At 48.2% G+C, this 142,943-nt stretch overlaps 1 protein-coding gene across 3 annotated transcripts; it reads left to right on the top strand.

The window, feature by feature from the left end:
* Nucleotides 1-57,513: 57,513 nt before the first annotated feature.
* On the top strand, nt 57,514-138,491 carry RTN4R (reticulon 4 receptor). 3 transcript variants are annotated; one of them, XM_066979008.1, is made up of 3 exons: nt 57,514-58,044; nt 93,797-93,906; nt 136,892-138,491. In XM_066979008.1, exon 3 carries the CDS (start codon nt 137,116-137,118, stop codon nt 138,319-138,321), a length of 1,206 nt encoding a protein of 401 aa, XP_066835109.1. In that variant the 5' UTR covers nt 57,514-58,044; nt 93,797-93,906; nt 136,892-137,115; the 3' UTR covers nt 138,322-138,491. The 3 variants fall into 3 exon arrangements, with proteins under 3 accessions (XP_066835109.1, XP_047907286.1, XP_013054405.1); XM_048051329.2 differs by lacking the exon at nt 93,797-93,906 and having other exon boundaries at nt 57,515-58,044; XM_013198951.3 differs by lacking the exons at nt 57,514-58,044; nt 93,797-93,906 and adding an exon at nt 135,649-136,539.
* The last annotated feature ends 4,452 nt before the right edge of the window (nt 138,492-142,943 follow it).

Here is a 142,943-nt window from a genome sequence, read left to right as displayed (position 1 = left end):
TATCAGCTTAATAAAAGGTAGAAACCACTTCTTTTATGTGAAGGCCTGAAAACTTTATTTGATCCTTTCCTACCTGACTCTCAGTGTAAGGCTATCTGATTGTCTGGCTTTTCATTATGTTATCTCTCTGGATTTTATTTCTCATTTCAGTAAGAATGTCTAAACTATACTCTTTGGACAATAAATGCTAGTGGAAATAGTCCTCTTTTCACAAATTTTAAGGTGGAGCCTAAGTGGTGCTCATTTTGGAGCACTTTTTAAGGGGAGTTTGTCCCTGTTATTTTAAGCTCCTTCTTTTCCTTGTCATTTTTAGGATGATCCCTGCAAAGCATACACTCAGCCTTATTTCAGAAACTTAATCTGAAACCTTGGCAAGAACATTTTCACCAGGTGCTTTGCTCTTGAAGCACCACAGTTTTCACTTCACTCCACCATCAGCAACACCTTTGCCTTTCGCAGGACTCATGGCAAAGGGCCCAAAGCTTGTGTTTCTCAAGACAGGAGCAGTTTCCATCCACTCACCAAGCTGCTGTGAGATTTTCCTCTCACTCCCAAACTGACAGTTGAAGTAGACAGGAGAGACTGCACCAAGGAGATCTCATAAAAGGAACTGAAGGCAGCTTGCTCAGCCAACAGCACTTATATTATGGGCAGTGAAAAGTGAGCCTCACCACTGACTCACTAACCCAGCTTGCAGAAGTCAAGAAGAAAGCCATAATACAGAAAAGCAATGAGTGCAGCAGTCCTCAGACAGGTGGGTGATGGGTTTGGGCGTTTTGTTGTTGTTGTTTTTGTTTGTTTGTTTGTTTGTTCCCCTTTTTTATTCATAGTTTACTAAAAGGTGGTAGAAAACCAAAGGCATATGTACAGGTGAGATGCCTTTTGAAGCACATGGATAAAACACCATGCATATAGGATTTATATCTCCTTCATAAATTCGGCAACATTGTGCTCTGGGAGTTAAATTGGCATTTAAAAGCACTCCTCAGATCCAGTACTCTCAAGACAAGGACTTCTTCTCTGAGACGTTTTGTGCTCCCCACAGCTGTCAGAACCTCCCTGTGCTCCCACTCCAGCCTCCCAGCAAAACGTTGGATGTGCAGGATTATCCAGTCTCCCTGTGTTTGTTCTCACAGCCATGAAGGGGAAAGGATGGATTTTACTTCCTGTGTCGTGCCCTGCGCAGTAACGGGCCTCCTTGCAAAGGAGGTACTCACCTCGGTAACCCAGGAATACAGACCTGGGAAAGTTCCCCGACTTGCTAAGTGGGATCCAGGAGGTGACACAACACACTTTAAATCATAACTTTATTCAAGACATGAAAAGCTTTTGGCAGGAGGTAGGATTCTTCTTACTCCACAGCTTTAGTATAGGTCTGCTTCACATCTTTTAAGTTCCACCTCAAATATTACCATGAGGAAATAGTGCCAGAGGGCACTTGGACCCCAGGAGCCTCAGGATGGACCTTGCCAATTGCCCCTGACAGAGCAGTGAGGGGCTCAAGCCTGAGGAAAGTGATGAAGATTCTCCATTTTAGCAGCTGTCTCCCACAGCATCACTCACGGTGCATCAAGTTGCAGTGTGGCAGAGGAGCAGTGCTAGCTCTCCCTGCCACCACACGCATGTAAGGAACAGAGGAGCAACAAGGCTGTACTCTCCCGTGGTGGAAAATTGACTTCCTCCTGGGCTGTGGCTGCAATTTCAGGCCACCTCTTTGCTTTCCTTTTTGGAAAAAATAAAAAATAAACAAAAATCTTTGATTTATGTCCTAGACCTCAACTTTAATCACAGGCTGTGCGCATGGATCCTGAGTGATGTACTGATGCTCTATCATGCTGCCATCCTGCTCAGAGGAGAGCCGCTCTGTCCTGTGGGAACACATGCTAAGCCATGGAGTTATTACTGTGCTCCCTCCGCCCAGGCTGAGAAATACAGAAATAACCTGTGATTCTGGTCATTTGTTCAGAGAGCCGCATTGTGCAGCAGCAATCCCCCTACTCAACAACGCCCAGGTTTCCTGAGGTGGATGGAGACCCCATGCTCCCTGCTGAGTGCAAATCCATCTCCCTGTGGGAGGCTTGATTGACACATTACTCACTTTGCCACCAACTTCTCTTGTGGAAAATGGGCCTCCACAAGGAAGTGCCCCCATTTATCCCCAGGGTGACACCACGTAGGGGCTGTCATTAAAAGGAGTGCATTAAAATTCATGCTTTAAAAGGAGTGTGGGCAGCAGGTCAAGGGAGGTGATCCTCCCGCTCTACTCTGCCCTGGTCAGGCCTCACCTGGAGTACTGTGTCCAGTCCTGGGCTCCCCGGTACAAAAAAGACAGGGGTGTCCCGGAAAGAGTCCAGCGGAGGGCCACAAAGATGATATGGAGCCTGGAGCATCTTCCCTATGAAGAAAGGCTGAGAGGCCCGGGTCTGTTCAGCCTTGAGAAAAGAAGACTGAGAGGGGATCCTATCAATGTTTATAAATACCTGAGGTGTGGGAGACAGAGGGATTTGGCCAACCTCTCTTCAGTGGTCTGTGGGGACAGGACAAGGGGTAATGGCCACAAAATGGAGCACAGGAAGTTCCACACCAGCGTGCGAAAGAACTTCTTCATGGTGAGGGTGATGGAGCACTGGAACAGGCTGCCCAAGGAGGTTGTGGAGTCTCCTTCACTGGAGATATTCAAGAACCATCTGGACGCCTACCTGTGCAATTTGCTCTAGGGAACCTGCTTTGGCAGGGGGGTTGGACCCGATGATCTCTGGAGGTCCCTTCCAACCCCTACAATTCCGTGATTCTGTGATTCTAGGCAAACAAAGCACAGGATCCAGTTAGCACCCCATCTGACAGGCTGGGTGGGGGATGTCTGCTAGACAAAGCCACAAAACTTTTGCACTTTATTTATTTATTTATTTATTTATTTAAGAGTGTCCCAGGGAGTTCCCAGGGAGTCCTACAGCCATCACAGTTTTTTCTTCGGAAACATCTTCAGTCACAGCACAGATGGGCAGGGCCACATCCCCATTGGGATAGAAGGCTCATCTCTCCTGGGTTAGTTTTTTGCCAGATCCAATTCCCTGCTCAGTTTCCTGCCACAGCCAAATGAGTATGTGCGCTGCAGGGAAGGTGAAAATAGGATCTGCCCACACAGGAGAATGACAGGCATCCAGAAGTGCATGCCTACACTGGCTTAAAGTGCACATGGATCCATTCCTAGGAAGGACCAACTGCCCTTTGCAAGAAGCGTACCAGGCCTGCTCAGCCCTGAATTGCTGCAGGTCAGCCCTGGTCCTGCTACTGCAGGCAGAGCAGGTGTTACCCCATCGTCAGGGTGAACCAGTGCTCTCTCCTGTGTCAGGGTCCCAGACAGGCCCAGGAGGGATGTCAAGAAGCACGGTCCACTCCAATTCCTCTGAGCACTGTCTCCCTCTGTAAGGGTCACCAGATGGTGTTTTTCCTTGGAAGTCACAAAGCCATTACATTTAACAAAGTGGTAATGAATGTCTGAGTCTTGGAAAGCCTTAGGAGGGCAGCCCTGCAGGACACAGCATCAAGAGAGATGACACACCTTGGTGCATGTGAAGGACTTTCTGTGCTGCTCATTACTGGCAATTCAGACTTCAGGAGGGACCGCTACAACCACTGGTCCAACCTCTTGCTGAACACAGGCCAGAGGAGCCTGCCCCACGTTGCTGCAACCATGTCTTACCCAAGCTGAAGAGAAAGTGCAGACTTTTCTGAGATGTGCAAACTTGATTTATGAATGCCAATTAATGGGAATTTTAATGTGACCATTGGCAACCAGTCCCAAATAGTCCACTTCCCTCACTGTTATAAATTTTCTCCTTGTGTTCAACTTGTTCTTTCAAGCTCCATGCTACAGCCATCAGATCTTGTTCTGACTTTTCCTCTTGATTTAAAGCAGGAAATCTCTTTTTTACTTTCTCTCAGAGCTTCCTAGTTAAAAGACTGAATTGAATTAACAAGTGGCTTCTTCTGAGCTCAGAATACTTTGAAACAGCAATTAAAGTATTGGTGGCCGGGTGTGCAACCGCACTGCCCTCCTCACCCAGCGTGGTGCCACAGCTCATTGCGAGGGCAGTGAGCCCCTTGCTGTACTTGCTGGGTTCCCAGTGCAGTGTGACTTTCTGCCACCCATGCTCTGGCCCAACCATGGTGACAGCCTGGATTCCCAGGTACAGGATGTGGCATGGCTCAGGAGAGGCTGCCATGGTATGCTGACAGTATGTGGCTGTTCATGTTCTGCCCTGTAGATTTTATCAGCAATAACTTTTTTTATTGTTATGATTGTCTTGCACATCAATGAGAAATAATGGGCTGCATAGTGCTGAGAAAAGAGCCCTAGCAGAAATTCCTCCTTTGAGTGAAAAGAGCACAATAAATAGACTGAAGGTTAAATCTACAGGCTGTCTTAGCTAACTTGGGCACCTGAATTTGTTAGTTAGTCCCAGAGATCTCAGAGCTTTCATTGCTCAACATTAATATTGCCCCATGAACGGCAAGCTCTGCAGAGCTTCAGTATCAGCCAGATGCTGCTGAAAGGCCTAATTTGCACATGTGGTGATCAGGACTGTCAAACTCAGGATTCCCAGCCCATATTCCCTGAAGGACTGGATCCATCCAACATGCTCAGGGCATAGCTTGCATCCTCTGTTGGGCCTAGCCAGGGACTGGGATGTGGGCTCTGTGGCTGTGCCCAGTTAGGTCCAACAGAATGAAGATAGGGAGGAGACTGCTCAGGTAAGGCCTGGTATGCAGGTTGCCCTTTCCCAGGGGAAACACAGAAAGCCTCTGTGGGACACAGCACTATACACTCAGGGATGCCCCTTCCCCTCGAAAACTCATGAGAAGGAACAAAGATTGAGGTAGCCAGGGCCAACAGCAGGAGAAATCCTACTGGAAAATCGTGCCCAGAGATCAGCCACATTTCTCACTACTTCCTGTTGGAAGAGGGAGATATCCTCCTACATTACACATGGTTTCATCCCTAGCTCCCCCACTCCAACCCACAGAAAACCAGGCCTTCCTACCCTCCAGAAGATCAACACTTCCCCCAACTTGGTGTCATCTGCAAATTTACTGAGGGTGCACCCAATTCCCTTGTCCAAATCATCAATAAAGGTATTAAAGAGGATGGGTCCCAACACCGACCCCTGGGGAACACCACTCATGACCAGTTGTCAGCTGGATTTTACTTTGTTCACCATCACTTTCTGGGCCCAGACGTCCAGTCCATTTTTAACCCAGCAGAGTGTACCTGTCCAGGCCATGGGCTGACAGCTTCTTCAGAATAATGAGCAACACCTTGTGCCAGGCACCAGCAGATGGGTTGTGTCAATCCTCTTGCAATCTGCCCCTGCAAATTTAAGCTGCTTTGCCGGAGAACATGCAGCCCTGGGACAACCAGTGGTCCTCCTGGCTTCTTTCACTTTTGGAAATGAGTGATGATGTTCCTGTCTAGAGCTCATCGGCACTTGCCACTCCACAGAGATGCATCTTCTTGCTGACCAGAGCACTATGCTGACCAAAGCCAGTGCCCACGTACCTTTCTCTTTCTTGTTGCAAGAAACATTACAGGGGCTCAGCTATTTGAGTATTGCTTCTATGCTTCTTCTTGGATGTTCAGACTTGAATTTGCATTTTCAAGCACTTAAGTTCCACACCTCTGCCTCTTATGTGGTAAGTGCATGCCTGCGGATGAAAGCATGTGGGATAACAACTGTGCACATTTCATGCTGGGAGAAAAGCAGCATGTTCATCATCTTAAGTGCTGCTTAGTATTTGTGAGATGCTCTGACCTGCCAAGAGAAAATCCTACTGCTTGGGGAGAATGTGGATAAATCCCTGTGGCTTATGCATCATCACTGGAGGTTATCCAGCAGTCCTAGCAAGCACAACAAGCAAGTCAGGGAAAGGGCTTCCTGGTGAGTTCCCAGGTGTATTTCCACAAAATCAGTTATGTCCTCTGTTTGAGAGAGGGAAGAAAAGCAAGGAATAGCCCCTTCCCCCTGCATGTCAACTGTAAGGTATATCACCCTCAGAGCATCATGGCAGGTCTTGTTCTTTTCAAGTCACTGTCCTGATCCTGCACAATGACATATTCCATGCAGTGGGAGGGCATTTTCTCAGCTGGCACAAGTGTTTTGATGCGACAGAAAGGAAATGTTTTGGGGACCAGAAAGGACACAGTAAGAGTATGTTGCAACTCAGAAAGCCACCAGGCTAAATATAACCAAGCCAGAAGTAAAGACCCGCCCATGGGGACACACTGGGAAGGGAAAGAATTGTTTATATGATTTTTTATTTCTGTTCCATCTGGCCTAGCAGCTCTGAGTTCCTCCTCTTTTAGAAATGCATTATTCAAGTTTATATTCTAATAAAACCTGGATTTGAAGTTTAAAAGCCCTCTCTGTCTTTGAAGAGAGTTCCCTGGAAGGAAAAGATGTGGGCAGATTTAATTCCTTACTCTAGCTGGTTCATGGCTCCAATGTGAGGAGTCCGCGTGCTCTGCAGAAGCAGGGGAGCACAACACTGCTCCAATGCAGCCACGCTTCAGGTTCCTGCAAGGCTCCCTTGAGAAGGGAAGGCTGGAGCAGGAGTGTGGTGTGGAAGCAATGTGCAGATGTATCTGCCTGGCACAGACCGAGGAGGAGAGAGAGGGTAAGGAAGCAGCTGCCGGGAGTGTGATGCTCTGGGTTATGAGGGGTCTGCGAGGCTGCACTGGCTCACATTAGCTTCTTGATTACTGCACTGTGTTCTCATCAGGAGAGAAGAGGGTTTGATCAAAGGAAGATTACCTCCAAAGGGGAAGAGGAGGTTTCATTAGAGGGGCTTAGATGATGTGAAGTAACTTAACTCATCTTCTGAACAGCTCAGCTTAACTCTTCAGGAAGGGCTGCTCTCCACTCCTGCCTGTTGCAGCCAGCATCTCTCTGTGCAGGCAGATCCCTGAAGGAGCTCCTGAAACTCAGAGTTGCTCCAGGAGTGACGCTTGTCCCCACATGCCTGGCCTCACTTTGCAATACGCACAGACCCTGTATCTTTCTGCAGTGATTTACCTGGGAAAGAAACCTCTTCCAAATCTACCGCCAAATGTTAGAGGTAGAATGGAAAAAGGGGGCTTAAAAGAAAGATGGAGAGAAACATTTAACAGGGTCTGTAGTGATAGGATAAGACATAATGGTTTAAAACTAAGAGGGCAGATTTACATTAGACATAAGAAAGAAATTCTTTACTCAGTGGGTGGTGAGGCACTGGAGCAGGTTGGAAGCAGTGGATGCCCCATCCCTGGAAGTGTTTAAGGCCAGGTTGGATAGGGCTTTGAGCAGCCTCTTCTGGTGGGAAGTGTCCCTGTCCATGGCAGGGGGTTTGGAACTGGGTGATCTTTAAGGTCTCTTTCACCCTAAACATTTCTATGATTCTATGATCCTGTGCACTTACCAGTCCAAAACCTGCACAAAGAGTGTGTGCAGTGCACAGCTGACTGCTGCTGCTGCTGAAGTTTGGCCGAAGCAGTGAGACATCTCTTTCTGGAGCAGGATATATTATTCTCTTGCTACTTGTCCTCTTGGTGCATAAACCTGGGGTGTGCCTGCACAAATTGTTCATTTTGAGGCCATCATTTCCAATGAGATCCAATAACTCTCATTGTGCAGTTTTACCTGGCTTTGACTCTGCAGTCTAGCATGTTTAAAAATGTAAATAATTGGCTAGGTTTCATCTGTCCAAACATAGCTGTGTGCAAAGTAGATGCATTCTACCTTCTCCTGCTCCCCAGAGCTCGTTGTATTGGATGCCTTTGCATTTGTTGGAGACAAATTGGCACTTCTAGGGAACAAGGAATCTCCTACTATGAGAGGTGTCTGAAGTAATGCAGGTGGGCTGCTCCCAGAAGCACCATCTCTCCCTGCTGACAACTGGAGTCCAAACAAGTTGCTCTGAGGAGACAGGAAAGAGGATAGTCTGGTGTTTACTCTGGGCATCATGTCAAGTTTGTAATTGCAAAGTGGAAGTTATGAAGCCATAGGAAAATGTGAAGCAGTCCTAGACTAGACCTGACAGCAAAACTTCTCTGTCTCCTCTGAGATTGCTCAGTCGGGGTCCCTGAGACAAGTATCAGGCACGAGGGCTGGGCAGCACCCTGCATGACCTTCATCCTTCTGAGCAATATGTCCAGAGTGGGATCCACAGTGAACCAGGAGGGCAGGGACTCGGCTTCCCTGAGCAGCTCAGCCCCTCCACCTTCCCTCTCCATTCAGAGCAGACCCTGTCTCGTCCTCCATGCTTTCTTTTATTTATAAACCTGGTTCAAATTGCTGCACAGACAAAAACATATCAATACCTCATCTTGTGGAAGAAATACCGTTGCTGTTCAGAGGGCTCTGAGCCTGTTTCCTTACACTGCAAGCCATAAAAGTACCTGCTGTGAACATGTCCTGTGAAGCAAACAGCTTTAATTTGACTATACAGAGTATCCTTTGCAGTACTGTCAGCAGTGGGGCAGATTTGGTAAGAAAAACCTTTGTCCAGGCCACCTCTGGCTTTAAGCATGCAGACCTTTTATGTTCTGCTTTGGAAGAGATTTCAAGGCTACATCCTCATGCATATACACGGATGAGGTGAGGAAAGGGCTCAGGACATGCTGAATTATTGTATTCCTTAGTGTCCGAGATTTTCACTCTGTGGTGTGAATAACACCCTCTGTGATGTCCTATATGGAGAATCCCATGACTCCATATAGGCTGACTTTAATTCTTCTGCAGACGCATGGTAAGCAGTCAAGACAAGACAAGGATTTTTCTGGGAAAAGCAGGCTGTGTGAAGATCTGAGCTGCCAAAAGTTGTGATCTCCGCTCTGAGATCACAGAGGACAAAGTAAGAAAATTGTCAGTGGAAACCAATGCACAGACCTTGGCATGTCATCAGGAAGGCATGCCACGAGGTGAATTGTTGGACAAAACCTGGACGTTTGTTATCTGTTTGTAGGGTTCTTTTAAAAGAGACTTAATGAAAGATCTTGTTGCCAAGATAATTGACACAAGCTTTACCATTTTGGCCTTCCACTGCTGGGGTGAAGGAATCCATCCTTCCATCAAACAGCTCCTGAGAAACCTTGCCAGAAATAATAAGTTCAGTCTTCCCCTGTGTTCCCTGACCACTCTGGGAGAGTGTACCCTTGTGCCCCTCTTCTCCCCTCTCCCCACTCTGTGTTTTTCTCTCCCTGCCCTGATTCCTCACCCTCTTATCTTTTCCCTATTTCCCTCTGTGTAGCAAGAGGCTGTCTTACCTTGTAATTGCATCCTTTGCAGGACTGCTGGAAGCACTCAACTGACAAGGCAGCTGAAAGGGTTAAGCAACTTCATGGGTGATGTAAGTTTGCCACGTCTCTGGAGAATGGGTTGTTTTAGGTACTGAAGTTGTGTTCCTCCAGCAGTGACTTGCAATATGATCTCTCACCAGAGACACATTTTCTCTTTTGCTGTTCTTTTTGGCCATGTTAATGTATTTTGAGCCTTGTTTTTCCTTACAGAAAGCAGTATTAACTTCCAGCAATGACAGCACCTTAACCTAGTATCATTCAATTGATTTATTCCTGCACCCCAGAAAGCACAGTTATTACTTTCCTTAGTAACATCAAAGAGGCTTTCAGACAAGAGACCTTTTTCTATTAAGGTTTTTCTATTGCTAAAGAAAAGTGAGTAAGGGATGCTGTTAAAATGCAAGTCTTACACTACAAATGATTTAACTCCTTCCCCCCCCCCCCCAAAAAAATTCCTACCTAAAGTTTAGTCTCCTGAGTGAGCTCATTGCCCTGAAAATGAGTATACTAAGAATTTTTGTGCAGAGAGCCCCAACCAAAGCCAAACCATCAGATCAGCTGAGAAAGGGACAAGACCCATAGGAAACCTTGGATAGAAGATCACTGGATGAAGTTAAGGGGCTGGGGCTCATTGGACTTCCCACCACTGAGCTCCAGCTGCCTTCTGTACTAAGCCTTTCCATTTTTGTACAGAGCAGCCCTTGAACAGACAACAAAGCGCACTTCTAGCACTGGCTTCTGTCTTCTTCACCCTAGCCTGGGCTAGCAGGACTGATTGCTCTCATACTGGGTGCTTAGCCAGTCCTGCAAACGTGTCCTCTAGAAATTGTAATGTATGAGCAGCCCTGCCAGAGATCAGTCACTGCATTCACATTGGTAATCTCACAGACTGAGCGCAGGGCTGGTGTCTTTTGTGTGCGAATCTCCTCGAAAGATGAAAAGCCAGAGGACGGGGATTTATTAAACGAGCAACGGATAAGGGCTTCAGATTGATCTGTCACAGGCAGGAGTGAAATTGATAGAAGTGGCCGTGCTGCACCAGGGAGCAGATTGCGCTGCCTCTTCTGCATCCTCTGGTCATGCTGCAGCTCCTTTCCTGCACCTCCTGTCTCAGCTCTCCCTGCCAGTCCCTCGGATGGAGCTCATCCAGCAAGGCCGGGACCAATCCCCGTGTTTGGTGGGGACTATGGGAAAGAAGGAGCCCAAAGAGAGGGCAGAGCCTTCTGATAAACACCTTGGCTTTCCTCTCATCCCCACAAATATATAACTACGAAGTGAATTGTTCAAGCCTCCTGTCTTGGGACAAATGTGATGATCACAGACCACAAAAGAGCAGCCTGTTTTTGCAACGTGCCCATGCTCTGACACACTGCTACTACTGCCTTCTGCTTCTATCTTCTATTCTGCCACTACAGGGACTGGATCTTCAGTTCTCCACAGACAACACACAAATCTCAGCGGGTCGCTGTGTGGCCAGATACACAGAGAGGAGAGACCTGCAGCTTGCTTTCTTTCTGAGGGGTTGCCCATTCTTCCCTAGGAAGTGATGCTGTCACACATTTCTCACACTGGATTGGTGCCTGGCCTTGGAGGTCTTTGGTACTGCTCAGTTTGTTCCTTTCCATCAGCAGGTCTCCTACCTCTTTCCTCAGCAATTCCACCATCAGGCACTCTCCAGACTGGATACCATCTCTCTTGTGTCCATTAGTGGCAGGAAAATACAGAGCCCTAGAAAAAGCCCTGGGAAGAGACAGATAGATTTTGTATCTCACTTTGGCATGCTCACATGCTAAAGACACGTGGGACCCCTCTGAAATGCCCAAGGAACCCTTCATGGGACCATGCCTGGGAAAGGCCTTTGCCTTTTTTGTCTTCTTTGTCCTTAACATCCTCCATAGTGGAGGAATGGTTGGGATTTCCTACAGGCTTTTCAGGCAGGAAGATGAGCAGCTACATCTCTATCACTCCGCAAGGCAGAGAAAAAGAAATCAGAGCACTGTGCATGCGTACATCAGAGACCTGGCACAGTCAGGAGTCAAACATCGTTAGCATTACTGCACATTAGAGACAGTCATTGTCTATCAGAAAAGGTATTGCACCCAACATGAGGTAATTTATTTTGGATCTCACTATGATGGATAAAGATGAATTAATCACCATGTTGGAAGTTAGTGGTTGCCTAGGGACCCATGATCATGACCCGATTATCTTTAATATAGGAAAAGAGAGATCAGTCCCAACTAATTCCCTGTATCTATAGACACACACACGTACATTTGGTGCTTTAAAAAGACTTATGTCCCAAAGCTGAGGAAAAGTATGAGTGGATTTAATTTGGAGGGAAATTTTAATCAGAAAAATGTGAATGAAGATGGAAAGTTCTTTAATGAGAACTTATTAGGTCATAATTTCACCTTAAAGAAAAAAAGACAATTTTGGCTCAAAGTCCACGCTGATTTAGTGGCAAAATGAAGATGTCTGATAGAAATAAAAACACAACATGGAAGGAATGGAGAAAGGAAAAGAAGCTACAGTTACCGCTATGAATTGTAGCAAGAAGAAGGATATTGATACGGAAAATTGAAGATAATAAAAAAGACCATGGTGACAAGTCAGAAAAGTATAAGGAGCTTTTGAAGTCATTAGGAACAGGAATAAACAAGTAAAAGTAGTCTCCTTCCTATAAGGAGCCATTCACCGTGTAACAGGTAACGTGGCAAAGCAGAGCTCAACAAAGAGGATGCCTCTCCCCACACCAGCTCTTTTGCGAGATCTCATCCTGGTGGTGGGAACTTCACTGGCTCTAGCAAAGGAGAGCATCCCGGAGATGTGGTGAATGTTAATGCTGGACAGCTATGAGAGCTAAGCAAAGTGACAAGGCGGGCTCTATGCTGGTGACTTCATTTTCAGTGGAAGCAATGGAAATAACCACATGGGATCTGAGTGCTAAAGGCATATCGATAAAACAATGTTCACACCTTGGTGAAGATACAAGCTCATTTCCTAAGTAGGGCTTCACTTGAAGATGGCATGAACCAACATTTCTGCTAAAAGAGGTGGTCCTGGCTACCCTGCACCAGCTTGCGAGTTTCAGCCTTGTAGCCTTGTGCCTTCCTTTCTCTGTTGGCACCAGGGTTTGAAACAAACTCAGTCAGTGAGCTGATACTGTGTGAAGTTCACCTGGGAGTTTGTGTTAAACCAGTTACAGGCTGCCCAGGGAGGTTGTGGAGTCTCCTTCTCTGGAGATATTCAAGGCCCGTCTGGATGCCTACCTGGGCAGCCTGCTATAAGGAACCTGTTTTGACAGGGGGGTTGGACCCGATGATCTTTCGAGGTCCCTTCCAACCCCTTCAATTCTGTGATTGTGATTCTGTGATAGTTCAATAGTTCAATTCCCCAGCCCAGCCCAGGGAACTGCCTTTTTTTTTTTTTTTTTTTTTTTGGGTGGTGGGGTGAGAAGGATGATGCACTTACATGAGCTTAATCTGCTTCTCAGAGTGAAAAGCTTTAATATTTTCTTGGGTGTTTGATTTACTGTCACAGAGTATTCTCTTTTAAAAAACAGCTCCACAGGCAGCAGAAATGATAATGCTTGGTTTCCTGTGGCTGCCTCCTGTGCATTTCCTCATGTGTCTAGCAATTTGGTTGATCTCAGAAGGAAGCCTTTCTCAGCAGAGCACTAATTTGGGACTGTTTCCTCTATCCTGGTTATATACTTTCATGATATTTGTAAGAACACGGTATCTCTGAGCACTCTACCTTTCAGCAGAACTTGAATGAAGGTGGTAACAGCAGGACCGACAGGCAAGTAATAGCACATAATTCCTGCTTCCTTAGGAAATGTGGCTAAAACTAACACTGAACTGCATCAGTTATGCACTTGATAAATGGATTAAGCACTGGCTAACAGATATCAAGAAATGAGGTCCTGGAAAATCAGGCTTTCTGCAGATCAGGATATGGATCAACTTATTCAATATTTTTCCTCAAGATTTGTTGGCAAATAAAAACCACTTCCAGGTAAGTTGATGACAAAATCTGGCCAAGCAATAGGTCATGTTAGGATCAGTACAGGCTGATTGGAACTCCTTATTGTTTGTATCCTATTAAGCAAAAATATGTTTTATTAAGGCCAAGTTCCTAATAGCCAGGAGTTCAGAGCAGCTCATTGTGCTCTTTGGGAAGGGTGGTGATGTGGTGCTGAGAAAACTGCCATGCAAGAAGAGCTCACATGTTCATGGTCAAGTGATGGGGGAAGCTCAAGAGAAACAGGGAGGAAATTTCCTCTGACAGGGGAGACTAACCCTGAAACACCCCTCTTCTGGCGTGATGTTCTGGAAAACACATACCTTTCGGTGGGTTGCAGAGCACTCGAGCCTGCCCTGAGCAGACCATCAGCCCTCAATGAGTTTCATTAACACTTCTCATTCCCACTTGCTGACCTTGGTTGTCACAATGACTTAGTTAGACGACATCTACATTTCCATGTCTGTCAGACTGGCTGGACTATTTGTACCAGGGCCATCTTCCAGCTGCAGTACCAGAGGGCCACAGTTGTGCAAGGCAAGGATCCTCACCCAGCACTTCTCCTGCCAATTCCTCCTCATACTCAGCATTTGTTCCAATAAAACCAATCAATCCATCACAAGGTCTCTTATCAATTCTGGAAAGAGTCCGGCGGAGGGCCACAAAGATGATACGGTGCCTGGAGCATCTTCCCTATGAAGAAAGGCTGAGAGGCCTGGGTCTGTTCAGCCTGGAGAAAAGAAGACTCAGAGGGGATCTTACCAATGTTTATAAATACCTGAGGTGTGGGAGACAGAGGGATTTGGCCAACCTCTTTTCAGTGGTTTGTGGGGACAGGACAAGGGGTAATGGCCAGAAGATAGAGCACAGGAAGTTCCGCACCAACATGCGAAAGAACTTCTTCATTGTGAGGGTGACGGAGCACTGCAACAGGCTGCCCAGGGAGGTTGTGGAGTCTCCTTCTCTGGAGATATTCAAGAACCGTCTGGACGCCTACCTGTGCAATTTGCTCTAGGGAACCTGCTTTGGCAGGGGGGTTGGACCCGATGATCTCTCGAGGTCCCTTCCAACCCCTTCAATTCTGTGATTCTGTGAATTTCATAAATATATCTTTTGTGCTGAGGCAAACTTTTCATGTTCCCATTCTGCCCATCCGCAAGTTTCTAACAACTCTGGACCTGTAAGACCACATGTCCTTTCCCATGTGCCCTTCAAAGTGACAGAACTTCTGCCTACAGTCAAATGACCATAATCCGTGGCCACACTTGTATCAGGGACATGATAGAAGCCTTGTTATTGAACCATTTATATTCTTTAAATAATTCCCTACCCTTAGGTGCTGGGGTCTATAAAATGGCCAAGGACATGTGGAAGAGGAAATTTCTGAGATATCCAACCACTGCCTTCCTCTGCAGGAGCCCATGAGCTGGTGCCATGTGGCTGAATGCCAGCTCTGGCACTACTCATGGGGAGTCTGTGAAAGCCAGGTCTGAAACTTCACCGCTGGAGCACTGCTACTGAGAAGAGACCAGGAGCAGAGCAGGTGAGTGCAAGCAGGACAGGCAATGCATGGAAGAGGAGCAATGTTGGAGAATGGTGAGACAAGGTCTAAACTGGCTGCTGGCAAGTGCATGGCCCCAGGTAACTGAGTGTGTGTGCTGTGGACATGTGAGTATGTGTGAGCAGAGGCATAAGCCATCTAGGCTTGGTACCTGGTGCCCTGAATATCAGGGGTGAAGGTGGTTTGGTACCTAGGGCAGGACCTGGGATAGGAAGGGGGTCTAAAACAAAGCCTTTTCATGGTGGCTTTTCCTGTGTATCAGTTTGGTGGCAGAATGTGAAGGCCAGACACCCAGCAGGACCACATTCAACCTTCTGAGCAAACGGACCACACTGTGCCTCACTTCCCAGCTTGACCTGGGGTGAAGGTGACAATCCTGGGTGGGGGGATTTCATAGGAGCTGCTGCAGACAGCCTCCTCTCCCACATGGCATTCTGGGGTCTGTATGACCAGAACACCTCACTGCACCTCCAAGACAGAACCCACAGTCCTGTTCCTACAGCAGAGATGATCTAGGGAGGAGCAAGTTGTGTTCTTGAATGTGCCAACCAAAATGCTGATTGGTGGCACTGCTCAGCTCTGGGAAGGACGATTAGGGAGGCATGGGGTAAAAACAAAGGCACATTGGAGAAAGGCATCAATCAGTGAAAGCAAGATGGGAACCAGATCCAAATACCCACAGCCTGGTTCTGTATTGCACGTGCTGAATCATAGTCCTTCAGTCTCCGTGTATCAGCCAGACACCCCAGTGGTGTGTATCCTGTCCCAAAGGACTATGCTGGAAGGCAGTGGGGGGCAGTGATCCCCAAAGAGGTGATCATCTGGTCCTTACAGCTTTTCAGCAGAGCAATGCTTCCTGAATTTGCTGTGGGAAACTCATGGAGTTCATGCACACAACCAGCTCTAGGCCTGCCCCACAAACACCAGTGTTTCCTTGCTCCAAAAGCAGAAATCCCAGGATGTTTCAGCACAAGCAGTGTTTTGTTCAGCCAAAAGCTTTCCCTTTCTACCAGCTGCAGCGTGGGCTCTGCTGCCAGCCCTGGGCACAGGACCCAGCTCAGTCACTCCAAGCCAAGTTACTCTAGAAATGGCAGAAAGGCACAGCAGGAGTTAGGCTGGAGCATGGAGAGCTGCAAAATGCCTGAGCTGAGCCTGTTGCCAGCTCATGCTGTGGGCTGAGTGGGAAAGGGTCAAGGGCTGTGCCGAGGGAGATTTCCCGAGCACACTGGCAGACTGCTGAGTAGAGGTGGTGGAAACTTAGTCCTTGCCACCAAAGCATGCAGCTGCCAAGTCCAGGTTGAGACATGGGAGTTCCTGGAAGATATGAGAGCCCTGGGTCATGCTTGTCTTGGCTGATACATTCACGCACACAGCTGGATGCTCAGGGACTGAACACACAAGATTCTCCTGTCCGATCTGGACCAGGTCACTTTCAAATGTGGGAGTATGGGATGACCCAGAGGAGCTAAATCCCAAAACTGGTTGGGACTAATCCTGAAGACCATCTGCAAGCCGCCAGGCTCATTCAGCAGATGGTGTTCATAGCTGCTGCCTAAGCAGGAGCAGGAGAGCTGGTCAGGTTGGGATTGTTCCTGGCAGCTCTGCAATATTATCTTAGTCAACAGCTGACAAGCATTGGGGGCTGTGAATTGCCAATACAACATTAATGAGTATGTCAAAAAACACAGGGCTGAATTATTCAAAGTGTGTAGCTGGAGAGACAGCACCCAGGACATGCAGACATGCACCTGTACCAGCACAGATCAGGAGCTGTGTGTCTGAGTGCTGGGGGCTGCAGAACAGATCTAGGGGGAGAAACCCTCAAATTCCCCCAGGGCTTAGACTGTGCACGTCTTCTATAGGCTACTCTTAGGCCTAAAGAGTAGGGGAAAACAGGATGCTCTACCAGGATGTCTCTTAGCTCTATATGGAGCTAAGTTTGTTTAATGTTTTGGCCGTCTAATAATTCAAATCATCTTATTCATATAGAAAACCCTAATTATTAATGCAATCAAAAACATTATACAAGTCTTCCCAGTGTCTGTCCTTTTCTCTGGTGAGTGCAGATTCACTCCTCAAATGCCCCTCTGGTTCTAAGCCCCGAAATGACAGGCTTCCTCCAGCAGAGTGGTGGTGGGGAGTCACATAGAGCTAGCAGTGTCTTCAGTCCTTTGCTGGGAGAAGTCTGCTGTTCAAAGTGGAGTTTCTTCCTCTTTGATTTGGGAGATCCCAGGGTTATACTTTGATGCTCTCTCCTCATTGACTCCCAACCTAAGTTTGAAAGCTGCACAAGAGCATTCCACAGCCCCACTTAACATAAAGGGCTCTTGTTCAGTAATCACAGCAACCTGGATTTGTTATGCCTTTAATATGCATGGTGTTGTGCTAAAACAGTAACGGTTCCTTGATTGTTAGGCAGTTGTTAAAATAAGCTAAAAACAGCTCAGGCCAAGGCAAGCCCAGACCAGTCCTGAGATTCCACAGCCAGGTCAATTATGAAGCCTTTGACTTTCTACTAGAATGTAAAAAATTGTGTTTCATGAACTACACTACCATCATGATCAGACACACGCACATAAATGCATCTTACCTTGGCAATGGCTGCTAAATTTAATGTCATAAATGGATTAATGCTTTTCAGCCCGGAGTTATACAGTGTGCCTATTTTGCAGGTATTATAGGCCCCACAGTACTGTGGGAAAAGCTCCGTGCATGTCCCTTTTTCAGTCATTGAGGAACAGGCACAGGACACTGCACGGGATGAAGGTGATCATCACCAGATCAGGACATGATGCTGTTGAGCCCATTTTCGTGAGTAACGCACAAGTGGAGGGCAGGGGGCTCGCACTCTTCTGGTTGCACCAGATACTGGCAGATCGCTGGACACAAAGATGCAAGTATGGAATATGGACCATGGACAGCCCAGCGCCTTTCTCTGTGTGGAGTAATTGCCCAAAGTGACTAGGAAAATTAAACTAATATTCACATTTTAAAGAAAATGCACAGCATTGAAGAAGCTTCACATTTTAAAGAAAACATACAGCATTGAAGAAGCTTTCATGGTGGAGTGTAGCTGCACTACCTGAGCGTTCCCTAGGCCTCCAACCTTAGATGCTATCACACCGGTTGAACCTGGTGTGCTGACTCTAAGGAACACTATGGAGCGTAGAGCGGAGTGGAGACACCACGACTAGGCTCTGTGACAAGAGAGGGGGACTCGACTGTTCTTGTGCACACCGAGACGGATAAGCTGCACATTTGCTACCCTGAGCCAACGACCTGTCATGTTTTTGACAAAATGCTGTACTCAAGTGAACTTTTGCTCACTATAATATCATTATAATACCAAAACACACCTCCATCCCAAAAGCTCCCCACCTCCAAGGTGCGACCACCCCCCACTGAGCACGTGCTCTTCAGAGAATTCATTTCTCAGAGCCTACACCTTTAAACAAAGGTGAGAAAACTTTTCACCAATCATAAATAAGATATGCTTGACTAGAGTCACTTAAGCTCCACCTAGAAAATAAAAAATACTATAAATTGGCTTAAGAGAAAGGGAATGTTAGGGAGGACACCATTGTGACTTCTGGGATCAGTGAACAGGCTGAGCCTCTCTTCCTCACTGCCCCCCTCCCCCATTGGGATGCTGTGGGGTAAGATTTGAATACTTGGTTATACTGGTTGTCTCCATGGAAACTTAGAATTCTCTAGAGTCTTTGTGCCTTTTAACACGTTAATAGCCAGGCTGTGTACCTGTGTATTTCATGCATGCCAGCTTGTTTTGGCAGACAGTGAATTTATCGCTGTCAATCCAAAGAACCTGTGTACTTGTTGCTGTAATAAACTGCACTTAATTGCATTGTTCCTAGCTGTGATAGTTCTCATTGAACACGACTAGAGTGAGGGCATGCTACGTTATTGGTGGATCCATGACCATCGTAGTTCAGTACCCTGAATCCGACTGGACCCATATCGGTTAATTGGCTACCCCCCTTAACGTGACAATCCGCTTACCCCTCCTTTCAGAATTCCCTATAATTTGTCTTTGACTCCCTGCTCTAACAGTTAATGCTCACTTCAAAACCTTTTTGGAACTGTACAATGTTCCACATCTCTCATGTGATAACCTCCAGTTCATTTTCACATGTCACTGAAGACCATTTTCCCATCCTTTTGACACATTAGAAAGATTGTTTGATAGAAGCACATACTTTGATCTCAAATAATCCTCTCCAGCAATCACCTGCACCAGTCTGTGAGCTCTGGGATCCAGCATGGCACAGGAGAACTCACATGGCACTAGTTTTGTGGGTAACACCTAGTGAAGAGGCCCCTCATCCTCCTGCTTGTCCATACATGATATTCAGACAGGAGATGGAGGCTGTGGAATAAGCTCATTTCATGTCAGCATGGCAATCTCTGAGTCACTCCAATAATTTCTGTCATCTGAGGACATTTACTCAGAATACCTGCTAGCTCCAGAGCTACCAGGGATGCTCTGGATGCAGTTTCATATTTTCAATGGCATTGGAAACAATTTACAGTTGTTTCTACACATTTTCACATCTGCATTCCTGAATATTATCAATTCCAGTTAACAGGACTTTGAAAGCCCACATGATGTTCAGCCACACATGAGGTGGGAGAAGCAATATCAGATGTATCTGAGACATTTCTATTAGAAGTAATGTCAGAACTGCGTGGTTAACAGATGTGACTATGCTAATAAATGAGGTGAAGCCTTACAGGTATCTCATGATGTCTATATACATATATGCATTGCCTGTAATCCAGGAATTATCTTGAGCTGCATTATTATATAAAATGCATTTTTTGAATATATGAAATCTTATTTTAAGCCTGTTACAGTCAGTGGAATGGCTTGGGTTTTGTTCAAGCTTTTAAGCCAGAGAAAATCCTGTGGGAACTGTGTAGTTGTGAAGAACTGAGGTAAGAGAAGGGCTGCACTTCCTTTTCTATGAACAGGCTGCAGTGCCTCATCTGCACAGCTGCTCCTTTGAGATTCTCATGGTCTACTTCAGATGTTCAGTTCGTCTACCACACATCCTAGCAGACAGAGTCAGAGCAGATCTGGGGCAGGAGGTGGAAGCCTAGTGCATCTCCTTGTGAACGAGCTGCAGGTGGGGAGCGCACCAGCTCATGACTCAGCTGCTATTCCCCAGCTCTATCAGCTCCTGTCCTGACATGTTTCCCTGTGATGTGGAGGGGCAGATGGGTCACTGCACAATGGCTGCTCAGTGAGCTAGGCTGAGAGCCAACACATTTATTTCCCCAGACTTAATTTCAGCTTCTGGAATGTAGAGGTGCCACACTTCTTGATTCAACACCCTCCACAACCCCGTTTTGGAGATCAAGCACAATATCACACTAAAAAATAATAATATGCACTGGCAACATACCAGAAACACTGTCAGGGAACAGGCACTGTGGATGGTGACTTTGAGACAAGACTGTCTATAGCTCATTATCTGATTACAATGAATGTGGGCAGCAGAGCACTGAGACACTCCTCATCTCCCTCACCAACTCTGGCATTCAAAACACTTGACTCAGGTCTCAGAAAACATTATGCTGTCCAAAAATAATGAAATTTTAAAAATTAATACACTCCAGCTCTGTTTATTTGCCTTTTTTTTTTTTTTTTGAGCTGTTAGGAATCATGTTTCCAGCTTTTCTCTGCAGTCACAAGTTTGGCTCTGATATGATTTTCATTCAAGACCGAGCATCTCATGTAATCCCCTGACTCTTGCAGCTGGGGCTGTAAGAAAAATAACAGCTCTCTGAGGACTGAATCATCATAGCTGCCAACCCTGGTGAACCTTTTCAGGTTGGTGAAGAAGGGATGGGGATGCTCTTAAGAGCACTGCTGAATTTGTGTTGGAAACTAGTGAATTACTTTACCTGTAAATGCTTCACCTGTGGGATTTATGACCTTTCCTGATACAGGGGTCTTGTTCTCAGCAAAATCCCAAGGCATACCTCGCCATGCTGGGAGTTGATCAGAATATGGGCACCATCCTGACTTGCTGAGAATTGTTTGAAGCTCTCACAGGGGTGTCAGGGAGACCTGGCTGATTGTACCAACCTGCTGATGCCATAGCTGTCCTTGCAGAGAAGGAATGTGCTTTGGGTTATTTGCCATGACATACAGCTTGGGTTGGGTAGGTGATTGGAAACAACCAAAACAACAACAGATACCCAAAACTTTATGAATTTCAGCAAGTTTAAACATCTGCCCAGTGAATCACATCAAATTCACCTTCATTGCTTGTCCTTTGCTCTTTGTCTACTGACAGTTCATTTTCTTATCCTGCCAATAATACTACTGTGAAAGCCCTGTGTTTTCCCAAAGAAGTGGGGCAGGACTGGCTCCATAGCTGTCCTGGTTGCCCCTATGCCATGTGCTGTGTCCCAGGTCCTCTGTGCTCTAGAGTGCACACCAGCCCAGGTGACATTATTCAGTCAAGCATTTCTCTTTCAGCCCCATGTAAGACAGATTTGCTGAAGAGCTCAACAAGAGAATTGATAGTTTTTCCCTGAAGATTTATGAAAGTGAGATCAAGGGCTCTACATTCTTCAGTGATAAAGTGGTGCATGCTGACACTTCCCAGTGCCCATTTCACTTTGCTTGCAAACAAGAAACAAACAGGCTTGGGTGGATGAGAGAGTCTTCTTCCTTCATTGAGAGCAGTGGTCCCCTAAGGGATAAACAAAGCAGTTCAGTGAAGCCTTGGGGCTCCTGTCCAGTGAGAGGACCACTGTAGATATGCACATTCCCCAGAGCAGGTCTGACTCTCTGGTCTGGATCAGCTCCATGATCTGCCCACAGTTACTAGAGGAGAGACCTTAAAGAAAACGATCTTCAGTTAAGTGTGAACTTTCCGGCACACATTTGTTTCCTGCTTCATATCTCTGTTTGACAAACTAGGCTTGATCCATGCTTTGATGGATTAAAGTACTTTATTCATCTTTCACCTGGTGAGAATAATTTCCAGGTAATGTGGATTCCCACATGGCAGCCTGTTCCTTTCAGAGAAGCAAACCCCAACATCAGAAAGACCGTCTGACTTCTAAGATGCCTGCCAACCAACTACAAGGAAGGCAGCTCTCCAGAGCTGAAGTGTTCAGTCTGAGGTCTTCTGACAAGCAGTACTGGAAAAGTGAGAGTTAATAACTCCCTAAATCTTGCTGCTGTGTGCCGGGGCCAGATGTGGTGGATGAGCCTCTCGGATGCTCACAGGAACCTTGTGGAAGAATGCATTTGCATAGGAAGCACTCATTTAAAAGCAGCTGAATGTTCAGTGGGTGCATCTCCGGGCATCAGCAGGTTGCAGGGCAGGATACAGGCAGGTAACTACTCTGCAGCATGCAGTGCAGGAACAAGTAAACATTTTTTCAGATTAGTGCTGAACAAGAAAAAAAATGCAAGTTCTGTCATTGTTCAAGTCACAGTCTTAGATGTCATAAACAGATGTCTATATAAGTACAGAAATACATATGTATATACATTGTGTACATTTTATATATATGCATATGTATGTATATGCATGTGCCTGGTAAAATTACAGAGAATATTATTCTGGGAGTTACTGAAAAACACTTAAAGGACAATGCAGTCATTGGTCAGAGCCAACATGGGTTCATTAGGGGAAGGTCATGTCTAACAAACTTAATTTCCTTCTACAACAAGATAACTCAGCTAGTTGACCAAAGGAAGCCAGTCAATGTAATCTTTCTGGATTTCAGTAAAGCATTTGATACTGTCTCTTACAGCATCCTTCTGGAAAAAATGACCAGAATATAATTAGATAAAAACATAATAAGTTGGGTGAGCAATTGGTGGAAGGGTCGGGCCCAGAGGGTTCTTGTAAATGGGGTTACATCAGGCTGGTGAGTTGTCACTAGCAGGGTTCCCCAGGGCTCCAGTTTAGGACCAGGCCTCCTCAATGTTTTCAGAGATGCTTTGGATGAATGACTTGAAGGTTTTTGGAGCAAGTTCACGGATGAAACCAAATTGGGTGGAGCTGCTGACTCTGTCGAGGGGGTGAGGCCTTGCAGAGAGATCTGGACTAATCAGAGAGATGGGCAATCACCCCCAATATGAAGTTTAACAAGAGCAAGTGCCTGGTCCTGCACCTGGGACAGGGCAACCCTGGTTATACGTACAGACTGGGGGATGAGACGCTGGAGAGCAGCCCCACAGAGAGGGATCTGGGGGTTGTAGTCAACAGCAAGCTGAATCTGAGCCAGCAGTGTGCCCTGGCAGCCAGGAGGGCCAACCGTACCCTGGGGTGCATCGAGCATGGCATTGCTAGTCGGTCGAGGGAAGTGACTGTCCCGCACTGCTCTGTGCTGTGCGGCCTCACCTCGAGTACTGTGTGCAGTGCTGGGCACCACAGTACAAAAAGGACGTGAAACTGTTGGAGAGTGTCCAGAGGAGGGCAACAAAGATGGTGAAGGCCCAGAGGGGAAGATGTACGAGGAGCAGCTGAGGTCGCTTGGATTGTTTCAGTCTGGAGGCTGATAGACCTTAGTTAGACCTTCTTTTTGAGGGGGTGTGTGTGGTGTTTTAGGGGGGGGGAGGGGTTTCAGTAGCTTGTTGTTGTAACAGGCTTTTGTGGAGTGTTTTTCATTATGTTTTATTTATTTAGGTAAGGGGTTTGAGGTATTTTTCTTCTTTCTTCTTCCACACATCACATGCACTCGTGGGCATGGCATGAATTGGTTGGTCCTTCTATGTGTCTTCCTATTTCTATTTTTCTATCTATTTTTTGTGTTTTTCTTGAAGCCAGATTGTTGCTTTTGTTTGCTTCCTGTATGATCTAGAGGCTTCTCCAGCTAACTGCTTCTGCTGGTTGTTCCCTAGTTGGTGCACACCTTATTAAAAGGGCCTGCACGTTTGGTCTGCAACAGCAGGGAAAAGCTGATACCTCTCCTGGGGCTAGGGGTGATGCTGGGCTCCTAGGTGGGAGGTGAGCAATGTCTGAGATGTTGAGCTGGCAGGTGAAGGAGCTGAGAGTCAAGGAGCAGACAGTGAACTTAAAGGGTGGATGAACACAGGAGTGACAAGGTCTTTGCAGGAATCCTGAAGAGATCCTGAAAAAAGGGATATAAACCCTATGAATGGAGGTTTCAGACAGGCCTGAAGAAGGCACTAACACAAGCAGGAAGCAGCTGGTGCTGGCCATCACAGGTTGTCCTCTGGAGGTTGGAGGCATACATCTTCTGACCTGAGCTATGTCACAGAAAGCTTATAAATTGCTAGTCACCTGGATCTTGGATGTTGTGGAGATGCTGCTGAGGATTTTTTGGCCTTCAGACTTATGTCTTATTGTTAATCGACATGTGCACAATGCTGCTGCCAAGGGAAATCTGTAACAAATCAAGAACGACTGTAGAGCTGCAGAGAGGAGAAAGAAGGATCTAGGTGTCCAGATATTGTTCTCTTCAATTTTGCAAAAGAAACAGGAGTGACGTGGGCACAGAAGACTCACCCTGTGAGTTAATGATTGGTTGCACAGTTGGTGACATAGACAATGCTTTGGCTGCTGTTACATGTCCGTCTCTTCTGAGCAAGGATTGCTAGGGAAGGCTGGGATGACAAACTGAACAGGAGCATCTTTACCAACAGGCTTACCAAGCTGCGGAGGAAAGCTGAGTAAAGGAATGGAGGCTGAGGTAGTTAATACCTGAGATAGATTGGTGGGTATGAGAAAGCCCTTGAAGCCCTTCGGAAGTAGGGACAAAGGAGACCTAATATCATGTGACAAAGGGGGTCTTTGTTATACAAGCACATCTAGCCTGGGAAGAAAAAAGCCAGCGATTCATGTGTTGTAATATCAAACTGATATTACTGAAATAACTGATATGTTGTGAGAAACTTGCTGTGGAGGACAGGTATGGACAATTAAGGAAAGAGAGTAAGAGAAAAGGAGGCGGAAGTGCTTTGAAAGTCTCCTTCAAACAACTTGAATAGGTCTCCAGATTGCATATACTCATTCTTAGAGATTTTAGTCTGTCAGAAAGGCAATGGAGCAGGGCACAAGCACTCCAGATTTATGGGACAATTCTTAACACAGCTGCTTGGATGGAGAAGCCAGAGATAGTGCCCTCCTGGACCTCCTACTCAGACAAGGAACAGTTGATTGGAGATATGATAATCTACGTTGATGTTGTCTGTGGTGACCATGAGACAGGGTAGGTATAGGGAGAATAACAGACTTCTGTATAGGGAACTGGTAAGTGGGATCCCACTGGTGGCAGCTCTGAAGGTTAGAGGAACTCAGGAAAACAGGCAGATGTTTAAGGACAGTTTCCCCTAAGCATGAGAAAAATGAGTACCGATGTAAGAAGGACACACAGAGGAGGTGGAAGGTGTGGGAGAAGTTACAAAGGTGAAGGAGGAATACAGAAACATTGATCCAGCATGCAAGTAGTGCAACAGAGAAGCCAAAGCTCTTCTTGAATTGAAAGGAACAAGGGATGTCAATTGTTACCATTAAAAGGAAAAGAATAAACATGGAGAGTGTGGGTAAGCTGTTGAATGGGGTGGATAATTTAGTGTCAGAGGAAGCAGATGATGGAAATCAATATCTTCTTTGCTTTTGTCTCCATTGACTAGGTCTCCCAAGGCCCTTATGTTTAGGGCAGATGTTTGAGGAGAACAACTACCAGTAGCAGAGGAGGATCAAGTCAGGGATCTCTTGAGAAATCTCAACATACCTGAGTCTATGGGTCAAAGCAGAATATATCTAGGGTGCTCAGAGAGATGGTAATGCCAATGTCAGACTACTCTCTACCTTCTTTAAAAGATCGTAGAAGTCAAATGAGGTCCCCAATAACTGCAGAAAGCCTAGTGTCACTCACAATTTCAGAAGAGAGCAAGAAGGAGGACCTGGGAACTGTAGGCTGGTCAGACTCACTTTAGTCCCTGGGAAGAGTGAAGCAGGACGCATAGACAGTGGTAGGGCGTGGTGGGTTTTGCACAAACTTTCATCTCTGGGTCAAGCCATATATTCCAGAACTCAAAGAGGTGGGGGAGAACTGAAGAAGGGCAGTGTGGAGACAGCAATGAGATAGGGTGAATAGCATCATTGGCTCAGCCTAGCTTTGATGTCAGAAAGAAGAAAGAACAAAGTACAAAGCCTTCAGTTTTAAGTACATATGATATCTGTAGGTGATGAAAAAGAACCATCTGGGATTTGTCAGAAACAAATCATTTCAAATCAGACCAATTTTTTTGACAGTAACTGGCCTAGTGGATAAAGAGAAGCAATAGATGAGAAATATATTGACTTCAAGGCTTTTAACACAGTGCAGCAGGATGTTCTCTGAGTAAACTAGGGAAATAAGCTCTAGATTTCCTAAGAAGACAGGGGTGTGAGTAGGTGAAGGACTATTCTCAGAGAGCTCCTGTGTGTCAAAACAGGAGGGCTGTTCAGACAGGTCTTTGACAAGACTGACCTTATTTGAGTTTTGATTCCTGATTTATAGGACAGAATTGAGAGGATGCTTCCACCTCTGTAAATAATCCCCAGCTAGAACAAACTACAGAATCAAAACTGCACTGGCCTTGATAAAATGCAGAAATGGTCTGAAAACAGGATGGTGAAGTTTACCAAGTGCAATGTGCTGGGAAGAGGTACATGAATCTAGTGGATTGAGGGTCCCAGAGGTCTCCTTCTCCCTGGCCTGCCAGGGCTAACTTTGCTGGTATCTAAGAACTCTAGTTCCTGCTATCCCAGTCCAACAGTTGAAGGTGACAGCTGCAGTTGTCATGTCCAGCCAGAAAAGAGACTGAGCACACTCACACACATACCCTACACACACACTCACACACAAAGCCAAACAGATCAACATCTTTAAACAATTTTTCCTTTTAGCTTGAAAGATGTTTTTGGGAGCATCCTTTATGAGTTGTTTCAGTGGGTTTCTCAGTACTTTCCCTGGGCACTCCTAGGGACTAGCTCCATTTTCACTGATTGGGTTACTGGGGTTCCTCTGCATGCCATTGCTCCTCATATCTTTGCCAGATCTCTGTGGTGGTTTTTTTTTTTTGTTTTGTTAGTTTGTTTGTTTTATTTTGTTTTTCCGGTCTTCGGTTAACTTTAAAGGGAGAGGATGAAGCCAAACTATTCCCAGAGGTGCATAATGGGGACAATGAGCATGACCTGCAACCGCAAAAATTCCCACTGAACATATTGAAAATATTCTTCAACTTTAGGACCAGTGAGGTCCTCCATCCCTGAAGATTTTCAAAACACATCTGAGTGAGGCACTGAGAAAGCTGGTCCAAGTTTGGAGTTAGTCCTGCTTAGAGCAGAATGGGCAAGCAGAGACCTCCAGAGGCCCCGTTCAATGAGTCTGGGAGTCTTTCTAAATCTTTCTGTGATTGTGATTTATGTCTTTCTATGTTCTTATCCATGTCTGTGATAATGGTTTAGCTCATCATTTGCCAATATCAGCCATTCTGAGCCAAAGTAATGACTTAAGTTACGAGAAGCTCAGGGGAGAAAGAGAAGATGGAATTGGAAAAGCCAAAGACACTTCAGAGAAATTAAGAGAGGAAACACCAGTGCACCTTAGAAAGGGCAATCTTTCAGTCCAAGCAGACTTTCTGCAGGTTTCACTTGGCACTCCAATCGTAACAATCCTGGTCATTGCTCTTTAATCAACCTTATACAACATGCCTGATGGCACCCCTCAGTTAAAAGGCAATGGGTCACTGGAAATGAATTTGTTAACCCAGTAGGAAACATTTTCTAGGGCACTGTTTCCTCATTTTCACACTTATGAGTCTTTGAAGCTCTTTTCCCTGTTTGCACGACAAATATCATAAAGCTTTTTGGAGATGCCCAGCTGTAGTCCTAGATTTCTATTCTCAGGCTGTACATGGCTGGATAGCAAAAACTATCTCCGCAGTCCTGCTTCTCCCTGGGGATAAGCAAAGACATTATCAGTAATGGAAAGGTATTGTTCAAGTCTCTCTCTCTCTCTCTTCTTTCTTTCTTTCTTTCTTTCTTTTTCTTTCTTTCTTTCTTTCTTTCTTTCTTTCTTTCTTTCTTTCTTTCTTCTCTTTCTTTTTCTTTCTTTCTTTCTTTCTTTCTTTCTCTCTCTCTCTCTCTCTTTCTTTCTTTCTTTCTTCTTTCTTTTCTTCCCCCTCAGCATCTAGGATTGTCCACATGGACCATGTAGGAGGATAGAGGGTTTCTCAATGGGCAGGACCCACAGGCTACAGCCAGGGTGGCAGAAGCCTCCTGGAAAGCTCTTTTGCACACAGAACCCTGTGAGATGGGCTCTCTGCAATGTGCCTTCAGCAGGTAGGTTAGATAAACATAGACTCAACCATCTGTACTTGACTTTGGGCTATGGAGCATGAGAGAAGCCCTGGAGATGTCCTGACTGGTAGGAGGTGATGGGTGAGACCTGTGCTCAGTGCCTCAGACATAGCAGATCTGGATGGGCAGCCAGACCTGCTCCTCCCAGTGCTCTCCCTTCCACTATCTGATTGTCAGTATTTGCCCAGGGGAACAGGCAGATGAACAGGCAGATAAGTTTCTGGTCAGCTGTCACGAATGTAATCCACATTAGATATTAGGTTTTTTAGTGGCAGGTTTGGACAGCAATGCCTGAGTCTATGGGATCTATGAGCTGAAGTCAGTGATGTCATTGACCTCCAATGTAGAGGGCAGATACATGGGGTAAATCCTCTGATGTGCTCTCAAAAGGCAAATATCCTTGATCCTTTCAGGAATCCATCCCTCCTTCCCACCCTGCAGACAGGCTTCAAGTGACCGTTGAAGACCTCCTGCCCCATTAATTAACAAACCCCTAGTGATTTTTTTTGTTTGTTTTTCACCTTCTCTCTTCCATTTGGCTAAAAGGACAAATGGCAGTGAGTTCTTCACAGTTTCAAGTCAAGTCTTGGCTAATAGCTTATCTCCATTTCCTTTCCCCATGTAATAGTGGGGGGCTAAATCCCAGTATCTGCCATATTCACCAGCAGTAGCAGAGATGTAACACTGCTCCATCACCAAGCCTGGTCCAAGGGGAGTTTGGGCAACATGTCCCTTACTAAGGCTTTTAAAGACAGCTCAGCTAGGCCAGAGAACACCGGCCCTTGTTTCTGAACTGGAGATTACAAAGAAATCTTGGGAAGGTTTTGCTACAGGAATTTTTCTAAAGCTTTTGTATGCTGCTCGACTGGTACTTTTCATAGAGCAGAGCAAGCTCCCCCCCACCCCCCTCCCTCCCCCCCCAAAAAAAAAGAAAGGAAAGGAAACGAAAGGTCAGGCCAAGCCTCTGCGCGGATGAAATCCCTGAAAGAGCCTGTTTCATTGTGCAGCTCAAATGCTGCATTTGCTTGACTAAGACACAGCCTCTCCTGCCTGCTTTTTATACTGGTCCCAGGAGCTTACAGTGGTTTGCCACTAACAGCAGGTGCAGTTAGAGAGCCCAAAGTCCTTGAAGGGAGCATTTCACTAGGGCTGCAGACCAGAGGACACCTCCTTTGCCTTAATTGCTTAATTAATACTCTGCACAGGCATCCAGCAGCATGAAAGCAAGCAGGTGTGAGGTTGTGAGCCGCCCTACGGAGCGACTTCCCATTAACATTCACTTGGCTTTCTGCAGCGGGAAGTGAAAGAGCAGGGCAGATAAAGCGTAATTAAAGGACCATTCATTCAAATGTTACATTTCCATCTCCTCAAGTGCTATCAGGAAGGCTCCGGCCAGGCACAGGATGCCAATGATTTGATTAAATTTTCAGTTGTGCCTGTGTGGATAACTTGGCGTGTCTCTGTGTGTTGGGTTGTGCCTTTGCCCATGTGGACGTGTGGGTCCAGGAATGATGCTGACCCACAGGGCCAGGGGTGTCCCAGACAGCACAGGGACAGGGACAATGTGGGAGCAGCCTCCTCCAAACCATCCACAGAGAGGGAATTAGGGGGACAGGAAAGGAAATGTGTGTTCACAGGGGTGAGTTTTAGTTTATTTCATCAGTTCATGAAATCAGTGCTGGTGAGAGGAATTGGAGCAGCAGCCTGGCCATACAAGGGTTCCTCTGCTGAGCCTCAGTGATGATGGACAGCGTTGGTCCCCCAGCACTCCCGTCCTTTGTGGTGCTCCCTCTGCATGGAGCACCACAGTGAGGCCTGAGGGGGCTGATTAAAAAGGGAGCGCATGGTGGGGGAGGTTATGTATATTGCTTGTTCATGCTGTAACCTTACAAGCCTGGCAAATGGAGAAGGACACAACCCTGCTATCCTCCATGGGGCAGAAATGGGGCTCGGGCTGGTTCATGTTGTCTTCCCCCTGCTGTCCATTCCTGCTGGCTGCTGGCCCAACTTCAACTCTTGTGAGCACATTCCAGAAATGTCTGCTGATTGCTGTGGTTGCAATAATTGTGTGCAATGCAGTGTTCTGGTGGCATAAGGCTCTGGGTTGCTGAAGAGTAAGTCTGAATTTCTCCTGAGCTGATCTGTCAGGGCATGTTTGCACTGACTATGTGCCTCATCTTTTTTCAGCTGTGATGGCTCTGCCTGCTCAGGGTCATGGCCTAAAAGATGTCTTTGTGGATGCAGCTGGCAACTGCCAGAGAATCTCCCCAGCTATCAAATCTGGAAAAGGTCCAAAAACAAGAAAGCACCTTCCTGCCTATGTCAGGAGCTGGATTTGTTTATGTTTTCTGCTGAATAAAAGACATTGTGGGAGTTTTCCTACCTACAGAACATGTTTCCCCACCTACAGGCTATATTGCAGAAATGTAGGCAATGACACATTGCTCCCTTGAGTCTCCATTGCTCCAAGAAAAGCAGCCCCATGCAGAGCTGGACTAGCAGGAAGTCACCTGTTGGCTTCTACCTTGCTGCCAGCAGAGACACTTTCTGATCAGAAGTGGCAGCCAGGCATTGGGTCTCTTCCCGGGAGAAATCTGCCATGGGCAAATGCTGCCTGTCCTTTCCCTTCCCCACCTCCTGGGGACCAAAGCACCCCAGAACAGGCACGGAAGCATGTCTGTGTACAAGCTTCCTGGAGGACAGAGGCAGCTTTATTCTCCCTGTTCATGAATGTCACTCCTTGTAAACCAGAACCCCATCTAAAACTGATGGAACTGGGGCTCCACTACCAGCACCAAGGAAAATCAGTCTCTTTCTTGTCAGGAGCCAAGACATTGTGGTACTTGCCCTAACACTCTCAAAAGGGGCTAATAATGGGGCAGATTTGAGGAGCATATGAGAAACAAACAAAAAACAATAGAAATATTAATCTATCTCTTTAAAAATCTTCTGGTAGAGAAAGTGAGGAGACCTTTCCCTGGTGAGAAGAGCAAAAGGCTCCATCCACCTGGCTGCAGAACAGGGATAGGAAGTGGCCATCATGGGTCCAAAAGGAAAAGCATTGAGAACATGACAATGGTGAATCAAAAAGTTGGGCAAAATGAGCTGATTGTAAACAGCAGTGGAAAGAGAAGAAAAGTGTGAAATGTTTGAGTGAAAATAATGTCTTCCAAATGTTTTTCATTTCATTAAAATTGTTCTGATTTTTGTTATACTGAAAATATTTTTTTATATTATTTTTCCTCACATGAAACCTTGTTTATTCATGCCTGTTTGGTGTGGGAGAACTGGCTTGGTGATGGATCTTCTCTTAGAGCTGCCAGTGGCCTTGCAACCCACAACAGCAGGGACTGTCCTGTCTTCTATTCCAAGCACAAGACATGTTTCTGTGCTTCGCTCCCTTTGAGAAAAGTGCACATGTTGCTTGGAAGTACAGACAGTTGCTTCTTCAAACACCAGACTGCAACACTTCCACTTTGGGACAGGATGACCAGACCAAACCTGATGCATTTGCTTCACACTTAACGTGCTACTGGAAGACACATAGGTACGGAGGGGAAGGGTCCTGTCCAGGAGCCAACAAAAACTGGAACAGACACAATGGCTGTGGTGCCATTTCACAGCTTTCACAACTTCAGCCTCTTCCATGTGTAGCAGAGAAAAGCAAACCAGCAAATTTTCATTTTGAAAAGGCAGAGTGGCTTCCACTCCTTCCTCAGTATGGGCCTGTAAGCATAAGACCAGGAAGAAGGCATCCTTCATGGGTCACTGTCAAAGAGAGGAACAAAGCAAACAGATACTGCCTGGAATCCAGCTGCCCAACTGCCGTGACAGCAGGTTTCCACTGGTGTTTGCAGATACCTCAGCTACATCTTCTCACACACACAGACACACACAGAGATCAAGCACTCCCAAAGATCCATTTTTGGATACACCGGTTCTGTAGGTCATTTAATCATAAGCTAGGACTGCGAATCCCAGTTTCTGTAAAATATGAAGAAAACAAATCAAAACCTTTAAGGGGGGGGGGGGGGGGGGGGGGGGGGGAGGCAGCAAGATAAAGCGCATCAGCCCACATGAATGACATCTCAGAGCTCTCAGCATTTCTTGTCTGCTTGGATGGCTTCCTGTGGCAATGCACATGGCTGTGCTTTGCTTTTGGAGATGCAGGGGTAATGGACATCTGTGGAGCTAGCCTGGGTGAACTGGCTCATCCCTCACTTGTGGTCAGGCTTTTGCTGATAACTGCATTCTGGTGGTGACCAACAAGGAGCTCAGATGGCTGCTGCATGATGCCAGTTCCAGCTCTCACTGCAGGGAAACACTGGAAACACTTCCCACATGCTTCCCCATGTCCCTCTACCCATGTCAGGGAAGACCTTGGAATGTGACTTGGAGCGTGCAGCAGCCAGTGGCAGCTACATTGTGCAGGGGCACTTTAGGCTTTAAAAAGACATCCCAAGGGGTATTCACCAAAACCAATGCCTTTTTGTGCTAAGTGTTGTACATGCACACTATGAGGATCAGCTGTTGCCTCAAAACACTCCTTTGCGTAGAAAGATGGCTCACTCAAAGGGCAGGAGAGAGAAGAAATGTGCAGAGGGGCCATTTTCAAAAGCATCTAAACCTCACTACTGTAAGTGAAATACTATATTGATAGTATGACATGTAGCAGGTCAGTGACCTTCAGAGCCCTGGGAGCACAACAAAATGTGTAGTGATGGGTCTGGATGGCGGAGAGTCTGGCTGTCATCTCCAGAGCCGCTTGAACTTCTGCTAGACAGCACTGGTTCTCTCATGGCCAGCTCACGCTTAAACCAGCTGGCTTCACTCCAGGTCTCCTCTCTGCTAAACTCTCAGTCTTACATCCTGGAAATGTAAAAATAAGGACAAACGCCCCTTGGTGCTGGTATAGAAGAAATATGGCACAGCCACATTGGGTAGTTGTGAGCTTAGAGCAGCACAAAATCCTCAAGGCAGAGACCCAGCCCCATGGCGCACCTGGTTGCATGTTCCTCTCTGGATGGTCAAGCAGTGCACTCATATTTCTGCTGCCTCCTCTTACCGGTGCCTCTGATTCCGAGGCAGTGAATGAACACTATCAAAACCCTCTCCTTGTGCTTAGGAGCAGGTGGAGATCAACCCTCCAGGGTGCACATCCATATGGTGATGTCTATCAGTGCCTCCTGATTCGGGGACATGAATTCTAGGCAGGTTGGTAGCAGATGTAAAGTAACCCCCCTTCTCCTCTGTCCTTCCAGCTCCCCAGCCCTGCCCTTGAACATCCCAGCAGCCACCTTTTGTTCCCCCCTGCCTTACCCCACCAGCTCTGCTTTGCCTCCTCCATTCCTCTTGTGCAGACCCAGCAGCACTGTACAGACACAGGTACCAGAGACCTGTCATGCAAGACCTGCTCCCCACACTGGGACAAGGGACATTTTCTGCTCCAGCTCCTCTAGGAGTCAACCTCTCCATTAGCAATCCAGGTGCAAACATTGATGTGATGTCTCCAAATGTGGAAGTCAGCTTGGGGAATGGCAGAGGATACCAGGAGTTTACCGAAGACCTAGTACTTGGTGACAGACAGAAGAGGAATTGCTAGCCCACCTCTGGAGCCAGCTCAGACATGTCAGCATGGTGTGCTCCCCCACAGAGGAGCAGGTATGTAAGAAGAGACAGCACTGGTCTGACTTTGCTTTGCAGCTTCCAGACCCCCAGGCAGCTCTGGAACCTGGTCAAGCCCTGCACTGAGCTGACATTCAGAGCCTAACCCCTGCTTTCCCTCCACGCCCAGCTGCCCCTCAGCCTGCTTGGCTTGTCCTCAAAGCTGGGAGAGGCCTCGTTACCTCAGTGATGAACATACACTGTTCCCCTTCCTGTAACACTTGGAGCAAACAAGTGCCACATCTTTACAAACGCCCTGTTTTCAGGAAGGTGAGAGAACTGGCTGCATGTCATTTCGTAAGTCCATCTGCAACATATTGATTGAAGCCAAACCCTCCTGCCCTGAACACCACTTAAAATAAATGCAGAAGTGCTTCAAGTGTAAGCACATTCCCTCAAGGACTAAAGCTCACAACTTGCTCAAGTGATCCCCAAATAAAAAGCAGAGCAACAATGGGATGGATGAGTTTGCATCAGACCCAGTCAGCTTTTTAATGAATACCTAGGGAAGCATGAGAATGTTAAACAGGGCTCGCTTTTGCTATATGAGGTCACTATTACACGCCCTTCATTATCGAAAAGTTGTAACAGGCAGATGCCTCTACCTAGTGTGAATTAAAAAAAAAAAAAAAAAAAAAAAAAGGACATTTATGCTTCTCATGGAACTATCTTTTGCTACCTAAAGAAGCATTCTTTCAGCAAAAACCTACAAAAATAATGAGCAGGTGACTCTCCTTGCAATTTCTTGACATTTGTTCTGAATGTCCTTAACTACTTCATTTCCCTGTGCTGACAGTAGCTCTCAGCTGCTCCAGATGGGTGTATTTCCAAAGTTTTTCTTCCCAGGATCAGACATCCCAGAGAAACCCTCCAAGAATCAGCCTGAATGGGACACAGATTTGTGTTTTACATGTAGGCAGCTGGAAACGTGCGGTGGCTCTGAGCTGCTCCGCAGAGACACTGGTAGGTAATGCATGCAGCCCAAGGCAGAGCTCGGCTAAGAAAAGGTCAGCCCCAGACTCTGGCAGGTGCTTGGATTTCCTCAAACTCAGCATTATCAAATTTATGTGGGCATCCAATATATGGAACCTATATAGGAGAGAAAAGTTAATATGAGAGACACACAAGGCATTTAATTGTGAAAAATTTATTGGTTTTAAAGGCCATTTTTTGGGCAATATTTAAGTATGGTATTGCACAAAATCATAACGTAAATGGCCAAGAGAGAGAACCGTCAGCTCCATCCAACTCTTTCTTCACCTGTTACTGACACTCAACACAGACTGTACAATGTATGGCCTCTAGACCCATGTCTTTTCTCAAATATTCTGGCAGTCATTGGCACAAGAGCTTAGCCCCCAGCAGTGCGTTATTGTTCTGCCCACAATGTCCCTAGGGACCTCCTCGTGTCTGTAAATGGATGCAGGTATCACCCAGTTTGTTCAACTGGCTGACAGGGAGCTCTCAGCTGGGACATTCCTCCTTGGCCACCCTACCGCCCTGCTCACCAGGGTTCAGTCAGCCCCCTCCCCTCAATAACACACCCTGGACTGCTGTCTTGGTGGATCACACACTGGACCTCCTCTCCAAACTCGCAGACAGTTGCTCTCCATGTTGTGACGATGAATGGTTTGGATTCCTGATGCCAAATTTATTTTAAGAAGGTGGTTGGTGGTGGAATCAGCCCATATCTCTGCTGAGGCCAAAGAGTCTCCATTGCTGTTATACAGAGGTGTCACCCTAGAACACCCACACAGTGACCACCTCAGCCCCAGTACGAGCAAACTCTAAACTACTTCCCAGCCTGCAGGGCTCCCAAGGCTCTCTGCCAGGTGGGTGCATTAAAATTTCCAACCCAAGAAGTCACCCCAAGTCCTCATGAAGCAAGAGATGACTCACCATCAACTATTCCCACCCTACACCACCCTCCTGTGAAAGCCTGGGCCACCCTCATCACAGAACGGTTGAGGCTGGCAGGGGCCTCTGGAGGTGATGTGCTCCAACCTCCCTGCGCAAGCAGGGCCACCTACAGCAGGTTGCCCAGTACCACGTCCATGTCATCCTTGCTTCAAGCTCTTTAAAACACACTCCACCATGACAGTTTGCCCTAAACCACATTGCTCTCCAAACTCAGTCCTCAATGCTTCCCCATCCTTTGCCATTGCCCCAAGAGAGCTCAGATTCAAACCCTCTTTAGCCAGTGTGCTGCTGTCCACCCTCTTCTGACTTCAAACTCATGTCCCACACCGCCCCTAAACGCTCAGTTATGCTGAGCGTCTACATCTGATAGATAATCATAATCTATTTCTTGCTGAACTCTGTTTTTAAACTGCAGCCCAGTGAACTGACCTGGAGTGCTCAAGCCAGGTTGTTCCCTAAAGACTGTTTTTTTCATTGAAAAACAAAGCAAAACAAAACGACCTCTCCACCTCATCAAGTTAATTTCAGTCCCTGAGTGAGAAGATCCACAGCAGCCTCAGCAAAGATTTGGCCTAAGGGGAGAGAAAGCTGGGAGGAGGAAATGAAACATGATAAGAAATAGAAAGAAAAGGAAAAAAAGGAGGAGAAGATGGATTTGGCTGCTTGAAAGCTGAATCAGCAAGAACACAGAAGAAGTGGAGGTGGGGAAAAGCATATTAAAAGAAGGTAAAACCAAGAACAAAGTTGAAAGGTGAACAAATACATTTGTGAAATATTTGTTAAAAGGATCAACAGATGTCCATGGAAATTTAGAAAATGATACAAGAAACTAAAAATTAAAATTAATTAATTGTGAAGTGATTCAATGCACTGGGTAGTCATGAGGTTTTCCGACTTACCCTCTGAAACTTGTTTTCTGGAGGCCTGGATTCATCTTTTCAAGTACATTTGTTCCTGTTGTTTGAACCTGCTTGAATGGCTTCCATGCTCAAAACTTCTCATTTCCACAGCAAACACTGAAAAAATCACAGACAAGGGATACCCATCTTCTTCCTTCTGCCCTTCCTATTCCATGTGGGGTAAGAATTATAACTGGAAACTTAGGAGATTTTTGCTATATGTCAGATGATGAAGATCAGCAGCAACGAAAATGCTGCAATTAAAAGAATTTCTGTCTTGGGTCTCCACGGAGGCAGCAGAATGGCTCTGTCTGGTTTTAGAAATGATGGATTTCACTTTCTCTCCTCATCACCAGCAGAAATAGTACAAGGTGGTCAGTGTATTCTGTACATGTGTGCACCTGTGTGTGGAGGTGGATGTTCAGGCCCTTCCGATCTCCAGCAGGGCACTCGTTACTCTTTTCCAGTGACAAGGCTTCTCATGCTAACCCAAATTCTGTTCCCTGCACTCATGAACCTCTCAAACGTCCAAGCCAGGGCTGACCACCCAAGAGTTTGTTGTGATGCCTCTGGGGGATGAATGCCCTGCTCTGCTGCTCCGCAGCTCAGTTTTTTCTGGATTGAACTGGTTTGCTCTACACAGTCACTGACATCCAGCAAACTGAGAGGCTGCTTGAGTTGGTCATGCTGCTCTGTAACAAGAAATAGGGCTGTTCAGTGGCTTTTCCACAGCACAGCAGAGAGACATCAGCCTGAAACATCAGTGTTATTTGTTTTACTTTGGCCACCAGCAGGCTCTGTCACACAGGCAGGATCCTCCACAGAGAAGAGATGGGTGAACAGCAGCCAGAGTGCAAGGGCTCCAATCTGCGTGTGAATTTCACAACTTACTGTATGCTTGTAAAAATAAAATGGTCCTCTAGTACTTACAGAACTGTTTTCTGTCAAACTGAAAATGATCCTAAATACTTTGTTCTTATTTAGACTAGTATTTGTAGAATCACTTTGCTGCTAGCTGTGTAATCCACCATTATGTGCTTGCAAAGATATGGAAGAGGCATAGATTTTGAGAGATAAATCCCATTTTTCTTTGCTACATACAAAATATTTTTGTTTCCTCTGTGAAACAACCTGAGAGTTCAAAAATTATAAATTGGCCTTCAGAAACGACGAAAATGACTTAAAAATCCTTAGGTATTTTTCAGAGACTGTGCCAACTCTCCTTGAGCTTTACAGATATATTTTATCTCTTCTGCCCAGTTCTCATCCTTCTTTTCCTGTGATAGAGCTCCACTAGACAGAAGATAAAGCAACATCCCAGTAGCCACAAACATTTGTAAATTTAACTCCAGGCTGTTTGGACTATTTGTAGGCCTTGTGTTGACCTTCCTGATGGCAGCATCCGGGGCCCTGAAACAGAAAATGAGCAGTGTGTCTGCACCACGCACCAGCTGGGGACTAGCTTCTGTGTAAGCCTGTAGAGGTCCTAAGTCCATCTGGGAAAATGAGGCCAGAAAGTAAAAGCTGCCTATTTGGAGACCATCCTGGATGCTACTCATCTCCTCTCTTGCCAGACTACTTGTTGCTTCTTCTTAAATCAAGATGTCTCCTAAGAGCTGGAGCTTATATTCACAAATTAATTTCAATTAATAATGGTTCAATTAGCTTTAAACACAAAGTTGTTATGTTATTGTTGTTGTTTGTTTGTTTGTTTGTTTTCTGTCCTTTTCTGAATTTTCAGAGATGCTTCCAATGGTATAATTTGCTCACAACTCTCTAACTACCTGAAGATATCTGGGGCAATGTAGTCAGTTCTTCTGTCTCCTGAATTGCACAGTAAAAAGGCCATGGTAGTCATAGTTGACACCGGTACAAGGGAAAATCCTACCAAAGCTTGCTCTGTTAGGCTTGGGCATTTGTTTAAGTGACAGCAGGCACATGATACCTGTTGGCAGCAGGGGTGCCAGCTACTGAGCGGAGCTATTTCATAGGAGCCTGGGGTTCACCCAGAGGAGTGGGACACCCCAGTGAGGAGGACATGTCCCCATGGCAGTCCACTGCTGACTGCTTAGATCTCAGCTGCTATCTAAACCCAGCCAGGTGCTCCCCTCCTTTGGCCACATGGTCTTCCGAGCCAGAGGGACACACACTGTCCATGTCTGACAAATGATGGTAGCAGCACCTCCAGCTTTTCTTGGCTTTGACTCTTCCTGCAGGTCTCTGCTCCTAGCACCAGCCCATCAGATGCCAGCAGTCCATAGGTCCTCAAAATCATGTGCTCAGGTGGAGGCAATGCTTGCTTCCACTCATTTGGGGCTCTGCCTTTGCCTCCTGCCATTAGGACATCTGACAGTTGGGTCTTCAGGGTTTTAATCCCTGTGCTACAGACCAAAACTGTAGAAGCTTAAAAAAAGTGGTGAGATAGCTGACATCCTTTATCTCCAGCTGCTGTAACTGCTGCCCAGCTGCTATTCCTGTTGTGTGCTCTTGACGATGCTAGAGGTTTTGGGTGATCTCAGCAGGTTTCAGGTTGACTGGGTTGTTTACTCTCAGTGCCAGCCTACTCCTTCCTTTTCCACTGCTCAGAACGTTGCAGCTGGTTGGATTGGCAATGCAGAATTGATTGCCAGTGCAGGGCTGCTGCCTGGCAAAGAGGGGGAGCAAAGAAGAGAAAAGGAGAATGCTCTCGCACCTAGGAATCCAGTCTCACATGGCTTCCATGAGATGCAGAAGGGAAAATGCAGTCATCAAATCCACTGCTGATGGACACCACAAAGAGTGTCAATGGAGTGTGAGGCCACCATGGGAAAAGACAAGTCTGTTGTTGCTGTAGGTTCAAAAAAGACAAACCTGGAGAGCCCAGAGCTGTTTGTGACCTCTTTCCAACTCACCAAAGGCACCATGCTACACTGGGAGACATGCCACTGGGGTGGGCCCTGGCATGGTCCATCCTGACAGTGCTCACCAGTCCTCACACCCTACTACATGCTTCCCAGAGGTCCCTCCTTGGCCTCCTTTGTAACTGCTATGGCCAGGTTTCCCTGGGACCTCCTCAGCCTCCTGTCCTCTGAGGCTTTGAAGAGGTCTCTACGGGGCACTAGGGTGTGCAGCAGTTCTGCTCTATTAAATCTGAAGGTGATTCTGTTGATTTACTGTTCTGCTATAGAAAGATGATCAGCTGTGTAGATAAATTAATTAACTCCATTGATCACTTAAATAGTTCTAGTCTTTACCTTCAGATGGCATTTTGTAAATGTGTGCAATTAATAGCCAGATCCTCACTGAACTTCTGTTTGGCAATATCTGAGATCTTTCATGTGATCAGAGGTGGTTCCTGGACATGCAAACCCATGTGGAGATCTACAGGGAAGAAGGCACATCCCTCAGGTGCAAGGATTGCAAAATGCAGCTCATTCCTGAAGGAGTTGGGGTTAATTTTCTTGCAGGATCACAGGAAATTCATAAAACATTTTTGGTCAGAGAGGCAAAAAGGTTCAGCTTGCAAGAACAGATATGACCAGAATAAAGCAGTGGCCAAGGTGAAAGGAGACAGCCATGCAGGATAGAAGAATAAGGGGAGCTTGGCAGGAACTTTGCTTATAAAGCAAGGGGACAACATATCTCCCTCTCCCTGAGACCTACTCAGTAGAAAGTTCTTCATGTTCAGCCAGTGACCCACTGGTGACAGTAGGATGTTCGCTGCAGACCAACTGCTCTCTGTCATGTCTTGGCTCCTCAGGGCATGTTTCAACCCTATGTGGAACTGTCTGACCCCATTAGTGGTGTGTGGCAGGTTGTTTCTGGTGCCAGAGGCAATGCTGCTGCTGTGTGCCCATGCACTGTGCCTGAGAGAATCCAGGCAGTCTTCACCACAACAGCATTCTGTGTTGGAGATATCTGGAGAGACACCGGCTGCATGGAGATGTGGATGGTGCCAGAAGGCAGGTGGCTGGGACCTTCTTCTTGTCCCTGGAAACAGAGATGTCTCCAGTGCTTCTACTGCCTGGGCTTTCTGGTGCCATCAGTCCGTTGCCTGCTCTAGCACTACCTGCAGACTAAGAAATACTGCCTCAGATGCCTCCCTTTTCCTCCCTCGTATCAAAGGGTGTCCATGGCAGTCCTGAACCACTAGAGGCCTAGTAGGTGAATGACTGGGTAGGGGGGAGCTGATCTTATAAACAGTTTAGGATGCAAAGAGGGGCAGACAGAAGGCTGAACATGGGGAAGAGATGAGTGACCTGGATGGGATCACTTGGGCCTAAGCATCAGATTTCCAGCTGCACAGGAGATGCTCAGTGTCCAGGAATACAGTGAAACTATTTTCAGCAGGAGAGAAGGTGGAGTAGTAAGACACTGCTCTGCAAACCATGATGCACATATGGACATGTCCCTCATACAGGGGTGATGCTGCCCACAAGTCATGCTCACTGCTTTACTGCTGCCCCACCACCACAGCACCTGGCCCAGTTGCTTAGATCCAGAGTGCACATGGTATGGCACACGCCTGCACAAAAACAGCACATGGCCCTGTACACACTGTGCATCATTGCATGTGGCGTGGTTGTGGTTAAATGTAGCGAGCTCATAGCTACAGATTAGATTAAGATTATTTGTAAAGACTTTTTTTTTTTTTCTCCATATGTTTTCCCTTGTGCTGGACAGCTGTGGGCAGAAGCTTTGCTAAGTCTGCTTATCCTCTGCACAGCTGTTTTACTGATGTGCTGTTTCTGCCAGTCAGTTTATCAGTGGCTGTTCATTTTCTCTGTTCAAGCCTTCGTGCTCTGGGCACAGTGGCTCAGAACATCCTCTTTGCTGCAGTTCACCTCCAGCAAAATGAGCAGAGCTGCCCCCTGAGCCTTCTCTGTTTCCATGCCCTTAGTACAATCCCATGCGATGAACTCCAGGTGTGTTCTGGGTACGCTCTGTCTGGGGTGCATTCTGTAACATGACTGAGAGGAGTTGGAAGGAGACATCCTGTGCTGGGTGCAGATGCTCACATTGAGCTGGATAAACTCTAGTCTCATGTTGGTGACTGTCATCTCTTCAATTAAGTTAGCCATGATTTCTTAGTGATGCCCTATTAGTTCATAAAGGGCTGTTTCAAATATAACAGTTATTGAATGCTTGGGATTACGCCTGCCAGCTTTTGGAGGGGGTGGTGGTGGGGAGTTGCGTTCTGGTTTAAAAATCAGATGAAAGAAGCCAAGAGTAATTATGATAGAGAAAAAATAAATAAGACTACTTTCCCTAGCCTAATGCCTGTACTCGTTTCCCTTTTCTGAAGCAACTAAGAACACTCCAGTGGAATGATGATCTCTTGTTAAACTAAATCTTGTGATAGCCAAGGTGATCTTGGTTATTTCTTGCCCAAACATGTGAAGTGTCCTGAGCCTGGAGTCCCTCTTAGGCAGCACAGCCTTGCAGGAAAGGTGTTTTCTGCCTAACAGCTTCTAACATGGGCTGTCTTTGGGGATAAAAAGAGAAGCAGAAACATGGATGATGGTTCCATGCTGGGAACAGGATTCCATTGGGAGCCTGGGAGTGCTACCACCAAAGACCAGGAAGGCTTCTGGCAGGCCAGCACAGGGCCAAACCACCTCCTTGATTCTGTTATCCCAGTCTGCTTCTTATTTTTATTTTTTTCCTTTTTGTGGACTGACGCACAGGAAATGTATCTTTTAATAGCTGAAAAGCCATGTTGACACTCTGCCCAAAACTTCAATGAAAGAGGCTCTGTCTTTCCACTGTACCATCTTTGACAAATCAATATTGTCTGAGCAATGGAGATCCCAGGTAAATGAAGATGTAATTATTAATAGAATGAAAATCTCCCAGGGTCATAAAGGCCACTCCCCCTCATGGGCAAATACAGCAGTAAACAGAAAGATAGGTTGACAGAGCTAACATATCATCAAAGTGCTATATCTTAACAGAGTTTTCTGCAAAGGTTGATGGCACCTCTCCATCCTTCTGTTCTTTGGGTGCCATCTGCATTTGGTTTCTTAGATCCAAAACCTTTCTTGTGAAGCAAAAATTAGTTGTGAGGGAGAATATTAATAGCAAAAATTCAAGTGTGATCTTAAAAATCTGTTTCCTCTCTTCTTGGAAATTCTGTGCAAAAATAAAATAAAATAAAATAAAATAAAATAAAATAATGCATCTACTTGTAGAAACAAAGCTAAGAAATACATTGCTGGGAGCCAGTAAATGAAAGGTAAAAGCTGTGGTATCTTTGTATCTTAATGCAGATGCCCTGGATTAAGTTTCCTTTTCCATTAGTGCATTATTTAGCAGCTAAATTGTAAGATGTAAGCTGCAATGCCTTAAACAGCCTGAGGGAGGCCTGCTCTGGCAGCAGTCAGAGCACTGTGTATGCAGACCTGCCACGTGGAAAGCTTTCTCCAGATTTACTGAATCACCAAGAAATAAGAGCATGCCTGAGCATGCAATTAGAGGTTTTGAACATGTGGATGGGCTGGGAAGTGAGAGCCCAAGTCTACGCAGTCTTGACTATGGATGGTGATGAAACCCACAGTGGAATCCCAGCAGCATTATGTCTGTCCTTCCTGCATTCCACACTGCCTGCAGAAAAAACTCTTCCTGGTGATGTTTAAGGTCCTTCTGTGCATGCTGCACTTCCTTTGGGAGGTCTCCTGTGAGGTCACCTCCCATGATCTCCTGGAAAATCATCCCAGAGCAAAGCACTACCTACCAAACAGAACAGATACCAGTGCTCTGACATGCCCTAGCCATGCTCATCTGGAAGCACCACCGAACAGCCTCTGTCTCCACCCATTTCAGCTGGCAGGGACTGTGTAGCCATGTCAGGGTCTAGAGGAAGACTAGAGCCCCTCTGCATGGTGTTTATGACACTTGGCAGCTTCCCAGCTAGCCTAAGTGCGATGTTGAGGTGGCCATCAGTGTCTCAATGTGCTAGTAAACTGAGTCACCTGTGTCAAGTAAGAATGTCTGCACTCCAGTGAGGAGACATCACTGGGTTCTACACCAGGCTAGGTAAAAGGCACCAGGATCTCTTTCTTTGTGTATTTATCCTCTGAAATCTCTCTTCCCTGTCCTCTGGTCTTCCTATGGGGCTCAGCGTTGCCTGGGTTCTCCCAGAACTGTCAGGCAAATGAAACAGAAGTGGCTGCAGTTGTGGATATTGATGTGTGCCTATATTCATAGCTCCATAAAGCTATTTTATGGTGATATAATAACCCTAAATATGGGATGTATTGGCAACAGAGAGTTAGCAATTCTAAGTGGTCTATCCATAGTGAAATAAATGCCTCCCAGATATCAATAGAGGAGCTTGATGGACTCAGGTAAATAGCCGCTTTTCAATATCTCTTTCTGCCGCAGATTCACAGGGTATCAATATATCTATTGGAGCCTTTTGTGAACAAGACATAAATCTGGGCATTTGTTTCCTGGGAACAAATGCTTTATTATTAGCAAATTGCAAAGCAGGGTCTAGGCACTTTGCTAACAAGTGCACGATCTGCAATTCTAATGGCAGTTCATCTCCCTTCACACACACATGCACACACGTACACCCCTCCGGTAAGCACCTCTGTGGGAGTGATTAGTATCTCTTGATGACTGATAGCCAAGCCTTCTCCTCCTGCTTATCCTGCCAGTTCCACTGCTGAAAATAAGAGCTGCAATCGCTCCAGGCCTGGCAAGGGAGCACGCAAAGAGCTGGGCACCGCACTCCACAGAGAGTGGCAGTTCAGCGTTTTGACATCTTGCCAGGTTTCCTGATAAAGGAAAAAAAAAATTCTTCAGTCCTGTTCTGCTCATTGTTATAAAAACTGAATGGGGAGCTCTGTTTGACAGGAGTGAGGGCAGCTGTGAGCCAGAAAAGCTGCTCAACATCAACGCCGTGCACAGAACAGACAATAACTGGCTGGGAGATGGCTGCGGATGTCCCTCAGGGATCTCCAATTGTCCAGACAATCGGAGCCCACCTGCCTTGATGTCACCTGCCTGCTGTCTAGACATCCACTGAGAGAACCCACTGGATGATACTTCACACCTGGGTGGTGCTCACCATGAGCTGTCAGCAGTTTCAGGGACCTGCCCCTGTCTGACTCCAGCTTTACACGTGATCTCAGCTCTGCCTGAGCTTGGTGTCAGAAGGGATCATCACGAGGCAGCAGGGAAAGCCACTTGGTCCTTCCTACCTCCCTGAAAAGCGGGAGCCAGCCCAGGAGGCTGACACGAGGTCCTGACGGCGGCTGCTGAGAGGGCCCTTCTCTTGGTTTGCTGTTTTCCCAAGGAGTCACTGACCCTGGACTGAGAGACAACCCAGCCATGAGCTCTGCAGCAACTCAGCAGATACTCAACGCAATCCAACAAGGAAAAAATGCTGTTGTCACTATGAGTTGGAGGGCTGGTGGGATGATACACAGTCTGGCTTAAAAAAATTTTTCTTCCTCCTGGAGCTCTTCTTCCCTCTCTAGTGGCATGCAGGCTGCAGGGCTGTCATTTCAGGAACACTTCAGAAGTGTGGTTTGCAAAGCTCTGATGTCTATAGCAGCTCCCCAGGAGCACTGGAGAAAGGCACCGACCACTCATCCCTTTCAGAAAAAAGCAAAAACTCACAGATGTTTGCAAGCTAGATTTGTAATGCTCTGAAATAGGTTTTCAAGTAAATTTTGTTAAACCTACTGGTGATGTTCCTCAATCTGAAGCTATTACATATATTTCAGAGCACATTATCACACAAGGCCAGGTAGGTGCTCTTCAGAGATTGTTTCTCTGTTGCTCTAACATGACATTAGGTTGTCTGTGTGATTCCCATACCTTCTGTGGCCTGAAGAAGAGAGCAGCACCAAGGTCTCTCCAGACACTGAAGGTCCTTCCACATCCAAGCAGTGATGCAAGAGCTCGCCAGCCAGCAGTTGCCCAGTGCATGTGCCTGGCAGCTTTTCTCTAGAAAGCATCTGTTGGACCAGATCAAGAAGTTTGCCATGAAAGCAGCAGTGGAAGAATGAGGGGTGTTCCCTTGAGGCCTTCCCATGCTGCTTTAGTGGGAACTCAGCTGGGATTAGGGTAGGCAAGACAACCAACAGACACGTAGCTCAACTGCTTGGGAACCTGGTTAGTTCCATGGACTTTTCCTCTTCTGGCTTTGAAGTGATTAATTCACACGAGGAGTTAAAACTCAGTGGGGTGCATTCCCGTATAGGCTCCTTCACAGATGCAATTGCTATCCTTGGCTGCACACGGCTATGGGACTGTTGTGGAGTTGGAAAATGGATCCAAATGCCACCAAAGGAAGAAGAGACAGGACTGGGAATGCTGGGACAGCTGTTAAAGTGGGTGCATTAGCCAAAGAGGCAAGATGGGCTGCAGTCTTTGGACAGCCCTGAGGAGGAAGACCGAGGAGTCAGCACTGAGTCCAGAGCACTGGGCAGTAGCACAGGACAGAAGTCCACCTCCGCGGTCCCCAGTGTATCCAGCACAAGAACTCACTCCCAGGACAATTCCTCTCACCAGCAGTGATATGTGGAAGCAGAGTTAGGTCCTCTCCACAGTGACCAGGGCAGGAGCTTTCTCCTGCACTGAAATGCTGAGGCTTTTCACAGTGCAGTGCTGCACTTTGAGGGAACAGAGACAAACAGTGAAGAAAGCAATGTTCTCCTGCCTTCTCTGCAGCTCTGGAAGACCTCATGCAATTCCTGTTTTCACCACATAGATGGCCCTAAGCTTTACTCTGCTGTTTGCTGTGTATCTGTGCACTTCGCAGCACACCCATACGTGCATGGGTTTGTGAGGCCAGATATAAATATATATACATATATTTGAAAATGTTAAGCTTTAATAGGGATTGGCTGGTGGTGGCTTGAATGATTTCTCTCTACCTCTTGATCGGCTGTGCAGTGTTTAAGATCTACTTCACCACTGTCACCCAGGATCTTGTTCTGCTGCTTCATGTCTTTCATTTACAGTCCCTGATAAAGGGACTATCATTTGTACCTCCATACCCTGCTTGAGATAAGTGCAGTGATGCACCTCGCCTTTGTGCTGCTCAAAAACCGTGCCCATACTGATGCTCTCTTTCTTTCTCTGGGGCAGCATGGTTGGATCACCAACACCCTGCCAGGATAGATTTTCTCTGCCAGCTCCCCAAGGTCTGCCCTGCTGTTTCCTTGAAACTTGTCCTGTACTTTACTTTGAATGCAGCAGGGAGTCAGAATTACGCCCACTGTTCCCTTCTATTCTTGGCCCTCCGCTTCCCTCACCTCCCAACCAAAATCTGTTCGCCTTCTGAAAATGGCTTGTATTTTCTGTGTGTGAGAAAGCCTCTCTCCCACGGGGTTGCAGTACTGTTGGTTGTCACACTTCAGAGTGGAGCAGCCTGGGGCAGGGCTCTGCCCCCTGCCCCCCTCACTGACCCCTCTCTCCAGCCCTGCCTATGTGGCAAGTGGCTGAGATGCCTTGTGGCAGCAGGTTTTGTGGATCCTCCAATTGCTGTTTCTTTCATTTATTGCTTGCTTTATGCCACAGAAGCTACATTTTGGGGAGTTGTCGCTAGGAATTATCAGTGCGTCCATATTTATCTCCTTTAATGCCTGTGATTGCTCGGTGAGGCAGCACATGCTATTTGTCCCCCTTCCAAACAATCTCTCTGTCAAATCAACAAGAACAGATTATTCATCTGCTGCAGGAGGCTAATTGCAAACAATTGTAAAACAAAATATTATTTCATTGCGAAGTAATGGACAGCACTGTCTCTGCACCATATGGCACTCTGGTTTGAACACAGCCTGGTCTGGCCACCTGAACATAGTCCCTGCGCTAGCACTCTTCCATTTGCTTAAGGGCTATCTATCTAACGGAATGCTTTCCTCAGCAAGGCAGCAGCAGGGCACAGACATTCCCACTCCGAGGAGAGCACTAGCAATGCCAGAGCAGGGTGACTTGAGCCCAGGGAGATGTAACGAGCCACAAGCTCACATTAAGGCACATCTAGGTCCCCAGAATTTCTCTGAAAACTGCAGCAAGGGAAACTGAGGCTCTCTCTAGTGCTTTGAGATCTCTGGGAAAAAAAAAAAAAAAAAGAGAGAGAAGAAAAGAAAAAAGAAAAAAAAGAAGAAAAGCAAATCAACATCCTTGAGTAACCCATTACAAGACGTTTAGGTAGATGCTGGGCACAAACATCAGCACCGAGGAGTAGGGATGGATAAGGGGAAAATCATGGAGACAACCATGGAGACCCTTTAGTTCAGAAATATTGCTGCAGTATTTTGCTGGTGATGAGGTTGGCGTTTTTCATTCTCATGGTTTCCTCCAGTGTTTATGGTCAGACTGCACCTCTGATGACACACTGTGGCACTTGCCCTTGATGAGTGGCTAGCAAGGCATGAGCATCCTGGTGTGTCTTCACCTGCTCTGTAACTGGTCAGCGTGACCTCAAGGAGTCCTGATTTTAAAGGATATGGGGACAAGAGATAAGATGGGCTTACACTTCTTACTGCTGCTGCTAGGTCTCTAAATTGAGCAGCTGGTTTTCAGATAGTCAAATTTTCAATGAGAAGAACTAATTTCCATGGGATGCTGAGTCTTCCCACAGAGAAGCATTATGTTTACCTCCAGCCTTCTGTCTTTTCCTGAAAACCACTTTCTTTAGGAAACTACGTGGGCACTTTATTTTTTTCCTGGGGATGCACTAAGCAAGAACAGGCTTTTAGTCATCTCTTCAGCCTCTTAACTGTAACATAAAAAGACCGATGACCGAGTAGCCACTTATGAACCAGTGTGATTTATGAGGTGGCCTAACCACATGAGGTCTGCTAAGGTCAGGCCATTGGTAAGACTACCATCTCTCTCTCACTGAATGTGGCAGCATTTTTTGCTCAAATGCTCAGTTCTATGAGTTCTACTTGCCATTTCCCAGTTTACATCTGTGAATCAGGTGTCCAAATGTTCACCTGCCTTTTGTCAACAAAGCAAAGAAATTGTCTTGAATGCAATACTTGTAAAGTCTTTGTTAAGAGCTGATTGAACAACTTGGCCAGCATTTTCTTGGTGTTACTTCTTAAAGGTAAAATGTTGTTTGGGAGCCTCAGTATTTTCAGTACACATCTTCCTGAAAAAACATTGTGGTCCAGAGTGGCAATAATGCAACATGTAACCTGGTGATTAGTGTTGGTGGCTGTGAGACAGGCAGCTCCAAAAGGCCAAACATTGGCATTTGGGGAGATCACAGAAGCTTGGGACAATAATTGTCAAAATAGATAAGAACAAATCCAAAAGATCTGAGTCCACTGTTTGAGCATTACTTTACTTCCCTGAATAAAGAGCAAGCTCTAGGACAGAAAATAAGGTTTGAAAAAGTCCAACTATCCAAAAACTTTCTCCAGGTGATGGCTGGAGTCATGGTAAAACCTTCTTATATTGTGACCAATACCTTGTTCCTCAAATCTTATGCCTAGTTTGGCATGATCAAGGATGGAAAACTGCTCTGAACTTGACATTTCCATAGTTCAGCTCAATGTCCCCCATGTTACGCTTTCAGGAAAACATGCACAAGAATCTTGTTTAGTTCTAATGGAGAGAAGACAATAGTTCCCAGCTTTCTGTGAAAAATCTTAACATGCTCCAGTCCAGTCTGCTGTTTTGCAAAAGGTTGACTTGTTAAGGCTGTGAATGCAGTTCAGTTTCTAAAAAAAACAAAGACCCATACTGTGGAATTTGAGAGCTGTGGGACATCGACAGTCAAAGTGGTCAAGCTACTCAAACCTGGTCTGTCCCAGCTGGAGGTACTGCACAGGGGGACCCATAAACAGCTCAAGACACTTGAGAGGGAGCAATCTTTTCAGATGACTGAACAAATAGTCACTGCAAAATACCGGCTTCCTATTTTGCACCTTCCTCCGGCTCCATATGTTTCTTTTTACCATGTATAGTTTCTCTGCTCTTTAGCCAGTTTCTCATGTATCAAGCCATGCCAAGTCCTAAACGCGTCAGAAAGATTACATTGGTGTGACTGAATCACTCACATCATTCAAACACAGCCTGATTATAGTCCTCATCTCCTGGACAGTCTGCCCGAGGTCAGTGGCATTTGTCAAGTCAAATGTGCCTTCAGGAAGCCTCAAGTTACTCTTAAGGAACTCGCTTTTCTTAGGGGCCAATTTCTTCTCCTAAGGCTGTTTAGAAAGTTTCCAAAGGATGGCGGGGTGCAGTTCCTGGTTCACCACACTGGTGGGCTACAGCATCTAGCACACATGCCCTTATTCAGGACTGCCATGCCATCGTGTGGCAGATCCGTAGGTCCCACTTGGTTTGGCCCAACTAGTTACAACTTGCCTCCATCTGTCCTGCTCCTCTGCCCCTGAGCTGTGTCCTCTCCTTCCCTCCCCTTTCCCCATCTCACCTGTTTCAGTTCCTGCTCCATGGTGGTTCCCTTTCTTCCATCTCCCTCTGATGATGGCAGCAGGGAGAGAGGAAGAGTCCCCAATTTTTGGCTTGCAATAGCTTTACCTTCACCACCTCTGGACAGTCCTTGGAGTTGGCTCATGCTTGGTAGCAAATCAATGTCATTTGGGAGGGATAAGTCTTGGCCAAGGAGTGACAAGACAGCTATTGTGTCTGCAACACCCCCCCCCCGCCCCCCCCACAACTGCACTGCATAAGATATAGGAGCATCCCTGGAAATATCTGCAGGCCCTGGAGGGTTTCAAGTTAAGACATGAGCTAAGAGAGTAATCTGAAATGAATAATTTATTTTGGTGAATTTTGCTTCCCTCTGTTTACAGATTGTCTAGGAGCAGATTGCAGCTTTCGCACCTCAATTCATTATTGGAAACTATTTGCAGATAGTTCCCGGTCTGCAACTCATTTGCTAACTCTGTTGGGAGTACTGCAGATCTGAAATCAGAGCTGTTTTGAATGGTCATGTGGTACTGCTATGCTCCCATTCCTCCATGAAATATATGTGACGTTTAGAATCAGGCTTTAAGGGCAGATGCTCCTAATCACGAATTAGGTGTTCATTTTCTGCCAATGCTCTCTGGTAGCTCTTCTGCATGTCCCTACAACTGCCTCTGCCAGGACATCCATCAATATCAAGGGAGTAGGAGTCAGTCTCAAAAAAAAAAAAAAAAGAAAAAAATGAAAAAAAAAAAGTAAACTTAAACTGGAAACAAAACAAACAACCAAACAACAACAACAACAAAAAACACTAGGAGAAAGCATATCTCACTATCTCAAGGCAGAGAAACAGTATGCAGCAAGCTTGAAGGAAAAACAAAAGGCTGACCCACTTACTGAACATATGAGCTACAGCCCACACTGTCAACGTGGTGGAGTTTGGAACAGCAGAGCTCCTGAAATTCTGACTTGTGAGCAGTTACAGGACCTGGGGGCTGACCCCAGCTGAATCATACTGGAGTGGCTGTGATAGAGCTGCTACATCTCAATTACTGCTCTCAGAAATGCTCCCACGCCCTGGCACTGTGTCCAGCACAGGTCCTGGTGGTTCACAGATGGCCAAGGAGTATGTACAGGATCTGGTTACCAGGCCTTATTGAAGGGGCACTGAGAGAGGTTTCCATGCCCCACAACTTGCTTGTTTTGGAAGCTTTGTCCTCTGGAGATTTGGCATTCATATGGCTGTGGGTAAGAATCTCCACAGAGCAACAGTGCAGAAATGGGGAAGCCATTGCTCTGCTGGGCTCCCATGGATGAGGACACCATGTGGGCCTGTGGGAAAAAGAGCCATGCCAGTGCAACTCAGCCCTCATTCACTCTGCAGTCAAGATGCATGGTGTGCACTGGACTGCCTTGGCTCAGCTCCATGGAGGAGCAGGTTTTATCCTTCATCCATGTTTGGAGTTTGTTTGCTCTTCTCTCTGCTCCCCTTGGCTCGCTTTGTACACGATGATGAGCATCTCCTCCCTTTTTTTGGTCCCTGCAGTCATGAATTGTAGCCAGTCCAGTATTTGGAAGGAAAAAAACTACACCCTGCCCAGAAATCCAGAGGAGCAATCTACCTCTCAAGTAGCTGATAAGGCCATCAGCACGGGATGTGGAGCCTTTCTCAGCAGAGCACACAAGTACCCAGGCCGTGCTCAAAATCAAGGCCGTGCTCAAAATCAAGAGTCTGGCCAGAAAGTCACTGGATGACACCTCTTAGGGCTTTGTGTTTCCCCTTTTTCAAAGTCTTCCACTGTTCTCAGTCGTTTCACAGTCAGGACATAGCAAGCTTAGGGCAGCTCCAAGCCATGTGCAGACTCAGCTAAAGTCCCCCTAAGACCTTAAACCAAACAGCTTTCTGTGAGAGATGCCTGGATGAATCTCCTTTCATTGCCCTAAAGATGCTCTGAAGGGTTCCAGTCTTAGCAGTGCTGGCAGGACCAGGTGGGAACCGTTTGCTGCATGACAAGAAGGGATTGAAGTGTCAGGCTGAAGCGAGTGCTGAGATGATTTACAGGAGTGACTCGTCCAACGTGACCCTACTGGTCACGTAGAAGAGGCCTGAAATCTGAGAGAAATCACGAAGCAGAAGCTATGAGGCTAATAATTCACCTTCCTGGGAGAGGCAGCATCCGTGGGGAATCACTGGCTATGATGGTCGGATGCACTGAGAGAAGGGAAGGTTTTCTCACTCTGCTTTGCCCATCCAGGCACTCCAAGGCTCTGGTGCATTTTCTCATGGCAATAGGAAAAAATAAAAAATAAAAGACAGCACATAAGAACAATACAGATATTCAGTGCTTTTTTCTGAACTAACATGATACAGTGCTGGGCTGAGACAGCTGACACAGACAGTGTCCTGCCTGCTGTAGGGGGTTGGTTCGAGCCAGGTAAAGCTCCCACCAGGGCCCAGGACTCAGGAAGCTGGTCTTAAGCCACGTCTGGGTGCCTGACGAATGGCAGAGGGGGTCAGCAGAAAGAAAAATAGGATGAGTTTCTACCCATCCCAAAAGGGATGAGCAGGACATGGAACTTTATAGTTCTCCTCCTGTTGGGAGGTCAGAGCATGCTTGCTCCACCTGAGCCATTGGACCTGCTCCCACACAAGCGGATGTGGCAATCGGTGCTCACTGCAAAGGCAAAACTCACCTGCTGCCACCTGTATTGTTCCCTCCCAGAGGACACACGGCTAACTGGAGAGCTTCCTGCCTGAATGGTTCCCAGTCGCACATGAGTGCAGGGCCCAGTGCTAGGGAACTCTTGAGGTGTAGACAACTTCACTGCACAGGCGGCAACATGCGTGTACTGTGAAGGTCCCACAGTCCCCTAGCGCACGTGTGAAGCTGTGATTCTCCCTTTCTGGCTCCCCCCTGCCTTCTCTTCAGCATTTTTAGACCCAGGAATGTGCCCCAAACATGTTAGAGCCACTCTGCACACAAAAAAAAGGGCAAAAAGGGCAAAAAGAGCAAGTGAGCAGTTGAAGCCTTGCAAACAAGAGCCACAACCTAAAGGAAGAGAATTGATCTAAGTGTGATTAAGACTTAGGTAGAGACGATCATGTAATTATCCAGTCAAAGCAAGGTGTCTCTTGATCTCAATGAATGTTGGCTCCTCTCCAAGCTGCAAATGAGCTGCACAGAACTACTCATGCTGTAATTGCAAGCCACCTCAGGTCTCCCAGGAGATCTCCTGCTTGGAAGAATCTTTCTCCTTGCTAGACAATGCTTAGTTAGCCATGTTGGGAAATGGACAATGCAAATGTCCTACATACAGGCACGGGGGAGAGCCAGTCTCTTGTAACATGAGCTTGGAGAGCCAGCTGGCACTAGGGTTGGGACCAGCACAGACACCACCATACTGTGGTGCACCATTCTGTGTGCCAGGGTCACAGGCACCTTGTTACTTCACAGTGACCTCTGTACTGCAAAACGCTGGGTCTCAAACCTGCCCAAAGTGGTGCAGGAATCTGCAAGAAAAGTCAGGCCCAGCCCTCTGCGGATGTGCTCTCTCCATTTCGAGATTAACCTTTCAGAAATGTCAGCCAAACAGCCACACACAGACTGCTGCCTCTGTGGTAGAACCTGTAATTTTTGGCCTTGTGACTACAGCTTCAGTTAACTCCTTCAGTGCTCTTGTTCACCTTCTTGTCCTCTCCCAGATGATTCCAGCTCCAAGGTCCTTTTATCTACAGTGATCTTCATGCTCTGCATGTAGGTGACCTCTCTTTCCTAATGCACCACTTGGGATAGCAATGTCAGAGTGCACTACTCAAACATCAGTGCTTGAAGGTGTGTTCAAAAGTGAGGAGCAGCACATTCGTAATGTGCAGTAGCTAGGCTGTCACTGCAGACAGAGCAGGGCAGGATAGGATCATCCTCCCTCCCTTCCCCAGAAGATGTCCACAAATCAACAAAGCGTGCTACCAGCAGATTGCACAGGAACACTCCTTGTCTATCCCCAGACCTCACCTTTCCTTCACACCTGAAACTCCCAGACATCTCTCCTTCTGCTTCTTCAGAGCAGATCTGTTACCTCTCACAGACTGGCCTGAGCACCCAAAGGAGACAGCAAACAGCATTGAAACCATGGTCCCATCCAGCCAGGAGGGCTTGACCTTGTGAGGGCATAGTTCTCCCTTGGCAGCATGTTCACTTAGTGTTTTGGGCAGTGTCTGCAGGACCAGCAGAGAAGAGAGGGGCTGTATGGTGCCAAGCCACATGCAGTATGTGAAGGGTACAGGACAGCACCCACTGGATGGGGTGCAGGTTGAAATACAGGATGGGTGGAGGTACAGCTGGAGGTTGCCCTTGCGCAGAATGAGCAGAGGGAACTGAGAACACGAAGCAAAGTGAATAGAGAAGAACGGAACGGAATCGAACGTAATGGAATGGTTCAGTTGTAAGGCCCTACAAAGATCACCTAGGCCAACTGCCTGACCCCTTCAGGGCTATCCAAAAGCCAAATCAGATTAATGAGGGCATTGTCTAAATGCTTCTTGAACACTGACAGGCACCGGGGCACCACCCACCTCGCCAGGCAGCCTGTCCCAGTGTCTGACCACCTTCACAGTAAGGACATTTTTCCTAATGTCCAGGCTGATCCTCCCCTGGCGCAGCTCTGTGCCCTCCCCGTGTGCCCTGCCTTCGGTCTCCAGGGAGCAGAGGCCATCGCCTCGCTCCGTGCTTCCCCTCTCCAAGGAGCTGCAGGGAGCGGTGAGGCCGCCTCTGGGCCTCCTCTTCTCCAGCCTGGACAACCCAGGTGTCCTCAGCTTCCCCTCACAGGACATGCCTTCAGCCCTACTGCCAGCTTCGTTGCCCTCCTCTGGATGCTTTCAAGGATCCTAACACCCTTTTTGTACTGTGGCGACCAGAGCTGCACACAGTATTGAAGGTGAGGCTGCACCAACACTAAATAAGCAGAAGGTAAGCCGGGGTGCAATTAGACTATGAAGATCTTGAGGTGTGGGAAGGAAGAGAACTAGGGAATGACCCTTGCTCTCTAGAGGGGCAGAAAAGACAATGCTCAGAGCAACAGGCATCCCCTACCTTCCCCAGCTGTCGTCTCCCATCTCCAGGGAAGACAGAATGGAGTCTGAAGGCATTGGGTTATACCTTCACATTTGGACCGTGTTAGCGGGTGTCTGGGTGGTTACAGTTCTCCTGGATCATCTTTTGGTGGGTTTTCAAAGGTGAACTGGAAGTGAAAACTGTAGCTGGGAAAGGGGGAGCTGGTGGCTCAGGACACTGATGCAGGGCAAGGTTCTCTGACTGACAGATAAGAAAATGTTAATAAGGTTTGTAAGGCAAGGTAGCTATGTGAGACATATTGGACAGGGTTATTTGCACCTTTCTTAGTTATCTGAACCCACGTATCTTAACTGAGTAGAAGACAACACCTCACAGTCCTCCTGTCTCACCCTTCGTGCTTCTTCCCCAGCCTGGCTCCTGGTACCATGGTGCCTTGCCTCTGAGCCAGGCTCTGGAGGTAGGTGTCCCCAGACTCCCCCCACACCCAGTCCTGACACAAGTGCTTGTGCAAAGATTTCGCGAGGGCACCACATCCCTCAAAGCACATCCTGCTTCCAGGTGATCCCAGCAAGTCCCCAAGACGTAGGCCTACAACAATGAGTGTTACTGCATGAGAATGTGGCTGCATTTACATGTGGCAGGCTTTGCTCCATCCTGAGAAAAGCCAAGTTCATCTCTATTCTTCTGGTGCCACTGAAAGTCCTGTGATGACACAGTGCAAAAAAGCCCCAAACACTGTGGGACAAAAGCTATATTCAGCCAGGTCAGCCAAGACACTACTGCTCTGGCCTGCAGTCCCTGATCCCACCTGAGGGCCCCTTCCAGAGCTCTGCCAGCTGCAGCCCTCCTGGTCTGGTCCCACTTCAGATGATCTGCCCATATATCCCAAATAAAACCTTTCCCCAGCTCTATGTTTACCCTTTGATTGTGGATGATAGGTAAGACATCAGCAAAGGGGATCTGGAGGCCATCCGGAAGACGTACTTCCCAGGAATCTGGGCAGATGAGGTTGTTTGCATAATTAAAGCCCACACTTGATAAACTACCTCCAGCTGGCTCAAGTGCACAGCTGGGCCTTCCTTTGGTTGCACTTTTTTTCTCCTTTTTTTTTTTTAAGATGACTGTGCACATTGAAGTACCCACAGGTCTTTGGTTGAGATGAGATGAGGCACTGTACAAAGGAGAACCAGCTTCGTGGCTCATTTTGGGGCCATCCCTACACAGATACTGTAGGGCTATGAGAGCTATGGTCACAACACAAACGCTGTATGCAAACAGCTCTGGAGGTGGTCAAGATAAGGGTGAGAAATCATAAGAGAGGAGTGAATATTCAATAGCATACGTATACCTATATGTACATGCACACCTATATATATACGTATCTGGTAGCAGTTTGAAACCTCTCACTAGCAGGGCCAGAGCCACTGTATCGTCATGTTCAAAACGTTCTGCTTTTTCTGGCACCATCCTTCTCTCTTCCTTTGCCCACTGAGCAAATGAGTTCAACTTCATGAGACCTGGCTTTCTGCTACCCAGGACAACTGCAGATGGGAGCTGCCCATGCTGTAAGCACTTGTCTGTTCCAGGACAGGGAAGCTAGCGGGAGGGGTGAGAAAGATGGAAAAGCCAGCTTCACTCTGCCTTGTCTACAGCTAGTGTAAGCATCATGCTTTGTAGGTAAACTGAGGTAAGCCGCTGTCCTTGCTGCACATGGGAGAACGGTCCCAAAAACACGGGGGTGGGACGGGATGAGAGGGGAAGAGCTCTCTCTTTCGGATGGGATCTGTGCCCACGGGCTCTGTCTCTACTGGGCCTCTCCGGGGAACGCAGCGGCCCCGCGCCAGCAGCAGCAACGCCCGGCCACGGGGCCCTGCAGCGCAGCGGGTGCGGGCGCTGCGGTTTCCGCCGTCTCTTGGAGCCTCCCCAGAGCGGAGCCCGGCTCCAGAAAAAGCCCCCGCCGGCGCTTCCAGCAGCCGGGGCTCCGCCTGCCACGAGCCGTGAGCCCTCAGTGCGAGCCGAGCCGAGCCCAGCCGAGCCGAGCCGGCTGCGGGCGGCTCCCAGCGCCGCTCCCGCGGCTGCCTGCGGGCGGCGGGGGGGCAGCGCGGGGGGGCAGCGGGCCGGCCCGATGCCGGCAGCCGCCCGGCCGGCCCTATCCGCGGCCTCCTTTAGGGGGCACCTCTCCTCCAGGAATGAGCCGCCGGCCGCCCTGCCCGGCCCGCGGCCGCGCACCGCGGGCACCCGTGGCGGAGCCGCCGCCGTCGGAGCGGGCCCTGCGCGCTCCGGCTGCCCCCGGCGCGGCCCCTCCCTCCATCCCGTGCCCGTCTCCCCCGTCCTCCCTCTCACTCCTCCAGCCAGTAAATCCGATCTAGGCTGATTCCTCTCACGTCAAACCACATGATCCCATAAAACATTCATCGCCTCTCCATCCCTGCGCCCCGCTCGCTCGCTCCCGGGATACAGTGCAGCAGGCTCCGCGCTCCCCGCCGCCGCCGGCTCTGCCTCCGCGGGATCCGCCGCAGCCCCGGCCCCGTGCGTGCGGCGGGCGGGAGGGAGGACGGAGGGAGGAGGCAGGCAGGCAGGCAGGGAGGGAGGGGGAGCCTCGCCTGGATGCTGACTCCAGCTCGGGGGCTGCTCATTCCCCCGATGAGCGAGGGCAGCGGCACAGGGAGAGCCCCCTCCCCGCGCGCCGCCGCTCCGCGCTCGGGCTGAAGTTTTGCACGAGGATCTGCCCCGCTCTCGCAAGGATTGTACCGGCTGCCGTTCGACTTTGCGCCTCCAGACGTGCCTTCCCCGACCCCTAAGATGAAGAGGGCGATAGCTGAAGGTAGGTGCGTCCCCTCGTCCCCCTCCCTCCCCCCCCTCCCCTCCCGCCGCCGGGGCTCCCCCGCTCCCCGGGGGGTGGCAGGGCAGTGCAGGGCGAGGCGGGCGCGTCCCCAACTTCGCACCGCACCGGGAACTTCCCTCCTTGCAACTTTCTTCGGCGGAGCGCTCAGGTCCCGCCGCGGGGGAGAGGGGCCGGACCCCGGGGGCCGGGCGACGCTTCTGCCCCTCGCAGCGCTGCCCGAGCCCGGCCCGGGAGAGGCGGCGGGGGGAGCGGAGGCACGTCTGCGGGAGCGGAGGAGAGGCCGGGGCTGGATGGGGGGCACGGCCGGCTCCATCCCCGGAGCGGGGCTGCGGGCTGAGGCCCCTCCTGTCCCGGACTCCCCCCCCCCCTTCCCCCGCCTCGGCCCGGCCCTGGGGTGGCCAGGCTCCCCCCGAGGTTGGGGCAGGCAAAGTGTTAAGGAGGCCGGGCCGGGGGAAGCGGCGACCTGCGCTCTCAAGGCTGCCTCCCAGAGGGGCACAGCCCGTGCTGGGGGAGGTGGCCGGAACCGCGGCGCCTGCGAGGAGGGCGGGGGCAGCCCGGCTTTCCCTCCGCTCCCCTCCCGGCCGGCGAGGAGCGGGGCTCCGCTCCCGAGCCTCCGGCGGAGGCTGCGCGCCGGCCCCGGCCTCCTGCGGGTGCCTCCGGCCGGGGAAGTTCGCGGAGGCTCCGGGAGCCCCGGCACCGGCAGCGCGGCGGAGGACGGCGATTACCGGGGCTCGGCGGGGATGCGCGCTGGGCACCTCCCTCAGGGCCCCCCCGCCCCGCTCCGTCTCAGCTCGGTGCCCACTAGCGAGAGGAGCTCGGGGTGCAGCGGGGGACCCCACGTCGGGGGGGGGGGGGGGGAGGCCTGGCAGAACCTCCTCCTCCCGCTGAAAATCGCCCTTTTTTGTCTGCTCGGGCAGCCCTGGAGACAGCTTTTCCTTTCCAGCTCCTGGTGTGGACGGATGGGGCTGGGGCTGCGCCGGCAGCAGCAGCCGGGGGCTGCGGCTGCTCTTGGGGGTGCCCTGCTGTGCACTCGTGGCTTTGCCCATTCGCAGTCACTCCGGGTGGAACCCGAAATAAAGACCTATGTTTGGAGGAACACATGCTCTCACTCTGCAGGTTCAGGCCGCTTGGAGACACGTGTGCCATCCAGGTGTGCTTCTGGAAAGCCAGTCCTCCACGGGTTGCAAATTTTTAACTCGAGTGATCAGCCCCACACAGGAGCTCCACTGCTGTCCAGGCTGCTGGACAAGGGAGTGTTTGACATGCAGAGCCTCTTGCTGTGTGGAGTCTTTTCCCGTATGTGCCATCTTCAGCTTGCTTCCTTTTTCCATCACTGACACAAATAGAATCCTTTTTTTTTTTTTTTTTTTTTTGTGGGCTTCCTGGCTAATACATTTGTGATGATCAAGGGATATCCCCAAGCGCTGATCCAAATGGCACCCTGTCTCTTTTGGATAATTGGAATCATTTTTAGTTCTGAAACTGCCAATTTATTTCTGTTTGGAAAACACCCTGGGGGCAGGCTGCAGTGATGGCTTCTCCTGTGGGGCCTTAGCGGATACTGGTATTTCAGCATCCATTTGCTATGCGCTGTGCCATAGGTGTATGGGTTACCCGTTGATTTGCACACAGTGGTTTTGTGAGTGTGCACGAAGTACCGAGCTGGGGATGTGGGCTGATTGCCTGCCGTGATGCTGTAGGAAGGCTGTTAGCCGTGCAGAGCGGTACCCAGGTGATGGGTGTGGTTCGGGTGCCCAGGACAGCCTCCTCTCTCGCACCGTTTGTGATCCTACTGCAGCACAGCGCTTCCTCTGCGCTGTGACTTTCCCCGCGCTTCCGGCTGCTACCAGCATAATGTGAAAAAACACTGAAGATAATGAAATACAGAAACTGTGTTACAGTGGTTTTATTTATAGAACAAGGCTTTGAGGGCTTGGGTTTGAGTTTGAATTTTTTTTTCCCCCATTGTTTTTGAGTTGCTCGGGTTGCCTGGATTGCTGAGAGTTGTGACTGTAAGGTCCTTATGAACCTTGGGAGATTATGTTTAGGTGAATGACCATCCTATGGCATCTGGACTACATTTCCCACCGTGGGCTGCCAGGATGCTTCAAGTGCATTGTAAGCCAGAAATAGCCACCAGGGGCAGTTAGAGAGGCAGAGCTTTCACCTGGTGTTCTCAGCACTTACTGCTTTATTAACACAATTTATTTATATTGAAAGAGGTTTTTCCATGCTTATTCTTTATAGAATTTCTTATAAAAATAAAAGCCTATAATATGAGAACCTACACCAAACTCAGAGAATACCTGTTCACTGATGTGAGAACAGCTTTCTTTTTATTGAGAAAAGACACCATTCTTCAGGGTATTATTTCATGTTTCCTTTCTGTACAATATTCATTCATATCAAGGATACTCATTATTTTGTGAGCTTTGTCCCCCATTCCCCACCGGACAGAACAATACCTTAGTCCTATATTGTGTGGGACCATCCAAGGATATGTTTGGAGAGGCTTTTTAAAGAGAAGTATCAGGGCAAGAAGGCAGAGGTGCCATTGTGTTGCTCCATGCCGCAGGGTTGTATCAGTGCAGATGTGGTTGTGTCCCTGCTGTTTTTGTGATGTCTAAGATGTTTTGGTGCCCTCTAAGAGCACCAGAGAAAGCTGATCCAGAAAATAAGTAAATTAGGCTGCCCTCTCCACTGCTGTGACTTGGGGGCAGCAGGTGCCCAAGCTGCTGACCACCAACCTAGGGAATAGGGCAGTTCTGTCCTTACAAGCCACATCCTTCATTAGTGACCTGCATCCTGTGCTCAGATTTTGTGAGCATAACCAGAGCTAAAACCTGCTGGGAACCTGTGCAGGAGACTGTTTATAAAGTGCAAAGGTGACAGCAGTGGGAAGGAACATGGGGAAGAAGGGAGCAATTTGCTGCAACACCGAGATGCCTCCCTCTGTTTTGATCTGCTACCTACCCTACTACCTGCTCAGAAGGGTCAGCGGGGGAATGGTTGTGTGTCCAGATGCTCAGCCTGGTGGCTCACCATTGAGCTGGAAGCTGGCTGGAGGTCTGGGTGGGTCCACAATTCACATCCCCACAGATGTCTTCCATAACACTTCAGTGCACTAACGACGAGGGCCTCATTCCTCTGTAAGCATCTACTGACACCAATGATAATTTCAGTCATTTAGCCTTTGAAAACAATAAGCAAAATCTGCGAATCCAGCAGCATCTCTGTGAATTTTCCACCTTTTCTGGCTCAGAAGCAGCAAGGAAGAATGAAATAAGGGCAGGGAAGGGGAAGGATGTTCCAGAGCCCAGCTTTCAGGCTCGCGGCCACACGCCCTGCAGGCACAGCAATACTGCTGTGGGAGCCCTGAACAGCACAGCGTCCTCCTCCCCTTTCCACCCTGTGCCTTGAAGGAGAGGAGGAGGGAAAGGGAAAATCAGTTGAGCCAGAGCCTGAGCACAAAGAAGGACAAGGAAGATTGCAAAGAGCTGAGCTCTAATCTCTGTGCTGAGCCTTCCTGTGGCTGCTGTGCCCATTGGTTGTGTACCACGGCTCTGCTGTGCCGTATGGTGCATCCTGGAGGAGAGGCTGAAGCTGCAGCCCGAATGCAGGATTCACCCTGCACAACCAGCCAGAGGCGGAACTGAAGGGAGAAGAAAGGAGTTGCTCTAATTAGGTGTGTGTTCTCTTCCCCTTGGATTTGCAATGCTTTCTGCTGCTGTCACCTTCATTAAGACATATCTGTGAGTGCCAAGTGCTTCTTTTGATGTTCGTAAAGGGGTTTATTTATCCAAGAGACATGTGTACAGTGGAGCAGGAGTATCCTGTACCACTGCAAAGAGGGGCCATAAGAGGCAGCATCACAGTATGGTGCCTGCAAGGGCTGGGAATTGCACTAAGGCTTCTCCTTCCTGTCCACATGAAAGCTCCGTGCTGTGTCCTGGAGCCACTTGGATCTGTCTGGGGTTTGTGAGTAACTGGGTTTCAGGGCAAACATGTTACAGACACACACAAGTGTGGGAGGGAGGAGGGAGGTTGTGATCTGCAGAGCCCGTCCTCTCCTTCCCTTTCATGCTTATGGTTGCAACTCCTGGAGGTTTCTAGAGACTGAAGGAAAAGGGAGACAATTGTGCTGAAAAGTCACAGTCAGCAAAAAGAAGCAAAGGGTGGATCCTCCTATGTTTGCATAGAGATGCCAAGCCAATTCATTCTGACTTTGCTAAAATGTGCAAACTCACCTCAGCTTGCACTGGTGTCTTCTTATGGTGACAGGGACATGCAGCAGCATGAGTTTTGTGTGGCTGATTATCCGTGATGGTGGTGTACAGTGATGATACATAGACTCAGAGCAGGGTGACATCAAAGTGACGGATATTTCCTTTGGTGTGTGTGCAGCATGCATAGAAATGTCCCACCTGGGTTTAAGACATAAAGCATCGTCATGTGGTGTGCATGTGGTTTGTCCCTATTCACTTTGCCTTTAGAAAGCTCCTGGAAATCCGGGCTTCTGGAGTCTGCTTTTGACTTCCCTGTATCCTTGAGCAGGTCAGTCAGCTTTTCTGTGATTTAGTTTCAGTTTTTCCAGCTCTAACACTGGGAGAGTGATGCTGAGTTATCTCCCAATGGACCCAGAATGTGCGTAAAGGTCAGCCCAGAGCTAAAGCGTGCAGGTCTGTGCTTTTGCCAGTCGCTTCTTCAGCAGTGACACAGTGGCAGGCAACAAGACTGATGATGTTCTCCTTAGGGGTGTTGCTGCATCAACAGCAGGTTTGTCTCTCTGCTCTGGCCTGCCTTCCTCACAACCTTTGCATTGCAGCTTGGAGCTGAACAATAGCACCAGCAGATTTTATGGTATTTACTCTCTCTCTTAGGTCTCTGCTCCTGGAATCAAGGGATTTAAAAAGTACTTCAGTTTTATTTTGTAGCCTTCCTGCTTGCCAAGAAAAGCCAAATCATTACACAAGCATGTGCAAAACATTGAGAATTTTGAAAGCAAGGAAACACTTGCATATTGTGATTTTTAGTATAGTTTCTTGGTAGCTCAACAGTATGAGGCTGACATCAGCCTGAAAACTGGCAAGCAGCAGGCTGCAGCCTTTCCCCCCAGCAGCGATAGGGTCTTTTCTACATAGGTCAGGCAGAGCAGGGCTTACAGGAGATTTGCTTTCAAAAAATTCGTAGAACACTTTGGAAGAGATGTCTGAAGGTCTCTAATTAGCCTGCTCCTACAACAGCTAATTTCAAAGCTTGATCAGGTTGCTCAAGGGCTTGTTCTGTCAGCTTTAGAGTACCACCAAGGATGGAGCTGTCCTCTCCTCATCCATAGCTCAGACTTGTTCGTCTTTTGGGCTAAGGCTGCTCAAACCCTTCACCACCTGGCCTGCATCAGGACCATTTCCCATGTCCCTTTGACATGGTCAAGGTACTTCTTTGACTGTCACTGGGTACAGCAGTGGTGGAGTGATGGTGTATGTAGTGCTTGGGACCATGCTTAATGGGAGTGGGTGGTTGTCCTTGTGGTTTCAGGAGAAGGCATGGAGGTTGATCACAGAATAACAGAATGGCTCAGGTTAGAAGGGACTGCAAAGATCACCCAGTTCCAACACCCTGCCATAGGCAGGGACGCCACCCACTAGATCAGGTTGCCCAGGGCCTCATCTAACCTGGTCTTGAACACCTCCGGGGATGGGGCATCCACAACCTCTCTGGGCAACCTGTTCCAGCGCCTCACCACCCTCTGAGGGAAGAACTTCCTCCTAATCTCTAATCTAAATCTCCCCACTTTGAGTTTAAAACCATTCCCCCTTGTCCTGTCGTTATCTGATTGAGCAAAGAGTTGCTCTCCATCTTTTTTATAAGTCCTCTAAGTTGATACCAAGAAGGAGCTGAGAGTGGGGTCACAGTCTGGGCAAGACAGAAGGCATTTCCAGACATTTTAGTCTCAGATGTGTCCACTTTTCTGTCTGCATTTTGGGGGTGGAGCACTTGGAGGTATTTTTTATGAACTAGTTCCAGCTCTCCGAGCATGGTCTCCCACACCAATGTTAGTTAAAGCAATTTGTCAGATTTAATTTGCTAAAAGCCTCAAAAATGCAACAAGTACCTTTGTTACTCCATCCGGTTTTATGCAGTAGAGAACAAAAGAAAAAAACAGTGCAGTTTCCTATTTTCTGGAGCTGGCAGTGCCTCCCTCTCAGACTGGGCAGCACTCAAGTACTCCACACTGCTGCACTGTTTTCTGGTATAAAGCAAAAACGGTATTTTCTCACCTCGTGTAGGCACACTTTGTTGATCTTGTCTAGCAATGGGGACTAGATAGCCCCATGTCTGCTGCCAGTTCTCCCTATAGACCTCAAACCCAATGTTTGCTGGAAACCCTTCCTGGACACCGTGCAGTCACAGTAACCTCTCTGAGGACAAACCCCACAGCCCTGGAGGTGCTGGTGGGAAGGGCTCTCTGGCGCTTGTAGCACAGCCTCCCCTTCTGAGCACGGCTGTTGCCAGTGGCAGCTTCAGTCAGCGGGGTCTTTCCCTACCCGAGTCTTTGAAACCTCCAGCGACAGAGGCTTTCTGGCCTTTCCCAGTGCAGGAGTGGATTAAGAAGCTTTTCCTGATGTCCAAACTGAATCTCCCAAACTGCAGTTCTTGGCCACGGCTCCTTGCTGTGTCATCTGGCCTCACAAAGGAATGTACACCTCCATCATCCTTATTAATGCTTCCTCAGTAGTTGTAGGCCACTATATGATTATCCCTTCACATCCTCTTTGCCTGACTCAGCCACCTTAACTCCCTCTACCTGACCTTGCAGGATGTGTGCTGTAGGCTCCTGACCACCTAGGTAACCCTCTGCTGGATCACTTTGGTTTCTCCATGTCTGTTTTGGGCTCAGCAGCCCACAGCTGGACACAGCGTTCAAGGTGCAGCTCGCCAGTCCTGAACAGAGTGGGACAATAACTACCCTCACTCTGCTGTCCACACAGCCCTTGACACAGCCCGGGATGTAGTTGCCGTATTCACAGTTAGAGCCACCATTTGCTCATATTCATCTTGGGAACCACCACAGCTCCCAGGCCTTTTACAGGAGGCCGCTGCTCACCCAGTTGATTTGCAGCCTGGTACTGGTGCTTGGGGTTATTCTGCCTCAGGTGCAGAACTTTTTGCACTTCTTGTACCGAGTAAGTGCTTCTTAATACTGTGTCACTTACCAAAAAGCCCAGACGTCTAGGTGAGCACATTCCTACCTGCATATGCATTCTTTTCCTTGCTGTACTGAAGTGTTATTTAGCTGTGGGTCAGAAATCCTTGAAGAAGTCCAGGATTCCCCTCCTGCACTTGGCTTCTGCAAAACACAGTGCTCTCCTCTGCTGGTTGGTTCCCCTTGCTTCTGCCCAAATTGCAGTATAGACAGCTAAGGAGAAACCAACCCTTGACATGGGATCCCTTCTTCCTTCCACCACCACCATCCTTAGATGGTCAAAGTCCGTTTGCTAAATGATCCTTGTTTTGCTGTTTGCTTCCCTGCAGAAAAACTTCCTTGCACTGCATGTTTCTGTACTTCATCTATGGAGGTCTCCACAAAGGTCTGGAGTGTCTTTATTGTTAGCCATGTTTTGATATACATCTACAGCTATCATTCCACATGGAGATAAAAAAAGAGAAAGCAAACATCACACCAGTGTAGTGAGGTTCACCGCCTGCATGGGAGTTTCCAGCCAGTCACAGCTTTGCTCCATCTTGGGGGAATTCGACACCTTCCCTGGGATGGCTCTTTGAATCTTGATGCCTTTTTAACAGTTGTGGTTTCTTTCATCTCTTTGTGTTACACCTTCCTTTGGAAGCTAAGGAATGTTTGCATTCAAATTTGATGCTTTCTTTCCTTCCCTGAGTGCACAGGATAATTATAGTGCCTAGCATGGACGTGTACTAACTGATCAGTTATTAGTAATAATTACAATTTACATGATGGTCTAGGAAGATGGGGCACTAATACAGTAGAAGTGATGCTCTGAGATAGCAGTTCAGAATTGCTTACTGATGTGTCAGATCCTCTCCCGTGTGCTGCTCATTGGGGAAACTAGTTAACTTTTTTTTTGTTGTTGTTAAGAACAAATCTTTTGCAGGAACCATCTGGCTGCTAAATTCTTCTCCTGAAGCTGTGCAGTTTGCAGGGAGTTCATTTGCGTCTTTAGCTACTAAAGAGAAAGTAAAAGTGACTGATTAGTCTAAGACTGGGACCATTCACATCAAAGTGACAGATTTTGTGAGCTGGATTTGGGAAAGTGCTTAAAAATGGTGTGTTTTCATTAAATTTTGAAGACTGTGGGCAGAACTGTGCTCTCGGCACTCCGGCGCAGCTCTCGACTCTGCACCCTGCGTCGTTATGTCAGAGTGAATTGTGTGGCTGTTAAAATTTGTGTGTGCTTGTTTGATGACTTTAAATATTGATTTTAATTGTGCGTCTTTCTTAAGGCCGTGAGTGATGATCAGAGCCACGTACAATACACCACGCGCATAACACAGCAACGTGCGCAGTAAAGATGCGAACCCAGCCTGACTCTTAAATAGATGGGAGGAGGGGAAAGAAAAGAAAAATCTTTGGAGGCCCAAGATCCAGTTTTCCTTGCTTCCAGGCACCACAGGGGGCTTTGTCAGAGACATGCCATCAGCTGCCACGTAAGCCAGGATTTCAGAAGCCTTTTGCAAGTGCTGGTGTCAGGCTATGAAGGCTCCTCTGTCAGAAGGTGTCTTTTGAAATCATAATAACAAATGCATAGTTTGTTAACATTGTCTGCAGAGCAAAATGCTCGCTTGAAAGCCAGCAGCACATCTCCATGGCGGCATCCTGCTTTTAGGGGTGATGGAAGAAGCAGTGATGGGGAGCAAAGCCCCCTCCCAGGCGCAGGTTCCTTCCCAAGCATGCGTGTCCGGCACGGGGCTGGCCGTGATTGATGCTTGACGTTTCCCAAGCTTGTGCAAACATGGTTAGCATTGGCTTTACACTAGAGGGCTGTCTGTCCCTTTCCCTTCAGAGGAAAGGCATTAGTCTGTACGCTGTGAATGCTCTTGTCGTTCACAGTCTCCAAACAATTTGACAGCGGCCTGTTTTGTCAGGAGTGTAATGTGAAGCGGGCTTTTACTTACTGCTCCCCGCCTCCCTTTGTGCTGCATAAGAACATCCAAATCCTGGTCTGGAGCTTGCTTTGGAGCTGTTTGTCTGGAGTGACATGAAACCTCTCTGGTTATATTGCAAGGCACTCTTGTCTCCTCCACCGAGCGAGTGCAGCCACAGGTCAGCAGCCTCGCTGCAGAACCTGCAGGCTTCAAGCAGGTGGGAACTTTCCCCTTTGTTCATTCAGGCCACTTCTGCTCTCAGCAGTGAGATCTCCAAATGTTAGCGCAGGGGCTCATTCTGCTCTTCCAGTCATATCCTACTGCTGCCTTGTGCTTGTGAGGTGCTGAAGCCCTGGATGTCAGCAGATGCACTCTGCAAGTTGTGGGGTGCACCAGGCTTGAGATGCTTTTGGAAATGGCTGTCCTGGGGGCTGGGAAGGGTCTTCAGTGCCCCTCAGTCTGAAAGAGGTTTGGCAGCCTTCTTTCCATAATCTCAGGCGGGACAGCTTCCTCTGACTGCTGGCAGTGTGGCTGGGACCTTTGTGGAACCACTAGACCTTGGCCACCACCAAGGGCAATTGCTTCAGGTCCGTGCAGGCACTCGTATCATGAATTTGTTTAATTCTGTTCCCAGTCACCTTCATCCAACCTGGCTTTAATTTGGGCGAAGGTGAAACCACATGAGGTTTGGAATAGCTTAACAGATCTGGTTTGAATTCAGAACTTTCCACAGAGTGGTGTGATGCAAACACAAGCCCCTCAGTGCCTTCCGAGCGTGTTGTACCAACTGCCTTCGACACCTTTGTTTCTGTTCCTGCATGCCTGCGCAGGCAACGTTTGGCTCGCTTGGGGCAAACGTGGTGTTAATTGAGAGCGGCCACGTCCCTCAGCCCTGGCTAACGAGGGCCTGCTTCAGGGAGCAGGGCTGGAGCTGGGGCCTCGGTGGGTGGGCTGGGAGCCAGCTGGGGGGAGGCGCTGGGCTGCGGGCTGGGGCTGCGCCTTGCGCGCACCGAGGTGCAGGCATCACTTCTCCGCCAGCAGATTTATCAAGTCCAGGGACTTCTGTCACTCCCTCCCTTCCTCCCTCCTCCGTTTCTCAATTTGCAGCTAATACATCCTGAAGGGAGGGGAGAATTAATAATGGTAATTACAGCAGCTCACGGTCCTGCGTGCTGGCGCTGACCGCACGCGCGGTGATGGATGTTGGCAGAGCGCTGTGCCATGGGGGAGCTGGGTGCTGCCTGCTGGGACCTGCTCTCCACCATCCCACGGGGGGGGTGGTGCCGGAAGGGGGAGCAGGCTGAGCTCTGCCATCACCTCAGCCTGGGACAGGGCTGCTCCTGGGCTGAGCATGCAGGATTTTGACACCCGTTGGCTGCCTGTGTGTCACCTGCTGCAGGCAGGCATTGCTTTGCTGTCTCTGCTCCTGGCCTGGTCGCCCGCTGCAGGAGACGGGAGCTGCCAGCAGGCAGGAGGGCATCGCCTGACTTCTGATGTTGCACATCTGCCTTGCTTCTTGGATTTGGCTTTGGCTTTGCTTCTTTGGCTAACACCCCCCTGCAGACCTGGCCCTGGGGCACATAAAGGTGTGCAAAGTAGCCAAAGTAGCCCGTTTCTCTGTGGGGAAGGCAGCCTGCCCGTGATGTGGGACGTTCCCTGCCCAAACACCCAGAGCTCTGGCAAGGCACTGGGGCCACACCACTATTCCCCACCCATGGAGACCGGCAGCTGCTGAATCCCTTGCTTGGCTAGTTCAATTTAAATGAATTTTAGGGCCACTGGGTGAAACAGCATTAGTAGAGAGCAAAGGGATTCTGTCAGTCAAGCCTGTTGGGGTGGTGTGGGGGTGTCAGCTCTCGCAGGCTTTGAGGTGTCATTTTCAAGCCTCAGTTTCTGACATCGTGCAATGAAGTGAGCCTTCAGAGCCTGGCCAAAGCCCTGTGGCTTGCACCTAACACTGGAAGGGGTAATATCTTTGGGTTCAGTGTTACCCACAGGATGAACCATCTCTTCTGGTCATAATAATGCAAACCTTTCCTTGTGTGACATGCTGTTTGTTGCCAAGAGCTCGCTGTGCTCTGACTGAAATGCAGTGCCTGGAAAGTGGACAGTGGCTATTTAAATGGCAGCCCCAGGTCAGCAGTCACTATTCTGGTTTTACTGAGGCTGCATCCTCTCCGGTGTGCAAACAGGAAGAGGCTGGGGCTGGGGCTGCTGCCGGGGCTCTGCTTTCCTGCTCGACAAGCGGCACTGGGTCTGAATAACGAGCCCTTGTTCTCCTAGGTTGGAAGAAAGCACCAAGGGAGCAGCTCAGCCAAAGAGAGACATTTATATGAGTGGCAGAATAAATGAATCTGAGCTGCCTCCTGGGAATATGCCCAGAAGAGACTGACTTTACTTGGCCATGGCTTTCCAGTGGGAAATGCTTTTCTTTCTCTGTATTTATTTTTGGCTTTCCTAATGTTTTGCTAGGCTTACAATTAATCCTAAGCTTCTGGGTGGCCAGCTGGGCTGCGGGGAACACAGTCTTCCTCAAAGCAGTTCGCTTGGTCATTTCCTGAGGACCTTGGATAAATTTTCCTGAGGACCTCCCATAAATACGGGGAGTCCAGGAGTTCTTGACCCATGCCCACCTTGGACTGATGGAGTAGAGGAACCTGTACCTCCAGCCTTTGTGGGAAGGGGGTGAACACGTTGCTTGGCACTCTCATATCACATGTATGGGGGATTTGCTCTTTCTGGGAGGAGGCGACAGCTGCGCTGGGCTGCAGGAAGACAGGGTGTGCTGCTGTCACAGCACGTGTGAGTTGGTGGCAAGTTGGTGTGTTTGCACGGGTGTTAGAGCTGGGCTCCCCTCTCTCACCCAGATGCACCTGGCATATTTTTATTGTCATGAGCATCCCACAGAGCATATGTTGCCAGCTCCAGCCTGGCCACCTATGTGAAATGTTGGCTGTGGGGTCGTGTGGTGGGCTGCAGGGCTGGCAGGCACTGGGAGGAGCTGGGGCTCCCCAGCGCTCCCTGTGGTGCTGCTCTCTGCCTTTGGTGCTGTAGGGGCATCCCAACCTCCTGACGTATTTGGTGCCTGCCTTCTGCACGTGTTCTACGGCAGACACGCGGCAGGTGCCCACCAAGGCAGCTCTCCACATGCTGTGGGCTCATTTCCCTGTGCAGACCTTCTTCCCTCCTCTTGCTGCAGCTGAGATGGACATGTCTGGGCTACGTCAGCTTTGGTTTCTGAGCCTTTTTAGCTTGTTCCTGTATTCCTAAAATGAAGGCTTTGCTGCTCTTCATCTGAGTATGACCCCCTCGCCACAGACCTTTGTGCCCCGTTTCCTGCTTGTAAAGCCCCAGACTCAATGAGGGGAAAGCACTGACGCCAAAACTCCTAAAACAAAATGCAGTGGTGAGGGTGGGGTTTGCTCTGCTTTGTGTGCCGGTGGGAGACGGGCATAGATGCGCTTGGGCACCTGCTGCTGTCTGCTGCAATGCAGGCAGGGCACAGGCCAGTGAGCAGAGCGCGGGGCCGCGGGGCCAGGGCACAAGGTCCAGCTCTGCTGGTGACCTGCAGTCAGACGAATTATTTAGCCTGTGACACACAAAGGCCACGGGCCAGTGGCCCCCGCTGCCTCGGTGTGTGGCTGCAGCACGAGCCCCTGCTGATACACCCACGTCAGCATGTTGCTGTCCTGCTATCTGGAGAGGAGGGGGACAGTAGTCACCTCTGCTTGTCCCTGCATCCCCAGGGTTCAGAAGAGACCAAGTGCATGGTGAATGTCCCCAGGGGAGGAGATAGGACATTCTGACAGTCCTGTTGCCCTGAACTTGGGGAACGCAGTGCTGGACTGCTAAAAAAGACATATGAGCTCTCCCTGCATGCCAGGCTAGAGCAGCACAGGCATTTACTGCTCTCTGTAAAACTGAGAATCCTGTGAATTAAAGGAAGGAGCCTGACACTTGGCACCGGCAGAGGTGGGAAGTGATAATTGGAGACGATGAAGGCACAGGAATCTCTCAACATGATGGAAGCTAAATGACACGGTAAGGAAAATTGCGCCTTGTTGTGAGTGTCAAAACTGACACAGAGGCAAAGGAGATGAGCAGTGTTCGCAAGTGCACCCCGACAGCTCCTGTGAGAGGGCCTTGGCCAAGCTTTGGCTCAGCCTACCTGAGCAGTTCGCGTGATCCACAGCTCCCTCTGCTGCATTCCCCCGGACCTCTCATGCTTGGGAAGGGAGAGGTGATGGGCAAGATCGGTTGTTTGTGCCAAGTGCACCCTTGTGCTGCCTTGCAGTGGCCCTCCAGGCCCTTCTGGATCGTGTGGCTGGATGCATAGTTCTAAGACCAAGATGTCCATTAGAGAGTGTGTGTGTGCCTGGACACGTACGCACACACATACTGAGCTGTGTGAGCAGAGCGTGCGTGTTTGGAGAAGTGAGCAGGTCCTGGCAAGTGATGCAGGAAAGGCTGCCTTCATTTCTGTCGTGGGACAGGGGTGAAAATGTTCCTGGGATGAGCCCACAGTTCATCACGTGCAGGGGAAGGGTCTGCAGCTTGCTTGGCACCCCAAAGAGACAGAAAAATCAGAGACACAGAACAAAAATAGTTAAACAAATGGCTATGCTGAATACAGGCTAATGACAAGCTCTGTTGGGCGCCTGGGCAGTGGTCTGCACTGCTGCCTGCTTCAGGGGCAGGGTGTGTGTGGGGGCAAGCTGGCAAAGCCCTGTGTGACCTGGTGGTTTGGAGTGGATGGGGAATGAGACTCCAGTATGCAGGCAAAAGCACAGTGACAAATGGCATGGGGACGGTAGCTCGGCTGTTCCCTCCGATACAACAGCCAGATGACAATATGCTGAGAAGCGTAGGAGGAGAGTGTTTCACTAGCGGGAGAGTCCTACGGAGCTGCCTCCCTCAAGGTTATGCTGAAAGGCCACTGAAGGTCCCAGCAAGGGCCAAGTATTCATATTTTCAAGAAAACATCCAGCACTGCCAGCCTGCAGGCTCTCCTGCTGCTGGCCAAGGTGGTGGAGAGCTGAGGCTGTGAGACAGCCCTGCTGCCTGCTTCCTGCAGGAGGGGACATCACCGGTGCCAGCCCGGTGGCTCCTTCAGGAAACAAGCAGTGGGTGCCACCAGCCACAGCACTGTCCGTCTTTCTTCTCACCCCAGAGCTGTGGGTACAGGTGTATCCTTGAGACCTTCTCCCTCTTAAGCATCTCCACTTTGGTTTCTTGCTTCAGAGGAACTTGCTAAGCCGATGAGAGAGTGAGTTGTTATTCTTCTAAGAGCATAAACAGGGTTTGGGAAGAAAAGGTAGAAGGTAAAGCTGGATATTGAATGCACGTTTATCAGTGGTGGATACGCATTGCTCAGCATTACCAAAACACTGATGCTGAGCCACTCAGCGTTGCTGAGCTGGGAAACTGGTGCTGCCGGGTGGTCCTGTGCCCACGCACTGGGGGAGGCCCTCTGCTTCTCCCACCATGTGTGCTACAGGAATTTCTCGCTGTGTTTCAAAAGCCTGTGGCTGAGCCTGAGCCCTATCCCACTGAGAGCCCTCCCTAGCTGCTGCTTTGCTCCTGCTCAGCTGAAGCCAACCCTCCCCTGTCGTGTGATTCACTCCCGGCTTGTTCATTTGAATTTTCAATGGTCCTTCTGCATGCACTATAAAGGGTATTTAATGTGCAGCGTTTTGCTGAGCCTGTAGCCTTTGGAGCTTTTTGCAGACTCTTTGTGGCATCCCTGGGTGCATTATTGGAGAGATGCTGTCCCAGGCACACTGTTGAAAGCAGATGTTGTGCTTGTTAATACAGAATTGCCGTCATTGCTTCTTCCTAGGACACATCCAGTCCTGGTTGTTCCCAGGAGGTATCTCTGTCTTCCTCCTCCATGGCCTGGGATGCTCTACAGATGCATGGACAAATCTTCAGCCTCTCCACTGCTCGTGGTCCTTTGTTTTTGTGCCTCTCAGAACCAGAGGCCCCTGCAGAGGCTGCACAGTGCCACTTGAAAGGATCCCTCAGCCCTGGTGGGCACAGGGTGCTGGTGCTCCCTGTGCAGCAGTCTGGCAGCAGTCCATCTCCAACAGCTGCCTGGCTCTTTTGAGCAGCACCGGGAAATATGCAAATTTAACCTTTGAATTTACTGTGCTGTTCTCTTCCTAGGAAATGTCACTCTGGGCATCAAGCTGGGACCTCTGGGAGGGGAGTGGGCATCAGTGGTGTATGCTCCATCTCTGGGAACACAGCTGGGGAGCTGGATCCTCCAGGGAGTCTTGAGATGCTCCCTGCAGGCAGCAGCTCCTGTGCTCAGCCTCGCTGTCAGCACAAGCTGCCCCGTGCCCCAGCCATGTGTTGGTTGGGACGTGTTTGGACAGCTCGATCTGGCTCCTGAATGATGTCAGGAGGACTATGTCCCCCTCGCCAGGTGCTGGGCAGGGGAGCTGTCAGCAGCAACGCATCTCGGTGGCAAGAGCTGCTCGCAGTGCTGGGGACAGGGACAGCTCCTCTGCCTCGGGGAGGGCAGCTCGGCAGGGCCTGATCCGGATGGTGCTGCAGGAGGGAGCTCCCTGCCCAGCTGAATGTGCAGCAGATGAAGAGCTGAAGGGAATCCCGGGTGCTGAGGCTGTCAGTGACTGATGGGACCATCCTAGCTCGGGCTAGAGACTAAGATGAAGGGCTGAGTTTACAGGCTGCCCCTGGGAGGTGTCTACGGAGCAAAATAAAGGTGTGATTACAGCGTGGGCAGGAGTGACAGTGCAAAGAAGATGGATTTCAGCATGGCTGAATAACCAAGGACCATATCCACATCACAGGAGGGCTCTGCTGTGGTTGCTGGCCCCTCCGTGCTGCAGCCTTCCCCATCACGTCAGCTCTGCTACTGTCATGAGCTGCAGCCCGTGTGGCTGTGCCTCTCTCTGCAGCGTTCCCACCACACCTGTATCGGCTGTGCCAGCTGCAGAGCTCAGCAGCTTCACGGGTGGCTTTGGGGAGGCAGAACACACCTGGGGAGCACTGTCAATGGCTCTAGTTGTGTGGCCCCAGTGCAGGGTGTCCCCCGCAGCTTTTTGCAGTTATTACAGTTCTCAGTGTGCATCTGCCTCTGTGTAAGACAAATGCTTTGGGGTCAGCAGTGCAGGAGCTCTCAAAGAACGAGACAAGGCATGCATCTGGGCTCTCCTCCAGGACGCCCCAATAACAGTCAGCATGGGCAGTTCCAGGCTAGCAAGACCCTGAAATAACAGAGCAGGGTGCAGCCTGTCTTCACAAGCATCCCTAAAAATAGCAAGACAGGATGTCCATGTGATGGGTTTTGGTAGGAAAATAGATTCATTTCCCAGCTCCCAGAGGGTTTTTTGGAAACAGCAGAGAGTAAATAAGGGTTTTGAAAGTGATGACAAATACCTTGGAGGTGCCCTTCCAAGCAGCCTTAACTGTTTGAAATTACACTCACATCTCCAGTGGCTCTGAGACAGGGAGCTTGAGGCCCTGAAGATCTCCAGATCTAGCATGCTCTTATTTGCTTGGGTGCTAATTAAGAGAATGTCGAAACTCTGATATGTATTCTATAACTCCCTATATATTCTGATAAAAGCCATTACAAATCCATCACAAGTGTATTAAAATCTCCTTAATTAATAAACTGTAAACATAACAGTCTTCTGGAGAACGACTGTGAGCACTGAAGGGGACCACAGGGCAGGGATGGACACCAAGTTGCAGAGCAATGAGATGAGGTGGGGAGGATGCTGCCCATGCAGTCTTCATTCCCCAGTACCAAGGCAGCACAGCAAAGCTTTTCTGCACAGGAAAGCTGCTGGTCTCACGTCTGGTAATTAAGCACTTGAGCTACTATGAAATAACTTGGTTTGGCCGGACGTTTCACTGTGGCTGCTCAGGGACCAAAAAGGCATCATGGTCTTTGTCTCCCCAGTATGGTTGGAAAGATCAGGGCAGTGCAGGGATGGGTTTCCCTGTCCTGTGCAACGTGTGAGTGTGTGTCCAATGGCTGTGTCACTCAAGGGACGCTGATTTAAACCCCTGTGGTAGAAGAGGGCCCTGTACCAGCCTGCCTCGAAGCTTTGCAAGGATTCTGGACTGAAAGATGCCAAATTATGTACACAAAGAAGAATAGATCCAAAGAGATGGAGATTAGGTTGTTATCCCCTCACGGCAATGGTTTGCTTAGAGCATGCTTTGAACCCAGTGGCAAACTGGGATCTATTGCTCCAAAGCTTGGGGAACTGCTGTTACCACTAGGGCATCTCTGGACTTTGCGTCATCCTTGATCAGAAGTAGCTTCCTGGCCTAGAGACAGCCTATTCCTGACCAAGTTTTCTTGAAACCAGTCCTAATAGATGGAGCTTCCACCATATCCATGTTTTCTGATGAAAAATGCCTCTCAGAAAGGGAATATTCACTTGCCTGAAGAGAAAGAATGCTGGAGTTTGAGCTGCAGGTATGGTTAATACACAGATGCAAGAAGGAGGTGGATTCCTGGATGGGGAGCTCACGTCCAGGGTTGTAGTGAGTTTATGTCCCTGAAAAGCTATGAATAGAATTTCCCTACTTCCAAATGGAACAGTCCAGGGAAATTCCATGAGTTGTCCTGTAAAGGAACTTAGGCTCAGAAAATAGGGGCTTTATCATCCGCTTGTCTTCCAGGAGATAGCAGGAAGGTCCAAAGGCTTTCTGAGTGACAGGGGCAGTTTTGTTTCCTCTGTCCCTGACTCCTTTTGCAATAGCTCACTGAAGAATATTTCCATTTCACCAAGTATTTCCTCTGCCGGATCTGGATGGTTGTGCTGGTGTCGCCCACCAGCATGCCCCGGGGAATGTGATATTTCAATTCACATTACCACGTTGGTACTTTGGGGAGAAGCATCAAATTGAGAGACCTGCATCTCTGCCTATCTTCTCCATTTTGCTCTTTTACCAGACAGGCTGGGCTTTCCTGGTCTCTCTGACCAAGGGCAATAGCTGATGTGGGAAACAAGCCAGTGACAGGAGGTCACCTTCTTTTACTAAAGCTATCTCAATTTGCACTTTGGCAATGATGGTGCAGTTTCTTCAGGAGCAAGAAAGCAGTTGTGTCCCCTGCTTTGTTGGTTCAGAAGTCTGAATGTCCCTCACAAGGTTTATTGCTCGGCCCACCTTGATAACACGTTTGAGCACACTGTGAAGTGTGCCTTGCCCAAAGTGCCTTTTACTCCCAGCAGTACTCCCCGTCTGTGTCAGCTGAGGGTTGACGAGGTGATGTGTGTGACAACTGTCTGGGTGCTGAATTCACAAATCAGCATGGCTAAAGGAGAGCTCACCATGCAATGATGCAGCATCTACATATTCCTCATATAGCATCTCCAAGCCCTGTCAGGCTCCAGACAGCTGCTGTCTATAATAGACTCTATTCCTCACCTGCCCTGGGGCTGAAATGCTGATCTGTCATCCACTGGCAGACTGTTCAGCCCCTCCTGAACCCACGATGCCCATTCCTGGTACCTGCATCCTCTCCTGGCCATTCACCCTCTGGGTGAGGAGGACCTCCCTGGTCTCCTGGCCCTGCAGCGCCTTGCAGGGCAGCTCCAGACAGCCACGAGATTGCCCCTCTGGGACACAGGTTGGGACCTTGGAGCCTGGCCTGAGAACAGCAGTACAACTGCTGTCTCTCTGTGAGGAAGTCTCCCTGTTTTCAGGCTGCGCTGTCTGGGCAGAGAGCAGGTGGTTTGGGGTTTGGGAAGGAGCAGAGGGGCTTCGTGTGGTGATGGCGCCCACAAGGAGCTCTCCGGCTGTGTCTGAGGCAGCTCTGCAACATGTGAAGTGGCCGTGTCCTCTGTCCCCAGCAAGGGGACCCTTGGGGGTCACCCCAGCCCACCTCCTTGAGAACTCAGGATAAGGGTTTCCAGGCACTACTGAATTGTAACTCCCTTTCCATAGAGGGTGACAAGTCTGGTTACTGTGGTTCAGGACTGTGACCAGGACGTACCTCTGGCACCATCAGTGGTCATCTGTTCCTGGTTAGGCAGCAGAGCTTGTCTCACACCTGTTGCTTGATGGCTGCTTTGCTTGTCTCCTGGGGGCCTGCCTCTTGGGAGCCTAGACAGTGGTGCAAGCAGTTCAAACCTTTAGGAACTGCCCTACATCTAGAGGACTCTGAAGGTGCCCAATAGGGCCTGTTGGAGCTGGTGGGGCAGGGCACCATTCTGTGTTTCAGGCTCTGTGTTCCTCCTGCATATCTCGGACCTGGGACACCCCTGGAGTCCCAGTCCTCATATTGCTTGGTGCCCAGGGAGTCCCTGCTCTGCTGGACAGCTGTGCTGTGGCTTTGGTGTACCTGTGGCAGCACTGAAGGTCTAGAGAGGTGTGGCAACAGGCTTTGCATAGAGGATGCACTTCCTGATGGGTCTTTCATGGTTGACCAGGTTAAAGCACCCCAGTACGTGTGTCCTGGCACTCTGTAACACTTCTACACTGTCTTCTCTGCTGTCTAAGAAGTTATTTGAGCAGGCTGTGGCCAGCCTGGCATGTAGGAACAGCTCCTGCTCCAGCTCAACGCAGGAGCTCTTCGACCAGCGCTGGGGCAACAGAACTGCACGGTCACCCCTGGGGCAGAGGAGGATGCATGGGCTGGAGCGGAGACTGTGGGGCCCTGCTGGAGGGCTTTGCCTCCTGGATGTGCCTCAGGCTGGTGGGGGCTGATTGTCCTCCAGAGCATGGGGAGGTGGTGCAGGTCCTGTGCAGGGCCAGAGGCCCTCCGTACCATTGTTCTTGGTTGACTAAAGAGACCATATACTCTGCTCTCCAGAGCGGCCACAAAGTCTCCCTAGGAGGTGGATGGACCTCTGTGTGCCCCCAGAGGTTGGTCCTGCCACCGGCTACAGCCTGTACAAACTAAGATGGTTTCCCTTAAATGCATCTTGCCTCAAAAGCTGTGGGTTGCAGGGACAAAGGGGTCTGTCCCCTTTACTGTTTTCCTCACACTGCTTTGCTTGGCTCTGGAGACAGTCTGCCCTGTGATATCTTATCTGTGTGCAATGTCTGCAGGTCCCCTGCTGTCTGAGGAGAGATGGGGCTGCTTGGTTAAAACCACAAAAGCTAATTACTTATCCTTATTGCACTGCTGAGATCACATTCATCTAAATCCCCACCAACATCTCCAGAGATGAGGGATCTCAGTGGGGACTAACCTACACGTGAGACAATCTGGTCCCAGGGGAGAGTGAGTTAACCCATGTGCAGCCGAGGAGATGTGGGCTGGGGCTGGGTGGGACTGAGAGTCCATACGTCCTGCCCCGGAGCTGGGTCACACCTGGAGGAGAGCAGTGTGCTGTGTCTGCTGCCGTGCTTGTGAGCTGGTGAGCTTGGCCAGCTGGAATGGATGGACTAATCCTTCTGCCACTCACCTGAAGAGTAGGAAGAAGTGATGGGGGAGCCAACTCCTGGCTCATCTGCATAGGGAAGCTTCTGTGGAGACCTCAGCTGTGAAGTTCTAGCACACATTGCATCCTATGGCATGGATACAGACACATTTGTGGCTTCCTTGCCATGGCCCATGTGTGCATGGCAGGACTGATGCATCTCCCATATTTGACAATATCAGTGCATCAAGGCTGCACACAGCCAGAGCTGGAAGACATTTTGGGAGAGAGTGGCAACTACAGCAGAGCTGCCTGTGTTCTGGGTTAAGGGGGTTTATTCCCAAATGCCTTCAGGAGCTAACATGTGAGCTGCTTGTACACATGTCTAACTGCAGCTGTAAAGGAAAGCAGCAGAGATTTCAAATGGCACTGCCTGTTTTACCATTTCAGGAAGAAGAGTGTCTTATTATAATTGCATTGCTTATTTGGAAGAAAAAGCCCACTGTAGTTACTAGAAATTCAATATAGAAATTACTGGTTACTACCCTCTGTAGACTAATTTTGAGGGTAGCAGAAGAATGAGGAATTTAATGCACACTATAATGAATGTCAATCTTCTCTCTTAATGAATAGGAATCACAGTTTGCTGCACATTGTAGGGAAATGAAAAGCATCCAAAGTTCAATTCACTTTTTTCTTTTTTTATCCTTTCTATTTTTTGAGAGAGAGAGAATACGTTGCACAGCAGATGGGTACATTCATTTGTGAACGCTAAGGATTTTTATCTTGCACCATACAAGTCAAGGTTTTCCTTCAACAGAGCTTTGTAAAATTTCCTATACAAGTAGAGGCATAATGCCATTCACAGAGCTGAATCCTTGAGAGAAAAGTTTTTTTTTTTTCATTTTTTTTTTTTTACCCTTCCCTCCTGTAGCAAATCATCCAGACAATTAAAAGCAGCAATGACCCACTCCTTGTTTGATGTGTACTTGCTGTTCTCAGCTATGGCTTTGCTTGCTGGATACACAAAGGAGCATTTGTGTGTGCATGTGTGACAACCGTGCAATTAGGTCCCTCAGAGGGGACACAAAACCACATCCTATTGCTGCACACCAAAGCGGTGCCTCTGCCTGCTTTCCTAGCTGTTCCTGTTGCCAGCAGGGATCTCCTACCGCGAGCCAAAGGACAAGTTTGCAGCAAGAGCTTTACATCTGAAAAGGCTGACGTAGTTAGCACGGGCAGCATTGCTCCTAGCTGAGGAGGCTGTGCAGGAATTCGTGTTTAACAGCAGGGAGAGGGTGGACAACTCAGCAACCTAGCTCCGTGGTCCGCAGGATCTTGATCTGCTAGAAATGTCTTTGCTTGCGTGATGCAGGATCTCTGGAGGAACAGAGCTTCTCAAACCCATGAGTGAGAGGATGCCTGTGGAGCACCAGAAACTGTTAAAGTGTGTCAGGAGCCCATCCTAGTCCCTGCTTGTCCCCGCTGGTGCTGTTCCTTGCCAGCTTTGTCACTGTGGGAGAACCACCGCCTGGAGTGGTTCAAGGGCTGTGCTGGAAGCTGCTGAGCTCCTGTGCACGATCACAGTGAAGCTGGGCCAGACAAAGAGAAGGTCCCAGGCTGGCAGCATATTTTCTGCCTAGACAGGACTGTGTGTAGACAAAAAGCAAACAGAGAGAAGGAAGTCACCTGCATCTAGCTTCCTTGGTGGGCATCTCTGAAGTCCTATGGCTGATGCCTGGTATTGTTTAGCAGGTCTTGCTTGTCATTCCCTTTAAACAGTGGCAAATCGTTGCTAATGCCCTGCTGTTCCCCTGTCCCAAGCCATTTCCCTGTGCCCGTGCAGCCTGTGCTGTGCCACGCTGGGCCAATGCAGCCAGTGCAGCCCACCTGCTGAGCTAGTGCTAACTGCACTCTGGAGACGTTTCCATGAGAAAATCCAGCCTTTGTGGAGTAGTGTCTCTGTGTTACTGCTGGGCCATGGTCCTGGGCAGCAGCTCATGAGATGCACACTCTAAAGAAGACTGTGGTTCAGGTGCACTGTTCAGCTTGGTCTGTGCTAGATGACATGCAGGTCTTTGTAGAGCCTGTTCATCTGATTTGTCTGCCCCTCTCTGGATGGGCCATAGTCATGTGAGCATGGCTCTCTGTGCTGTGGATTTCTTCTTGCTCGCTGTGAGTTTGTGCTCGTGGAAGTGTTTTTAAGGCTTGCACTAAAAACTGGTCACAAGCTGGAAGGCCTGAGATGGTCCTTCACTCAATGAAGGTCTGTTCCACAGACTCTCATGATGTCTTTGTCTCCTGCTCATTTTGTGACCCCCCCTCAGGCTTGAGCAAAGACAGAGCTAAACCTATTTTCTGGAGCTAATTCTGTCTGTCTGATTCTCTAAGCCTGTGATTTCCTTGCTGTACCCGTGCAGCTGCTCTGTGATCTGAGGCTTTGGGTTGTATATGTGAGGGTTCGGGGTACAGGGGTCCTACACGGGTGATTGGGCATCTAGCACCCGGGGCTCAGGTGTGAAAGGGTGTGGGATGAATGGGTGCAGCAGGGTGGCTTCCAAGGCCACTGCTTTGTGAGGTGGAGGAGGGGGAATTTTTTCCCCCTGGCAGAGAAGCTCCAGTGTGGGGCTGGAGAGTTTCCTTGCTGATGTGGTCCTGGGGATCCGGAAGGTGTTTTTCCATCTGTTCTCTCTCATGTGCAAAAGCTTGCTCCAGCTGAGCAGATGCCGGCTTTGTGCCAGAGGAGTTTAGAGTTCCACTGTTTTAAAATATTTATTAATGTGAAGATGTAGTTAGCACTTAAGCTGAGGCAATACACTAGAAGTCTTTTTGTTGGAATGGAAGTTAGTGATGCTGAAAAGCCATTAAGCTGTAAATATAAACTATATTAAGTGCTCAGTAGCAACCTTAAATATCCCTTTGTTGGTTGCTTTCCTTCTTCGAGGCTGAGTGTCTGTTGCAGGGATTACTTGCTTCTATCACTACAGCATGCCCGGTTCTGCCCAATAGCTCTAAGAGGGCCATGAATGGTTTTGCAGGCAGCGTTTCCTGAGCAGCACAGTCAGGTTGGTGCTTTGGCTTTCAGCGACTGATAACTCTTCAGCCACATGAATGCTCAGTGGGAGTGGGGCAAGGTGGCCAAGCATCTGCTCTGCACCTCTGCCTGGGGAGGTGGTGCTGGGACCCCATGGTTCCCAAACCACAGCCAGTGCCTCATTACTCTCACTTTGGCCACTGGGATGTCACAGAAGGTTGTTGCTTGCCCTTGGATCTGGCAGGTTCGGGGCTGCATTCCCATCTTGTCCAAGAGGACTACCACCAGGATGGGGTAAGTTCGGGGCAGAAGGGACATTCTGAGTGAGATGCAGAGCGGATAAGTGCTGTCCGCCGACGTGGCTCACAGCCTTCTGCATTTGGCCCCTGATGAGGAGCTTCCTCCCAGCCAGATGGGCTCTTTGCCCAGTATGGGATCAGGCCTGATCCTCTCGTCCTTGCAGATCAGGCAAAAGAGATGGCCTTCTCTCAGAAACTGCTGCCAGAGCTCAAAGTGAGTGTCAGCGGGTCTCTTCTAATCATACTGCCTCTGAGCCCTTCCCTCTCCATCCCTCTGTGCAGACTGCTCGGGAGAGTAAGGAAGGGAGGAGGGGGCTGCTGGCCATCCTTGGTGGTCTGCAGGTTGGTGGCTGTGCTCCCGAAGCGCCTGCTCAGCACAGGGCACAGCAGAGCAGAAGCAGCCCTTTTGGCACCCTGCACCCTCCACATCCCTCCCGGAGCCACACAGGGTGATAGATGCTCTGGGAGCAAAGAGAGGCACCTGGCCATGCAGACCCTGCTGGCACCCACTGCTGTGTGTCCTCCTGAGCTCCCAGCCCAGTGGTGGAGCTTGATTTAGTAAACTCCCTTACCCAGGAGAGCTCATATTTCAATCTTTAGAGCCAACCTGAATAAAGATTGAAAAAAAAAAAAAAAAAAGAATGGAAAAAAAGAAACCCTACTCTGGCTGCTGAGAGCATGAAGCTGTATGGATTTCTTAGGCAATTAAATTTTACATAATAGAGTAACTAGACTGTACAAATTTAAAGAGCACCTGGAATACGCAGGCATGTTCTAAAATATCTAATCTCATATTTCAGCCCTAGCCCATTAATGTCATGTTTCTTGCTTCTATTTTTTTTCCTATCCACACTGCTTCATAGTTGGGATATCACAGGTAAAGCACCTCTCCTGTGTTAGCCTTTAGCCCCTCCTGTTCTGTTGTGCTCTCCTCCCATAAGCTGTGGACATGATCATCTTCTTGTCTTCAGACCCTGTGCTCAGCATGGTGATTTTCTGGAGGAGAGCCTAGCATCACCTCTGAAAACACCTCCTAACTCTGCCTCTACCTTGCTGGATTGCAGTTCTGCTGTGCATCTGGGCCAGGTGCTTTGGGATGGGAGCACAGAGATAGCACAGACCTCCCTGGGAAAGGGGATGCAGCCTCATGGCAGCACCACGCATGCTGGTGGGGCGCTGGTGGGGAGCACAGGCTGGGTGGGCGATGAGGTGAGGATGGGTAAGTTGCTGGAGAGCCCATATCACAGAAACCTCTGGGAAAATCTATTTGGTCACATCCTGCCACCTCTGCTGCCCCACTGCTTGACAGCTGAATGTCATCAGTGTGCATCTCCAGGTCGTATACCCCTCCTGTGACTTTCTGAGCTCCCTCAACACCCTGCTAACCTCTGGGTGTTGTAAGCAATGGTGTTTGCCTCCCCTCGTGATTGCAGACTTCTACCTGAGCTGTGCTCTGAGCCTTTGCACTGATCCCTGTGTAGCAGCTGCCACCTGCCAGCAGCATCTGAGCTGGGATGATGCCACAGGGCCCCATCATCCCCAGCCTCCACTTCCCCAACTTCTTTATTCGTCCCATCCCCAGTAGCTCTTTCCTGCCAGCCCTGGCTGCTGGCCTGTCCCCAGGACATGCCAAAGCATGTAATCCCCTTTCCATCGGGCAGCTAATTCTGGCATGCTGTCTCCTTCCCTGCTACTCTCATCTGCATGCTTACCCCTAAGCTGCTTTTCCAGGTCAGATGGATGGCAGTGATATTTCTCTTCCTTAGCGGGAGGATACTCTATGTCTGTGAGCGTGAGCTGATTTCAGAAACCTGAGCTGTTGGTTATTCTTGGTTATTTAAAGCCTGAGATGCAGCCAGTGGGATGGGGCCTCTGAGCCTAGGGGGAAGCTGGGGGAACATCTGGATGATTTCTGCTTCCCGCGGTGCACGTAGTGGCTGTGGCTGTGGCTCACCTTCACAGGGACCTTTCCTGCCCTGAGTTACAACCTCCTTGTCAACAAGCAGCTGTAAAAGGCCCAGATGTATGAATCCTGCAGCTCTGCAGGCTCAGCAGGCTGTGTGTCAGGTGAGGAGACTGCTCTGGCAGGCTGATGCCCTTGGGACAGCCTGGATTTATTTGGGCTGCTGCAGGTTTTCTCCCCACTGCTTGCTGGATCAGTGAGTAAGAGGGGGGATTTTTCCCTTTACCCATCACAAGAGCATCCCAGCTCTCCAGATGGACACTTTCAGTCTTGCTTGGGGTTGCAGATGCCCGTATCTGTCTGAAACAGCAGATGGTGAAGTTTTGTGCATTGCTTGCAGGAAATCATCGGGCGCTCCATTCAGTAAATCACCTTTGACTTCACTTTATGCACTACAGATGAAAGCAGCAGGCTGTTCTAGCCGAGCAAAGGGCTGAGGTCTTGGTTATAACACTGGAGACTTTGTCAGAAGAGGGTAAAATAAACATGAAAGGTCATATTTATTGCTAAATCTCATCCCTTGCTCCTCCCATGCCTTTGAGAGCTGGACAAGCTGGCCATCCCACCCCTTTGCCACCCAGCACAGCAGCTGCCCTCAGAGTTTTTGCCATTGCAGCACTGCAGTGCAGCTCCTGTGAGCCTTGGGGCTGCCTCCACCCCCTCTTCCTGTTATAAATCCAGCTCTTTTTGACAGGGATTGTGTCAGAAGGAGCACTGAACATGATGGGGGCCTGACTGGTCTGGGACTCTGTCTGCTTGGAAAATACTGGTGATACTTAAACATGGAGCTCCTGTTGATGACTAAGGTTGTTCAGACCCTGCTCAGCTCCATCAAAAATAGGGGATGGGTTCAAATGATCATTCAGTAACCCTTCTAGGTGTTTCTGGGAAAAGCCTGGGTTAGCTCTGGACTAAGTGATCTTCAGAAATATTTCCATCGTTTTGCTTCTCTGCTGGGGATGGAGGATGGTGGAGCCTGGAAGTTCAGCTACAGATCTGGGGGCCTCTGGGGAATTAAGGACATATGGGGAGCACACGTCCAGGAGGCCATGCCACAAGTGCCACCTTTAATGATGCACCCAGAAGCCTCTGTGAGCTGAAGGTCTTGCCAGCTGCGATGCAGCTTCATTCAGCCTCAGCTGAAACTGCAGCCACCTCTGGGAGCTCATATGAAATCCATCTGGAGGGAAAAAGAAATATATTGACCTGTTTTTATTTGTCTGTGTGTACAAACCAGGCTTCATGGCTGCTTTAAACTCGTGGCCTAGATTAGTAAAATATAGATTATTTTCACATGGAATTGTTCAGAAGTACAGATCTAGGATGTTTCTAATTTGGTCTTTGTCATTGCTGAAAGAAGTAAAGAGTTTTGGAACCTGGTTACTTTGTGGGCATGGCAAGGAAGGTTTGTGTGGTTTTGTTTGTGAGACAAAGTTGGAGGAATCTACTTTGCAGAGCAAAGTGAGCAAGAATGGAAGAAAAGATGTGAATGCCATCTCTGGAGAGCTTTAAAAGTCTGAGTACCTCTGAGGTGCTTTAGAAATTCAGAGTTGACCCCACTCACTTAGTTTTAAATAAATAAATAAGTAAATAAAATACTCTTGCCCCCTTGTCTCTGGCATTCTTTGTGAGGACTTCTGAAAGACTGCAAAATGTGCTGGCTGCTGAATAAATTATAAATAGGTTTCCTCTGGTAGAGCGTTTGTTTCAGGCTGCACATCCAATAATAAATTAAGTGCTTTGGTGTAAATTTGGGTGGAGCTGTTTGGTTCATTTTGAAGATTGGATATTCAAATTATTTCTTTTTTTCTCCAGCTACATCGGAGGGAGCTGCCTCTGGTTGAGAGCCTGAGTGTGCAGTGGGCTGGAGGGTGGTGGGGTGGGAGATGGTCCCTGCTGCTCCTGTTCCTGCTGGGTATGCTTGCAGAGGGCTCAGGAGGAAAATGTTTAAATCATGCTGCCTTTCCCAGCAAGCAAAGCCCAGGCCAGGTTGTCCCATGTGTGGGCTGTGGGAGGGCTCCCCAGGATTTGCCTTGCAAGCAGGGATGGTGCTGGGCCTTGTGGGCAGGGATTTAGCTATAAGGAGTCAGGATTTCTCCTCTGGTTTTATGAGACCCATTAAACAAACTCTTCTTGGCCACTGTGCTTTGAGAAGAGGCTGGAAGTGGCTCAGCAAAGAATCGTGCAGGTCTTGGCAGAGTGGTTCACAAGCAGCATCACCAGAAGAATGTTTCTCAGCCTGACACTGTCTCCAAAAGTGACACAAAGTCCCCAGGATGAGATACTCTCAGGAATGGAGGTGTATACTGAGGATGGTAGGGTGATGCGGTCCCTCTGCTTGCTCAGGGTCCCAGACCTCCCAAAGCTGTATGGGAAGGTGATCCTCCAGCTCTGAGAGTTTGCTGCGTGCCAGCAGAGCTCCAGCACCTCCGCCTCTGAGCCACCACGTGAGCCCTCTGCTGAGCCCAGGAGCATGAAATGCAGGGAGGAAAGTGGGTCCAGGGCTGCTCTAACTGCTTTAATTCTCCACAGGTGATGGGAGAGGCAATAGCTGAACATTTATACATTAAGTTATGTAAGAATATAATAGCACTTTATGTTATAGAGCAATCCAAACTGCGCTTCATCACCCCTTCTGCTGGCATCCTGCCTGCAAGCTGGTTGCATGAGGTGTCAGGTCCAGCCAGCATCAGTCCCCAGTCTGAGTTATCAGCTCGATTTCAGAAAGGGCTTTAAGTATATTTGGAACATAAAGGGGAACAGAATCCCCCTGTATCTTCTCCATGAGCAGAGTCCAGTCAGAAATATTACCGATTGATCAGTATTTTATCTGGGAAGGAGGACAGCTCCTTAACATCATTAAGTGGTGACCTTTAAAACTCATATTCTCCTGCCAGCCAGATCTGGCAATGGATAGAGCAGAGACGGATGGCGACAGTGGGGAATAAAATCAATTGTTTGCTGAGATCAGTGCGTGTGTGTTTTCAGTGGCATGGAGGTCCCTGGGCTGCTGTTCACTGTCTCTTTCAGCACATTTCTTTTTTACAGCAGAATAAATTCTGTTTGGGGCCCAAGATGAATTTTCAGAGTCATATGTCATGTTTTACAAGGGGCTGACAGCACAAATTGGGGGAGAATAATGGTGCCCAGCCCTAACTCACCTCAATGACTTTATTAGATTTCTCATCCAGAAGCAGATGAGCAGGCTGGGTTCTTGGGGGTGTTTTCTGTTGGGAAGCTGATCTGCTTAGTTTCAGGTTTAGATTTTGGTGTGTGTAATGCTTTGCCTGGATTAGGCTGTAAAACATGTTAGGTGGCAGCACCAGAGCAAGGGATAAGACTACTCATTGGGTTCACACTGATCTTATACAAGGCTGCTCTAAATCTGTGTCCTGACCTCTTCAGCCCCTGGTGCCACCTGCCCATAGCTTGGGAATGAGACTCTCACCAGGTGTCAATCCCAAGTGGATCTGGGCAAGTTTGTGTTGAACCCTCTCAGTTTGTGACAGCCCATGGCAATGTGGCAATGGAAATCCTCTCTGTAGTGCCCTGCATGTAGTCCTGTGTATTTTTAAATCCTGTATGTACATGCTGGTGTTGTGAAAACAAGATCTTATCAGGGCACAAAGCTGGGTGATGTCTGGCAAGTGCTGTCCCATGTGAAACAGACCCTTGGCAATATCTTTGTGCTCTTGGTTGTCACCTTCCAACTCCTGTGTCCTCCATGGCTTCATTCAGCATCTTGCAGACAGGAGAGATACAAGGAGAAGCAAGGAGCAAAGTGAACAGGAGGTAGGTGAACACCTCGTGTAGAAGGAATGTAACTCCTTGAGGGAATTCTGCTGCCCCAGGGGTATTGGTGGGTCCTGTTCGAGTGGGGCTGCATTGGTCCTGATTTGTGCTGCAAGCAGCCCGGGGCTGGACCCAGAGAGGTAGATTCCAGTTTCACTCCTGGGGCTCCCAGGACATCCTGGAGCATGTGTGGGCAGCGGGGCAGGTCGAGACAAGGCAGAGTGAGCTTGGGCAGTCTTGGAGAGGCAGCGGTGGGGCCAGATCCTGAGCACAGACACACGGTTTAGGGCTACAGTGACCCACTTATGTGTGGGGGAGGTGAGAAGGAACAGGTTCTGTGCTGGTCCGGAGCTGTCTCAGCTCCTGCCAAGTTGCAGTGCAGACTCATCACAGGGTAGCGTGCTTTCAGAGATGAGCAGGGAAGCGTTGCATCTGTTTTACAGCCCTTTTCATTGACCTCTGAGAGGCGATGCTGAAGACTCATTCCCATGCATTCGGTGTAGGAGAGCGAGACAGTCACTCACCCAAACCAGAGTCAGGGGACAGTGGCAGAGAGCAGCTGTGTCTCCTGGGAGGGGAGAGCAAGGAGAGGTGACAGATCCTAGTAGCAGGAGGAGTGGGATAACCCCCCAGTCCCTGCAGAAATACAGCAGTTGGCATGGCTTTGCTGTGCCCCTGGGCTGGATGCGTTTGCTTCTTGCCCCAGGGCCACCGTCCCCCAGGGAAATGAGGACAAAGTACTGGTGTCTTCAGCGAGGATCTGCCTGACTTTGGGATGTCTTTGCAGAGCTCAGACAGCCCTTAAAGCAGAAGGTTACCCTAATTTATAGTCCCTGGATTTATGGGAGGTGTATATCAAGGAAGAGTGTAATAGCTTTCATGTAGCCCATTGGCAGAGGGGGGGACCATCCTGAAGACTGGGAGCAGGGACAGCTGCTGGCTCATTCACAAAGGTAGCTGCCTTAACTCTTTCACTTCAGGAGCAGGGAGAAGGCAATCCTGCCACTGCCTCGCACTGGTGTTGCAGCCTGCTCCACGTGCTGCTTGCAGCAGACCTTGAATCCATGACAGGAAAGAACTGGAGGAGGTATCCAAAGCCCCTCAGCTTCTGGCAGTGAATAGGGACCTCGAGAAGGTTTCCTGAAGCTCATCCAACCTAGCATGAAGAGTGAGAGGTCTCACTGATTCTCACTGATTGGGAAGCTGATCTGCTTAGTTTCAGGTTTAAATTTTGGTGTGTGGAATTGCTCCAGCTCTGTCTGCTTTACCCAGAGGGGTTGCAGGGTCCTGGGGCCCACACCAGATGTTCACAGCTGGAAGTTAGTTTGGGGTCTGGAGATCACAACAGGAGCCACCGGGCAAGCCCTGAGCAGCACAGGGGCGAGAAATGCTCCTCTGGGTTCAGTTGCTGCATCCATCATCATCATCAGTGGCACACAGGATAGCAAGCACAAGCCTTCTCACACTTCTCAAAAAGCATAAGCATCCAGAGCACCTCAGCTCCTTGGGCCTTTGCTCTCCCTGTCCCCTTTGCAGTTCATCTGACTCCACCACCTGGAGCTGTACATGTGGGGTTGGGCCACAGCTCTTTTGCTGTGGGCATGGGAGGATAGTAGTTGAAAAGCTGCTGTTCTTGGGGCCCAGGTTCTTGCACCCTTCCTTCTCCTCTGCAATCTGCTGTGTGGAAATGGCTGTTCCCCGCTCCAGAAGCTGGCATTGCTGCTAGAAAATGTTCTGCTTCTTTAGCAGTTCAAGACCCTCAGCAGTTACAAAAACTTCTCTTTAAAAATTCATGCTGTTCTGTATCATGTTAAATATTTATTCTTAAGGAACAATGTGTTCCCCCTCCCCCATCCTGCTATGATACCTATTTTGCATATGAACTGATTAATAATTAAGGGTCTACATTTTATTTTCACTAACAGAAGATGTGCTCCAGCCAGTTGGATGCTTGTTGTGTTCTGCTGAGCCGTGAATTCACCTTCCCTCTCCAGACCAAAGGATCCTCTCTGGTTGTGTCTTGCAGCTCTTCCACACCGGGAGTCCAAGCTGGCCGTGGCCAGTCTGGGACAACCTTTGTATCTGCAGTGCTGCAGGGCCAGGACTGGCCTTGCCATGAGGAAGGCTGTAGGATTGCCCCTTTGCTTTCCATGCAGCTTCTGAGACCCAGAGTGAGAGCCTGCAGCAAAGGCGGGGAACCTGGCCTGGTGACACAAGCAGGGCTGCTTCACCCCTGAGCCCCGCTGGATGTGCACTCCTTTGGAAGTGGTCGGTAGGTTCAGCTCCATGACTCAAGCCTCCCTGCACATGAAAGAGGGAAACATGGTGTCCACAGGTTAGTGGGATTGGCGCGCAGCACCTGGACCTCAGCAAATATGTGCAGGTGCTTAGCATGCACCTCCTGACAGTCAGGTGGGGTCTTTCCACTATCTAAAGCCAATGCAAGTAGACAAGGGGCAACTGGAGGAAAAGGCCTCATGGCTGACTGGGACCCAGTTCTGCTCTGGCACAACTCCTGGCAACACTACTCTGACACTGCAAAGCTCAGAATCTGTGGCTGAAAAAAGAGCTGACACAAGGGCAAGCTGCACCTGGGGTTATAAGGAATTAGTCCTGCTAAAAAGACAGGATGACCATTCAGGAGAAATGCTGAGAAAACTGCATTTGTATTCTGTGGAAAATTTCAACATTAGTCCCCCTCATCTCCCTTTCATATTTCCCATGGAAAACACCACTAGCCCCCCCATTTTCTTAGGGATAGGAAATGCAATCCCAGCTGCTTTGCAAACATGGAAGCATCTTGCTTTCTGTAATTCTCAGGCATTACAAGTATTATTTTTTTCCACCAATAAAAATGAAACTACAGGATCCATTTTAGAATAGAGGTTTGAGGGTTCAGAAAACAAGGAAATTAAAGCAAATTGTGTTGGGGTGTTTGTTTGTGGAGCTCTGTCAAAATAGTTGTGATACCTCAGGGTGGTCCCTTAAAAGCACTGCATTTTATGAATGCTCAAAAAAAACATCTCAGCTGGCTCTACCCTTTAGACTGGAATTACAAAATGCAGAGACTGTGCAAAACTGAGATTTACTAACATACTTGGTACAGATTCGCATGAAGTCTTTGTCTCAGGCTGAGTTTTAACAGCCTGGATTGTAAGCACCGTCATAAAGAGGAAAGATTGCCTGGGGGGCTGTTAACAGAGTAGGGATGGGTAATGGCAGAAGGCAGGAATGGGGTGCTGTGGCTGTGCGTGGGGTACAAGGAACATGCACGGCAATTGGCGTTTCTTATTTAACAGCTTCATTAGTGAGCTGGAGGCAGGCAGAGGCAGCATGGGAATGGAAGTTGCAGATGGTGTTAAACCAGGAGGTGCTGCAAGCAGCAGCTCTGTGTGTGATGCCAAGCAGTGGGGAGAGGCTTGAAAATCTGGCACAAGAAGGTGATGCTCAGCTCACGAGCAAATGGCCCAGGACAAAGATGTCCGAGTGCTAAGTACAGCCTGAGGCTGCCACACTGCAGGGACTGGCTGCTGCATCTCTCAGATCACTCCATCCAGGCTTTTTGCTGTAGAGCTTCATTGGAGGAGGGATGGTGCAAGGGACCAGCAGCGGACTGCCCTTGTCATGCTGTGGGAGAACGGGAAATACTTGCAAAGCATTACACTTGCAAAGGTCCAGGGCCTTGCCTGCTTCTGTGCAGGCAGTGTGCCGTAGCAAGGGCTCTCTAAGAGGGCAAGATCTTTTATTTCCCATCGGTAACATTTTAGAGCATGGATGCGAGAGTTGCGCTGTGGGCTGGTACAGCTCTTTGGCCCTGCTGGACCTGCAAGATTAGGTGTGGGAATGCAGCTTGCATTTTGGACAGTCTGGCTTTGAAGGCATCAGAAGACAGAGGAGCTGATATTTCCCTCTATTGTTCATCATTGTGGCTAATTGCTGTAACTCATTTCTGATTTTATTTCTCTGTCTGTGACCTTAAACTGCTGGATCTTGCTTTGCCATCCTCTCCCGGATTAAAAAGGCTCTGACTACCCTCTAGTTTTCTTCCCTGAAAATGCTTAGATGCGTTTATCAGGTCACCTATTTTAGCTTCTCTTTAGGGGAGAGGCAGATCATGTGCCTTCCATCTCATACCTTTTTTCCTAGCCGCTGCTATCATTTTAGGTTCTTCTTTGCAACTGCTCCTGGTCTTAAGTGGGGAGGGGGACACCAGGGCTCCCCCTGGCTGTGAGCAGTCTTGTACCTTTCTCCCCGCTCACTTGGGATGGTCTTGGACTGGGGCAATACTCTCACCCTGCTTTCCCTGTGCTGCAGCATGGGCCAGTTCCCTTTTGGACTTGCAGAAGGCCACCGCTGTGTGCTACGTTTACGGTGGGTGTTCAATCCAAGCACTGTGACTTTAGCTATGACACCGGCTGGGTGCTGCATTTGTGATGAGCAGTTATTGCTTTCAGACATGCCCTGGCAGATTCACAGATCTGGGGAAGAGGCAGGGTTGGATGTGGTGCATTTGGACATGGGCAATGATGTTTCATTTTATTTTATTCCTCTCTGTGTGAAGCTGGCTGGCCTCATGCCAACCTTTTCCTCTCCTCGGAAAGCAGCCGCCTCTCTCCCTCATTTCTCTGCATTTACCTGCTGTGCAGGGCTAGCATCCACTCTCTCACTGCAGGTTTCAAGCTGTTGTGAATGCCTCGGCCCAGTTTAAAATGGAGGCAAGGTGGCTTTACTCTCAATGTCCTCTCCCTCCAAGCACACATACTGAACAGGTGCATGGTCTTGGCTCGAGGCTCACCCCAGGACGCCTTGTGCAGGGTGCCAGAGGCAAGACTCGGGCTCCATCCCTGACTACCAGCCCCTCTGAGATGCAAAGGCCACAACTGTGTTATGTTGGCTCCCAGGTTGTTGTTGAGAATCTGCATTCAGAGGCTTCTTGAGGCAAAGGCAGGGAAAGTTCACTCTTCAGGAGGGGCAGAGATCCAGGCTCCGCTGAAGACAGAAGAAATGTCAGGGCTCTAGACCTCTGAAGAGAACTGAAGGCAATGGCCAGACCAGGGTGCACCTTGTGAAGCCCAAGCCAGGTGGGGCAATGGTGCCATGGGCTGGCACTGTCCATCCCCACTGTGCATCCCCACAGCCTGCTGGGCTGCATACCGGCCTGGCATGCTGGCTCATACCTCCTGCTGGCAGAGCGAAGGCAGCTGAAGCTGGGATAATGAGGACAACCTGCTTAATGCCCAAGTGGGACCTGTCAACTTGCAGAGATTGTCCTGGAGCACGCTCAGCCACCTGTACTCCCTCCCAAGAGGTCATCACTCCACAGGTTTGCTCTCAGCTCATCTGATATCATCTCATCTTTTCTCATCTCATCTTTTTCTCTGTCATTCTCTGGCTAAGTGCTAGATCCTGCACTTTGGTCACAACAGTCCCATGCATTTCTTGAGGCAGAGTGGCTGGGGGTGTTGGTCGATGCTCACCTGAAAATGAGCCGTCAGTGTGCCCAGGTGGCCAAGAAGGCCAACGGCATCCTGCCTTGTGTCAGGAATAGTGAAGGCAGCAGGACCAGGGAGGTGATCGTCCCCTTGTATCCTGCTCTGGTGAGGCCACACCTCGTGTACTGTGGTCAGCTTTGGGCCCCTCACTACAAGAAGGACATGGAGGCCCTGAAATGTGTCCAGAGAAGGGCTGTGAAGCTGGTGAAGGGCCTGGGACACAAGTTCTGTGAAGAGTGGCTGAGGGAACTGCGGTTGTTTTGTTGTTGTTGAGGAGGCTCAGGGGAGACCTTATTGCTCTCTATAACTACCTGAAAGGAAGGTGTGGGGAGCTGGGGGTCAGCGTATTCTCAAAGGTGATAGGACTAGAGGGAATGGCCTCAAGGACCCTCAACCAAGGGAGGTTTAGTTTGGAAATGAGGAGAGGTTTCTTCTCAGAAAGAGCAGTCAGGCATTGGAATGGGAGGTGGTGGTATCACTGTCCCTGGGGGTGTTTAAGGAAAGGTTGGACCCGGTGCTTAGGGACAGGGTTTAGTGGGTGATATTGGTGGTAGGGTGATGGTTGGACCAGATGATCTTAGAGGTCTTTTCCAACCTTAATGATTCTGTGATTCTATAATTTGGACCACAGCCAAGATCAGACCCATGGGCTAGCAGATCCCCCTGTTTTGTTCCAGCACTGGGAGCTGTGGTGGGTCCAGGAGAAGATGCCAGCAGCCTGCTGGATATGGTTCACCTGGGATGCTGAGCTAGAACCTGTGGAGTCCTTCAGTGGTCCTGCCCTCAGGTCAGTGACAGTTTAAATTGACAATTTGAGGTTTGAAGAAAAAATAGATGGTGTCTAAGTTGGAGGGACATAGTAGGAGCTGCAGGTGCGTGTGCACAACAGGCACTTCTGGCATGCAGAAAAGGCAGGTGTACAGGAGCACAGAAGTTTCTCCCCTCTTCTTTCCCTCCCCTGCAACTCTGTCTGGTGGAAACTCCCCCACTTCCTCCTCCTTTGTTCACGTTGAGCTCTGTGAGTTTTGCAGAAGTATTCCTTTTCACTGCAAAGAAAGAAAAAAATTAAAAAAAAAAAAGTGCAGAGTGAAAAATTATCGTTTTCTCAGCACTCAGAAGGGGAGAAACATGAATAGGGCTTAGGGTGGCCCAGGATTCTTGCTAACAGAGGTTGGCACCTCTTCTTCATATCAGGACCTTTTCCTGAGATTGCAGGTGCTTCCCATATCATAGTGAATGTCTTCAGCAGTTGGATGGCTTTGCCTTGGGCTCCTAGGACAGCCAGGCCCTGCCTGTCCCTTTGCCTGCTGCTATCCTCCTCGCTGGTCCCTAGGGAGGCTGCAGAGGGTGAGCAGAGGCACAAGGGTGTGGAAATGATAACTTTGCAGGTGTCTGAGCAGAGACAAAACTCGGGGAGCTGGGCAGATGTCTTTCATTTTAAGCAGAACAGGCTCAGATCCTACAAAGCCTCCCTCCTGGGTTGGATGACACCCATACAGCCATGGTCCAGCCACGGGTCCTGCTGGCCTCCGACACTGATCTTCTTGGTGTCTGACTCCTTCCTAAGGTATATGATGACTCTCAGCTTCACTTGTCACATTGTCCCTGTCCCTGCAAGGCTGGTCTCATACTGAGGTCTCCCTGTTGTCCCCATGAGCAGGCATGGCCAGAGGCACCAGCAACATCACAGCTGTGGCAGGAAGCAGCGTGAGCCCCAGCTCAGCTGGGGAAGCTCAGGTCCGTAACTCCATTAGCCCGGGGCTTGCTCCTGCTCCAGCTGACAGCCAGGGAGTTGCACTTGGCTCTGCACTATGCTTCTAAGCTGGCTCTGTAGCCCATGCCTATTCTCCTCCTTTTCCATGCTCAGCCGTGCTTCCTGCATGAGTTCCCTGCTTCGTGTGTTCTGCAACACCCATTCCAGGAATTTCCATGGGTTTCAGGTGAAGTCAGGCCAGGGCTATGCTAGCAGCAAAGCTTTCCTAGACAATGTATAGCAAGGCTAATAACTTCTTCCTTTCCTACTGTCTGTGTCAAGCTTGTCTCCTGGGAAAATACCCTCTTTAAATAGCAAGATGAATGTTTTTAGGTTGCAGAGTGGCTTTGCAAAGAATCGCATCAAGGACTCTCAGTTCTTGACCTTTCCCATCTTGTTGTAATTTCTGAGTGTGTGGCTCAGACTGTGAAGTGGCACCAGCCCCACACAGTCTGATCTTGGCAGAGACTGAAGCTCGTGAAGACCAGGGCCAGCCTTTGCATGGATGGTGTTAGCGAAAAGTGCTGTGCCCCTGGGAGTGCTGTCAGGTCACAGCCTCAGCACGTAGTTCCTGCCACGTGTGCTGTGCCTGCACCGCTCCTGCTCTCAGACACAGTGTGGCGCTGCCAACTGCAGCATGCTGCTGTTTTAAGTGTTGGGTCTATAAGCTCCTCTGTCTGGAGTCAGTTGAGCTAAGTGGCACCCAAAGGGCAGGCAGCATGAGCTAGGGGAGGCCGAAGGCACCCAAGCTCTGCACAACAGCACACCTTGGAGAACTATGAGCCTCCATGCTGGACGAGAAGGTGACACCAGCACCCAGCCAGAGGTAGGACCTGTATGGGGCAGGCTTCCTTCACAGGAAGCAAGAAGAGCAGTCAGCAGGCTCTTGCACAGAGCTGTGGGTCCCATGCCTACCATGGCTGCACTGACCCCAGCTCAGATACATCTGCTTGCGCTGGCTGCCTGCTGGAGTGGTGCCCAGCCGCTAAGGCCCTGTTCAGGAGAGAGCTGAGTGAAAAGGGCTCTCCAGAGTAGAGGGCAAAGGATAAATGAGGGTTGGTGTCAGGAGCTGGAGATAAAGCACATGTGCTTTACCAGGAACAGGATCTGTGCCCAGGCAGGTAGCAGGTTTGGTGTCACTGGCAGGTTCAGGTGACAGATTTTACATTTCCCCCTAGATCAGCTCTGAGTTTGAAGCAGAGTGGAATCCAGGCAGCCTTATTGCCTCTGCAATGCAGGACGACAGAAAGCATGGTTGTCTCCTAGGGCTTACCAGCGAGTGACTGTGGGCCAGGCAGGAACACTGCCTTAGGGACAGGTTTCTTCTCCCTGCAGGTCCCTGACCTGTCTCCTCTGGGGCCAGGCCCACAGCTTGCCCCACGGCACACACAGCAGCTGGAGGTCGGTGATGGGGCCAGGGGGGCCCATCCCCTGCCCTGCAGAGGACTGAAGTGGGCTGCGTGGGTTAAGAGGAGGGAGGTCCTTGGTGAAGGCACATATGTGAGTACTGCTCCTGACCTGGCTGGAGAAGAATCTGGAGACCTGGACGAGCACGGGTCTGCTTCAAACCCAGCTTTGCAGAGGACTGGCAATGTATGTGTGAAATGGTGATAGCTGAGCTGTGGCCATGGGCTGTTATGTGCAGGGAAATCAGGGTAGGCACAAAGCAATAAGAGAAAAATGTTTTTAAAATTCAAATCAGCTTTTTTTCTTTTCATGTTGTGGGTCTGCATTTTCTTTTCGACTTACAGGCTTGTGTTGCTAAAATGGCTGTTTTGTGCTTGTTTCTTTAATTAGTTTCTTAGCACTTTCCCAGTTTTTCCATAGAGACTTTTGCTTCTAAAGAAGGCTGTTTCTTAAGGTTAGTTCTTAAAATGCTCATCTGTACTGAAAAAATGGTGCCAAGGCCCAAGGAAAACCTTTACTGTAGGAGAGGTACAGACATTTGCTGAGCAACAAATTCCACTTTCTGATGCGCTGAGTTTTCCATTCAGGAAGCCAAGGGGTTTTGGTTTGACCACATCCCACCATCAGAGTTTGCCAGTTGAATTTAAGGGGACTTTTGCATCTCAAGAAGTCAAATGCTTTAGCAAAACCATCCTAATTCCCTGCAGTTGGGAGTATGAGTCTAATTTTAGACTAGCTTGTTTGGAAATGTCAACTTGTGTGTACAAGAATTTTATAGCAACTTTGTTCGTGCATTGAAAACTGAAATCCCTTTTTAATGTTAACAAGGAATCAATGTGTTTTGAATGTGCAAAGATTTTATGCCACTAGGAGAGAAGATTTTTTTATATGTATATAATAAGTCCATGGGGTGTCCACATTTCAAATAATCCATATCTTTCTTATTGCCCTTCCTCAGAAAGGATGCTGTAGTAACAGAAAAACTTGTGAGATGGGCAGTCAGGATGATCAGAGATATGAAATAGCTCTTGGACAGGGAAGGACCCACATAGAGGTTTTCATGTTTGGGGAAGAAGCAACATCACAGCTGATGGCAAAGGCCTCCAAAGATGAAAGATGAAATGCTCTGATGATCATTGTTCTGGTTCAATATGCCGGTTCTTGTATTTAAAATAAAAAAAATAAAAATAAAAAAAATAAAAAGGGTTTGCGGGAACAGCTAAGACTCTGATTCAGAGCTGCTTAAGTGTTGCAGAAACAAGGATTTAACTTCTAGAAGCTTGAGATTTCTTTCTCTACATCTGTCCCTTTTTATCAGTTTTCTAAAATTACGGGGAAGCATCCCACAGATGCTTCTTTTTTTTGGTTGATTCATTCTGTGTGTGTGTGCATGTGTGTGTGTGTGTCTGTGTGAAAATCCACAGTACATTTCTGCTAACTGCTTAGTTTTCAAAGACAGACAGACCATGCAAATGCTTGGTAAAAGCTATCTAAATCACACAGTGAACATAAGTAGCGTAAAACATTGGAGATGTTCTGAAACAGTATGAATTATTTTTAAAAAAAGCTCCCAAATAATAATTGTATTGGCTTTCCTATCTTGTTGGTGTGTGATCTAATTAGATTGAAGCTTTGCAGTGAGAGCAATGGGAATGGTAACTCACCTTCCCAAGATGTCTCCAAGCTGGAGTGGATGTTTCTGTTTGTAGTCAGGACATTTGATGTTACCAATTCACAGCCTTTGGTGACAAGTGGCTGCCCCAGCTTCTCAGGCTCTCATGGTGCCTACTGGTGGGGTAGTCACCCTGGCTGGACCACTGGACACCTTTAGCAAGATGTGGCCACCATGGGACTGCTGTCCTGCATGTGTTTCAACTTGGCCTGTAGACCACATCTACCTCTTGATTGAGGTAAAAGTAAGTTCTGCTGATTTCACTAAAGTCAAAGTCATCCTCCTAGTGACAGCCTATATAAAGAAGTTACAAAAAATTAACACATGGGCAAAGCCAACCAGCAAGCCCAGCTCCACACCTAGCTCTCGATCTGGATTGCTCCCTCTGGCTTCTGCTCAGCCCCCACCATCCCTCCTAGCCTTTCTCTGCTGGACAAGGGGAGACTAGAGACAGCAGGTACCTGTTTGGGGCCTGGCTAACTGCTTGGATGTGTCCTTGGTGGGGGGGGAACAGAGTTCAGAAGCAGGTTGCAAAAGATGTCCTGAGGGCTCTGCAGTCCTCTTTAAAATCACAGAATCACAGAATAGCTGATCTTGGAGGGGACTTCTGGAGGTCCTTCATCTCGAGGATCTTTTTATTCTACTGCTGTTGGAGCATGCTTATATCATGGTCTTGTGGCTAGCCTTTGAGCATCTGCTAGTCTGTTAACGGAATGCTCTTAAACTGATTTGAGAAGAAATCTCTTTGATGAACAAAAAGGAACCCTCAAGTGCTGATTTTCTACCCATTTACCTCTTTGTGCAAGAGGTAATTGAACCGTAGTCATAAGAACATATTGTAACAATTTGCAAATTACATGCTATAGGAGGTCCTTGGTGTCCTCTTGTAGTTTGAACTGGTTTTTCCCTCTCCTTACCAGCACGCCTTGCAATAGGAACCTTTTCACGGCTCCACAAGGAACCTGCAATAAGAGTATTTCAGAAATCATTGTTTATTCAATGTTTATGACAACCCTGGAATTCAAATTAACTTGTGTCAAACTAGCACAAGGGTGGTTACTGTGCTGTTACACAATTTCTAAATTACCTTTCTGGAACCCTTATTTTCATAGCTCTGTGGTCCCCTTGTTGCAAAGCTCTGATGTTGCCTAACAGCTCTGTGCTTCAGCACTCACCCTGGCTTTACTTCCACCCCTTTCTCTAGTCCCTCCAGCAGCACTACAAATTGTCCTCCTGACCTGGACTTGATACTTTGAGCAGAAGGATGACATGCTGATCTCTCCCAGGTTTCTGACCCAGGTCAGCAAGTAGCTTGACATCTCTATCATCTTAGAGTTCCTCAGGATTAAGTAACTGGTCTACAACAGCCAGTGAAATCTGATATTTGAATTCAAAGTACCATGGGCCTTTCTTAGGATGGGTGTATGGGTATGTGTATTAGCAATCTCAATGAGTTCTTGCTCTAGATACCACCTTCTTAAACCCCAGGCCCAGTGAAGTCTGACGTGGATGTCATGCCCTCCTCTCATCTGTCCTTTCCTGCCAACTTGTTAGCAGCTGTCATCTTGCAGCAATGTCTATGGGTTTCTCTTTCTTTTTTCCTTCCTGTCCCCAAACACACCAGGTTGGACATGAGCATTTCCTTTAGGTCTTCCTGAAGGGCCACTTAGCAAATGGAGGTGGCATCCCATGATATCAGTGTTTGCATTCCCCAAACCAGCTCTTTCATCATGATGCTCAAGCCTCATGCTCAGTTTGAGAGGTGTGTTAGCAGTATACTCACTTCCAGTCTCCCGGCAGGAAGAGTGGTCTGCATGTGCTAGTTCCTGGAATAAGTCTAGCCCAACATTCTCCAAAAACAAAAGGCGAAATGTGAGCTGTTGGGCTTAGCACAAAAGCAAAAAATATGTTTATAGCACCAAAGCTTTTCTGCTTCTTCCAGGTTTCTATTCTCTTCCATCTGGAATGATACACAACAAAGCAGAACATCAAGATTTAATTCAGCCCATGGATTAGGCATGGTCTCTGTAACTTGTCCTGCAGCTCTTCCCCTTCTCCAGGCAAGCCCCAGAAGCCAGTGACACATTTACCCCAAGCCATTTGTCACCCCTGTGTGCATCTCAGTATGGGCTAAATTCCAGGTAGCTGTATGTGGTGGAATGGCTGCCCAGGCAGCAGCCATGTCCTGGTTATGTTTGTAATGGCTGAACATGCATTTGTTCCATCAGGCAGTGTGGAGAGGGAGCACCTGCAACGTCACCCTGTCCCCAGTCACACCATGCTTCTCTGGATGAAAGGTGCTCTCCTGGGGTTGCAACGTGGGTGGAGGTGTCCCAGCCAAGAGCTCTGAACGTCTCCCTCTGGTCTCAGTCAAGCTGGGATGACATTTTTGCACTCCCCCATGCTTGCGCTTAAATCATTTATAGATTACCGACACATTTATACGTGCTATGTCACCTCCCAAACACAGCTTGCTTTCTGCCTTGCTGGAGCGTAACGAAGCACACACATCAGCAAGTAGGCCGGGGTTGCCACCCCGGTCTGCTTTCAGGGAATCTGTGATGTCACCATTTTATCCCTTGAGCAAAACCCTCTTGGGGTGCCTGAAGGCTCACCTGCCAGGCAGCTCCGAGTCCCACCTCAGAAACCTTCCCTTGCAGTTAGCACTGGGCTTGCAGGGGTGTGGACCCTGGGCATAGTGGGGCAACAGGAGCTCCCTGGAAGGCAGTGGAAGCCAAGGGAAGGCATTCCCTCTCTGCTGGTGTATTTCCTTATGGAGTAGCCACTCCTGGCACTGAACCTTGTCCTTGGGTGTGAATGGCTCAGCTCAACACGCTGGCATCGCCGCACCCAGCTTACCGTGTTGACACAGGCTCCTGGGAGAACAGCATCAATACTAGAAGAATATTAATACCAACGGAAGGCAGAACCATTGTTTACCCTGCTTTTGTTAATCAGTTTGTTTCCATTTGTGATCCCAAAATGAAATTAAAAGGCTCTGTTTACATTGCTGAATTATCATCTGCTCCAACAGGTAAAGCACTTTGGCAGAGAATTAGTGGAGCTATGGACAGATTTGTGTTAAAAATATGTGCATATTTTCCCACTGAAGGATTTGTTTGAAATGAGCTGGAATCTCATGCCTTTGTGTTTAAATAAAACATCATCCACCAACCACCCACACATGCTGCTGGGATGCGGTGGCCCTGAAACGAGTTCACCTTTAAAACAGCTGAGTTGAAAGCTTCTTCTGTGCCGGATTCAAAGGTGATTTTTCAAGATGGCCTTGGAAGGTAGCTTAAGGACTCAGAATGTGCTTGAAGGAAAAGTGCAAAACTGATGCCAAAGAGAGATTGGAGAGTGTGTGCACATGGCTTCAGTCCTCCAGAGCTTGCACTGAATTGTGCTGGGGGAGGGAGTAGGGAGGGCAGTATTTCTATCTCAGCACCAGAAGCCAAATTATCTTCTCTTGTGCTGCAGTGTAACCCAGCATAGAATGGGGCCCTTGCACCTGCCTCAGAAGGCTGAAAAATCTAGTGCTGATCATTTCTGCTCAAGCAGCACTAAATTTATAACTCAGCACAAGGAAGACAAGATCTAAAAACTAATTTAGCAAAAAATAGCCTTTGCAACTAAAAATTAATGCTTCGAATGGCCTAAATGAAGCTTGAAAATAGCTTTTATTCTGCTCCAACCGATGATTCACGTGCCTATTTGCAAACAATTCAAATGCAGTAAATTGAGAGGAAATATAAATCAGGTTCCTAAGTGAAGCTGCATAAATCCAATAAATGATTGATGAGAGAATCCTGTTTTAAGACGCTGCTGTCTGTCTCCAGTGCTGAGGGAAAAAATAATGGGGCTGTCGCCTTTTTGGGCTGTGCCGAATACCTCGAGCTTACACCAACCTCTGATCCTCATTCAAGGTCAGAGCTTTCTCTTGACACTTGGCCAAGATGCCTGAAAAGAGAGCTGCAAAATAAGACTATGGCATAGATCTTTGAAGTCTCTCCTCCAAGAAGATAGGAATGGACTCATCAGCTATGAGTCAGATGTTGCAGTGCTACCCTGCAAAGGGTTCAGTGGTCCCACCAGCATGGACCTCGGTGCTGCATGTATTAAAAACATGGGTCAAGTCATCCAGGAGCTGTGCATCTCCTTTCAGAGTGACATCCCTGTTGCAAGCATCAGCCCTACTTCTCTGCTTGTGGGAACAAAGCTGGCTCTGCATGTGCTAGCTGGGCTCAGGACAGGACCAGTGGCTTTCTGGCTCTCCATTCTCCTTCAGATCATAGATTCATAGAATCTTAGAGTGGTTTGGGGTGGAAGGGACCTTAAAGCCCATCCAGTTCCAACACCCCTGTCATGGGCAGGGACACCTCCCACTAGATCCGACTGCCCAAAGCCCCATCCAGCCTGGCCTTGAACACTTCCAGGGATGGGGCATCCGCAGCTTCTCTGGGCAGCCTGTGCCAGTGCCTTACAATCCTCGTCATGAAGAATTTCTTCCAAACATCTAATCTAAAGCTGCTCCTTTGATTACACTCATAGCATCCTCCCAGGTCCCTGCCCTTCTTGTGCTGGGGGCCCCAGAGCCGAACACAGGGCTCCAGGTGGGGTCTCACAAGAGCAGGGCAGAGGAGGACAGTCCCCTCCCTCACCCTGCTGCCACGCTGCTTTTGGTGCAGCCCAGGATTCGGTTGGCTTTCTGGTCTGCAAGCGCACATTGCTGGCTCATGTGGAGCTTCTCATCCACCAACACCTCAAGGTCCTTCTCCTCTGAGCTGCTCTCAATCCATTCTCTGCCTAGCCTGTATTTGTGCTTGGGATTGCCCCAGAGGTTTTTCCCAGCTCGGAGGTTCGGGTGATAACTCACAGTATAGGGGAGCTATTTTCTAGGAAGGGCTTTGTGGTCCAAACACATTTCTCATATGCATGTCTTGGCCTTCTTTCCTTTTTCTCCGTGTGACCAGAAGCCCCATGTGCCTGGGATTCTGGGAGAGATGCATGCTCCTGCACGGTTCTATTCCTGGCACAGCGTCTCCCATGTTATGGCTTTGGGACCCTGTACTTTCAAGACAGCAGCTTCTGACCCAGGGACTGCCATGAACACCCAGCAGCAATTAGCAACCCCTTAATGTAATGCTGTGTGAGAAAGGGAGAGCTCTGGCCACTTCATCCAGCTGCCAGGATCCTGCCTCCAGCACAAAGCTGGTGCTAGAATATCCCGAGTCCCCTGAAGGGCCATTTGCCCGTCCTGCTCAGATTGAACATCTCTGCAAGCTTTGGCAGACTACCTTGTGTCACATGCTGCTTCTGCCCCGAGGGCTGACAGTCACCAGCAGATTTTTCCATCCACTGAGTGGATGGGTGCTCTGGGACAGGAACAAACCTCATACAAGTTGTTCTGCAGCCTTAGAGCAGAAGAAAACAGTTCTGGGGTGCCACCTTCCCCATCTCTTCTGGGCATGGAGAACCTGAGGAACCGTGGGCTCCCTGGGACCTCATGGTGCTGGGCTGTGCACCACTGTCACTGCTCTTACCTGTGTCAGCTTGGGTTGTAGCAGACCACATCACCCTGAAGAGATCTTTCTTCTCCTCAACCTACTGCCTTCATCCTTCCCCACCATCAGGTGGCCTATAAGTGAAGGGAGGGAGTGGTTTGCTTAGGGAGGCAGCAGAGCAGCCCGATATAACATGTCCTGGCAGTCTGGGAAGAGCCTTCACCAAACCTGGAACCACATTACTCCCTGCTTTGTGGTGGGACTGAGATGTTCAACAACTTTTTCCAGTGCCTGACAGGTCAAGACAGCTGCCACCAGCTCCTGCTCCCAGGCAGCCTGGCATAAATCAGCATCAGTGGAACAAGGTGGCTTTTCTCTGCTCCAGGTTGTTGGATTTGGCTCTGACACAGTTTTCATGAAAAATTTATTTTGTGAGAAAATGGATTTTTGATCAAACCAGGCATTTCTGCATAAAATATTGTTTGGGCTGACATTTTCCCATTTTTTTCCATGATACAGTTCCCTTCCTTTCTTCTCCCACCCTCTTCCAAAGATACAAGCACAAAAATAATTCAGAAGCAGTGTTAATTTTTCAGTGAAAGTGTCTGGGTTTGGGTAACAGAGGGCTGCATATTTTTAGAGGAAATCAAATATCAAAAGTAAAGAAAAGTCAGTTTTCAGAAATAAAACCAACAACTCAATGTAGGAATGACAGCTATCTGGTAAATACTTTGTAGGAGAGTACATGTGGTCTGTACATGGCTAGCCTGCAGCACAGCTCATCAAAACTCATCAAGCCAGCCAGCCAGCAGCCTCAGACCTTTTCCCCACTGAGTTCTTTGACTCATCCTTCCTACCCCCTCCACCCCACTTCCTTTGCGCCCACCTCTCCCAGTTTCCCCAGTCCTGTTGCTTTTCTTTCCCACCCCACAAACTGCTCGCTCTGAGGACCATGAGGAGAGGAGCCAGTGCTGTGGGCAGAGCTCAGATGTCTGCAGAGGAGAACACTGTGTCCCCAGCTGGTCCCTCAGCTCCACGGTCCTGACCCTGAAGAGCCGTGGGTGGGGTGAGGACAACAGTGCTAGCGGCCTTGGCTCCCTCTTCTTACTTAAGGCCTTACTTATGCCCTTCTCTGCAGTGGGATTCACTGCGACGGTCCTCATTCTCTAAGGAGTCCTGCTTTGGGTCCAAACGAGGGCAGACAGGACACAAAATTAATCCACTCCAGTGACGAACAGCATGTTGGGCACAGGAAGGAGGAAGCAGTGCCTGGGGTCCCAGAGGAAGCCTGCTCTGCAGTGGAGCTGATTTCCAGCTACCCCAGATGGGCTGGCTTCTGATGGGGAGATGACAGCCCCTAATGCCCCAAATTCAGCTTCTTTCTGCCCTATTTCTGCCCGGTCCCCTGACAGGCCAAGAAAATCTTGGCTTTTCAAAAGGTCCAAGTGGGAAAGGTCTCTCTCAAAGGCAAAGGCTTTGTTTCATCAAGCCACGTTTCCCCTGGCACAAGTGAACATCTTTCAACAGGTGACTGCAGGTCCTCTGTCCTCTGGGCTTGTGGCCACCAGTGCCTGGGCTGTGGCCACAAAAATGCAACACAGGAGCAAGCGGAGAGATGCAGAAGAAAGCATCCCATGTGTTTTGGGCGTTCAGGGACCGCTTCTCCCCACACAACTCTGCCTTTTTTGAGCGAGTCAGAGCGATGTGTCACCTGGGGCTCCCCAGCTGTCCTTGCTGAAGTTGTCTGATGTTTGTCACCACCACTACCACAGTCAGTCCACTTGCATCTACAGCAGTCCCAGTACCCCCTTCCCTGAGTCAGTTGACACTGGGAACAAAGGGCGCTGGTGCAACAGCAGGGCTGGGGCTGAGGCCAGGGGTTTGTAGCTTGGTTGAAACTCTCAAGGCGTGTTATGGGGGATCCTTCTGGCTGCCCTTGAAAAGAGCAGAGCTGGCTCTGGAGAGACCCTGGTGAGATTCCCCCTGCCAGCTGTGGCTGGCAGCTGGCTAGGCACACGGCCTTGAGAAATTCATGCCATTTTCCAGCTCTTGCTCTTTTGCACGACTAGCAGAATTTCTCAGTGTAGAGACATTTGTCAATTTGCATAATTAAAGCACTGCAAACTCATCCAGATTCACAGATCCCTGCGCCGGCTCCCCTGAGACTCACCACTTCACTCCCATGAATTATTTATTGGCAGTGCTGTTTCAAATGGGCCCCTTTGTCTGCTGTGTTTGCTCCAGATTTCATTTCTCCAAAGCAGAGACGGTGCTGCGGTCCTCCGAGGCAGAGGGTGGGGAAAGGAACAACCCCATTTGCCACAGCCCTTGCTTTTACTCTGTCCATCAGGTGAAAGCGAGGGAACTCCCTTGGAACGATCCGGCCAGCACAGCCTGTGCTTCCCGCAGCGCAGAGCTGGGACCCAGGAGCTCAGGGCACCCCAGCTCCTTGTGCAGGATGCTCTCCCTGCAGGGTGGTGGTGGGGTACCACAAAGGGAACCCTGTTCCTCTCAAAGCAGAATTGCTTTGCCTCTAGTGAACAGGCTCACTTGCCAGCCACCTGTCCCATGTTTGGGCACACAGAATATAATAGATAACATAAGAGAGAGACAGAGAGACAGAGGAGGGCAGCAGCAAGCGGTAGGTACACAGAGACCTCGCTCATATTTGCAGGCATTCCCTGCTAGAGTTGAGTGTGTGCTTGTAAATCCCACATCAGAAGAATACAAATATTTGTGCTGCAGAAACCCTTCCAATGAAGTCCTGGAGCTTGCCTTCTCAATTCACCGTAGCCTTTCAGAGGTCTGTTTGGTTTTGAGTCCCACGGCCATGACAGCTGCAGCACCAGGAGCTCAGCAAAGTCCCCACTGCTTTCCCTGCATCTTCCATGTGTCTGCAGAGCAGAGTGGGGCTGTGGCAGCCAGGTTAGGAGGCAAGCATGAAGTAAAATTGTAGCGGTCCCAGTGCTCAGTTAATCAGAGTGGGGCGAGGTGCCAGAGTCTGCATGCAGCTTTGCTAACAGTGCTGAAAAAAGCTGAAAATAGAGCACGTGAGCATGGGAAGGTTTGGGGCAAGGAGTGGTTCAGCAAAACCAGGGATGCTCGTCTCTGTCCAATTTACCAGGCTGACATTTCGTCCTGGACAAGGACCTGGTGAGGGAGTTTGCAGTTGCGAATTCAGCTCCAAAAGGTTGCAAGTTGCCAAAATTGCAGATGACTGTGCAGCACTCCTTCTCTCCCTATCCATAAATATGCATGGACAACGACGTGGCCTTTCACAGCCCACGGAGCAGGACCATGGGGGCTCCTGGCAGTGTCGATGGTGGGCTTGGCTGGATGTACAGCAGAGGGCTTTGCACTGGGAACCTGGAGCATTTAGTTCCCACAGCCCCAGCTCTCACCGCACTCATCAGAAGGTGCAATCACACCTGCAGTGCTGAGGCCCACATGTGTAATTTTCAGCTCCTATCCCCTTCGTTAAATTAGACGAGGCGAGAAATGGTACAATGCAGTTGGGGGCTATTGTGAAAAAAACTCTGCAAAGGATTTTCACAGTGTGATGGAAGCTAAAAGTATTCATCTGGGCTTCTCAGTTTTTATTTTTATTTATTTATTTCTTTTTTCCTGGAGACTGCTGTTGCTGATGTATTATTTATACAGCAGGAAATTAGACTCTGAGGACTAAAGTATTCTTCAAATAAGCTTCCTAATTCTGTCAATTAAGAATGCACAGGCTGCTGGGTCTCTGGCTTGGGAAGAGCCACAAAGGAGTGAAAGCTGCCCCTGGTCATTGCTCTGATGTGCTGCATCGCCGGCATGCTTCATACATTTCAGCTGGAGGAAAAAAGATCTCTGTCCCAAAATCAAACGTGTGAGTTCCCTCCCTAGGAGCTTTATATAAAGAAGCTCTTGCAGATTTCAATGGGACTAATAACTTTCTCATGCTCTGGAGGGGGAATACTGAAGCCCTGAACGTGTGGTCTCTCTTTGTTGCACTCTGAAATGAAATCTGGTGCTTTTCATTACCATTAACAAATGGCTGCCAATGCTGGAAGACCACTGTTATGAGTTAGGGGTCGTTTACTCTCTAATTAATTCTGTAATTCTTCCTGTGCTCCCAGTGTTATTCTAGAGCAAATGAGTTGACATGTAATTAATACATAAAAGAGCATCTTCCCTCCTTTACAGCCTTCTCTTAACCAACTTGCACTTTTAAGTGGGTTTGGAAGTCTATTCCAGCACCAGGACTTGTGTGTGTGTGTCGGGGGGGGGGTGATCCTGGCCATGGAAGAGGGCTTGGGCAGAGGGCTGCAGGACCAGCTGTTCTCATCTTCCACAGCACATGTTGTGTCCCAGAACAGAGAAAAGAAGCAAATAGACCATCCTAAAACACAGCTGGGCATGGGGCTTCACCATGAGCTGCTGGCACCAAGCTGGGAGGCAGAATGTTCCCTTCTACCTGCAAAATGCTCAGCACTGGTCTGTTGCTGAAGAAATTCAATTTTTAGCCAGGAAAAAGCAACAGGGGCTGAGGCAATGTTTGCCAACACATTTACATATTCTTTGGTGCTTTTTCTACACAAGGTGTAAGGCACAGAAAGATGCTGAATGTTTGTGCTCCCCTTGGTGTTATTATGAAAAAGGTGAGACCTCTCAGAAGACAAGCCCTTTGTCCCTTCTTATAGGCTAGACAGTGTCCCTTCAGCCACCCCAGAAGCACTCTGCTGAGGGAAGGAGGTTGATGGCTGCAACACAGTTTTTCTTTCTTTCTTTTTTTTTTCACTCTTTTTTTCCTTGCTCTGAATTTAATGTCCACTGCAAATGCAGATCTCTCCATCTGGAGGAGGAATAAACGCCTGCACTGTCTGCTCTGCATAGACATAACTCATTCTAGAGGACAGGGCTGCATCACTCTGTGCAGCACTTGAACAAGTCCTGCCAAAGGACCCTGAGGACAGGACTGCCACTGAGGGTGACCACCCTCCCTGCTCTGGGTCAGAGCTGGACGGGTGATAACTCTGTCCCTGGGGTGCTGGTCGGCAGGTGGCATTGGCATGTAAGGCCCCAGCTGGATGCACACTGGGGAAGAAGCTTGCATAGATTGTTCAAGCCCTGCTAGCAGACAGACTTCAATGCATCTGCTTGGCCACAATACTTGCAGTAGATAGTTTTGTCAGCAAATCTGAGTCCGAAATAGCAATGCTTAGAAAAGCTCTTCAGTAGTGCATGCCAAGGATCCATCCAGTGCAAGGTCGACTACTGTGTGCCCTTGGGAGCACGGGTCCCTGTGCAGACGGTGATGCTCCCACCACCTTCCAGTTCTTCCCTGTCCCCAAAGCCTTGCAGATGACACCACAGTGACCAGTTGCTCGCTTCTCTGACAGTTGCTCCACAGCCTGTGTGAAATGAGCTGTGGATCTCCAATCAAGATGATTTCCATCAGCTACTGCAGATATAGCCCCATATTCATGGCTTGCTGCCGTGTGAAGACTGAAGTAAAGGAGAATGGGATGGGAAGTCTTGGCTCAGCAAAGTCTTGGTAGACAGGGAAAAGTGCAGCAAATTGTGTGTGGTCTTGCTGGGTGAATTGTGCTAGGTTGTCCCAGCAATTGCTGGAGAAGGCCTCAGAATCAACACACAGGATTCTCCCAGCTTGCCCTTGAAACTGCAAGTGATGGAGATCCCACAACACTCTCCAGGGAAGATATACCTCACTGTTCTTACTACTGAGAAGTCCTTCCTCATGAATGGTCTCAATCTTTATTCCAGCATTTTAAGCCCATTATTTCCTGGCATGGCCCCAAGGAGGGAGAAATAGCTTCTCTTACCTTCTGTAATCCTTTATGGCCATGTTGATGCGTCTTTCTCACTCTCCTACGTAGGCTATACAATTTTCCCTCCCAGCCTTCACAGAATCACAGAATGTTAGGGATTGGAAGGGACCTTTAAGGATCATCTAGTCCAATCCCCCTGCTGGAGCAGAAACACCTAGATCAGTTCACACAGGAAGGAGTCCAGGTGGGTTTTGAATGTCTCCAGAGAAGGAGGCTCCACAACCCCACTGGGAAGCCTGTTCCAGTGTTCTGTCACCCTCACCGTAAAAAAGTTTTGTCTCATATTTAAGTGGAACCTCCTACGTTCCAGCTTGCACCCATTGCTCCTTTTCTTATCATTGGATGTCACCGAGAAGAGCCGGATTCCGTCCTCCTGACACTCATCCTTTACATATTTATACACATTAATAAGGTCACCCCTCAGTCTCCTCTTCTCCAAGCTAAAGAGACCCAGCTCCCTCAGCCTTTCCTCATAAGGGAGGTGCTCCACTCCCTTCATCATCCTCGTGGATGCCTTCTGTAATACCATCTCTTTATTGAAAAACCTAGTTTCTGGGAACATGGGTGTCATTTTAAAGGTGGTTTATAATCATGATGGCTGTGGAAAAAGCTGAAATATCTCACCCATTGGCATTCACACAGCAGAAATCCCCTCCAATAGATCAGCAAGACCAATTAGCTGGAAGAAATGCTGGATACAATTTTAGGCATTGCTATTAGTGCTTGTTTATCACAGGGACTTGTGCATGGGGAGCTGGATGTGGAAAGTATCCTTTCCACCATTTTCCATGCAGCATGTGCAGCTTTTGCATGTCGCTGTGCAAGTAGCTTCATATGTGAAGCAGAGATGCTGGAGGACGAATGTGGCCCCTGTGCTGTTTTCATGGATGTAGGTTGGCCAAGCACTCATGGTCCAACCTCAGCTTGTGCCACTGTCAGGCAGAGTGGTGCTGAACAGAACTGTCAATTATGATAAGGGTGCCCCACCCTTCTTAGTCCATGATCTCTCATCTTTTTTGGCATTGAGAATGCCCAACCCTCCCACCCTGATGCCTTCCAGAATGTGTCTCTTAATCCCACGTGTCTCTGGACCATGTTTTCTGTTCTGCTGCCAGCTGCAAGGTGCAGCATTGTTGTCATCTCCATCCCATATACTCTGACTGCCCCTCAATCTCATCCTTCCATGACTATTGCTGAGGTTATGGTGCTTTCAGTTCAGTTTCGCCCTCGTTGGTTTCTAGCTCTGTTTCTCGGTCATGCATGCATGCCAAAAGCAGCATATCCTCCCTCTTAGCACGGTATGGCCCACCACTGACCCTCAGATACTGCAGGAAGCCAACAAACTGATAAATAGAGAGCAAGACTCAGTTCTGAATCACAAAGCCTTCAACTCATGTATCAAGTTAGAGAAAGAAAGGCTGCCAGCAAACACTCACTGGAAGGCTATTTCTGCTTTGAAGAAGCTCATGAAAAATAAACCCCAAGTGACATTAGACTTTTCCCTGTCCTTCATGTTTATGGGGGAATAAATGCTTTTCTTTTCAGCTCTACTGAATATAGGGTTGAAACTCTCCATATGAAAATGCAGGGTTTGCTATGGAAACCTGTCCCTGTTCCAACAGCTCTCCAGTCCTCATCCTGGGAGGAATTGGAGACAGGCTTCTGGGGGGCAAACTAACACCATGAGAGAGGCATCAATCCTCTTCTGCACCTTTCTGGGGCAAGTGTGGGGTAGCTCCCTGCTTTGCTGGCTGTGTTGTCAATTTGGGAGGCAGTAATTGAGGGGGTGTCTCAATGCAGGGAAGGAAGCACAACAGGAAAATCTCTATTCTGCTCTTTTGTAAACTGGTCCTTTTCTTCCTTACAATTCCTATCTGTCTACCATTTCAGTCTTTCCAGATAGGAGCATATGGAGATATCACCACTGTGTTTTAAAGAGGCAGCACACTTACAAAATAAAGATATAGGTGGTTAAAGGTTTCCTCTTCTTTTTTGCAGGATGCACTGGTGCTGTCTGGACACTGCGATGCCAAGTTCAGCATCTGTCCCCATGCGATTTGGTACAGGTGGATGAGCCTAATGGCTCTCTATTTGTCACCAGAGCTGGGCACTGTGTGATCTGTGTTTTTGAAGCTTGTCCTACTAATGGCAGGAGTAGGTGGTTGCCTACAATCAACCTCAATGGCCTCAGAGCTAAAGAGCTCCTGGCAAGCAAGGTTTGACAGAGGATATTCTGCAGGACTGGAGAACACGTTGACAAGGACTGTGTGCAGGAGGGCTCCTGTGCTGTTGGTGAGCTCCTGTCCACCTGCCACTGCCTATGCCCTGCATCACAAGCGCTGTAGTCAGTCAGTCAGTGCAACAACCTGGGGAATAGATGCTATTTGCAACATGTTCTGTGAAGGAAAAAAAAAGACTGTATTGGGTTTATATGGCAAGGTTTTGTAACTGGGGGGACTGCAGGAGTGGCCTCTGTGAGCAGAGCCCAGCAGCTGCCCCATGTCAGATCAGAGCCAGTGCCAGCCGGCTCCAAAAGGGACCCATCGCTGGCCAAGACTGAGCCAGAGAGTGACATTGGTTGTTCCCTGGGAGGGCACATTGGAGAAGGGGAAAATATGCTGCACAGCAGCAGCTGGGAGAGAGGAGTGAGAACTGAGAGAGAAAGAATCCTGCAGACAGCCAGACACCAAGGTGAGTGCAGCAGGAGGGCAGGAGGTGCTCCAGGCTCACAGCAGCAGTTCCCCTGCGGCCTGGGGAGAGGCCCCTGGTGGAGCAGGCTGTCCCCCTGCAGCCCACGGGTCCCACACGGAGCAGATCTCCACGCTGCAGCCCGTGGAGGAGCCCCCGGTGGAGCAGGTGGATGTGGCCTGGAGGAGGCTGCGGCCCACGGAGAGCCCCCGCAGGAGCAGGCCCCGGGCCGGAGCTGCAGCCCGTGGAGAGGAGCCCACGCAGGAGCAGGGGTCTGGGGGGAGCTGCCGCCCGTGGGGGACCCGTGCTGGAGCAGTTTGCTCCTGGGGGATGGACCCCGTGGTACGGAGCCATGTGGGAGCAGTTCTTGAAGAGCTGCTGCCTGTGGGCAGCCCATGAGGGATCAGTTCAGGAAGGACGGCGTCCCGTGGGAGGGGCCCTGTGTGGAGCAGGGGCAGAGAGTGACCGAAAAGGAATAGCAGAGATGAAACATTAGGGACTGACCTCAGCACCTATTCCCTAAGCCCCTTGGCTGCTTGTTGTGGAGTAGGTAAAAGAAGACGGATGGTCGGGAAGGAGTTTTTAGTTTGCTTTTATTTCTCACTGCTCCAGTCTGTTATCAATAAGCAATGAATTACATTAATCTCCCTTACTCTACGTCTGTTTTGTCCATGATGGTAATTGGTGAGTGATCTCCCTGTCCTTTTCTCAGCCCACAAGCTTTTTCTTCTTTTTCATTGTACTTTCTTCACCTGTTCTTTTGAGGAGAGAGAGTGACAGAGCTGTGTGGTAGTGCTGACCAGCTCGTTGGTGTTAAACCACCAAAAGGACAAAATAGAAACCAACCAAAGCATATCTGGTGGGCAGGACACCTCTTGTGCAATGTGGTGAGGAGATGATGACATGGATTTGTTGCATTCAGCTGATTGGACTACTAACCAGTTTGGAGTCAGCATGTGTGGGTTTAATTCTCTCCTTCTCCCAGCTACTGGGGGTGCCAAGGTTTGGTGGAGATAAGCAGCCAGAAGCTGCAGGTGCTGAGTTCAGAGCTGAAATTAGTAGAATTGAGAAATGCAAGTATTTTGGTTGAAAAGACTTCCAGACAGAAATTAGCTAGGTACACGCTTAGGCACTCAGTCTTGCACGAGCCACGTGGGCAAGCACGTTACAGGTGTTGGGAGGGGAAACTGGGAGCAGCAGAGCTTTCTGGTGTGCCCAGATGGGTAAGAACCATCTCCCTTGGTGCTCTGTGTCCAAGGACCTCACAGTTGGCAGTGCCATGGAACAGGAACCCTGTGGTCCAGGAAGGGCTCCATCCACACTGTGATACTGGAAAACAGAGCCCATAGATGCTGGCTGATTTCTTCTTAAGTTTTTACCAGCTGCATCTGGAAAAGAAGGACCATGACCTCAACCTCCAGCTTCTTCTGCTTGCACTACGCCCCTTGCAAAACCTCTCAAAGGCAATTTCTGTGCTGACGCACAGACTCGTATGCTTGGATTCTGTGCCTCTAACCCAGCCATCAAGATGCTCCCTCACTGCTTTATTCTGAAGTTTACACTCAATTTGTAGACAGCAGGATGCCCTTAGTCAGACAAGTCTTCACTGGGTACAAGTACCTACAAGCCAAGGCCACATCCCAAGCATCTTCTGAGGCTTCCAGGTCTGGCTTAGCCTGCTTGAGCAGCTGTGCTGCAGGAACTGATGCCGTAGTGAAACCCATAGCTGTGGTCTCTTCTCTGCTGCCACCTGCTCTGGAGGAGGAGCTCTCCTGGTTTATTACTGCTTTTCTACTTCATTCTGTCAGGCGATAGCATTTTGCAGGGATCTGCCAGCAGATTCCTGGGGGTGACTGTGCTCAGCAGCTGGATATAGGTGCAAACGAAGAGCAGGACAGTCCTGGAGGGCACTTGCCTCTTGTTCTCAGACATCTCTTTCACAGGCATGATGCTCAGCACAGATGCTGTGCAATAAGCAGGAGCAGAGGATGCCATCAGCTACCTGTCTGCACACATGACTCAACCCTGCCTCTGCTTTTGAGGCTGCCCGTAGCCAAGCAGCTGTCTGCAGGGTCAGGAGACATCAGAGAGGAGGGACTGCAAAGCAGCACAATGTCTTGTGGGGCAAGACCTACAGAGTTTAGGGACCATACAAGTTCTTACTGAAGGAGGTGTCTCTTCAAAAAAGATGGATCAGATGAGTATGGATGTGTACATCTAAGCTGGTGCTCCAGTGACATTTATTTGACCAAACATGGGTATCTATGTCTAATCAAGTCATCTTTACTCCCTGGAGTGATGTTTCTCCTTCTAAATGCTTGCACCTGCTCAACTAAATTGTGTCCCAGAGTCTGTTACACAAACTGATCAGCTCCCCTCCCCCGTATTAGAAATAATGAAATGCAGCTGCAAACCTCATCTAATCTCTGGGATCTGTGGTGCACAGCAAAGCCATGTCCAGATCACAGCTGGGCTATAAAGAAAGGGAAACTGAACCTTGTAAGATTTATGACTGCTACCAATTGTCTCCAGGACCGTTTTGGGGATCCCAGGCCCTCACACTCTCCATAGTAACCCCCAGCCAACCTCCAGCATTGCTGCTGCAGATGGGAGAACCTCTGCTGCTTCTGCAGCTGGCACCAGGTCTGTAAATCACAGCACCCCCTCCTGCCTGCCTGGCCTCCCCAAGAGTACTTAAATCAACTCTAAATGAGCTCTTTTAAGAAAATGTAGGCAATCAGCAATGAATTATTGTGAGGCACAAGGGCTTTCTTAAAAGCAATGAGCACTTATTGGTCATCTGGACTGCAGAAGGCACAGTCCTTTAAATCAAAACCTGCAGGTCAGATGAAGCAATGCCTCTTTCTGTGCTTCCTTAAGCAGAGTTTGCCTCAGTGGGTTGTCAGCATTTTCCTTCTTCCCCTCTGTCCTTTCAAACCATCCTCTTCAACATGATTCCTGTGTGTTCCTCTTCCATTTATCAAATGTGCTTTTATTAGCTGATTTTTAGTCTGAAGACTGTAGCTACTCCAGCTTTTGCTCATTTACAGAGACCTTCTGAAGGGCTTTACACGTTGCCCCGTTTGGAGCCACAGTGAGGTCAGCTACAGCTAGGAAAGTCTGGAAAATAGTGCCCTGTTGCTGGACAAAGGGGTGCTGCTTGCTTCAGGGGTGCTGCAGTTTGGTAGCCTGGCATTGAGCCTTTCCTCATCCACTACACTTGCAAACAACAGCTACGAATCTCAGCTTGGAGATGGAGCAAAATTCTCAGAAAACAGACTGTTTGGGACCTTTTCATTTGCCCCCTTCTATATGAGGTTATGGGAGATAGATAAATGAGTTAATGTTTTCATCTTCTTTGCCAGAAAAAAAGGAAAGGGAAAGGGAAAGGGAAAGGGAAAGGGAAAGGGAAAGGGAAAGGGAAAGGGAAAGGGAAAGGGAAAGGGAAAGGGAAAGGGAAAGGGAAAGGGAAAGGGAAAGGGAAAGGGAAAGGGAAAGGGAAAGGGAAAGGGAAAGGGAAAGGGAAAGGGAAAGGGAAAGGGAAAGGGAAAGGGAAAGGGAAAGGGAAAGGGAAAGGGAAAGGGAAAGGGAAGGGAAGGGAAAGGGAAAGGGAAAGGGAAGGGAAGGGAAAGGGAAGGGAAGGGAAAGGGAAGGGAAGGGAAGGGAAGGGAAGGGAAGGGAAGGGAAGGGAAGGGAAGGGAAGGGAAGGGAAGGGAAGGGAAGGGAAGGGAAGGGAAGGGAAGGGAAGGGAAGGGAAGGGAAGGGAAGGGAAGGGAAGGGAAGGGAAGGGAAGGGAAGGGAAGGGAAGGAAAGGAAAGGAAAGGAAAGGAAAGGAAAGGAAAGGAAAGGAAAGGAAAGGAAAGGAAAGGAAAGGAAAGGAAAGGAAAGGAAAGGAAAGGAAAGGAAAGGAAAGGAAAGGAAAGGATAGCCTTCAGAAAGAAAACTCTACTGAACTCCTGAACACAGAAGCTGTGAGGTAAAAAAAAAAAAAAAAAAAAGCTAAATATCTGGAGTATTGTGTCCAGTTCTGGGCTCCCCAGTACAACAGGGACATAGAACTACTGGAGCGAGTTTAGAGGAGGGCTGCAAAGATTATTAAAGGACTGGAGCACCTGTTGTACAATGACAGGCTGAAAGAACTGGGCCTGTTTAGCCTGGAAAAGAGGAGACTGAGAGACCTCATTAATGTATATAAATATCTGAGGGGAGGGTGTTAAGAGGATGGAGCCGGTCTCTTTCCAGTTGTGTCCAGCAACAGGACAAGAGGCAAGGGGCACAAACTGAAGCACAGGAGGTTCCAGCTCAATGTGAGGGGGCACTTCTTTACTGTAAGGGTGACAGAGCACTGGAACAGATAGCCCAGAGAGGATGTGCAGTTTCCTTTTCCAGAGATATTCAAACTCTGCCTGGATGCCATCCTGCCCAAGGTGCTCTTGGTGATCCTGCTTTGGGGGGGTGGGGGTTGGACTAGATGATCTTCAGAGGTCCCTTCCAACCCTGCCCACTCTGTGTTTCTGTGATTCTGTGATCTTAAGATCAGTGATAAAACCTGAAAATCAGCAAGAGTTCACAGAGATCTCCTTTGATGTCCAGGCAGATGCTTGGGGGGGAGCACCTTCCCCTTCCCCTCCCTCCATTTGCCTTCCCTGAGCTGTACAAGTGAGGGGGGCAATAGGATCAGAGCAGCCTAAGTGTAACACGAAGGCAACACATTCATCATCAGCCTGATCTGTTCATTTCCGTGTTGTGCGGTGGCAGTGACAGCTCTGTAATCTCACTTTAGAAAGTCGTTGTTATGGGTCATATTCTGTCAAGGAAACCACAGGTAATGTTTTGACTTCCTTATTTGAATTTCCCTAGTTTAAAAGCATGTCAGAGTTCTCCCTTATTTTGTATGCAATGTTAATGTCAAGAGAGTCGTGATAAAATGTCATTCCTCCCCAAAATATTTTTCCTGCAAGTGAGAGAGCAGCTTAGTTTCTGAGCAAGACTGGGGCAGTTTTAGGGTGAATAAAAGTGGAGCAAAGCCTGGAGTTTAGTATGGGAGAGAGGCTGCAGTAGCAGTGGTAGCACATAGCGTTATGACAGCTGCTTGGAAAACAATGTCTTGGGAGAAAAGGATGTCAGGAGTTTCCTCCGCAGCCCTCAACTACCTCTCTCTCTGACATCTTTTCAACAAAGCATTTATTAATTATTCTGCAACATGAAGTCAGCCATATTTGGTGACGGACTTTGAAGGTATTTCTCCAGCCTCAGTCACTCTAGCAACACCAAGTCCTCCCACCTGCAACGCTTAGAGCCATATGACATGTGATAAATAGGGTAGACAAGCTATCCCTGCTGGTCAGGGCATGGGGTGTCCAAGTGCTGCAATCTTGGTGGGCATGAAGAGTCCCAAAGCTAGTAAATCTCATAACTTCCCTCAGTTTTGTGTGAAAGGGCTTATTGCCATGAAACAGTGAACTGTAGGGCTGCAGCACCCAGGCTGGTGTTGGGTATGAAGGCCGCCTCATGCATGATGCTCCTCTCCCCTATGACTCTGACTGCAAGCACATACATGAACTAGCTTCATAACTCCCGGTAGCCCCACAGGCATCCTCCTGCAGCTGTGGAGTTGCGATATATCTGAACCTCAGGCCAGAAAGGAATGAGCTCCAAATAGGCCATAGTGGCTTCAAAGGTAAAGCCTGCCTACACTGTTGCCATCAGAGTCGAAGAGAGATTTAGGAGCCAAGACAAAGTCAGAAAGTTCCTTGTTCCACACTGCCTGGATTCCTGGCTTTCAGTGGTGACATCCAAATGATTATATACGAAGGGGTGGGCACTCTGAAGTTTCTGTTTCTGAGTCCAGTGCAACCTCAGAGAAAGGGCTGAAATAGGCCTTCTCCTTCTTGTTCTCTGTCCTTCCCTCAGGTTCATCTCCCGCCCCACTCTTTGCAAGCTTTTTCTGTATACGTCATAGCAGACCCATGCTCAACATGTTTCATTTTTCAGTCCGTCCTACTAATGTTACTGATCCAGCCCTTCAGGATACTGACAAGTTCTTCTTGAGTCCGCTTGGATGTAGTTCTCATCTTGAGGGTTCAGGTGCCTGAAACTGCCCCAGTTTCTTTGGAGTCTTCCCCAAACCATGAAGACACCACTTAGCAACATACAAGTATAGCTTTAAACTTGTGAATTTGACAGTGAGGTGCAATTAAACATGTTCGAGTTATATAGGGCACCAGGTCTATGAGGAGACATACTGTGATGCTCCTACATCATCATTATCATTATCAATGGACAGCAGTGGTGTCTTTTGCCAGAAGTTGATGATTTTAAACCTGTACATGGGATTTGATGGCTCTACCCAAGATATGTGTGCCTTGGACCAGTCCTGAGGAATGGCTCCTCTCTCGTGGCAGATGTGTGAGACCACCATTTTGCTCTGGGATCTCACTAGTTTTCAGAGCATGCTGAGTGTAGGCAGGTTGTGTGAAAAGCATTTTTGTGTGATCCTATGATGAGAGCTTTAGCTGATAATCTAAAGAGTGGTCTTCTTGGCTGTTGAGAGATCACATTTTTTATGCAAGGGCTTTGCTTTCTACTTTTTAAATAGTCTTTCTCTTTTCCTAGGCTCTCCCTCACGCTCTGTCCACTGTTTGTATTAAATGTGTCTAAAAATATTTTGTACTACTTAAATACAAGAATACTTCAATTCACTTCTTCATTTCTGCAATGGCAGTCAATCCATCAGCATCTACTTTTGTTTGGAAAATGACATGTTTCACCACCCTCTCTAACTCATTTCTTCCAGAGTCCTCCTGGTAAACCAATGCTGTGATCGTGACTAGCATGGCACTGGTAGCACTGACTTGTTGTTTCTGGTCAGTCTGGATTTCTGGAGCTGGTGTAAACTCTTCTTGTAGTCTAAAGTTTTTTCTATTTCTAATGTCAGAGTCACTGGAGAGGCCATGTTCTAAAATGTCAGAGTATTTTTGTACTTTCTTTTGGGGATAACGGGTCAGTGACTTCATCAGGTATTCAACTCAGACCATTTCTCTTAAAGGTTGGTCCTTCTCAGTGCCATGATGGTGCATTCATTATTTCAAATTTCATGCAAATATGATTTGAAATGTTCATACTGATCTTAGACAAATCTGTGATACCTTTGCTTTACTTTGCATATTATTTCAGACAGTCCACAGAGAAAGGGTGATGGATGGTAGTTTTACACCAGGGCCCAGCCTGACCGATCAAGAGAAGGGTGGGCGAAGCAGATGCAGCAGAGCCAGAGGTGATGATGTACTCCTTTAGAGGATGTGTCACAGGTGTGGAAGATGGCGTGGGATCTTCCATTCCATCAAAGCCAATTCAGTATGCGCTTTGAAGTACCACACATTTTCAGAATCTTCTGTAACCATCAAAGCCTTTTGTTTTATCCTCTGGGAGATTCTTCTCTTGGATTAGGTAGTTTATAGTAACTCAGACGTTAAAATTCTGATTTTGCACCTATTGTATGTCATTTGTTTCCTTTGCTAGATTGTTTGTTCCTAGATGTGATCTGATCAACGGCTGTAGAAAATAAATTGAAATGAGTGGTCTCATGTCTCATGGTAGCTGATATCTATTTATTTATATATGTGTTTAATTCTTAAATCAGTGCCGTATATTAATTTATTAATTTCTATGGACAACTTGCAAGGCTGTGAAAATCTCAGATGCACCAAAGATTACAAACATCTTAGCAGAAGGCTTAGTTCCAAGTGTTTTTTGATTTCTTTCTCATTTAGATTCCTCCCCCCTCCCCCAGTGTCTTTCAGCCATGGACTTCCCTTGTGACTGTTGGGAATGGCTGAACTTCCTTCTAGGCATGAGGGACTCCTGTGGTTCTGAAAGCTGTAGGTCTGTTCCTCCAGATATTGCAGAAATTGTTTTGCCAGCATTAGAAAAATTGCTTTGTTTTTGTGCAATAATTCTGCAATCAAACATTGACTTTTTTTTTTTTTCCAGAGGTTGCAATGTTGTCTTGTCTGTTTTCAGTTGCTGTTTTAAGTAGTCAGGCTTCCACATTTGCCTTGAATTATCTTCTTCCTGTTTTTTGAAGGTGCTCCCTTTAGAAATGATTTTAAGTGCACTTAGTCTCTCTCTTTCTCAGAGTTTTGTCTCACATTTACTTCTCCTCTGGAGAGAAATCTTCTGTGCGTCATGGGACCTGACTTTCATTGTTGTTATTTCACAGACTTCTTGGACTGCAGCTGGTTTGCATTGGCAAATTTCAATGAAGTTCTAACTCATGTGGAGCAGAGCTGGGGGGGACCTTTATTACAATCTGTCATGGCATGAGATTATTTTTACCTCTAAAAGGTAATGTTTTGATGTCCCTTTTTTCCAAACATTTCTTTGATCTCTGGAAAATCTCTTTTTGTGGAACACCACATCCTTCCCTTCCCTTGAATAAGGACGACAAAAAGGAGGCACAAGAAAATTCACCTCTGGTGCTGTGCTGGTCTGAGTGATGGCTTTAAATCCAGATGCTCTGTTCCAATTTGGGGCAGAAATTGAGCTGGGAGTATTCTGTCCAAAAGTTTCTGGTTTTATTTTGTCCAGCTCTTTGCAAACAACCTGCCTAGGGTTGACCTAGGGTTTTGGTTTACTGCCTCATTTCAGCTCTGTCTTGATGTGGGTACCAGACTGACAGCACTGGGTAGCCTGCCATTGCACAGCTCATTTTTGGGGTTCAGATTTGAACTAGAGAGGAGGAACAATATGTTTGTCTCTGTGGTCTTCCCATGTCTCCTTGTTGATTAGCCTTGCTGTAGTGACTGGTGGGACAGCCCTTCTTCCTTCTGCTCAGTTAATTTACCATGCTACACTGCTTCTTCCTGTATTTTTCCAGGATTCTGCAGCCCTAAAGACACACAATTAAGACATTTCAGCCTATGTACATAACTGGTCCTCTAAGTTCACCTGTGGATACAGATTCTCCTTCTTTTACCACTTCCATAACTTTCTTGGTGTTTTGGTTAAGCAAAAACATCAGACCCTAAGACCTGTTGTAACTGCAATCAATAATAACAAACATATTCTTTCTGATAGTCTCTAGGAGCCCCAGGCAAGAACTAACATTAGGCAATGCAAGCACAGAGCACAAATTCGGTCCCAAGTAAACCACCTTCCCTTCAGTCATTATCAGCCATCATCTTGCTACTCTCTGTCAGTTCTTCAGATATGGCTCTTTTTTTATCTACAGCCTTTTCCCCTTCACTCTGATTAGTTGGAAGTCTGATCATTTCCCCAGAAGTAGCTGCATTTTTCTAGCCTATACCAATATTCCACTTCTTCCACAAATGTCCTATCATTTTTCTATCCCCACTAAAGCTGAAAGTCTCTCCAGCTTAGCAGGGGCAAATTTAATTAACCCTCTATTTTCTCCCTCCCCCATCTAGATCATTCATGAGTGATTCTGGGTCTAATGGTGGCCTAGCACAGCACACATCCTCTCCTCGATACATCAACCAGTTAACATTAAGCTTCAGTTAGGATCATTCAGGCCGTAGTAGTCATTCCTTTAATCTAGTATTAATACCTATTTCATGTGACATATAAAGAGTGAGTCAGTTGATCCTGTAATGTGTTGTCCCTCTGCCTGCTGTGCCCAGCTAACTGAGGATGAAGGTACAGGTCTCTGCCTCAGGTCAGTCATCGTGGAGCTATGACAACCAGCTCCCTCACCACACTGGCTTTGTGGGTGAAATAGGTGTACACCAGTGGGCTCCCTTCCAAGCCTCTCCATGTTCATTTGGCCAGGAGATCCCCTGGTTGCTGAAGTCCATTAAAACCTGCAGATAGATGCATGCGCTCTCACACTGGTAGGAGGTAAGAAAATGTATGTGCCATCAGCCTTGCAGGCAGGTGAGAGGAGATTTGAGACCTGCTGTGGCCGTTACATTTTAGGTGCTGACAGCTCTTGGGGAGGTTTGTCACTACGCCAGCTACCCTTGTTTCAGAGACCATCCACTGCTGCTGTTTTGCACACATTGCTGCTCTCTGTCCAGCTGGAGAGGAGGGGATGCTGCGCTGTGGAAACAGGCCGGAGTCCCAGGGAAGGTGAAGAGGAGGACACTGAACTTGTTTGATTTCACTTCAGGCCGTGATTTTGAACAAACCAAATCATCAGGCTCCCCCACGCCCAATCCCATCACAGGAAAGCCCAGAAGGACCTTCCAAATCTAGGATTAGCCTGTTCCCTGATAATAGTCTCTGGGCACCGGCAGCTAACATGAGGGTAAAGAGCCATGTGTCACCTTCAGCAGGATTTAAACACGTAAGAGGAGGGAAGAAAGAAATAGCTACTGGATTTTAACATTAGCAAATGTCAAGCCATACATTTGGGAATGGAAAAAAAACTTAAGTTGACCTCTAGACTGTTGGGAAAGGAGCTGGAGTATTTTGATAATGAAGTGGATTTAGGGATTTGGAAAGCATTATCTTGAGGATGGAGAACACATGATGGCTTCAATAAAGGAAGCTAGCAGGACCCCAGGCACCCTCCATCCTGGGAAGAATAGGGATCCATAAGGTTTTTTATTAATGTAGAAGCCATGTACATTTCTGCCACCAGCAGACCCTAGCAGTGCACTCGGTGGCTGACACAGGGACCATGGACTTTTCTGGGGCAGGACACAGACCTTCCTCACAGATGGACCCCGCAGAAGAACAAACTGTGAGCAAAGAGAAGTGCAAGGCTTTTCTCAAGGCAGAGGAAGACTTACATTTGTGGCAGTGTGAAGAAGAAAGGATGGTGACTAGGAGAGGGATGCAGGCAGGAGACGCTGCATATAGACAGCAGCAGAGGTGAGGACAAGGCTGTTACAGAGTCAAGAGGAGATTGCCCTCCTTTGGAAAGGTTCTTGAAGAGCTGGGAAGACACCCTTGCTTGAGGTGATATAAGTTAAGAATTTGTCCACAATTTACTCTATTCTGAACCCGAGTGAGCCATGGCTTCTCAGTCTGCTCTGTATGCTTTCCCCAGGTGCTTTGTTTGTCAGGTTGCTGCTGCTTTTTATGCAATGCTATTGCATGGTCCTCTTTTGACCAATCTATCCAGCAGAGGAAACCATCTTGGACTGTTTTTCCAGTGAAAGGTGGGGGTGAGAGGGCGTCACCCCAGATAATAACTTAAAAGGAAAACAGCAAGTCAGATGCCAAGTGTGGTGAGGAGAAATGGCAGCATCCGAATTGTGAGTGGAAGGAGGCTTTCATGGAGATGCAGGAGCCTTTCTGACTCTAATCCAGCAGTGTGTGAATCAGTTTAACTCTACCTTTCTGACAAAGCCCCTCGGGGAAGGAAGGCAAAGACAGAGGTGCCAGAAATTCTATAATTCCTACATTTTCTCAGAAGAATTCATGTTTTCCTTGTGTGGGATCCGTGCCCAGATTCCCCACAAAAGGCTGCAAGGGATTTGCTGAGCTGAGCAGCTTTTTTGGAGTACTGCTACTGGGAGATGGTGGTACTTTGAAAGGTTTATATGCTGAGGCTGGTGCAAAGAGCACTTTTTGAAGCACGTTGGCTGGATAGTGCCCTCTGGAACCATCAGGGTTTGCTCTCCTTGTCCTTACTGCTGTCAGAAGCTGCACAAGCTATTTCTCCAAAGAAAGAAGAGCTTGCTTCCAGTTTGGCAGGGACAAGAGAGCAGGGAAAGATTAGAAGATATGTTTTTCTGTCTTCAAATCCCCCAAATACGAATCTCAACCTCTGCTACTCTGACTGTTCATACGCATATGCGTTTTAGTGCAGGGAAGTGGTGGTTGAAACCTCATTAGTCTGTTTTGTTTAATTACAAGTCCAAGAAAGGTTCTGAAAGTGTCAGAACTCCTACTAGATGTCTCTTTGATCAGTGAATCCCTTCAAACAATAGCCAAGACAGCTCCAAATGAACTTGATCTGGGGATGTAAATGTAGTTACATCAGCTTCCAAGACAGGATCATGGCTGTTGCTGGTGTACCAGAGAGCAGGCACTTGTCTGATTTACTCTTCTGCCTTGAATTGCATCAGGTTTGAGAAATCCCAAAGAAGGCAACAGTGTCAGAGCCTTTTCTGAGTCTTTTTTTTTCCTCTTTCTCTCACTCTCTCTTTTTTTTTTTTCCCTCCAGGTTGTAAGATTTGAGATATTTTGCTTGTAAATGTATATATTTCTTATCAGGTGCCATTTTGGTGCCTGGTGTTATTGCTCTTAACATCAGATGTATCCTGTAGGTTTTATTTTTCCAGGTGCATTTTTTTTTCATTCTGATGTAATGTCTATTATGCCTATTCCTAATTTGTCCAACTTCATCTCTTTTTTTGTTTGTTTGTTTCCACTTCAGTTAATTCCTTTGATGTCATGATTCCTTTTTCCCCTAAAATAGCAGTTGGTCCTTGGTCTCCATCCTAGTGCTGAGGAAATGAATTAAACAAATAAAGATGGCAAATGAAATAGAAAAAAAGTTCACTTAGTATCATGAAATATTAATAGCCACTTAATATTAGGGGAAATTAGTCCTGCTGCACTAAAACTGCTCTGCATGGAGTGACTGAACTGCAGGGTGTAAAGTTTGTGTCCCCATGGAGGTTTCCAGGTCCCGGCTATAGGATGAAGGTTGTCTTCAATAAGCTTCATGGTTTGGTTCTTTTAATTAAGTAATATGCTTCAGGGCCTGAAGCAAAATGTGTTTCTACAACCTCCCTTTCTCAGACAAGCCTGGCAGTGGGAAAGCAATGCCTTCCTAGCCTGGCATGGGAAAGAAATGCCTTCCCTGCCCACTGTGGAAGGCAAAGATTATTGCTTTGACAGAGGGTTGGTAGAGTGGTGGTAGAGTGGCAGGAATACCCATTCCTGGAGAAAAAATGACTCTTACAGTGTCAGCACTAAGGAAATCTTCTATTTTCTCTGAAATTATGCTAAATGATTAAGCAGCTTGCTGTGAAGTAGCACCTCTGGAGAGGGATGCCCAGCTGAGGTGAGACATCCATCATCCATTAGGAGTGGTTTGTGGAGAGTGACAGTAATCCAGCCATGGATTGATGTGCAAGCCTCCTCCTAAGGACAGTGTAAAAGCACTGTCAAAATTAGCTGACAAGGCCCCATTTCTAATTTCTTATGAATATCAGAAAACCAGGGAAGCCCCAAAGGCAGGAAAGGCCAGTCCCACACCGCTGGTAAAAGCCAGCAAGATGGAAAACCCAGGAGGTAAGGAGAGGCTGGGCAGGTCAGTCTCAGTGCTGTGCGAGAAAAAGAAATGCTAACATAGTAGAGATCAAAGACATAGAAATGCCATCAGTTTTAACCAGCAGATTTCCCAGAAAATATTCTTAAACCTGAGTGGTTTTTTTTGTTTTGTTTTTTTTGTTTTGTTTTTTTTTTTTCTCATTTCCTGGGATTGTTTCTAGAGATATTGCTATTGCATGGACTAGTGTCCTGGTGTTTTAGAAGTGGACAAGAAAAACATTCTCTGCTCATGTATCTGTATTTTCATTATATATTTAGACTTACGTCAGGCACTTGATTTACTTGGTCAAAAATACACTCTCTATTGAATCAATGGACAGTTATTAAATGGATTAAGAAACAGGCAGCTAAAAGCTCTCAAAATGCAATTGTTGTAGGAGGATCATTGACAAACAAGCAGCTTGCACGGTATCTTTGCAGGCTTCTGCTTTCCCCCCAGTGTATTTCACTAATTTTATGAATGATCTAGAAAATATATATAAATTAGTTGCCCGTAAAGTTTGTAGCTGACTCAAATTTTGCCATGATAAATAATGATGAAGGCAAATATCTAACGCAGAGCAATTGCAATTGCTTGGTAGACTGGCAACAGTGAAACAACATGAATTTTAATACAGCTAAATGCTTGGTCATCCATCTCTGAGAGCAGAATGTAGGGCACTCCGTCAGGCTGGGAGACTGCCTGCTCCAGAGCAGTCACTCTAAAATTGATTTAAGGGCTATATTGGATAACAGGTGATTATGAACATTTAATGCCCTGTAGTGGCAAAATGGATGAACATGATCTCTGGATGAAGAGGGGAAGCTGAAGACAGAACAGGGAGTTTTTATCCACCTTGATGAAAAAACTGGGGGATGTTGTCATCTACTGTAGCTGTAATGAAACCTAATGGCTGAATTGAGGGCTTTTGGCAAGGAAATCTAGTGCAAATTCCTAATGTTATATATGAGGTCTTTGAACTCAGTGTGGATATCTGTTGTAGGAGAAGTGGGCAACTCAGCCAAGCTCCAAGGGCTGGTGGCAGGAACCGCTGCCTCGTGTGAGACTGAAGGCTGCAGGTTGGGATCGTTTCCCCATTGTTTGCTTCCTGATTTCCATGCATACAGGAAGGTGTATCATTAGCATCCTATTGTACTCTTGTTTAGCTTGGCTTCACAGAGTCTGCACATCTCAGGGAAATATGTTTACAGAGTCGTGGGTGTCGTGTTTCTTATCTGGCGAGAGTGAATGAGAGAGCTGCATAAGGGCAGGCAAGCATGTCTAATACCGAAACTGCAAAGGAAACAAAGCCAACTCCTGATAAAGACAGCGGCAGTGGAATTTGCACACTTATTAAAAATCAGTCCTGGCTTTTATTTGCGAATGAAAGAATGAGCTATATTACTGTGTGGCAATGTGTGCCAGGGAGCTGGGGAGAGCAGCAGGAAGGGATGCCAAGAGAGACAAGGTAAAGGAGGCGGTCCATGGCTAGCCTGGGCTGGTTTCCCTGTCCACCAGTGAAGGGTCCAGGTGACCAGGGGATGCTGAGAAATGTCCTGTGTTTGCATCACGAAGTCTTCTTTAAGACATCTTTATAGTAGAGACCTTGTATTTGATTGCATGGCTCTGATACTCTACCATTCGAGGTGATGACTCATGGGTTGGGATGGAAAAGTTTGGTCTTCCAGGCTCAGAAAGGAAAAGGATATAGAAATACGATCCTCAGCCACCCACAACTACCGCTCTCATGTTTTCATTTCTAGCTGTTGTTCGAAAAAGTGTTTGTGTTGAAAGTTGAAATTAAAGTGTTCACTCCATCCCACATTTGCTCCTGAGCAGTGTCTTCAGCTGCAAAGGTTGTCTGTGTCCCTGCAGACAGCAAAACTGAAGTTATGGGCAATTTTCAGATTATCTGGAGCTACATTTCCTTCCAGTCTTTCCAAAACTTCCTTCTTTCATTCCACATTATCTGCAGATGCTGGGTCTGTAGCAAAAGTTGACATAACTGTTATTTTAGGAGAAAACTGAGAAAAATACTGCCTAGTGCAATGGGGCACTTCCAGTGCTGAAGATGTGGGGGTGGGAGTTGCAGCTGCCAGGTGGGGAGCAGTCCCAGATGGATGGGGGGAGCAGGTGTAAATGCCATCTGCAGCTTTACCTCTCCAGTTCTGAGTCACTCACACACAGTGCTTCCACTAGTGCTGGGTTTGGATGTGCAGGAAATTCTGCTTCTTTAGTAACAATATTTTGAAGCATTTCTGATATACTTTGAGTTCCGTGAGAGATCTAAGTCATCTCAAGAACAGGAGTATACATCTTTTGGACACCTGTTTGTCCCTCATTTCTGACAAATATGACACAGACTTCCACAGACACCGACCTCTGTAGGCCCTGTTGTGATTCACAGTGCTTGTTTTCTCACTTCATTCCTCACAGTATGAGGATTGCATGGTGGGGATGTCATAGATGGTCCTGGTCATGAAGTATGCTCAGTGCATTCCTTCCATATAGGATTGAAATGAGGGTCTTGACCACTTTTAAAGCCCTCAGCCAACCTGGGATTTGCTAGGATTTACTGGGCTGGGTATGGATTTGGTCATAAGATACTTTGCAAAAAACTGTAAAAGACAATGTGGCAGGGACATGTCCCTAATATGTGCCCCTGGGGGCTGTGACTTGGAGAAAATACATGACATTTCTCCCAGGCTGTGAGGAAGGAGCCCACTTCCTCTCCTACTCGGTGTGCTCAGTCTGGCCAAGCTTTGCAATAAATGCACCATTGTGGTTTTGTGTGGTGGTTCAGGACCACAGCAGTTACTCAGCATCCAAGATGCATTCATGACATATGATCAGGTGGATTTGGAGATTTCAGGTTGTACCCACAGATCTTCATGGATGCTAGCATCTGTCTACAGTTGTTCAGTGAGCCTTCCTTCTAATTCTCTTCCTCTTTCCTCCTGCATGCTTGTTTTTCCCAGAGGTGCTGTAGGCATCCTGTCTGCTCCAAATGTCCTTTGCAGTCCATGTGCTTTCACCTTGCCTTTGGACACTTGTAGCTGGGCTTTTCTAGCCCCAACCTCTTGCCTCTCATCTGTCTTCAACACCAAGTGTTTGCCTTGGACTACTCCTTTGTCACAGACTGTCCCCTATGCTGGATATCTGGAGATTTTTGCCTTTCCTCCAGCTATTAACATAGAATTTAATAACCAGCATGGTATCCAGCAGGTAATCAAAGTCACCTGCTCAGAGCCAGATCTCTACAGATCATATGTGTTCTGCTGAATACTGATGCTGGTGTTGTGATTAGCCACAGGGCAAGCTGTGATGTAGGGACCTTTACGGTCTCACACTGGTGGAGGCACTAGAGAGGGCCAAGAGCAAGGCAAGGCCAAGGCTTTGTGATAAGTCTTCAGGAGAGTGGAATATGGCCATGTATCTTTTTTTTTTTTTTTTTAATATATAATTCTGGGCCAAACTGATCCCTGCGTGCACTGACAGGGTTTGGAGACTGCCGAAGTGAGGTGTGCTGCCCTTGAACCTGAGTCCTCTCTGGCTCTGTTCTGGTTCGTGAGCTTGTGGTCCCTAACCATTCTTGTGACGAATCATCTTTTCTGTACTGAGCTGATATGAGTTTTACATCAGTCAGCACGGGGATGGTCTACAAGGGAACAGAAGTAGCTGGCTGACATCCTGCTGCCCACCTCTCTGCTCTCCCAGGTGGAGCGGCAGTGGGTTGCAAGGAGCACTGTATGATCACCAGCACAGGTCCTGTTGAGATCTAGTCTGTAGAGCAAATTACCTAGTGTCTCCATTGCCAGGTGCATCTTTTTGGTATGGAGTTTGGTTTGTATTTTGTTTGGTTTTTAAAAATCCTTCTGTTTTACACCTCTAGGTCGTTTCCAAGGATAGTATTTTAAAGGTTGTAGGGTTTTGCCTCTAGATATGGGATAGAAGGGGAAAGCAGAGCTGGAAACAGGACAGGTGGAAAAAACACAGGTTTATTACATCCCATGTGAGAACAGATGAAAATTCTGCTTCTGCAGAATTAGTCCCACCAGGTGAGGTGGCAGAGCATAGGGGTGTAAGGAGTCCTCACTGAATCATGGCCTAGAATATCTATGGGATGTTCCTACGCCTATCCATAGAAAAAAAAGTGGTAACTAGATCAGCTTTTTAATGCCTAAGAGAGAAACCCCATATTAAAGGTATGAGGAAAGTTTATTCTTTTTAAGTAAACCATTTTTGAGAAGCATCTTTAGCCTGTGTTGATAGGTAGGGGTTACTGGCTCCTTATTTTTGTGGACCAGTGCTGCAGATTGGCTTCGGGATCATGGAAGATGATGGAAGATGTCACTGCTTACGACCAACTTCCATTTTAAGATTTGGGCACAACTGTGAACAATGATAATATTTCTGCTCAAAGGACAGTGGATATTTTGGGCACACCATTTGTTGCAGCAAGGAGTTACATGGTAAAATACATAACCACAGACTAGATGGCAAATGCAATTCAGCATTTATAAATACAAAGTAATGTACACTGGCAAACAGCCCAGATCCTTACCTAAACAAACACAAATATGGGTTCTAAATGAGCTATTGCCACTCAGCAAAGTGATCTTGGGGACTTTGTGGAGGGCTCTCTGAAAACTTCGGCCTGACGCTGAATGATAGTTAAATAGCCAACAGAGTGCAGGAACTGCGAGGGACGGAAAAGGACATCTAAACCTCTGTACAAGTCCATGTTGCAGCTGCATCCTGAGTCCTGTCCTCCTACGCCAACAGTGAAGAAAACCTGGAAAAGATGCAGAGAAGTGAAGCAAAAATGTCTGGAGCAGCAGTGATGCAATGACCTATGGTTTAGTGAGAACCTGAAAGAGTAGAAAGGTTTCAAGGTCTGCTAAAGAGAAACGAAACTGGCTCAAGCAGGTCCTGGGCCACTGTTTTCCAATGAAAAGATGCCAAGGCAATGCTCACACCATCTTGTATTGCCTTTCCATCTCCATCTACTCCTGACCACTGTCTCAGACCAACCCAAATGCCTCTTTGTCTGAGTCAGTGCAGCTTTTCTCTTGTTACTGTATTATAATGAACAGGGCTTTTCTCCTTCTCGTTTCCTGGCCTCACAGGGAATTACTAGCCTGTAATAATTGGTACAAGTGTTATTGTTATATGGGGACCTAATGACTCCTGTATTTTAATCCCTTGATATTTTCCCCTATAAAGGATTCTCATGACCTTTTCTTTGTGAATCTTTCACACCTCCATCGCTTGCAGCAAGTCTTTGAAATTCAGCAGGAGGAAAACCCTCTGGCTATAGGAGAAGTTTTTTTCTTTTTTTTTTTTTTTTTCCTCCTCATGAAATTCATATTCAGATTGGCTGAAATATAAACTGTTAAGTATCACCTTTTCCTTCCTTCCCTGATGTTGCTGAGAGAAACACTGGCAAACCACCAAAAGAATAACCCTGCCCAAATGTCAGCCTGAGCCAATGCTGCTGCCAAAATGCTGGGAGCACTGGAGAGCCCCTGGCAGGGATGGGGAGCACCAGCAGCCAGGAGCTGCTTTGGCACCTGCCTGTGAATGGATGGAGCTGCCCTGGTTGGAATTTGTGCTGCACACAGCTCACGTAACAAGTCTCGTAGTTCAGCCCTAAGCAGTGCTGAAGAATCAGTATTCAAACCCCTCTGGAGATTGGTGAGGAGGGAGTCTAAGAATTGCACATGATATAACTCGCTTTTACCGTTTTCCCTTAAAAATGTCCCTGCAATATTAAGTCTGAAAATCACATTAAGGCAGTATGATTTAGGTGGAAAAGATGAACACCTAGAAGTTAGGAAATGGCACATCTATTGCCTGGATGCATTACGGAAATGACCTTTCATTTCTGACCGCATATTGTATTTTTTCCACTGAAATTCTGTCTTATTCAGGGTAGAGACTGGATATACCAATGAGCAGAACTGAGGTTGCACTGACAAAGAGAATAAAGAGCACCACAGTCCCAAAGGTTCATGGATCAAGATGCAGTCCCAGAGTGTGTGGGATCAGAGACTGTACCTATAGAAGATTCTGGTGCCTAAACATTGCTGCCTGGTGCCATTTATGTCACAGCTGGCTACAGCTGCTGAGCACGGGTCTCCCAGAGGAGCTGTGCCCAATCTTCTAGCACTCCTGTTGGCATATCATACCCTCAGGTGTGCCTAAGAGGGAATTAGCCACCTATTTTTAGACAACTGTGATTCAGTACTGGAACAAGATGTATGCGTTTTCAAAGAATCATAGAATGGTTTGGGTTGGAAGGGACCTTAAAGACCACCTAGTTCTAACACCCTGCCATGGGCAGGGAGACCTTCCAGCAGATCGGGTTGCTGAAAGCCCCATCTAACCTGGCTTTGAGCGATTACAGGGATGAGGCATCCGCAGTTTTTCAGGGCAGCCTGTGCCAGTAGTGGTGTGAGCTGGGACACTGGGCTCCAGCAACAGCCCAAGGAGATCAAACTGACCCAGTCACCTCAGCCTGGAGAGCAATTGAGCATGCTGGATTAGACATGGAGCTGCGGTGACCCATGGACTGTTCACCTCCACAGGGGTGCCTGACACCCCAACATCCCCACAAAGCTGCAGATATGCCACAGGACCTGCAGCAACCCCACAATGTCCTGCTGCAGCTAGCTGCCAGGTGGCTGCCTGCAGGTGCTTGCCAGCAGAGACCTGTTCTGTCAGTACCTGCTTCAAGACCTTGGTTCCCCAGAGCTGTAACGCTGCTTACTTCTCCCCGGTGGGAGTGGTGGCACAGCCCTTCTCCTCTCCCCTCCTCCTTACCCTACAGCCACTCCAGCTGCACCGTCACAAAGTTTGTGATCTTCTCTGCAGCAGAGTGAGGAGGCAGCAAATGGGAGGGAAAATCCAGCCTGGGGTGAGACTCATCCAAATCAATTCTCCTGCCTCTTTCACTTCTTAACTCAACTTCAACTTGAAATGAAATGAATAAAAGTGCTGCCCTCTTCCTTTTGGCGCACATGCACTCACACTCACTCACGCACATGCAGACCCACCTTTGGCTACAGGGCAAAGCGGAAGACACTGAAGCTGCTTTAGAGAGTGTCTTTCAAAGCCACGCGCTGAATTTCAAACAATACCAGTTCAGAACAGGGAATTAAGCAGCCAAGGTGTTTCTGTACTATAAACAAAGGCAAAATGCTGTGTGCATCAGCAAAAGGCTTTGTATTGTAAAGCACTCCCTTTATGCCCAACCAGGAGAGAATTCAAATGATTATTGACCCTCCACTGTAGGAAAGCCGCATTATAATATCTCCAAATCAATAGAGACAAGTGCAGAGCGGCAGAGAAAGGCCACGGCTCTGCAAACTGCAGAAAATTGCATTTTGCTTTGGCCTCTTAAAAAGTTTGCAAAGCATCTATTAGAGGCCCCCGGAGCCTTTTCTTTCTAATTGCCATGTTTGACAATGCGATCGCACAGGGGACTAGCGGAAAGACAGATAATGGACCCACTTTAATTGCTTCCCAGTTCCATGAGTCATAACACTTCTGAGATGGCAAAGGGGAAGTACAGCAGTTTGACTGAAGGAGGTTTCTGGCTTTTAAGAAAGCTCTGGAGGAACAAATGCTAAACTCAAAGCCAAACTCTTGGAGGGACTGAAGGTTCCAGGTACTGGATTTTATTTCATCTTCTGCTTTTGACTGGAACTATCCAGTTAAGTTTTAATCATAATCTGGAAGGGGTAGGAATGGCTTCTCATCTAAGAGGCATATTACTCCAAGATTGTTTTCCTCAGGGACAAGCAGAGCTGAACCCAACACTCCAGGAAAATGAATGATGCTGTTTGCCCATGCCAGCCAGGCTGAGGCATAGCGTGGTTCTTCCTGCCGCAGTCCCCTGGATTCCTGTTTTTTATGTCCTCAGCCAGGGCTCTGCCTGTCTGGTGACCTTCATACTCAGAGTAGCACCCACTGGAACCCCTCAGCATCACAAATCCTTGGTCTGTCTCAGGAAGAGCAGGAGCCCATGGCACTCACACTACTCCTGGCAAGTTTTAAGCTGCGTCTATGCGGTTTTTGCTTGACCACCCTCTGAAGGGCCTCTTCCTTCCCCTCCATTTTTTGCCAAGGGAAACAAGGTGTAGTGTGGTATGCAGGACAGTGTTCAGGCTCTGGGCACTGTCAGGATGTGTCCCATCCGGAGGGTCTTTGGAGAGTCTTTCTCAGCAGGAAGGGGCTTGGGTCTGTGATCTGAGTTCTGACATTGGGCCCCAAAACAGGGGCATGTTTCAGGCTGATAGGCTCCAGCCCCAGCAACGCTAGTTGGCATAATTCAGTCTTGCAGGACTTGATCTAAAGCAAGAGATTACATGAAAATACAGGGGTGTAGTCCAGGCAGACACTAAAAAGCTCTGCTGTGCTCCAAGCCATCCTAAATCTGTGTGGCTTAATTAACATGTCCTGATGTCAAGTCTTAGCAATCTTCCTGTCCCAGGACCCTGCCTTGTGCTCATCCCAGTCCTGAAGTGGTCACTCACTTAGCAACTGGGAAGTCAGACCCAGGTAATATTTGCTTGGAGTTGGACAGGTGAAACTATCGTGGTGCAAAGTCTGCGTGCCTCACAGCACTTGGTGGGTTCTGCAGATGGGGCAGGCTGAGCATGAGGAAGTTACCTGTTCGGACCTTGAATGCCAGTGATAGAGAAGCTCCTCGGAGTAGCAGTGGCAGGCCAAGGCACAGTCTCTCCAGTCTCTGCTACAGGACTGGGAATAAGGGGGCTGCAGCATCAGCTTCACTTCCCAAGGCTGCCTGTGGTCTGCAGCCACACCTGTGCTTGCTTCAAGACCTGCACTGGCTGGACACTCTGGTGCCTGCTGGGCGCTGAGCTTCAGCATGGCTCAGCCAGGACACGGCTGAGCTGCACAGCAGGAGAGAAACTGGAAAAAAGCTTTAGGGGGTGATTGACAGGAACTGTCTCTGGTGGAAAGAGCTCATCTGAGCAGCTCATGAACACCAGGTCCCTAATTAAAGCGCACAGGCTAGCCCTGACTGTAATTAATTTCCCTGTGCTGCTCCACTGGCAGCCAGCTATCAGTGCCACTGACTCACAGCTCCCAGCAGCTGCAGAGGCAGCAGCAGCAATGGGAGAAAAAAAGGGAGAAGGATTTACTCCTTTCCTTCTGTTCCTTTGTGCTGGGGAGAAGCTGTAGCATGTCTTGAGCTCTGCACACACCCAAAAGCTGAGACAGGACTTGGCTACTTAGCCCGGGCAGCTCTGCCTGTAAGAAAGGGGCACACTCTGCATACAATCATCAAGTGATGCAGAGGGTGGAGGAAGAGGGGAGCGTGGTTGTCTGGAAGGGCTAGCACAGGACAGGGTGGTATTCACATGCATCCCTTGTTCTCTGCTGGCTGCTTCATGTTCTCTCTTTCTCTCCCCATGTATACATATATTTATTATGCACTTGCCTCCCTTGTCTGGAGCTAGACCAGGAGTACTGTCAGTGTGATTCCTCTCCCGTAGGAATGGTGCTTTGCATCCATTCTGCTGTGAACATGTCACATGTTTAAGGTGTGTGGATGCATCTGGGTCGTGGTTGGATATTCCCTGAGTAGGCTGCAGCTCCTGCAGTATTACCAGGAGCAGCTGGAAAGAGCCATGGAGTCTGCAGTGGTGCCCACAGCCCAGAAGTGGTTCTGCTGGAGTGAGTCATGTAGCTGCAGTACCACTGGGTCCCCATCATCCGAATCATGGAAGAGGCTCCAGAAAGGTGTGTTTCTCTGACTGCAGTTTTTTATTATCAGCTGGAGAAGAATTGTGCTGGTCAGAGGGATGCTGACATTATTTTAATTTCCCAGGAAGCTCCTCTTGGTGTGACATGTCTCCAGCAGGGGATTTCAGTTGTCTCGTGTTACTTTACTCCATACAATGGGACGTGATATGTCAAAACATGACAGCCAGAATGTGTCATAATACTGCTCTCAACACACTGCCTTCCAGGGATGCTCAGCAGCTAATAATATCAGGCTCAAATTATCTCAGCATGCTGAGCTGTTATTTTTTCTCCCATGTGAACGATGATGTATAGGAGTCTCCTGTCTATATTGGGCTGTTGGACCTCCACAGATTTATTAGCTGCGCTTGATGAATTATTTTTACTAGAAGGAATCTCAGGCCAAGATCCCAGCCTCTTATGACAGAAAAGTGACTACTATCTTGGCTTCTCTTCTTTTTTTTCCTGGATTTCTGAACTCTGCTATTCTACCTTAAAGTGTAATGAGGCATCAAAATGCCTGAACAACATTTTCAGTTCTTTTAAGGAAGAGAAAACCTCCCACAGCTGCTGTTTGTGCTTGGGCTGGGGCTCCCCAGTGACTGGGAGGAGTGCATCCCTTTGCCAGAGGTGCTGTAATGAGCTGGGAAGGAGACACACATGTCCCTGGTCACACATGGTGTTACACAAACGGAGCATCCCGCTGCTATGGCTGCTGCCCATTTGCTTTAGCTTCAGTATGTGGTTTAGAGGAAGTGATTTAATTACTTGCTGCTAATTGCTGGTAAAGCATTGTTGAAACTGACCTCATTCACACCGACTCTTTCCCAGGTCCCCTTTCAGAAGCTGGTGTTGGCTGCACACCTCTGCCCTATCTCTGCCCATCTTCCAGGCCCCTCCCAAACATGCGTCAGATGTGATGAATCCACATACTTCCCTGTGATTCGAGGCCCCATGGTCCCTTGCAGTCCAGCTCCTGGGAAAGCAGGTGGTTATCACCATGAAAAAATATTCCTCTCGGGGGCTCTTTAACCCCACTGGATTGCCTGCACTCTTGGGATGCACAAAACCTGCTTCTGCCTTGTAAGCTTTGAGGAATCTCTTAATCAAGGCTTGTACATGATTTCCTCCAAGAACAGCACTGCCCTCTGGAAAACTCTCTTTTCTCCTCTTCCTCAGTGGCACAGATTCAGAGGGCAGAAGAGGAGAGAGGAAGGGAAGCCCAAATGTGTGGTGTAAAGGTCTGACTATTGAAGGATGCTCTTGGCTCCAAGGCCTTTGCAGGCAGGTCTGACCTGTAAGTTATTCTAAGAATCCCTTGCGGTTATTTCTTGCAGAAAGACTGGATCAATCAGAAATTGTTCACGGAAAGTCACAGAAGCCTTATCTTACATTTTGAGCGCAGGCAGGCAAGGAGCTGATCGCACTGGATGGGACACAGAGTTGCCCAGCACAGCTCTGCCACTGCAGGTGCATTATCACAGCCTGAACTGTGCTAGAGGTGCCTGTGACAGAGACAAATGGCCCCTGAGGAGGCAGCCCCTTTGCTCAGAGGTAAGCTCCTTAGAACCAGGCTTATTTTAGACATGCATTCAAGACCTATGATGCAAATACATAATGACTATAACTTACTTTTGCGACCAAAGTCAGAGGTCTCCCAAGTGCAAAAGGCCAAGGAAGTGCTCAGGATTTCTCTCTATGAGTGTGTACTGCTTTTAACTATTGTGCTAAGTGGTAGAACATTTTTAATTCTTCATTTTAACTGTTTGGCTCCCCTGGCATATGTTGTTTGTGGTTAATGTCAATGCACTTAGAAGGGTGATTTTCAGGCTCATCTATTAGTTGCAGAGAAAAGTGCTCTCCCATGACACTGGCTAATTTGCATACTATTTTTGTTGTCCTTTAGGAAGCAAACTGCTGATTTTGGTGCTTTGCTTGAACATCCAGTCAGAAGTGGAGTCTTGCCCTGGGGCGTGTGTATGCTACAGCGAACCGAAGATTACAATAAGTTGTCAGCAGCAAGGACTGACAGCAATCCCCACAGAGATACCCATCCAGAGCCAGCGCATCTTCTTGCACAACAACAAAATAACCCTTGTGAGGTCCACCAGCTTCACCTCCTGTCGCAACATGACAATTCTTTGGATCCACTCCAACAACATCAGCCTCATTGAGCCTGGAGCCTTCTATGGACTCAACAAACTGGAGGAGTTAGATCTCAGTGACAACACAAACCTGAAGTCTATCAATCCTGTCACATTCCGTGGTCTTGTTCACCTCCACACCTTACATCTGGATCGATGTGGGCTCCTGGAACTCTCCACAGGGCTTTTTCGGGGATTGTTTTCCTTGCAATATCTCTACCTTCAGGATAATAATCTACAGAACCTGCTGGATGACACTTTCATAGATCTCGCAAACCTCACCTACCTGTTTTTGCATGGTAACAAAATCAAGAGCTTGTCAGAGAACGTCTTTCGTGGGCTAATCAACCTTGACCGTCTGCTTCTGCACCAGAACAGAGTCAGCCTGGTTCACCGCCGGTCTTTTCATGACCTTGGGAAAGTGATGACCTTATATCTATTTAACAACAACCTGACCGTGCTCACAGGGGAAACCATGGCTCCTCTGGTGTCCCTCCAGTACCTGCGCTTAAATGGCAACCAGTGGATCTGTGACTGCCAGGCTCGATCCCTCTGGAATTGGTTCAGGCAGTTTAAAGGATCGTCTTCGGAGCTAGAGTGCCACCTTCCCCCCCATCTGGCAGGGAGAGACCTCAAAAGGCTGCAGAGCTCTGATTTGGAAGGATGCGTCGACTCTTTCAACCAGATTCGAACAAGTGTTTTTAGCACTAAGACCAGGTCTGGTAAACTGCCCACCGGGAACCCCCCTCTCAGCTCCCATGATGGCTCTGTGAAGTGCTGCCAGCCAGAAATGGATAAATCTTTCATATATGAAGCTAAAGGCAAGGCAGGTCCTTCTTCCCACAGCAGCCGGCCATCCTCCAACAACCCTCTCAAGGATAAGGAGAATATGTCCAAAACCAAGTACATTGAGACAGACCGTTCCAAAAATAGCAGCAACAAGCAGATAAATGATTCCCCTTTTGGGACCTTCCCCAGCATTGTAGACCCTCCAATGACCAAGTTGAAACCAGAGTTTCTAGAGCCTATTGAACCTTCCACAGTCCCAACCAAAAAGAGGCAGGGCTGCTCTAAAAAGAACAAATCAAAGGCCCAGTGCCGCCTCACCCAGCAAGGAAACAGCTCCACATTACAGCTCAGCCTAAGCCTTTTGATCCCTCCCTTGGTGTGGAGCTTACTGTTATTCTGCTAAAATTAACTCTTTTCCTGGGTTGATGACACTTTAATACAAGACTTTTGCTGACCTCCATAAATGTTACAAACGAAAGCAAACTACCATTCACCCTGAGAAAGCTTTGTTACACAAAAGTTAACTGGATGCCTTTATAAAAAACAAACAAACAAACAAACAAAAAAAAACAAGACAAAAAAAAAAGACAGACACCGAGATGTACATAATTTATTTGTCCTAAAACCTGTGAATTATACCTTTGATCTTCGGAACTGCACTTGCCCACAAAGCAGCTTTTGCTACAGCAGATGATAAAGAAATATGGTTTATTTACAGGAAAAAAAAATGTGTAAGAAATGCTCTGAAAAGAATGTCTAAAATTTGTTTGTAACTTGACATCACACTGAACAATATTGCAGGTTCCCATTTGCAGAGGTAATGAATTTGATGCTGTTTTAATCCTATGTTTATGAATATTGCAGTTTTTCCGTATTCATTCCATCACACCATGTTTACGGGCAGCATTTGTTAAAGAATGCTACCTTTTCCTTCACAAGATTGCAGTATATATAGATATGCATTTTATTTTACTTGTGTACAAGTATACAGAAAATATAAAATAAAGATTTCTTTTTCCTAAGTGGTTGTCTTCTGCAAGGGATGAAATATGCTAACTGACTAAAAAGCTGCAAAATTAAAAGGGTGTTGAGTAACCCCCGATCTGAAGGCAGGCTGAGCATTTAACATGACAGTAATAAATAAGATATACCCAGCACAGTTATGCAAGCTTTAATTGGTGCCAACAAAGGGTTTCTTTGCAGAAAACATGTTCTGCTGATGCTCCTGCTTCCCTTTGAACTGTCCCACATGCTCCCCCAACACCATTCATATTTCAAGATGCTCAGAATAGCAGGAAATGTTAGCCGAGCCCCTTGAAGCTGAGGACTCCAGGTTGCAGGTAGAGGTAAACTGTCCCAAGAAGTCAGACAGGGACATTTTTCTTCTGCCTGCACAGATGACTAGACTAAGCTCTGTGAGTAATGAATGAGAAGGTGGTTGCAGAGCACAGCAGTGCTCGGGCGTGGATTTATGAAATGAGGTGTGACTCCAGACACGCAGCTCCTGGCCTGGCAGCTCAGGCCATGCTGGCTGTGCAGGAGAGCTGGCATCCAGTCGTGGCTGTGCCCACAGTGGTGCTTCACATGATCGCTGTGCAAGTGACTTCATCTTCTATCTGACCCCCATCTTTGACCTCAGGATGTTATGAAAATAAATCAGCTGATGTCTGGGTGTCCCCATACCACATCCTGGGCCATTAAGTACCTGTTTAGGTCTAGCTGTGTATTCCTTGCACAGCAGACAGCCCGCTGTGCACTCCGTAGGTACGCAAGGTTATGGCAGGGTTGTGCAGAGAGTTTGCCAGGAGTTTGCTTTCCTTATTAAACTGTAGATTTTCTTCTGTGCTCCTCTCTCCAGGAAGAGTGTTGTGGTATTGTGGTCTATACATACAAGACCAATCTGTCATGCACATGCTATGCTAAACAGGAAGACTTCATGCTCACATGTTGACCAGATAAGAGAGAGAGCTGTGTCAAGGTCCTAGAAACATGTGCTAGAGGACTATGTGTCCTCTATGAGGATGAGGATGAGGGTCTTCAAGCTGCCTGGGCACCACTGAGGTTCGCAGCATGGGGACCAGTGCTCAGCTTCCTAGAACAACTGCACATGGAAGAGGGAGGGACCACCACAAGCCAAGAGAGAAGGACAACAGTACAGCCAGCACTTAGTCCAAGCCCTGCTCTAGTCATGAATAGTCATGAGGAGGGGAGGGCAGCCATGGGAAGGTGCAAGGGAGGGTGGTTGGGTGGCTGTGATGGTGCATGCTGTTAAGCTGGTGTGGCAGCGTCTGAGACCCACCTGAAACAACTTCACAGGGTGTTGCTGGGTACCTTCATTGTCTGCCACAGCCAGTTTCCACCCCTGTGAGTGACAGGAAGGTCAATGCCCAAACAGTTGCAGTTGTGATCTGTCTCTTCCAAATCCATCACTGGGCCTGCCAAAAAGACGTGGCATAGACCCATGCTGGTCAGCAGCTCACTCTTGGCACTGAGACGGGGACTGATCTGCCAGTACCAGGTGTGTCACTGGGCAAGAGATGCTGTGGAGCATGGCCCTGGGATCACAGCAGATCTGCTGCCATCCCAGCTCCATGGTCTTATTTCTGCATATAAGCCAAGTGGTTTTCTGTTCAAATGCATTGTTCAGCCCAAAGGATGAAGCAAGAAGTCAGTGCCCTGTGCTGGGATCCCCAAGTGCCTTGATAATCTAGATATGGCCTTGACAATCCCTGCGCCTGCATGCTTGTCCAGTGTTCATACACACAGGTGAGTGATCATTACATTACCAACTTCACTCTGCCATACTAGGTTGGATTTCTCCCCTTCATGCCAGTACTGGATGTTTTCTGGGGGTCCTGCATGCCCAAAGTGGGTTCTGTCCTCTCCTACACATCCAAAACATCTTTCAGAGTATTGAGGGGTTCAAATTTATAGCTGAAGTGGAAGCACAGTAGCAGAGAACAGCTCAGCCTGGCTTGGCCACAGGATCAGCAGCACTTCAAAGCCCATAGAAAAGCCAGGAGAAGAACTGCCAGATGCTGTGCCAGGTTGTTGTAGAAACTTCCATTTTGGTCACAGCCTCAGGTTCCACCACAGTTCTTTTTGAAATAGTCGCTAAGTCTTGTGGTCAAAATGCTTGGATGGATACCTACAGATCTATGGACATGGGGAAACCAGATGGAGTGGCAGAAGTCAGAATGAACCTGAGCTAGAAAGGACAATGGCTGCATGTTGTGGAATTTCCCCATGACAAATAAATGGGCCCTGAACAGAATTGAGATTTGGGTTGGTCTGTGCCCAAATCAGTATCACGGGTACTTCAGTTTTAATGCTCCCTGTGGTTAACACAAAGCAGACAAGCACATTACTATTGCTTACCCTGCATGGACTGGGAGTTGCTTTATGCCAACCCAGTGACACTCTTCCTGCTTTCTAGAGCTTGACTCTGCCATGCTTTCAGTGGCTCATAGGACTATACATTGGCCATAAGCCCAGAAGAATCCCTTGTGCTCATTTCCTAGATTTCCCACTGTCCAGATGCCAATTTCTCTGTTTACAGACATCAGAAGGCCATTTGAAAGACATATTATTGAAGAAGGGGATGCAGTGGAGAGCAGGAATACCTGTAGGAGGTTTGAAGAGTGAGAGGGTGAGCTCTGACATAGGTGAGGATGGGGTGTATGTGAAGAGGGCAGTCTCCTTTTTTTTTTTTTTGGTGCTTTGCTGGGGCTGGCACAAGACTTCCAGATGTGCCTAGATCTATTTTATACTTGGATGTCACTGAGTTAAGTGGGATTTACCCATCAGGGCTCAGGAACTTGTTGACTGTTCCTCATATCATGATGCCTTCTCTTTCTTCCTTTCTTGCTGTTGAGTCACAGTCAATTTTCTGCTCAAGTCCTTGATTGCCAGGGGTGAAATCAAATCGACAAAGTTAACGGATGAAGCCTAGGCTGTGCTGGGAAGAGTGGGCTCCGCATCACAGAGTCGCACAGCTCTGCACGTAGTGTCCTCTATGCCTTACCATTGCACAGACCCTTGATAACGCAGAGCCCACTGTAAAAACACAGTGGTGGAAAGACATTGTGTTCATGCTTGCTTCTCTGACAGCATTTGACGACACAGCTCCACACTCATCCTTTGCTGTCTGCTCCACATTTCTCCTTGCAACAAGCAGTACTAAAAGAGAACTCCCTTTTCAAGATTTTCAGGGCCATCTGCAAGCGCCACTGGGCTCCAAGCCAGACAGAGACGTGATTCTTCTTCCCCTTCTCACGGTAACAAGAGAAGTGCTTTTATCTTCTGCCCCTGCCCTCCCATCCTTATGCGGAGGGCAGGAAGATGAGAGTGTACCTTTGCCTATGGAAAGGGAAGTGGAGTCCAAAAACACATCCTTAGTTGGTAATTTGTCCCGTCCTAGTGCAGCTGTGGTGAGCCACGCTCCAGAGGTCCCCATCTCTCTTTCCCATGTTGCCAAGTTGCAACATCTGACATGAAGACATTTCATGTGAAAGTGATTTCATCAAACTGTTTTTGAAAGCTTTCATTTTTATTTCTGGATAACTGTGATTCACCAAGATCAAAAATTTATACAGGGCTTCTGTGGCTTTGACACCATTTCCATCAGCAAGACTTTTTTGATCAAAGCTATAGAGAAGAGAGGTGTAATGTGGTGTCAAAGAAACCCACCAATGGTCTGGTTCATAAGAAATCCTAGATGTTGATTAGAAAGGACTTAGATGCTCTGATCCATGCAACTCAAGCAGTTCTATTGTAAGCTGGGGTATCCTGAAGATTCCTCACTTTCCCTGTCCAGTGTACCTCCAAGGCCTCAAAAGATGATCTTGCTGGGTCTGTGCATTGAAAGTACCTCCTAGGTCTGGGTCTGATCCTCATTGCTATAGCTGCTGCAGTGAGCTTGCTGGAAACACATCATCAGATAACCAGGAGAGGCTGGGACCATGGCAAGGCACTGGATCTTGGATAGTTTGTTCTCTGCCTGCTGCAAACAGCAGATTGCTTTTC

The sequence above is a fragment of the Anser cygnoides genome, chromosome 17, assembly GCF_040182565.1.
Source record: "Anser cygnoides isolate HZ-2024a breed goose chromosome 17, Taihu_goose_T2T_genome, whole genome shotgun sequence".
Lineage (NCBI taxonomy): Eukaryota > Metazoa > Chordata > Aves > Anseriformes > Anatidae > Anser > Anser cygnoides.
The sequence above is the reverse complement of the archived record's forward strand: the minus strand, read 5'-3'. Positions and strand labels throughout refer to the sequence as shown.

What these genes read in the sequence shown, in the direction of transcription:
- RTN4R (XM_013198951.3), top strand. Translation starts at nt 136,506, where the DNA reads ATGGCCCCTGAGGAGGCAGCCCCTTTGCTCAGAG. An exon ending in GGCAGCCCCTTTGCTCAGAG is followed by an intron (nt 136,540 to 136,891) that starts GTAAGCTCCTTA and finishes GTTGTCCTTTAG; the next exon opens with GAAGCAAACTGCTGATTTTG.